At 38.2% G+C, this 144,179-nt stretch overlaps 7 protein-coding genes, 3 long non-coding RNA genes and 2 pseudogenes across 12 annotated transcripts; 9 read left to right on the forward strand and 3 right to left on the reverse strand.

The window, feature by feature from the left end:
- The first annotated feature begins 7,676 nt into the window (after window positions 1-7,676).
- On the forward strand, window positions 7,677-11,665 carry LOC112198199 (probable aldo-keto reductase 2). 2 transcript variants are annotated; one of them, XM_040519052.1, is made up of 6 exons: window positions 7,677-7,966; window positions 8,007-8,555; window positions 8,629-8,829; window positions 10,150-10,322; window positions 10,404-10,506; window positions 11,153-11,665. In XM_040519052.1, the coding sequence occupies exons 2-6, from the start codon at window positions 8,343-8,345 to the stop codon at window positions 11,489-11,491; spliced, it is 1,029 nt and encodes a 342-aa protein (XP_040374986.1). In that variant the 5' UTR covers window positions 7,677-7,966; window positions 8,007-8,342; the 3' UTR covers window positions 11,492-11,665. The 2 variants fall into 2 exon arrangements, with proteins under 2 accessions (XP_040374986.1, XP_024195052.1); XM_024339284.2 differs by lacking the exon at window positions 7,677-7,966 and having other exon boundaries at window positions 7,997-8,555.
- A 1,309-nt stretch (window positions 11,666-12,974) lies between these two features.
- On the forward strand, window positions 12,975-17,955 carry LOC112198202 (probable aldo-keto reductase 2). The gene is made up of 5 exons (XM_024339288.2): window positions 12,975-14,276; window positions 14,350-14,550; window positions 15,471-15,643; window positions 15,725-15,827; window positions 17,495-17,955. Exons 1-5 carry the CDS (start codon window positions 14,064-14,066, stop codon window positions 17,831-17,833), a joined length of 1,029 nt encoding a protein of 342 aa, XP_024195056.1. The 5' UTR covers window positions 12,975-14,063; the 3' UTR covers window positions 17,834-17,955.
- An 18,932-nt stretch (window positions 17,956-36,887) lies between these two features.
- On the forward strand, window positions 36,888-36,960 carry LOC112201193 (annotated as a pseudogene).
- A 3,922-nt stretch (window positions 36,961-40,882) lies between these two features.
- LOC112198204 lies at window positions 40,883-41,745 on the forward strand. Its single transcript, XR_002935894.2, has 3 exons — window positions 40,883-41,278; window positions 41,375-41,457; window positions 41,717-41,745. It is a non-coding gene; the product is annotated as an uncharacterized LOC112198204 (long non-coding RNA).
- Window positions 41,746-41,751: 6 nt separating this feature from the next.
- Window positions 41,752-42,362, forward strand: LOC112198207. Its single transcript, XR_002935898.2, has 2 exons — window positions 41,752-41,901; window positions 42,168-42,362. It is a non-coding gene; the product is annotated as an uncharacterized LOC112198207 (long non-coding RNA).
- Window positions 42,363-43,100: 738 nt separating this feature from the next.
- Window positions 43,101-46,862, forward strand: LOC112198198 (probable aldo-keto reductase 2). Its single transcript, XM_024339283.2, has 5 exons — window positions 43,101-43,531; window positions 43,614-43,814; window positions 45,244-45,416; window positions 45,497-45,599; window positions 46,316-46,862. Exons 1-5 carry the CDS (start codon window positions 43,319-43,321, stop codon window positions 46,652-46,654), a joined length of 1,029 nt encoding a protein of 342 aa, XP_024195051.1. The 5' UTR covers window positions 43,101-43,318; the 3' UTR covers window positions 46,655-46,862.
- Window positions 46,863-48,325: 1,463 nt separating this feature from the next.
- Window positions 48,326-75,302, forward strand: LOC112199176 (annotated as a pseudogene).
- Window positions 56,228-57,341, forward strand: LOC112197103. The gene is made up of 4 exons (XM_024337671.1): window positions 56,228-56,236; window positions 56,348-56,620; window positions 56,817-56,924; window positions 57,030-57,341. Exons 1-4 carry the CDS (start codon window positions 56,228-56,230, stop codon window positions 57,339-57,341), a joined length of 702 nt encoding a protein of 233 aa, XP_024193439.1.
- Window positions 75,303-82,654: 7,352 nt separating the features above from the next.
- Window positions 82,655-83,314, reverse strand: LOC121052437. The gene is made up of 2 exons (XR_005809071.1): window positions 83,051-83,314; window positions 82,655-82,953 (listed from the first exon to the last, which is right to left on the reverse strand). It is a non-coding gene; the product is annotated as an uncharacterized LOC121052437 (long non-coding RNA).
- A 28-nt stretch (window positions 83,315-83,342) lies between these two features.
- Window positions 83,343-86,080, reverse strand: LOC112196416 (probable metal-nicotianamine transporter YSL6). Its single transcript, XM_040518733.1, has 5 exons — window positions 85,673-86,080; window positions 84,874-85,588; window positions 84,546-84,683; window positions 84,121-84,310; window positions 83,343-83,363 (listed from the first exon to the last, which is right to left on the reverse strand). The coding sequence occupies exons 2-5, from the start codon at window positions 84,966-84,968 to the stop codon at window positions 83,343-83,345; spliced, it is 444 nt and encodes a 147-aa protein (XP_040374667.1). The 5' UTR covers window positions 84,969-85,588; window positions 85,673-86,080.
- Window positions 86,081-89,682: 3,602 nt separating this feature from the next.
- Window positions 89,683-90,168, reverse strand: LOC112199177 (fasciclin-like arabinogalactan protein 21). Its single transcript, XM_024340229.1, has one exon. It carries the CDS (start codon window positions 90,166-90,168, stop codon window positions 89,683-89,685), a length of 486 nt encoding a protein of 161 aa, XP_024195997.1.
- A 2,025-nt stretch (window positions 90,169-92,193) lies between these two features.
- LOC112199999 (rho GDP-dissociation inhibitor 1) lies at window positions 92,194-93,706 on the forward strand. Of its 2 annotated transcripts, none has more exons than XM_024340994.2 (5): window positions 92,194-92,673; window positions 92,754-92,826; window positions 92,932-93,150; window positions 93,229-93,353; window positions 93,470-93,706. In XM_024340994.2, the coding sequence occupies exons 1-5, from the start codon at window positions 92,425-92,427 to the stop codon at window positions 93,533-93,535; spliced, it is 732 nt and encodes a 243-aa protein (XP_024196762.1). In that variant the 5' UTR covers window positions 92,194-92,424; the 3' UTR covers window positions 93,536-93,706. The 2 variants fall into 2 exon arrangements, with proteins under 2 accessions (XP_024196762.1, XP_040373284.1); XM_040517350.1 differs by having other exon boundaries at window positions 93,229-93,330.
- The last annotated feature ends 50,473 nt before the right edge of the window (window positions 93,707-144,179 follow it).

Here is a 144,179-nt window from a genome sequence, read left to right on the forward strand (position 1 = left end):
AGTGGGAACTGGGAAGCCAAATTCACAAACTATGCAAATCAAGAACAATTGACTATTCCAAATCCGTATATGCAACTCCACGAAGTAGTAAACAAACTGAGAGCACCCAACTCAATTCTATCTCTGTTTTAAATGTAAGAAACAATGATCATCAACAAACACATTCACAAGTTTTGAGCAACCAAAAGCAGCCAGTAAAGCTACTAAATATAACCATAAAATACACATACACTCATGATTTCTTGTAATGTTGAAAAGAAAAAGGGATGAAGCCTTGACCATACCCAAATCACCGATATTTGATGTTTACCAGTGACAGCTCCCCAATTATGGGCATCTAGCCCTTGTAAGGAAATTATAGGAAACCTTAACCTATAATCATGAACCATAATTAAATTAAACACTAAACGATTCTTAAAAACTAAATGTAAAATCAGAAACCTAACTCAGAATCCTCTAAGCCAAAGAGAAAACGAGAACTATACCACATCGTTCGTCCTCCTCAGCAATGAACTCCCAATCCGCATCACTCATATCAATTGAATCGAAGACCCGAGCGATATCTCAAACCAGAAACGGTACACCGGATTGGAAATCCGAGAGGCAAATCTACGTCTACTGGAACCGAAACGCGACGTGGCATGGGACTACGATTAGAGAGATGAAGAACTCATCCATGAGAAAGAGATGATCGCTAACTACTTCCTCTCATCTATCTTCCTATGCTCACTAACTACTTCTTCGGTTCTTTGTGCTAAGGCCACAAAGCAGGAATTGTGGTGGAGCAGGAGTACGAGGGGGTCACGAATAAGTTGGAGAGAGCGAGTTAGGGTTTCAACGATTGAAGAAATTTTGGGGTCTGGAGTTAAGGGGTTGATGATTAGGGATCTGAGGGATGCAGGTTTCAATGGAGAGAGGGTGAACTCCACTGGACACTTTGATTGGAGTGGATTTGCTTTTGAGTCAGACACAGAGGTTGGCTGTGGATGAAGAAGAATGTGACTTTTGTGTTACGGGGAGAGAAGAAAACCGATGAAGAAATTGTTTTCCTATGGAGAGTTTCTATTGGAACCTCTTAATCTACTCACTAGACCTCCATCAATTTTTCATTATTCAATGACATATGTATCCTTATACAAAAAGACCGTTAAAGACAGCAAACTAATAAGGAAAATATTTTGTTTCTCTGCAAAGATTTATAGTAATGGAAACACATTTACAGTACTTTAATTATTCATTTCTATTTTAGTTCTCATTTCATATTTCTCATTTTATTTGTTTATAAAAGCTTTTTAAAAAGAAAAAATCAAGAGAAAATGCATTCAAAATTACTTGGCAAATTATATAAAAATAAAACTATGATACAAAGGTGTTTTTCTTAAGGATCATGAAAGGGGGGGATAGAGAGCTCTCATGTAAACTAACCAAATAAGTTTTTGAAGCGACATATAAGACAAAAATAAATAATAAAAGAAGAGCGTGAACAAATTTACTTTTGCAACCTATGTAAATTCCAGCATGCAACCATAAACCATAAAAACTAAACTCTGAAAATACATAATTAAGCATGAAATAGTAGGCTTGAAAAACCCTTGATAAATTTATGTTGATTAGTTACACTATTTTTTTCAATAATTATTTCAGATTTTTTTTTTTTGAGCAATGTCAAGTTTATTTTGTGGTAAATAAATAATTATGGGAGCACTAACTCATCTTTAATACTTTTTGGATTTTCTTTTATGAGTAAGGTTAAGTTAGGTATATGAAAGAGGTTTACTTAGCAAATTTTATTTTTTAAAAAGCAAATAGGAGGTGTAAAAACCTGAGAGGTCAAATAAGCAAATATAGAGGTTTCAATAGAAAAACTCTTTCCCATGGTATTTTGTTGAAGTGTTGGAAATAACCTAATTAAGCTGTCAAATGCGTGAGTAGTTGGCTCTTTTTATTTTCTATTCATGGCTCAGACAACACATAAATGAAATTACGTTGTCTGATTCTGCACACATTAATTTGAGCTGAGGTGTGTGCAATCAAAGTTTTAGTTTTGGCGCCGGAATAAACATTTCTCATTCATGCAACACAAATAAGTCATATATGTTGTAGGTGCTTACAATCAATCAAAATTTGTAGGTTTTTAGGAGGGGGGTGTGATGACCTAGATTTTCGTTATTTAATTTTGGTAATTAATATGGACCAGTTGTACGAATTATTGTTATTGTGCTTTATTCGTATGTCGTTGTGAAGTGAAATTGTTTCGGACAATTATTTATTCGAAAAAGTGTGGATACCGGGGGGGGGGCGGGTTTCAACGTTGACTTTTTATATATTGAGATTCTCCAAAAACTTCCTTCACGAAAGTTGTAGACTGTGTCGGTACGAGTTTGTGAACATGTGGTACATGTCAATCAGAGTTCGTATGAGAAAGTTATGGTCTGCGGAAGTTTTGAGAAAGTTATATAAATAGGAGTTTCCATTTTTGGAAACTTACTATTTTCATTTTCTCACTTTCCATTTCCGGAAATCAGACCGTTCTCTCTCCTCACCCACGACTGACCAGACCTGGACCCGGTGTTCCAACTTGACTTTTCCGACAGCGAAACTTTCCAGATCAGCTCGCCTCCTCCGTGTGCTTCTCCCTGTGGCATCCTTTAGCCTCAATTCTCAACGGCAACGGCACAGCAAGGTGGCGAAATTTAGTGTATTAGGACCCGGTCGGAAAAACGCAATTCTGGCAACATCGTGGCTTCATGCTTCCTTTTGTGAGTTCATAGGAGCCTCCTTGATAAATATGTGGTGGTTGTTTAGATCGATTTAAGTGGAAATTGGTTCAACTAGGATTGAATAGTGATTCACTGTTTGTGAGGTAGTTTTAGACCATTTTTACTTAGATTATGACTCGAGGCTAGTTATGAAAGTTCATAAGCATGCTGAGATGAAGATCTTTGATGTTGGGAGTTTTGAGAAATAGTGAGTTTTGGCCAGCGGCGGTGCTCCACCGCTTGTGGTGGAGTTCTGGAGGCGTTTCGGACTTTTAAGGGATTGTTTCAGGTATTATATATCTTATACTCGTCGATACGAGCGTTTCGATATATAATACGCAATTTTTGGAGTTCGTATGAATTTGTTATGATTTTTACGGTTTCGGACCGTTTGATTTATTCGATCTGTGAGGATCCGAGCGTTCGATCGACATGTGGTTTGGACATATCGATCGTGGAAGTATTCCGGAGACTTTGGGAGGTCTCGGAAGTGGTTTCGCCTCAATTGGCGTTACTTTGAGATTTTAGTTCAATTTGGAGATTCGAACTTTATTTAATTGTGATTCGTTGACTAAATTGCTGTACTTCCTTAGGTGCTTGACAGAGCACGTTCTATAAGCTGTCTAGTGGTGTGAAGACGTAGCGGGAATTTCAAGGTGAGTAATCTCACAAGGTTCATTTACAAACGAAATACCTTTATCGTTTTGGGAATTATTTATTAACTGCAAACTATAGTTGGTGTTACTAGGCATTCCTGAGCGGATGACTACGTGTGTGTGTATATATATATATATATATATATATATATATATGTACATGAAATATATATGTGTTGTTGGATTTCGTTGATTTATGAAAACAATATGCATGAATGATGTTTTTTATTGTTTTGGGTGTGGCTTTTCGAAAAACAAATGATTGTGGAAATGTTGATCATTTCTATTGTTTTGAAAAGCATTGAAATTTGTGTAACATTTTGGGTCCTGAGCAACTCCTTTAAATGTTTTATTCAGAGGGACTGTGAGGCCCGAGGAATTAAGGTTACAGGGTGACCTTAGGCAGTATATCGAGTAATCACGTCTTTGGCCGGACGAGTGGTTACGATTTCAGTTAGAGCTCTAGTCTGTCTACCAATGTAATTCATGGGGTAACGTTGCAAGGTTATATCTAACTCATGAATTTGTGTTTTAAGGAAATCAAGGTATGAGTTGCTTTCCTTATATACGATTTTTAGGAAATCAAGGTGTGAGTTGTTTTCCTTATTTCATGGATTGAAAGAAAATAAGGTGTGAGTTGCTTTCTTTAGTTGGTGTTTAATTAAGGAATCAAGGAGTGAGTTGTTTTCCTTAGTTTTGGTGTGAGTTGATTTGTGGTGGTTTTGAGTTACTCATACGAGCTTTCACAAGCTTACCGGGTTTGTTGTGTGGCAACCCGGTGCACTATTCAATAGTGTAGGGGTTAATCCTGCAGGTCAGGATAATCATGGCTGAAGTTGAGGTAGCTTACTTTCAGCTTAACGGTAGGAAGCCAATTTTGTGACTTTACCGTTATTAAGACTTCCGTTATTATAAATTCTGATGAGCATTTACGTTTTATTTTGTTGTTAATAATTTAATTCGTAAGCTTGTGTAATATAAAACTCTGTAGAGCGAGTGTATATTGACATAGTGGGTTCAGGGCATCAGTATATACTTGGTTTAAAGGGAAAAAGACTTCCAGGTATTTTGTATTGATGGCTGAACGATCACGCATGTATAATTATGAGATTATATATCGATTTTTATTTATGTTAAAAATCAGGGGCTTGACGGGGGGGGGGGACTGAGTAGCATTTGGAGGGCACATCTAAACCTCCCAATATATTTTCCTTGATCATACAACACAAAAACAAAAACGGTTGTATGACATTTTGCAAGCTACACTCATACAACATATATAACTATTATGTTGTACAATGTACTACAAGTTCGGAGCCAAATTTGAGTCATGGTAGGAGGGAAATTTGCCACTCATTTTTTTTTTCATTTACACAACAAACCATTCTTGTAAGTGTTGTGCAATGACCTTCTAGCTAAAAACTTCTGAATTTTAACAGCCATATACGACGTAAGTTTTTTAAATGTGTTGTATGATTCACTTTCCCTCATCACACAACAAATTTTTTTTTCGATGTGTAACAAGTGTTGTGTGTTGATGTTTTTGGCCTAGTGTTGGCTCGAACCGTAACTGTTTTTGTTTTAATCGTGTACTAAGTTAAGACCTTATTTTACTTAGGTGATTGATGGAAAGTGTCATGTACTTTATCTCGGCTGTAAAAGAAGACGCAGTGGGATTTAGAGGTGAGTAAATCTCACAAGGTTCATTTATGAATGAAATTACCTTATTATTTGAAATTATTTGCTGAACTGTGAAATTGTTTTCAAAAATAAATATTTGTTTTAAATTTTATGAACTTGATCGTCTACAGTTCATAGATAAGTCAAATGAAGTTTTAATTATAAAAAATAATTTTCTCGAGTTTTGTGATTGTGGACTATAGTTAGTATTAGTAGCATTGTTGAGGGGATGACTCTGTGTGTGTGTGTGTGTACATGAAATATATATTGGTGCAGTTGTGTATGAGGTAGAATTAGTATGTTTTGTGATTTCGATCATGCTATTGTTTGTGATTTGATGTTCTAAGAAAATAAATGAGTTTTGGATGCCAATAATTATTTTATTGACTTTCATATATGAGAGTTGTATGTGTAAGTTAGTGTTGGGTATTAAGGTGTGAAAATAATATTATGAAATTGATTTCTATATTATTTTTGAGACTGAAATTGAGTTATGAAAACAATATTTTGTTACAGTCAATTATATTATTTTGATTTGGTTTTAAATTGAAAGACCGATTATTGTAAAGAATACTTTAAATTGTGGGACAACATTTTGAGTCATGTGAGACTTTTTAAATGTTTTCAGTATGAGGACCTGGTGTCACAGTAGTGACTAAGGCAAGTATATCGGGATACCAAGCCTTTGGCTAGGTAATTGGTTACGATTCAGTTAAAGCTCTAGTCTGTCATCTGTCATTGTTTGTCATGGCATGGGGGTAATAAGGAGTTACTTGCGACTCATGAGTATACATTTTTAAAAGAGACTTTCGGGTGTGTATTCTTTCATTTATTGTCCAAAAAGAACATGGGTTTTGTATTTAAAATGTGTGTGTTCACTAGAGTTGAAAGGGTGATTTTTGGCTTTAGCATGAGCTGTTTGATTTCTTAATTGATTTCTTGTTTGGTTTTAATGTATGCATGTGAACTACACTATACGCAGGAGTTGCTATGATTTGAACTGTGTGATTTTAGCTGATCTCCTGAACTAATTTTCTATGCGGGGATTATTGATTTTTACCTTATGTGATTGTAAGTTCGATTGTGTATTATGGAGTTAAATGCTGTTGCTTTAACTTATTCATAAGCTTTAGTTTATTCATAAGTTGAGGAAATTATATGCATGTGTTGTTTTGAGTTATTTCAGTTGAGTTTTACTCATACAAGCTTGAAAAGCTTACTGAATTTTTTGTTGCAACCCGGTGCACTATTCCATGGTATAAGGGTTATTCCTGCAGGTCAGGGCAACCAGGGTTGAGATTGTGGCTTGTTGTTGCAGCAACGTTAGGTTTGGAAACTATTTTGTGTATCTATTGCTTTTTGTAGGTATGTTCCTTGTGAGCATTTACATTTACTTTGATACTTTCGAGTTTATGTAAACACTTGGTAATTTAATATGTGACTCTAGAGCATGATTCGGTATTGACATTTGTGGGCTTGGTTTATTTTCTTGCTTAGATTAAATGGGAAAAGTTAGTATGCAAATTTGGGTGAATTGTTGAGTTATCGGCTTATGGCGTTTCAGTTTTGAATTTCTTTATTCAAAATTTGGGGCTTGACAGTTTGGTATAAGAGCTTAAGGTACATATTTGGTGATAATCAATACTACTCGAGTGATGGCCCGTCTGCAGCGGATCCCCATCATATACTCTTCGATATTGATATAGTCATTATATATGTGGGAGTGCTAGAGTGTCGAGTCGTCAGAGCATAGGTCGTCTCTGTAAGTCAAGTGTAGGAGCATTTGTGTAGCGTCTTTTGAGTTTTATTCTTTTGAGGAATGAGAATCTCTAGACAGAACTCTTGTTTGAGATAGAAGATTTTGTTGCAGAAGTGTATCCTCCTTGTATTAGTGTTTTGGTTAATACAGTTCTTGTATATGTGACTTATACTTGTGTTTAAGTTTTATACAAGCGTTAACCAAGTGTTGTTATGCTTCTTAGGTAATGGATCCTCAAGGAGGTAGGGCCAGGAGTAGAGGTATGGTTACCTCTTAGGAGGAGTTCTATCATGAGAAGTAGATGGTGCAACCTGTTCCGCCTATTGTTGAGGCAGTTGTTGCTACTCGCCTATCTAGGCTGACTAGGGAGGTCACTAGACAGGGGGCAGTGATATTTCAGGATGTTACATGTTACTTGTTGGCCGATTAGTAGATTGAGAACATGGATACCTATTTTGATATGGTCGTTTGTACTAATATGGAGAAGAAGAAGACAACTACGTTCCTGCTCTATGATGAGGCAGGATGGTGGTGAAATTTTGTGCATAGGACTAGGGATATATCGGTTGTAATATTTCTATTTAATAAAGACTTGTCTGTTTTGTTTTTAAAAAAAAAAATTTATTTATCCCAATTCTGAAGTGCAATAAAGCCAATTCTGAGGAGAACAGTGATAAGCTAATTAAAAAAATTAATAATAAATAAATAAATTCAATTCTGAAGTCATTAAGCGCCAAGCAAACCAGTGAGCTCTTCCGCCTAGTTGATACTCGAGGGTGATTGAGAAGAAGATGAAGAACTTGTCGCCAGTGTTAGCTTTTTCGAGAGCGATCGATTACGAAGAAATGGTGGTAGAGCAGTACGTGCTTTGTACTCGATCTGCGGAGGTTGCCGCCTCCATTTCTCAGAGACTTGAAGCAGGTGGTAAATCCAATTCTAACGCTGTCGTTTCAAATCAATCATATAATTCGTCCTTCAATTTCTGCTTAAATCACCATCCCTGAGCGTTTTGCTCGCTAATCTCCACGTCGTGGTGCAAATCGGAGTCGCTCCGAGACCGGATACGCCTGTGCTTCGTCTTCAAAACTAATCCGATCACTTGTTCTGTTCGGGTACGCCAATTCGCAATGCACAGAACTTGTCGTTTTACAGCTGAAGACCGCTGTAAAAGCGGTCTAGTTAAGCGGCAACTGCCCATTTATGTAAATGCGGTCTAGTTTACCGGCAACTGGCGGCCGAGGCCGCTGTGTTTGGCTTCCTTTTGGTCAGGGGTCCATCTCTGTTGGTCACTCTGACGTATGTTCTTACGCCATCCCCTCGTTCCATTCTACTCTTCTTTGACCTCACTGCTGACGCCATCACCACCACCAACTGTTTCCGATTCACCGAACAAACTTATATATAACTCACCCAAGCACCTTCCTTCACTCACTCTGCTACTACCTGCTTCTGCTCACTCACTCACAGAGAGACATTTAACACATAGACATGGCGGGTGTGAGGAGGATGAAGCTCGGGTCACAAGGCCTGGAGGTCTCAGCCCAAGGACTGGGCTGCATGGGCATGTCAGCCTTCTATGGCCCCCCGAAGCCCGAAGCCGACATGGTCAAGCTCATCCACCATGCTGTCGACTCCGGCGTCACCTTCCTCGACACTTCTGACGTCTACGGTCCCCACACCAACGAAATTCTCCTCGGCAAGGTATGTCCTTCACTCTTGTAATCGATTACTATTTATATGAGATTGCTTGGAATTCATTGAATTGATGGACCAGGCTTTGAGTGGAGGGGTGAGAGACAAGGTTGAACTGGCCACCAAATGCGGTATCAGGTTTGCGGACAACAAAATGGAGGTTCAAGGCGACCCGGCATATGTGAGAGCTGCTTGTGAAGGAAGCTTGAAACGCCTTGGTGTTGCTTCTGTTGATCTCTATTATCAGCATAGGATTGACACCCGTGTCCCCATTGAAGTCACGGTTTGATCTCTTCTGTTTTCTGTTCAATATCGCTGCATGCAGTCATTTTAAGTCATAGATGTTATTAATTACTCAATTTCCTCTTGTTTGTGGTTTTCCTAATGGAACTGAGGGCTTGACCACTACTAGATACTGTTTTTTTAGCCTCAGCTGCTTCGTATTGAATTGATCAAGTTTGAAGAGGTTGTCAATGATGAGTGTAAATGGCCCTTTACAATCTTGCTTCAGTTGCATTGCATCAAGTGATGAGGAAATAGTCCCGTCTTTCAAATCTTTACACTCGGTTTGTGTAAGGATGTGTCATTCTCTGTTATCTTGATAATCAGTGATTTACAAATCATCTCTAGCCTGCCAAATTTTTTAAGTTGCTTTTAGTACCAAGGCTTTGATTCTATAAATTTAATTCTATTGTTTTATTAGTCTTCTTGTTGGCAATATAAGTCTTGATTATATGAAAGAGAGGCTTTTTCTACGAACATTGTGAAGGAAAAATTTTGTTACAATGGGAAACTAATTGATACAATTGACTGTGCAGTGAATAATTTATAGCAGTAATGACAAAATTATCATTCAGCAAATATTGTTTGATGATCCTCATTTTGAGCAATATTTGGTCCCATCACTTACGGTTACAAGTAGTTATCACTCGGTTTGTGTAGGGAGTGTGATAAGTAATATTGATTAAGATTATATTAGTTTGAAAACCAAGGACCCCCAAGAAAATGAAAGCATTATGGCATCAGGTAGGAGATTGGTGATTAATGTGATTGCCGATTATGACTAAACTGCAGATCATTTTCAATTCTGAATTTAAATCAAATGTGCACTGTTTTTGAGCTTCCATTTGCTATGTTTTTGGGCATATATCTAGTTGACTAGTTTGCTTCTGTTATCTTATCCATATGTCTAGTTGCTTGTGTTATCATCCCCATATGTATATGACTTATGTTATGCACTTATGCCCTATGTATAAGCGAAATTTACATTATGACACGACACCTATGAGGAGAAGTACATGTTGATTAGAGTTGCATCCTTTAGTACTACAGGTCTACAGTACAGCCAGAAATTTATAATCTTTAATCTGTATGGAAAGATTTTGTGAACTACCATCTGTTAAACACAAAAGCCACTACATTCTATCATCATTTTCAGTGAATATCATTTCCAAATTTGTTAAATCACATAATGTTCTGTATTATCTTGTAGCTTATGCATCTTCCCTACCAGACTATTAATCTTTTGTTACTGCGATGTGTCAGTCAGTTATTTTGAGAAAGATCTCGTTTTCATAAATTCCTTTATTTTGTCTTTTACAAGGTGGGGGAGCTCAAGAAGCTAATTGAAGAGGGTAAAATAAAGTACATCGGTCTGTCTGAGGCCTCAGCTTCCACAATAAAAAGAGCCCATGCTGTTCATCCAATAACTGCTGTGCAGCTGGAGTGGTCCTTGTGGTCAAGAGATGTAGAAGAAGAAATAATCCCTACTTGTCGGTAAGGCTTGACGGAGCTACGTAGATTATTATAGAGTACGTTGCTAGCAATTCATTGATATTACTGTCCCAAATTTCTCAGGGAACTTGGCATTGGCATTGTTGCATACAGTCCTCTAGGAAGAGGATTCTTATCATCGGGGGCAAATATCATCGAAAATCTTTCCAATAATGATTCTCGAAAGGTTGGTTACACAAATATTAATTGTGATGTGCATGTGCATTTGATAATAAACTTATGGAGCTGATCTCATGTCTCGTCCTTCTATCTCCTTGAAATTTCGTAAATCTTATGTTTGTAGTTGACCTTTAGTAATCTGTGTTTGTGTGTCCTGGTTGACTTCATTCAGTAGTCTGTTGTAATTCCAGTATCCAAGCCTTAATGTATCACTCTCGAGAGGATCACTACGTGATTAAATTTAATAAGTATTCATAATATGTTTTGAGCTGTAGTTTCTGAGAGGAGGTATTGCAAATTTGATTTAGGACAAATCATTTTTGCCCTCTCGCCGCACAGCGTAACTATAGTTTTGGAGCTCGTCACTCCCGCTAATTGATTATTTGACAAGTCAAAGTGCACTGTCATGCTTACCCAATAAAAGGAGTGCCATGCTATGATCGTAATCATAAGAATCTTATTATAATTCTTACTACAATTCTCAAATATCTTTCAGTGCTAAGAAAATACGGCGGTTGATGTGGAAGAAGCCCAGATTATTTTTCGTATTATGTTTGAGTTATGTTCAATCTGCATATTAGTGCCTTTGGATATCATTTGGTTTGAAACAGCTATATTTCTTGATGCTCAAATCTGTACTGCGTTGGTTGCAGGATATGCCCAGGTTCCAAGCTGAAAACCTAGAGCATAATAAAACAATATTTGAGCGAGCAAGTGATCTTGCAGCAAGGAAGGGTTGCACCCCATCTCAACTAGCACTGGCCTGGGTTCATCACCAAGGAAATGATGTGTGCCCTATACCCGGAACCACCAAGATTGAGAATTTTAACGAGAACATTAAGGCTCTGTCTGTGAAACTGACACAAGAAGAAATGGCCGAGCTTGAATCTTTTGCTTCCGCAGACGCTGTTAAGGGCGACAGATATCAGTCTGGCTTCAGCACTTGGATGAACTCTGAAACTCCACCACTGTTTTCATGGAAAGCCACATAAGTAGGTGCCTAGATTCTCCGAGTTATGTCACAATAATGTCTCTTTGTGCCTTGAGAATTTGGTGAATTTGTATTTTTGTTAAAAGACTTGGTGGTTTATGAAGTCACCAGAGTAATATGTTTAATGTTTGTCTTTGAAAAAATAAAATGTTCTGTATTAAAATTTAAATTTTATAACTTACCTGAGTATCCGAGTTCGTGTGTTTGGTGGGATGGTAAGATAATGATTTTCTATTTGAAACTCATGTGTTCGAGCCTCATCAAAAATGGGGTTAAAAAAAATTTAAAAAAAAAATTGTCTGAGTGTCCAGTAGTTACAAAATATCTAAGGCGAACAAAAATTCTGAAATTCTTTTGAGTTAAAAGTGCTTAAATTGTTAGGGATGTATATATAGTACATCCAAATCCTTACAAGATGATTGCATGTTCTACCATGGAGGTTGAGACTCTCATGAAGTCATTCTTCGTTACTTGACTTATTTATCAAGTCTTTTGTTTGCTTGTCTCTCTGAGACATAATTTCTATGGCGTTTCTAACCTTAATTAGATTATATTATCTCTTTTGTTAAAAAAAAATGATAAAAAAAATTAAACGAAAGTGTGAAATATTTTATATGCCGTTTTGGCCTTAATTAGATGATATTATCTCTTTTATTAAAAAAAAAACAAAAAAAATTAAACAAAAATGTGAAATAGTTTATAACACTAGGCCAATAACCTTAACATACAACACTTTTTACACAACGAAAAAAAAAAATTGTTGTGTGATGAGGGAAAGTGAATCATACACGTTTACAAGACTTACGTTGTATAAGGCTGTTAAAATTATGAAGTTTTTAGCTAGAAGATCATTGCATAACACTTACAAGAATAATTCATTGTGTGAATGAAAAAAAAAAATAGCGGCAGATTTTCCTCCTAGCTTGACTCAAATTTAGCTTTAAATTGATACTACATAGTACAACAGAATAGTTATATCTGTTGTATGAGAGTAGCGTGCAAAATATCATACAACAATTTTTGACTTTGTGTTGTACGATCAAGAGGGAAAGGTTTGGAAATGTCTATATTTGCCCCAAAATAGCACTCATTCCCTCTCAAGACCTATAAATTTTGATTAAAATATATTTGGTAATTGATGATCCCACAACCAAATGACTTATTTGTGTTGTATGAATGAGTAATGCCTAACCTAGCACCAAAATTGTCAAAGTATTTGCATATAGGCGGGAACTTTCCCTCACTACTAAAATTATGCTCATAGACATCACGACAATTAAATCGGTGAGGAATACACGCGATGTAAAACAATATCATTAACATCGATTCCTCAAAGTCTGATTTGTATGCATATATGATATAACATAACTGGCATCGCTTTTTAAAATAGCCGGTGACAAAACTTTCATTTGAATTTTCAGAAAAACACTACAGGGCTGAGTTCAAAAATTTTAAACAAACGCAGGGCATGAAAAGCTCATTCCCACACTTAGCCATATTTGAACTAACATTGACCAAGGCTTGCCCTAACACTATTCGACCAAACCTACCTGTCCTCCTCTTCGTGCTCCGCCTTCGACCAAAACCCTCCTCGTCTTCATTCTCCTGCTCCAACCAGAACCCGACCCTCCTTGTCCTCCTCCTTCCGTCTCAGATCAGCTCCTCTGCTCGAAGAAACCTGGGCTCCCTCTCCACTTTTCTCCTCCTCCGACCGAGATCAATTAGTTTCTCATCTCATCTAGGACAACTTCTCATCTCAACTTCTCTCTCCAGATCGGTGTATGAATTTCTCTGCCTCTGATCCCATCCTCTTCCGACGACTGTAACTTGCGATTTTGAAGGAGGCAGAATTGTATTAAACCAGTGAGCTTTGAAGAACTTGTCGCCAGTGTTAGGTTTTTCGAGAGCGATTAGGAAGAAATGGTAGAGCTGTACGTGCTTTGTACTCGATCTGCGGACCTTGCCGCCTCCATTTCTCAGAGACTTGAAGCAGGTGGTAAATCCAATTCTAACACTGTCGTTTCAAATCAATCATATAATTCGTCCTTCAATTTCTGCTTAAATCACCATCCCTGAGCGTTTTTCTCGCTAATTGGAGTCGCTCCTAGACCGGATAGGCCTGTGCTTCGTCTTCAAAAATAATCTGGTCCCTTGTTCCGATCGGGTACGCCAATTCGCAATGCACAGAACTTGTTTGATTTATTGTCTCTGAGAGTCTGAAACTGACATGTCGTTTTAGAGCTGAAGATTCAGGGGTCTGAGAGTCTCTGAGGCCTAGTTAAAGCAGCAACTACCCATTTATGTAAAAGCGGCACTGGCGGCCGAGACCGCTGAGTTTGGCTTCCTTTTGGTCAGTGGTCCATCTCTAACGTACGCTCTTACGCCATCCCCTCGTTCCATTCTACTCTTCTTCTTCACCCACGACCTAACTGCTGACGCCATCACCACCACCAACTGTTTCCGATTCACCAAACAAACTTATATATAAAACTCACCCAAACACCTTCCTTTACTCACTCTGCTACTATCTCCTTCTGCTCACTCATTCACAGAGAGACATTTAACACATAGACATGGCGGGTGTGAGGAGGATGAAGCTCGGGTCACAAGGCCTGGAGGTCTCAGCTCAAGGACTGGGCTGCATGGGCATGTCAGCCTTCTATGGCCCCCCGAAGCCCGAAGCCGACATGATCAAGCTCATCCACCATGCCGTCGACTCCGGCGTCACCTTCCTCGACACCTCCGACATGTACGGTCCCCACACCAACGAAATGCTCCTCGGCAAGGTATGTCCTTCACTCTTGTAATCGATCACTATTTATATGAGATCGTTTGCAATTCATTGAATTCATGGAGCAGGCTTTGAGTGGAGGGGTGAGAGACAAGGTTGAATTGGCCACCAAATTCGGTGCCAGGTTTGCGGACAACAAAATGGAGATTCGAGGCGAGCCGGCATATGTGAGAGCTTCTTGTGAAGGAAGCTTGAAACGACTTGGTGTAGATTCTATTGATCTCTATTATCAGCATAGGATTGACACCCGTGTCCCCATTGAAGTCACGGTTTGATTTCTTCTGTTTCCTCTTCAATTTGATTTCGCTGCATGCAGTCATTTTAATTCACAGATGTATTAGTTCTTCAATATCCTCTAGTTTGTGGTTTTCCTAGTGGAACTGAGGGCTTGACCACTACTAGATACTGTTTTTTGAGCCTCAGCTGTTTTCCTAGTGTACTACCTTTCTCATATGTTTATTTGGTTGTGATACTGATATTTGTGCTTGTACCACCTTTCTCATATGTTTATTTGGTTGTGATACTGATACCTTCTTCCTCATGTATGATTGACGCACTATTTATATGGGGAAAATTTGCATTATGACGTCAGTAGGAGAATAGTGATTAATGTGATTGACTCTTTTAGTTGGGATTACTACTAAACTGCAGATAATTTTCAATACTGAATTTTAAATCAAATGTGCACTGTTTTTGAGCTTCCATTTCCTATGTTGGTGCTATCTTGGGCATATATCTAGATTGCTTCTGTTATCTTATTCATATGTCTAGTTGCTTGTGTTATCATCCCCATATGTATATGACTTATGTTATGCCCATGTATAAGGGAAATTTACATTATGACACAACATCTATGAATAGAAGTACATGTTGATTAGAGTGATTGCATCCTTTAGTTGGGATGATACTACAGGTCTATAGTACAGTCCAGAAATTTATAATCTTGAATCTAAATTAATGGAAAAGATTTTGTGAACTACCTTTTGCTAAGCTCAAAAGCCACTACATTCTCTCATCCTCTTCAGTGAATATCATGTCCAAATTTGTTGATCACATAATGTTCTGTATTATCTTGTATCTTATGCATATTTCCCTACTAACTAATGATCTTTTGTTACTGTGATGCGTCAGTCAGTTATTTTGAGCAAGCTCTACTTTTCTTAAATTCCATTATTTTGTCTTTTACAAGGTGGGGGAGCTCAAGAAGCTAGTTGAAGAGGGTAAAATAAAGTATATTGGTTTGTCTGAGGCATCAGCTTCAGCAATAAGAAGAGCCCATTCTGTTCATCCAATAACTGCTGTGCAGCTGGAGTGGTCCTTGTGGTCAAGAGATGTAGAGGAAGAAATAATCCCTACTTGTCGGTAAGGCTTGACGGAGCTACCTTGATTATTATAGAGTACGTTGCTAGCAATTCATTGAGATTACTGTCCCAAATTTCTCAGGGAACTTGGCATTGGCATTGTTGCATACAGTCCTCTGGGAAGAGGATTCTTATCATCGGGGGCAAAATTCTTCGAAAATCTTCCCAATGATGATGTTCGAAAGGTTGGTTACACAAATATTAAGAGTAAAACCCACCAATAGGGTCAAAACTTTTCTTCACCGGACAAAATGATACCCAACTTTCAAACGTGATCAAAATGATACATAAATTTTTTAAAGTGATCAAAATGATATTTAGGTTTTAAAAAACAAATCAACTTGATACCCAACTTTCAAAAGTGATCAAAATGATACCTAAAGTTTTAAAAACAATTCAATTTGATACCTCGGTTTAATTTTTTGTAACTTTTTGTTAAAATTGATCACGTGTGGTGCAGTATTTTATGGCGTTATAATAATATTTTACACAAAAACTATTTTTCAATTATTTTTTATTTTACTTTGTTAATTCTCTTTTTCTTGTATCTCTGCTTCTCTCTCTCTTCCCATTTTTCTTTGTTTCTTTAGAAGTTGGGAAACATTCAAACTTTATTTGTTTCTACGATTGATGGTAGAATTGAAATTGAATGGAATATATATATATATATTTTTAATTCTATAGAAGAAGAAGATTGAGTTATAGATGATTGATGGCCCTCTGACCACAAATCACTTCAATTTTTGTGCTTGATTTTGCATTTGATTTAACAATGTAGTTAAAAAAAAGGGGGCTAAATACTGACTATTTGATTTAACTAAGAATTTGACTTATTAGATCAAAATTGAAAGTACAGGGGTGTTTTTGATGAAATTAGAAGTCCATGGACTGAATTGATTTTGGACCTAAACCACAGAGTAGTAACCAGTATTTAGCCCTAAAAAAAATAAACTGAGGTATCAAATTGATTTGTTTTTAAAACTTTAGGTATCATTTTGATCACTTTTAAAAGTTGGGTATCAAGTTGATTTGTTTTTTAAAATTTAGGTATCATTTTGATCACTTTAAAAAATTTAGGTATCATTTTGATCACTTTTGAAAGTTGGGTATCATTTTGTCCGGTGGAGAAAAGTTTTGACCCTAGTGGTGGGTTTTACTCAAATATTAATTGTGTTGTGCATGTGCACGTGCATTAGATAATAAACTTATGTAGCTGATCCCATGTCTCATCCTTCTATCTCCTTGAAAGTTCTTAAATCAGAAGTTTGTAGTTGGCCTTTGATAATCTGTGTTGGTGCGTACTGGTTGAATTTATTCAATAATCTTTTGTAAATTCCAGTATCCAAGCCTTAATGTATCACTCTCGAGAGGATCATTGCATGATTAAATTTCATACATATTCATAATATGTTTTGAGCTGCGGTTTCTGAGAAGAGGTATTGCAAATTTCATATAGGACAAATCATTTTTTGCCCTTTCGATTTCAACTCCGACATTTTGAGAAAGTAGAGATATTATTGATAAGTCAGGTAGCCCAGCAGCTCTCACTGCACAGCATAACTATAGTTTTGGAGTCACCCCCGCTAATTGATTATTTGACAAGTCAAAGTGTACTGTCATGCATACTCAACAAAAGGAGTGCCATGCCATGATCGTAATCATAAGAAGCTTATTACAATTCTGAAATATCTTTCAGTGCTAAGAAAATACGGCAGTTGATGTGGAAGATGCCCAAATTATTTTTCGTATTATGTATGAGTTATGTTCAATCTGCTTATTAGTGCTTTGGATATCATTTGGTTTGATAAAGCTATATTTCTTGATGCTCAAATATGTACTGCGTTGGTTGCAGTATATGCCCAGGTTCCAAGCTGAAAACCTAAAGCATAATAAAACAATATTTGAGCGAGTAAGTGATCTTGCAGCAAGGAAGGGTTGCATCCCATCTCAACTAGCACTGGCCTGGGTTCATCACCAAGGAAATGATGTGTGCCCTATACCCGGAACCACCAAGATTGAGAATTTTAACGAGAACATTAAGGCTCTGTCTGTGAAACTGACACTAGAAGAAATGGCTGAGCTTGAATCTTTTGCTTCCGCAGATGTTGTTAAGGGCGACAGGTATCAGACTAGCGTCAGTACTTGGAGGAACTCTGAGACTCCACCACTATCTTCATGGAAAGCCACATAACTAGGTGCCTAGATTCTCCGAGTTATTTCACAATAATGCCTCTTTGTGCCTTGAGAATTTGGTGAATTCGTATTTTTGTTCAAAGACTTGGTAGATGATGGAGTCACTAGAGTAATATGTTCACTGTCTGTCCTTGAAACAATAAAAAGTTAAGTATTAAACTTTGAATTTTATAACTTGTCCAAGTATCTAGGTTTGTGTGTTTGGTGAGATGGTAAGACAATGATTTTCTATTTGAAAGTGGATGGAGCTTATGTGTTCGAACCCCATCAAGGGTGGATTTTGACTTGATGCATAAACTCTTGCAAGCGTACGAATTGTGTAAGGTAAGGGAAATATTTGGACTTTAGTTTATTGTACCTCGGAAATTAGGTGTTGGACTTAACCAAGATAATCGGCGGTAGGATACTAAAAGCACACAAGAAAAATATAATATAAAATAAAAACTATAAACAATCCAGGCACCAAGGCTTGGCAATGCTCGACTTAGTTCACGACAAGCCTATTCAAAGCCACTAACTTGTAGCCTCAAGATGGGTATATACAAATGAGTTGATGGATTCAATGTTTAAGAGTTGATTTGAACTTAACAAAAAGTAACAAAATGCAAAGCGATTACTAAAAATGCAAAGAAATTAATAAAAGTGTAAACAATATGAATGAGACTGCCAGGTGCTAGAGAGGCTCATTAACCCAAATCTTATGTGTCGAAAGCTAATATAATGTTATTGTAGATGCAAATTTTCTACTTTGGTGGTAATCATATCCAAGGCGGTTCAAGGCTCAAGGACCGAAATTCTCTTTCATGGTATTCCTACTCCGGTTCAAGAGTCGTAGGAACTCACTTGACATGAATTAGAGCCGGTTCAAGGGTCTCTAATTCACATAAAGAGGCCTACAAATGGAGGAATTAGACTACTAAGCGACCCGCCCACGCATTCACTCAACAGGCATGTTTATAACCTCTCGAATACGAAATTGAAGGTTTCTAGCTTAGGAATTAGAGGGGGTCAACCCTCTAACTCCATCATAGACATGCTCAAAATACACACCCTAGAGTTGACTAGGCTCCTAGACATGCATTTTAACCCAACAAAAATAGATATAAGCATCCATCACATGAAAATTGCATCATTACATTAAAAAAAGCATCTTTTACACAAGATTTGGACTAGGGCACACAACCCTAGCCTCCAATAATAGAACTACTCACTACCCATCATTAAACTAACATCAATATACATAATTAAAGAGGAAAAAGTGAAGAGAAGTAAGGAGTAACAAGAACAAGCCACAAATTGCTATAGAGCAATTATAGATAGCCTTGATTTATGGCTCCCCACTTTTACCCAAATTTATTAAATTCTTGATGCTTGGGTTTTCCCTTTGAAATTTGTGGAATTGATGAAGCTTTATGGTGTAGTGAAGAAAAGGAAATATGAAAGTTGGCGTGGTGGTGGTTTGTTCTCGGTAAAGAAAGAAAAGAAAGGATGGAGATGGGGTGCTTATAGCTACTGTAGGTAGAGAAGGGAGAGGGGTCGAATCAATGATGGTTGCTGGTGTCTCCTCTTTTAAAGGGTCTTGCTATTTGAACCCAGCAAATATCTAAATGAACCCAGCTTTTAAAATATATTTTTCTTTTGTTGATTTTACCCATATTTAGGAAATCTGCAAAACGTACCCAGCAATGAATTCAGTTGCTGTCTGCACCCTCCTCCCCCACTTCACCCACTCTGATCTCCATCCATGATACTCTTTTGCTCTAAAACCTCTTAGCAGCTGATTCATTTTTCTAAATTTTTCCAAATCTTTTCCCAAAAAGTCAGTTTCTTTTTGGTCGAATCCTATTACTAAACCGCTAAATCTATCCCCAAATTTCCTACTGGGTCTTTCTCAATTAAATGCTTGCTCTCTCTCTTAATTTCCCACTGATTTTACATGCGTCATTCTAATGGTATGAATGATTGGAAGACAATTGCAACTGTAAGCATATTTCTTGCTTGCTAAATACAAGATACACAGCGCCCTCTGAATGATGTTCTTCGTCAGGCATCTGTATGGTTCACTAATCAGATGCTTCAACTAGCAGGACCTGAATATTCTCGATATAGGTTTTGCTGGGTTTATTAAAAAAAAAGGGTATTATTGGAATACTTGCTTGGTGTACTTAGAATTTGTATAATTTTACTGGGTGTAAAAAGTTTGCTGAGTGTAATTAGATATTTGTCGGGTACATTTAGAAAGACCCATTTTTAATTGTGGTCATGGACTGTTAGAAGAGGTAGAGGAGAGATAAGGTGATGGTTGAGGTGTCAGCATATAATTTGTCCCAAAGAAAAGAAAGAATGGTCCACCGTTCATGAAGAATGAGATAATAGTAAGTTCATGGACTGCCACATGTCATCATGTAATTGGCTACTTTAATTAAACAAAATGTTTAAGGGCTACACATTGGCATGTGATGATGGCTCTGATGGTAAACTTCAATCATTAATTAATCATTATTCATTGATTAATTAATGAAACCAATGATTAATTAATAGAAATTCTTCTTTTCTTCCTTTCTCAATTATTTGCTCCCATTTCACGTCATTTTATCTCGTTTCCTCAATTCCGTTTATTTCTTACAAAATAAATAACAGTGGATTAATTACATAATAATTGACTTGAGGATTAACTTATTTTTAGTGTTTTAGGTACAATCACATGCATAGAAATGCGTGTAATTAGGTTTTTTTTTTTTTTTTTTTTAAAATTGTCCAAGTATCCAGGAGTGACAAATTATCTAAGGCGAACAAAAATTATGAAATTCTTTCTAGTTAAAAGTGCTTAAATTGTTAGAGATGTATAGTAGATCCAAATCCTCAGAAGATATTACATGTTCTCATGAAGTCGTATATAGATCCAAATCCCTAGAAGATGATTACGTACATGTTCTACCATGGAGCTTGAGACTCTCATGAAGTCATCCCTCGTTACTTAATTTATTTATCAAGTCTTTTGTTTGCTTGTCTGTCTGAAACATAATTTATATGGCGTTTCTAGCCTTAATTAGATGGTATTATCTTTTTTTTTTTTGAAAATGAGCTTGTGCGGCTGCCCTTAAGACTTAATTAATGAAATTATAGAATATAAGAGGGGAACGTAGATCCTGAACCCCATATTGCAATAAGCATAAAGAGAACATCATGAAATAATATTAGGATTCTCCACAAAATCTATGTATTCTAACAAGCACCATATAGCAAAGAGTGCACGAATGGCTACTCTATTTACTTTGACATAGCGGTGACATACCGAAAAGATAACTCTATTACAAAGAAGCGTCATTACAAATAGCACAACTTTCCCACTATGTTGCCGACGGAAATAAATCCGGCGACAGTCAGTTTCATCCTGCCACTAGGAGGTTGCCTCCATTTGATCATGCAAATAGCTCGCCACCTTGCTAGGCTAGACAAGGCACACTAAGTGTGCATACCGGACAAAGTCCACGTCGCCGTTTCCAAAGGTGGTAGGGACTTATTACCGGCATAGAGCACATTTTACTAAAAGTAAATAATAATAATAATAATAAAAACAGAAAAATAAACTGGGTCAAGGGTCAAAGCCCAAACCAACAAAAAGGTCAAGGCCTAGACCCAAAGCCCATTGACCCAAATTTGAGTATCTGGGTGCAGAGATCACAACGACACAATCGATCTCGCGCTTCCCAAACCGTCTCCCCACCAGCAACGATGACACCATCACCAACCTCCCACCAGCTAGCCTCGTCGTCTTTCCCCAAATCAGACCCAAACCACCCAAATTGAATCGGGTCCAACCGATCCGATTTAAGTCCAGTGATTTGCAATGATGCCACCTTCAGGCGACCTTCGATCTTGAAAAACCTCCTCAAAACACCCACCATGACATCCATGCTCATCCCTAGGGCAAGGCGACACCGGCCCCGACTTCCAACCATAAACTCGCCACTGGCCATTGCCGTTAACTCCTCCAACCCCCTCCAACCCCTCTGGAAAGTAACACCACCATCCCGCAACCTTCTCTCAGACTAGGCTAACCACCACCGGATACATGGCCCTTTCTCGCCTGTTTGATAACCCCGCCGCGAAGGCGTGCCCTCGGACTGGGCAACCAGTCTTGCTGGACGATCAGATGCATCGTCTTAATGATATTATATCTTTTGTTCAAAAAAAAAATGATAGAAAAAATTAAACGAAAGTGTGATCTTCGCGAAAGAGAAATGTCACGCCCCTGATTTTTAACACAAATGAAAATCGATATATAATCCCATAATTACATATGCGTGATCGTTCAACCATCAATACTAAGCACCTGGAAACTTTTTCCCTTTAAACTACATACGTATTGATGCCTTGAACCCACTAAGTCAATATTGACCCGCCCACAGAGTCATATATTACATAAGCTTACGAATTAAATTGTCAACAACAAAATAAACCGTAAATGCTCATCAGAGTTTATAACATAGCGGAAGTCATAACAATGGCAAAGCCAATCAAAATTGCTTCCTACCCGTTCTGCTGCCAACAAGCTACCTCAGCTTCAGCCACGATTACCCTGACCTGCAGGATTAACCCCTACACCGTTTGAATAGTGCACCGGGTTGTCACACAACAAACCCGGTAAGCTTTTGCAAACCCGTATGAGTAACTCAAAACAACTCACACCAAAATCACGGGATGAACCCCTCACGTTTCAATCAAGAAGCCAAATCACGCTTTGATCCTTAAAAACACGAAATAAAGGAGAACAACTCACACTTTAATTTCCTTTCAAATCGAAATAAAAGAAAGCAACTTACACCTTGCTTTCTTTTAAAACGAAACATAGAAAACAACTCACTCCTTGGTTTCTATCAATTGTACCAAAATTGTACCATAGAAAACAACCCACACTTGAATTCTATCAATAAAACATAGAAAACAACTCACACCTTGAATTCTATCAATTGTACCATAATCGTACCATACAAAGCAACTCACCCCTTGATTTCTATCAAATGTTCCATAATCGTACCATAGAAAGCAACTCACACCTTGATTTCTATCAATCGTTAATAAGGAAAACAACTTGCACCTTGTCCCCTTAAAAACCGTTAATAAGGAATCAACTCACACCTTGTTCCCTAAGAACACATAATGTCATGAGTTATCAATAACCAATTCCAGTTACCCCATGAATTACCTATATGGCAGACAGACTAGAGCTCTAACTGAAACGTAACCACTCGTCCGGCCAAAGACGTGATTACCTGATATTCTGACCAAGGTCATAGACCTTCGATCCTCAGGCCGCACAGTCCCTTGGAGCAAATCATTATACCCAAGTTCATAGATCTTCGTTCCTCAGACTTCTCAGTCCTTGGAGCAAAGCATTTAAGAAGTCGCATAGGACTCAAAAACATTACACAAATCGCAACGCTTTTGAAAACAATCGAAATCAACATTTCCATAATCATTGTTTTCCGAAAAGCCATAACACAAAACAATAAAGAGCATCAATTCATGCATATTGTTTTCATACCGAAATCTCAACACTTTTCCCAAGGTCATAGACCTTCAGTCCTGGGGCCGCACAGCCCCTTGGAGCAAAACATTAAAGGAGTCGCACTGGATCCAAAATGTTACACAAATCTCAACGCTTTTGAAAACAATCGAAATCAACATTTCCATAATCATTGTTTTCCGAAAAGCCATAACACAAAACAATAAAATTCATCAATTCATGCATATTGTTTTCATAAATCCACAAACCACCAAACATATATATTTCACGTAAATATATATATATACGTAGTCATCCGCTCAGGAATGCCTACTAATACCAACTATAGTTTGCAGTTAAATCAATAACTCTCAAAACGATAAAGGTAATTCCGTTTGTAAATGAACCTTGTGAGATTACTCACCTCGAAACTCCCGCTGCGTCTTCAATACAGAACAAGGCAGCCAAACCACCCAAAATAGCTGTCTAAAGAATACCTCGTTACGTACCTAAGGAATTACAGCTCTGATTCAGTCAACGAATCACAAGGAATAATGTTCGAAACCCTAAATCGAACCAAAATTCTCAAGGTGACGCCAAATGAGGCGAAACCACATCTGAGACCACCCAATGTCTCCGGAATACTTATACGATTAATATGTCAAAATCACAAGTCGATCGGATGCTCAAATGGTCACGGATCGAAAAATCAAACGGTCCGAAACCGTAAAAATCACAACTTAATCATACGATCTCCAAAAATTGCATATTATATATTGAAACGCTCGTATCGACGAGTAGAAGATATATAATACCAGAAACTATCCCTTACATGGCCGGAACGCCGCTGCCGGGTCAAACTCGACCACTGGAAAATCAAGGCCAACAAACATGATCGTCATGAAGAGTAGAGCAACTTCCATACTTGGAGCTAAGCCTAAATCGGTTTAGATCGTCCTAGATCAAGCTCACAAGATCAACCAATTGCTACCGTCTGATCAAGCTCCAGATTCACTGTGCACCGCTGATCTTCAACCCTTGATCTTCCACTCCACACGCCAAATCGTCCCTCAAGGCTGGTATGAGGATAATCAGAAGGAGGAGGAGATTCCAAAACCAAGAAGGATCGGCCGAGACGTCGCCGGAAAAGTGGATTTCTGGTCGAGTCCCGATCGCGTCGACTATAGCTGCTCCGATCTCTACCTTCCGGTGAACCACCGTGCAAACCAGCACCACAGGGAGGAGCGCATGGAGGAGGCGAACTGATTTGGGCTCGTCTGATGGTCTGCCGTGGCTGGAGCTCGCAGGAAAATCTGGGTTGGATTCACCGGGTCTGGGTCGGGTTAGTCGAAAATCAGGAGAGAGAACGGAGAGAAAAGAGAGTTTCCAAAAATGGAAACTTACCAAAATGAAAATAGTAACTTTCCCAAAAGGGAAACCCTTACATATAGTAACTTTCTAAATTTTCAAACGCTCATAACTTTCTCATACGAACTCCGATTTCTGCGTTCCGCATGTCCACGAACTCGTATCAATGCGCTCTACGACTTTCGTGAAGGAAGTTTTCGGAGAATCCCAACGTATAAAAAGTCAACCTTTGGCAACCCCCCTAAAACCACATTTTCCAAATAAAAATTCGTCCGAAACACTTCCGCTCCATCCACGAGCCACGAAACCGTCCAATAACCAAAATTTAAATTCCAGAAAATCCTTGGAAAATAAATACGAATTTCCGGGGCATCACAAAAAAATTGATGCAAATGCTCTGATGGGAACGATGTCATCCATTTGGGATTTGAAGAATCGCCTCTGGGAAGGAGAGGGATCGCATTGTTAATGGGGGTCTCTAGTTTTACAGAAAGTCCCTGCTTGCTTTGGCCCCTTACAATGACCTCTTCAACATGAAGTCAACCTCAATAACTTCTATTTTAGTGTCGGTGGAAGTTTTTGGTCTTCCGCCAGCATTGGTTATAGCGGTGGCTTTAATGGTTGCCTTCACTTTAGGGCTTATGCTATAGCTTGACAAGCCCGAGATCTGGTCGGGTACCTGTAAGTATTTGGTAGTGTCATAAAATTAAGGAGTCAGTGAGACAGGCATATCCACCTTTTAAGTTTGAATTCTTTCCACGAGTTTCGGTGGTGCTTGGTTGTAAATACTAGAAGTTTGTTGATTTTTTCCGGGTTTATGGCCTTTTGGAGCGCCCATCTTTTGGCTGTGCTAGTCCTCTCTTCCAGTAGGAGAGGGGCGGATTGTGTTCTGCTTCTTCTGGTATGCGTCCCAACCCTAACCCTAATTCTAGGATGCAAGGAAGCAGTTGATAGCTGCAGCGGCAGATGATGCAGATCCCTAACCTCTTTTTTGGTGGTTTGCTTTCTCTCTTAGTGTTTCTGCCTTTGCGCTGGCAGCTCTGAGTGTGTTTCGACTCTTGTTGCTTTTGACAGTGATAATCGTCAATGCATAATTGTGTGTGATCCTACTCCATTACGAGTGTTAGCCCGACTCTGGCACCTTTGATCACCTATGCCAAGAATTCGAAATAGCTAGTTCCCTTCTCACATGTTCAACTGGATTTTGAACCTTCCTTAGCTTCAGCTTCAAAGACCGGGCCATAGCAGTTTCTCCTGCAAATAAATGGAAATTAGGTCGACCAATTGGTAGCAAGAACAAGGTACAGAATGATGAAACTTTAGAAGGAGTCCAAGTTTCCCAAAAAGGAAAGCAAGAAGCTATTGATAAAGGGTAGATTGTGGATCAAGTTAAGTTTGTAGCTGCAGCTGATATTCCTAGGGAAGCCCCCTTTACGTATGGTTGTCCAAGGTTTAAGAATAAATTGGAGTTGGAGTTTGAATTACTCAGTGCCAACCTTAGTAGTGTTAAGCTACTGATTTCGAAGCTTTCTATCTAGGGTAGCTTTAGGGTTACCTAAACAATGATATAATTTTTTCGTGCCCTTCAAGAGTGGTCATTATATATTGTTACCCCCTTTAACATTTAATAGACTGAAACTCAATTCCCTTAAAAAGAAAAAGAAAAAGAAAAAAATCATGTTACATGACTCATTTTAACTCTTACTTGTGTTAGAGACTTGATACATGTGGATAAAAAAGCTTAAAGACAAGGGAAGTGAAATCCACACTCTCCCCATTTTATAATCCGCGCTTCTTCCCATTTTTTGTTGTAATTCTTGGAAAGACGTCTAGTGGATACAAAATTTAAGTTACTAAAAATGGAAAGAGGCGATTGTAAAATAGGTAATGAAAATTTCACTTTCTACAAACAACGGTCGATCTAATAGTAAATATGTAAAATATACAGTAGCACAAGACCAAAGATATAAATACAAAAAACTCACCTTCAATTAGATTTATATAAACAAGGACACAAGCCCAGGCCCAAAAACCAAATGATGCAGGTTTGACTCCGAATTTTCATAGAAAATGACCAAAATGCTTAGTTTTCATCAAAATTTACGCGTATTGCCACTGACCCAATACCCAACACCCCAAAACGAATGCCCTAAAATAGAAACCCCGAAACCCCAAATCTAAATCTACAAACGAAGTAGTAGTAGCTAGGCCTTGCAGCCTAAACCCTCTCAGAGTCTTTCTCTCTTGTGCTTTCGTGCTCAGCTCGAATCTGGCTTCAATGGAGGTTGATAAGCTAAGCCCTTACTCTTCTTTCGCTGCCTTCGTTTACGTTCATTTCGGTTTCTAGAAATTGCAAGTGGAACATGTTAGCATGGGGTGGTTATCAACAATTTGATTAGCATGAGGTGGTCTATGCTCTCAACAGGCAGGGCCAAACCCTTTATGGTTTCAATTGTTAGATTTGGAGGTGTAGGATCAATCTCTTTAGTTGGTTTGCTTGTCAAATTGTTGTGCTTTCATGATGCATACAAATTGGATGTGTAGGATTAATCTATGTCTTTTCTTGCTCTTTAGCAATCTCTTGGCTATGGTAGTTTTCGTGGGTTAGGAACTAATGCACATTAGATGTTTGATGAAAGTCCTCAATGAGGTCGTTGTTATACAAAACCATTTTGTTTTGTCATGTTGATTACTATTACTAATTGCTACTGGTTTGGTAATCTTGCTGTGGGAACAATGCGATTTTCTATGTTCTCAACTTCATTAATGGATGAACAGATCTAATTGCTAATGCTACTGCTCCTACTCCTGCTACTGCCACTACTCCTGCTCCTGCTCGTGCTACTGCAAATGAAGCTGCTATTGAACCAAGAACATGTTCAGTGATAAAGAAGAAGAAAAAGTTTGACGAAGAGCTCTGAGATTCTCTCTCTTAGCAACATGTAACTATTGTCAAATTTTAAATAAACTTCGCAAGTGCACGAATCGGTTGTAGTATAGCTTGTGCAAGTACGAGGTCATTCCAACTGGGGATTGATAACCAACTCCTACGTCCAACTAAATCGACTAAATTACGATAACAATTAACAAGAAAAGACACGCAAATGTTTTTGTGATTTTTATGAACAAGAGAAAAATAAAACTAGTTACCAACACAAATTAAGCAATGCAATCGATGTTATTTTTGAAAGAGTTTTAAGAACAACGATGGCAAACACTAGGGCTTCCAACTTCACCTTCGCAGTCCTATTAATGTTTCTAGTTTTTCCGATCATTAATTAACAAATCAATGTTGAAGATTCCGTCATATAAGCCTTATGGCAGAGTACTTATATGCATAGGTTCTCCCAAGTATGAAACTATCTTATGGCAGAGTATAGAATTCAATGTATCCCTAAAACATGGCATCTACTTTGGAACCTGTTTAAGCACAAATAGAACAAAAGGAATCACGTAAACCGATATAGCATGGCATCTACTAGACCAATTTATGGTTTTTAATCACAAGAAGCATTCAAGATTTGGCATGGGCATCTACCTACTCTTGCATCATATAACTTGAAACAAAATCCTAAAGGTAGCTAATCAATAGAATTTTGAAATCAGTAACAATTCTTATGGTGATTAAAAACTCAACATTGAATTCATAACTAATAATCATCGAACCAAAAACATAGAATAGTCAAGCTAAGGATCCATCGTGACCCTAGCAAAGAGTTTAGCTACTTAGAGTCATAACAGAAACGACGATCTTAAGGAAAAGCATAAAGTAAACTTGTGAAAGAGAAAGGAAGGAAACTAGTCGAAGAAAGCAGCCTCTAACTCCACGCGAACTCAGAATCTTCACTCCCAATCCTCCTTTCTTGCTTTGTGTCTTTTTCTTTTTATATGGCTCGACTCCTCATTCAAGTAGGGATTCCTAAACCTCCTTTGACTTGGATCTTCAATAATGATGATGTGGCACACTGAAGATTTCCAAATATATGTGTTGGGCCGTCTAGACATGAACATGTAAAAGATGTTGCAGATTCCCGTCCAAGCTGAACTGCCTTCACTTAAATAGCCATAACTCCTTCCAGAAAAGTCAGAATCGCAAACCGTAAAATTCCTCAGAAACTAGGCACATGGGGATTTCCTTGCATATAGGGTACAGCTCTTAATTCTAGGGGTTGTCTAGAGTACTTGGATGTTTATCATACACTCATTTACATCTAACTGAACCAAAATTACAATTTAGTTTAACCAAATTTACAACATTGACAACAAAGTTATCACATTTATTTTACACATTTACATATAATTGAACTAAGTTACTACATCGACAACAATTTGTTCATCAACTTGTAAAAATATCGTAGGTGGAGTAATACCTGTAATAGAACTAAAATTACCCAAAACATAACTCTATTTACCACAATAACAACAAAATTGTTGTCAGATCTGTAAATGAATGTATCACATACATACAGGTATCGTAGAATTTCCCCTAATTCCATCCGAGAAGTTCCCAGTATTCAGCAAAGGTAGGTCTTCTGCACAACAGTTTCTGTGTTAGTTAGCTCAGCTTAGCCTCCTTTCTTCTTTCTTTGAAACACACCTACAAAAACACTAAACTAACGTAAATGAACCATAAATATGGAGAGCTAAACACATATACCAAGAGTAAGAGGCATAGAAATATAGGAAAATATGAGCACATCAAATGTCCCCACACTTAGATATTGCTAGTCCCTTAGCAAAATTAAAACCAAAAAGACTCAAAAACAAGATCAACGAAAACACTAAGTAAATAATCTAATGCCCTTAACATGTTGTCTCAGCAATCTCCTACTTTTATGACACCAAGATAAGCACTTAACTAAGACTCAATACTTAGAAATTTCGAGAGTTAATTTCGACATATATTCCACGTATAAATATGTAAGACACAGATGTAACAATGGTGGTGGGTGGAGCTCAACATGTTTCAAACAATTTCAAGATTCATCCTCACCAAGATACACTTTCTTTCTTCACTCAGAATCAAGGCTAATGCTTAAAAGCTTATTCATCCATATATATGTAAGAGATAATATTTTGAGGCAATCAAATACCTCACATATTTAAGAAACAAGAGCACTTTGTGAAATAATTTTTATAAAACCTCGTGAAAGATACCGATTTCCTTGCACAAATGGACCTAAACCATATGCTCAACTCATATGATTAATCTCCACAGATCAAAGGCTGCCCATCTTGAGGATCAAAGAGGTCTTATTTAAGGCTGCAATTAATGGGGCTAGGTATAAGGGTTTATAGAAACGAAAAGGATAGGAGATTTCAACAAAAAGTGTACTCAAACTTAGTAGAGCTTATGTTGATATTAGGAGACTATCTTCTTGAACCTTTGAAACCACCAAGGCATCTTCAACGTTAGAACCACTCCTTTTGGGAACAAACAAGGAACCAAACTCAACAATTTTTTCTTTGTTTTTTTTTCTTCCTTAGCCGTGACTTTTTTTGTTTGTTTTTTCTTTTTTTTTCACGGCTGAGGTACCTATTTTGGCTTGGTTTCCCCCACACTTATTCTTCTTCATCTACATAACGACGCTTCCTTGATCTTGTATAAGTCTCATGTACAAGCTCTACTAAATCTCACAACAAGGGTAGGGATACGACTATACTAAGGTTTAAGGTTTAAGGATTATGAGGGTGATGAACGAAAGGTTAAAACGTAGGCTCAAAGGGCTAAACTAAGGGGTGCACATCATGTGTACACAAAAATGGGGACACAAGCTATTTTAGGCTATGGTGAAAGTTCCTAGGTGCCTTTATCCTTTCCCCAATCAGGTGCATAAAATGACTACAAGCTTTGGAAAACACATGAGCAAGTTCTAGTAATTTCTCTAGTCCATTACATTCTATGGCAAGCAATCAATCAACGAGAAGGATAACGAGGTTATCAAACAAATAGCCAATGAAAGATTGATTTCCTTTGAAACTCTTAGACAGAAAAGCACAAATATAGGCACAAAATCTCACACAAAGGTTTTTGAATCTCAAACGCTTTAATATGCTCAAAAATCTGTACCAAGTTAACTTTTCCACATCTACTACACGCACATATATGCTTTTCATATGTCAAAATTAACCAAAGAAATTCCTTTGAAATCATCTCAATCTTGTGATCCTTTTCTAGCCATAATTTCAGAAGATATAGTTTCGTCACAGACTAGTTAAGGGCTTCTATGATTCAAGACAAACAAACGACAATTTGAAAACAATTTGACTCAACAAAGGCAATGAATATATATATATATATATATATATATTTGGGTTTTTGTAATGTGACTCACTAACAAATTGACAAATTTATATTTCCCTCCCCTACACTAAAATCAAACATTGTCCTCAATGTATGGCAATATAAATCACAATGCATATTAGAGCGTAGAGAAAGAAAATCCAAAAGAAGGCATAGGAAGATAAGAAAGGTGATAGAAAAGTTCCCCCTTGACGACCTCCCAATGCTCACGACCTTTGGAGAAGAACGAAATTAGACACCAACTTCAAGGCACAAGGCCTTGACTTCCAAAATGTAAGTTCCTTGCTATATAGACTCCAAAAGAAGTGAGGATGGGGTGAGAAGGAGAGAAAAAAGGAAAAGTAAACTTTTGAACTCCGCAATTATGTGTCATGAGGCCAACTGCCAGCCCTTATAACTTCTGCAGGGAATGCTCGATGGATAAGCTGCTACTGGGAGCTGAAAGCTGGTGTTACAAGATGTCCATGAATATATTTCACATGTCCTAACTCCAAGTAGATCGAAATTGGCAGCCCTGCAAAGTTAGAAAAAAACAGAATTCACAGAATAGTTGAGAAAAGGACCATTATCCATTCAAACCTCAATTTCAAAAGGTTCTGGCGCTCCATTGGAAAACTTGCTATGAAACAATTTTGAAGTAGATATCTTAAGATTTCTGTGCATATAAAATTTTCCCTCATTGGACCCCCAGAAATACTCCCTGTTTGGCCTTTTATGTGACCGAACTGCACAGATTCTGCTTTTCTGGACTGACCGTTCGGTACTCAAAATGGAACTGGGAACGCATATGACCTCCAAATGTAGTTCTATAAAAACCGCAGAAAACTAGGCTCACAGACCTTTCTGTGCATGCAAAGTACAAATAGCCAAAGTTGGCTAACTGCTTGGCCTGTACTCTGTTTCCGAGCAGAAAAGTGTATATTTCCTATCCTTCCTTAATGTTTGCACCTGCACAATCACAAAAACATTAAAGAGAAACAAAAATTAACACAAAAGAATAGAGAAAGCGATTGGGTTGTCTCCCAACAACCGCTAAATTTTATGTCTTCAACCAGACGTAGCCTTGGAGCATGAGAACTAAGTTGAAGAAGAAGGGTCAGTAAAGTTCAAACCCCCCTTTTGTGCATCGTAATTTGGCTCCAAATAATGCTTTAAACGCTGCCCATTAACCTTGAAGAGATTCCCAGTTTGGATGTTTTGAATTTCCACTGCTCCATGAGGAAAAACTTGAGTAATAAGGAAAGGTCCGTACCACCATGAACGAAGTTTGCCGGGAAAGAGTCTCAACCGTGAGTTGTACAACAGCACCTTTTGATTTGGGAAAAATTCCTTCCATAGAATTCGCCTATCATGATAAAGATTTGTTCTTTCCTTGTAAATCTTGGTATTCTCGTAAGCATCATTCCTCAATTCATTAAGTTGAAGCTTCCTCGCGTCGCCGATTGTTTTTATGTCAAAATTGAGCTTCTTGATTGCCCAATAAGTCTTGTGTTCAAGCTCAACCGGAAGGTGACAAGCTTTTCCAAAAACAATGAGATATGGAGACATCCCGATAGGAGTTTTATAGGCAGTTCTATAAGCCCACAATGCATCACTTAACTTCATCCCCCAATCTTTTCTTGATGTTTGCATAGTTTTCTCGAGGATGCTCTTGATTTCTCTAAATGAAATCTCAACTTGACCACTTGTTTGAGGGTGATAAGGAGTTGAAACCTTGTGAGTAACATTGTACTTCTTCATAAGGGCTTCAAGGCTTGTTGTAAAAGTGAGATTCTCCATCACTAATAATTGCCCGAGATGTGCCAAAGCAAGTAAAAATCATCTCCTTGAGAAAACTAAGCACCACTTTGTGATCGTTGGTCTTGTAAGGCATGGCTTCAACCCACTTCGAGACATAAGCCACAGCCACCAAGATGTAGATATAACCATAGGAAGATGGGAATGGTCCCATGAAGTCTATCCCCCAAACATCAAAGATTTCGACTTCAGAATATTTTGGAGTGGCATTTGATTCCTAGAAGATATATTTCCAGTCTGTTGGCAGCAATCACAAGCCACATAATAGGTATGAGCATCCAAAAACAAGGTAGGCCAATAAAATCCACTTTGTAGAACCTTCAATGCCGTTTTCTTGGGGCCAAAGTGCCCTCCACATGCATATGTATGACAAAACATGAGAACACTCCTTGCTTCACTATCCAGAACACACCTTCTTATGATTTGATCGGGGCAATGGTTGAAGAGGTAAGGATCATCCCAAAGATAATGTTTAACCTTTGAAAGAAATTTCTTGACTTCTTGCTTGCCAAAATCTTCCGGAATTATTACTCTTACCAAGAATTTCATAATATCTGCTAACCATGGAACCTCTTGATCTTGATCAAGGATAAAAAGTTGCTCATCAGGAAAGCACTTTCTCAAAGGCAACTCACCACCACATTCTTCGTCATTAACCAATTGAGACAAGTGATCCGCCACGACATTCTCGGTCCCCTTTTAATCTCGGATTTTTAAATCAAATTCTTGAAGCAAGAGAATCCAACGAATTAGCCTTGGCTTGGCATCCTTTATTGACAATAAGTACTGTAGAGCCACATGATCCATGAAGACAATAACCTTAGAACCAACAAGGTAAGGCCGGAACTTTTCCGATGCATAAACCACTGCAAGTAACTCCTTCTCTGTCGTTGAGTAATTGAGCTGAGCGTCAATGAGTGTCCGACTTGCATAATAAATGACATGAGGAAGCTTATTTACCCACTGCCCCAAAACGGCTCCTATAGCATAGTCGGATGCATCGCACATTAATTCAAAGGGAACACTCCAATCTAGAGCCATAATGATGGGGGCTGTTGTTAAGAGCTCTTTAAGTGTGTTGAAAGCCTTTAAACATGCATCGTCAAATGAAAAGATGGTGTCCTTAGAAAGAAGATCACATAAAGGCTTGGATATGCGTGAGAAATCCTTAATGAACTTGCGATAAAAGCCAACATGTCCAAGAAAGCTCCTAATTCCTTTGACTGTTGTAGGAGGAGGAAGCTTCGCAATTAAATCAATTTTTGCCTTGTCGACTTCAATACCTCTACTTGAAACCACATGGCTGAGTACAATACCTTGTTGCACCATGAAATGGCATTTCTCCCAATTAAGAACCAAGTTTCATTCCTTACATCTTTTGAGAACTAGCTCCAAGTGATGGAGACACTCATCAAAACTAGCGCCAAAAACACTGAAGTCGTCCATGAATACTTCGATGAATCTTTCCACCATATCAGAGAAAATACTTAGCATGCACCTTTGAAAAGTTGCCAGCGCATTACAAAGACCGAATGGCATCCTCTGGTATTTATAAGTGCCAAAGGGACATGTAAAAGTTGTTTTCTCTTGATCTTCCGGTGCTATGGCAATCTGATTATAATCGCTATATCCATCCAAGAAACAGTAGTGACTATGACCGGCAAATTTTTCAAGCATTTGATCTATAAATGGTAGAGGAAAGTGATCCTTGCATGTAGATGCATTAAGCTTCCGATAATCGATGCAAACTTTCCATCCCGTAGTCATTCTTTGAGGCGCCAATTCATGGGAATCATTCTTGACGACTGTAATACCGGATTTCTTTGGAACAACTTGGACCGGATTCACCCACTTGCTATCTGAAATAGGATAAATAATTCCTACATCAAGGAGCTTCAAAACTTCAGCTCTCACAATATCTTTCATATGCGAGTTCAATCTCCTTTGTGCCTTACGACTTGGCTTTGATTCCCCCTCCAAAAGAATATGATGCATGCACTTTGTGGGGCTTATACCTTTAATATCTGCAATAGACCACCCAATAGCTGTCATATGATCTTTAAGAACTCTCAACAATTTCTCTTCTTCAATCCCACTTAAGTTGGACGTAACGATCATGGGTAAAGTTTCTGAATCACCCAAATATGCATATTTAAGATGTTCTGGGAGTGGTTTCAATTCCAATTTAGGTGCTTCAACAATAGAAGGAACTATCTTGCTGTTTGATGGTGGAAGAGGCTCAAAACTTGTTTGAAACTGTGGAGAATACTTAGGAGTAGCTTCGAGGATTGCAACTGCATCTTCAATCCCTGGTTCGTTAAACTCCATTCCACTTTGGGTAATACATGTCTCCAAAAAGTCTGGGGAACGATTTTCAATGAAACTTTGTTGCACAATTTGATCCACAACTTCAAGGGAAAAGCAATGGTAACCCTCAGAAGGATGTTTAGCCGCATCAAAGATGTTGAATTCTACCATCATATCTTGCACTTCCATTGTAAGTCTTCCTCTTTTTACGTCTATCATTGTTCTTGCAATGGCCATGAATGGTCTGTCCAAAAGCATTGGGATTTCGTGATCTGGTATTGGTACCTCAAAAGTATAAAGAAATTTGCTGGAAGAATGAGTTGATCAACCTTCTTCAATACATCTTCAATGATTCCTCTAGGAATTTTGACTGATCGATCTGGCAGCTGTAACTTCACCGTAGTTGCTTGCAATTCACCCAAGTTCAATTGTTCATACATAGAGTACGGCATAAGGTTTACACTTGCACCCAAATCTAACAGAGCTTTCTTGAAAGAATGATCCCCAAAAGTGCAAGGGATTGGAAAGCTGCCAGGATCCTTCAATTTTGGAGGAAGCTTTCTTTATAGCACTGCACTCACTTCCTTAGACAACATAACCTTTTCATGCTCTTCAAACTTCCTTTTAGTCATGCACAAATCTTTGAGGAACTTTGCATATGTAGGGATTTGTTTTATTACATCAGGGAGAGGAATGTTAATATGTACCTTTTTGAACATCTCCAAAATGTCCATCATATGCTTGTCATTCTTCTTCTTCATTAAGCATTGAGGATAGGGGATAGGAGGCACATATAACTGCTCTTGAGTGGATGTTGAAGATATCTTTGGAGTAGACGAAACTACATGTTTATGAACATGGTGTTTCTGGTCTTTGGAACGGTCTTTGGACTCTTCTGGGATTGATACAGCCATACGATTCTGTGGTGGGTCAGCTGCAAATTTCTATTGTTGCATGTTCTCCTCAAAGTTGTAACTGAATTCACAGGCTTGTGGTTCACCGGATTGATCTCTACTTGACTTGGAAATTTGCCTTGTTCCTGTTCACTCAATTTGGCAACTATCTGCCCTACTTGTGTTTTAAGCTTAGAGATACAGGCTCCATGGTTGTTCATTTTTCTTGCAAGAGTATCGATAGTATTAGACAAGTGTTGAACATGATGTTGTTGGCTTAACATGAAGGCTTTCATGGTTTCCTCAAGCGAGGACTTTTGCGGTTCGATCAGTGCTCCTTGATATGGTTGATAGGATCCTTGTGATTGTCCAGCATCTTGATTGTTTCTCCAAGAAAAATTTGGATGATTTCTCCATCCCAAGTTATATGTATTAGAATATGGATCATTCCTCGGTCTTGAATTGAAATCATTGACTTGTTGAACTTCTTCAAGCATAGGATTTGAGGGGTACTCATCAATATCATGGGCACCACTTGAACATAATGCACATGCCCCCTTCACCTTGTTTAAAAGTGGGGTATGCCCTTGTAATTGCTTTCTGAGAGCTGCAACTTCTTCTTCTAGTCCCCCCCTCCCCCCCCCCCGGTGCTTTTACTTCATAAATACCTCCTCTTTTTGATGTTTGTGCTAGTGCTCGTACATCCCTAGGACTATAGTCCCAATGCTTTGAATTTTCACATATGTTATCAAATGCTTCTATGGCTTCTTCTGTTGTTTTCTCCATTAGACTCCCTCGCACTGTCGCATCGACTATTGCTCTAGTTTGAGATGTAAGCCCTCTATAGAAGTAATTGATTTTCTGCCACAGTTCAAAGCCATGATGAGGACATTTCAAAAAAAAATCCTTGTAGTGCTCCCATGCATCATGAAAAGGTTCATGGGCTTCTTGAGCAAAGGTCATGATTTGGGTGATCAATGCATTCGTCTTGCGAGCTGGAAAGAACTTACTAAGGAACTTCTTGGATAATTCTGCCCAAGAGTCAATGGAGCCTTGTGTAAGAGAGTCAAGCCAACTTTGTGCTTTATCTTTCAAAGAGAATGGGAACATGCGAAGTCAAATTTGCTCTTTGGTGACTCCTTGGTAGTTGAACGTTGAACATATTGCAAAGAATCCTTTGAGATGATTATAGGGGTTCTCATTCTCCTTCCCATAGAATGTAGGAAGAAGTTGGATTGTTGCAGGATGTATCTCAGATTGTTGTGCAATAGGTGCCAAGGCAATGCATGAAGGAGCATCATAGGTTGTTAGTGCAGTATACTCACGCAAGTTCTTGGGTGGGTCGTTGTTTACGAGTTGATCAGCCATTGTTGTCGGAAGAGTTTGAACAACAGGCTTCTCAAATCGGAATGTTACTTGGAATTTGCTACGAGCCCTAGCTGCTCAAATTCGTCTCCCCTGGTTAGTTGCTGGAGACTTTAATGAAATCCTTTATCTGGCAGATAAATTGGGTGGCCCGGCTCGGTGTTTTACTCAGATGAATAGATTTCATCAAGCCCTGATAGATTTGAGTTGATGGACATGGGTTTTATTGGTTCCCGGTATACCTAGTCGAATCGTTTTACAAAAGAAAGGCTTGACCGAGCCTGTCTTCCAGTGGAGAGAGATGTATCCCTTTTCTCGGGTTGTCACCCTACCTCTGAGCAGATCGGATCACTGTCCTCTGCTTATTGAGGTTGATCTAGAGATGCCTATACTGCACCGCATCCCTCGACTTTTTCGATTTGAAGAAATGTGGCTGCACCATTCCGATTGCACCAGTGTTGTTCAACAAGGTTGGATATTGCCAATGACCGGTGATTCTATGGCACAGGTAGGCCGAAAGATAAAACATACTGGTAACTTATTCCTTAGTTGGCATGTAGGGGTGTTCTAGCAGAGGCAGGTTGAGATGACACTCATTCAAGGTAAGTTGGATGATTTAATGAAGAAGAATTATGAGGCTTCCCATTTTGATGAGCAAAGGGCACTTTAGTTTAGGTTGAATGAAATGCTTTCCATCAATGAGACATATTGGCGGCAACGTTCAAAGATTCAATGGCTTAAAGAGGGTGACCGCAATACTGCTTTCTTTCACCGGAGAGCATCAAATAGAAGGTGTCGGAACCGAGTTAAGGTATTGGTAAAAGAAGATGGACAATGGACTTCTGAACCGGATGAAGTGGCTAATGTTTTAGTCAGGTATTATGAGTCCATATTTCGTTATGAGCATTCTGACCTAATGGCTACGGCAATGATTCTTGATTGTCTACAACCTCTAGTTCCTGAGGACATGAATTCCAAGCTCTTAGCCCCATATCAGACGAAGAGATCAAAATAGCTTTATTCCAGATGCATCCCTCAAAATCCCAGGGACCGGATGGTATATCTCCCTGTTTCTATCAGAAATGTTGGGGGGTGGTAGAGTTTGATATGTGTAGGGCAGTTAGAGAAGTACTTCGCACAGGGCAGATCTCACAGGAGTCAAACTTCACCCATCTTACTTTAATCTCGAAGATTAAAGAGCCACAACTAGCCTCCGATCTACGACTGATAGCTCTATGCAATGTGGTTTACAAAATTACTTCTAAGGTTTTGGCTAACAGATTGAATAGGATACTTCCCCACATTATTTCTCCATTGCAAAGTGCCTTTGTCCCTGGATGACTCATCTCTGATAATACTTTAGTGGCTACAGAAGTAGCTCATTTTATGAAGAAACTTAAACGACAGGCTGATGGTTTCTTTTCCTTGAAACTTGACATCTCCAAAGCCTATGACAGACTTGAGTGGTAGTATTTGGAGGCTATTTTAGTGAAACTTGGATTCTGCAGAACATGGGTGGATGTAGTCTTGGCTACTGTTAAATCTGTAAGCTACTCTATCTTAATCAATGGTATACCTACTGGATTCATTTGGCCTACAAGGGGCATCAGACAAGGGAATCCACTATCCCCCTACTTATTTATCCTCTGTGCAGAGGGTCTCTCTGCTCTGATTACATCCTCTATCTAGAATGGGAGTATCAAAGGCCTAGCTATGTCACCTTCTGCTCCTATTATTCACCATTTGTTGTTTGCAGATGATTGTTTTTTGTTTGGGGAAGCTTCTGCTAGAGAATGTCAAGTTTATAAAAATATTCTCTCTATCTATGCTCGGGCTTCAGGTCAAAATATTAATCTGCAAAAATCTAGTGTTGTGTTCAGTGGTAGTGTGGGGCTGCCTTTAAGGAATCAATTAGCTGAAATTCTTGGTGTCGAATGTGTTAAGGAGCATGGCTTGTATTTGGGATTACCTATACATGTTGGTCATAACAAAACAGCTATTTTTGCTTACTTGAAGGAGAGACTCACTAAAAAATTGGTAAGTTGGAGGTCAAAGGTTCTGAGTGCAGGAGGTAAAGAGCTGCTTATTGAAGTTGTTGCTCAAACTTTACCCAATTATGTTATGAATTGCTATTCGCTACCCAAGTCTCTTTGTGATGATCTTCAGCAGCTTTGTTCCCAATTTTTTTGGGGAAGTACAGACGATAAAAGAAAGATTCATTGGTGGTCTTGGGAGAGAATGTGTCTCCCAAAGGAGCAAGGTGGTATGGGATTTAAACATTTGCATGCTCATAATTTAGCCATGTTATCGAAACAAGGGTAGAGAATTCTGTCGAAACAAGGGTAAAAAAAAAAATACTAAATACTATTTAGTCCTTGAGCTTTTGACCATAAAATACTTCAGTCTCTGACCTTCTAATTTCACACGTTTAGTCCATATACTTCAAAATTTCAGACCAATAGGTCCTTGCCGTCTAAAAGTCGCGGTGAAATGTCTATTATGCCCTCAGTTCTTTTTTTTTTAATAAATTTATTCCTTTCTCTTTTTTTATTTATTTATTTTTTTATTATTCTTTTTTTTTTCAAATAGAAAGAAAGAAAGGGAAAAAAAAAAATTCCTTTTCCAAAAAAATAACACCTCTGGAGTATATGTGCGTATATGTGGTCTGGGCATGTGCATTCCTTTTCCACATAAATTGCAATTACGCGCATAGAAATGTGTGTAATCACACCTCTGGAGTAGTACCAAAAGAGGATTTCCGCTATGTCTATGTACATAAATGTCTAATGAATGAGTCTATTTCTATGTACCACTGTGGACACTCCCACTATCTTCTTGTCTGTCTGTAAATGACAGCGAAAGGGTATGTAGTGGTTTATTCTAGCTTTAGATGAATATGTATATTGGCACCCGGCTTTAGGTATGATTAAAAAAATAATACTAATTAATAAGCTAATAAAAAAAAAATCCAATTCTGAACTCTGAAGTCATTTAGCGCCAAAGTGCCAAACCAGTGAGCTCTTCCGCCTATTTGATACTCGCCAGACTGATTGAGAAGAAGATGAAGAACTTGACACCAGGGCTAGCTTTTTCGAGAGCGATTAAGAAGAAATGGTAGAGCTGTACGTGCTTTGTACTCGATCAGCGGAGCTTGCCGCCTCCATTTCTCAGAGACTTGAAGCAGGTAAATAAGCGACTAGATCCAATTCTATCACTGTCGTTTCAAATCAATCATATAACTCGTCCTTCAATTTCTGCTTAAATCACCATCCGTGAGCGTTTGGCCGCTCAATTTTTCGTCCAACTCACTCTTGCAGCTCGCTAATCTCTACGTCGTACGTGGTGCAAATCGGAAAATGCATTCCAGCCTCAGATGCAGGGGCGGATCTAGTATGTACGTGGGGCGGGCTATAGCCCGTCCGAAGATTTTGGACAAAAAAAAAAACCTAGATGTATATATATATATTTTAGTTGGGTATAAGTGTATTGTCTATAATTCCAGCCCGTTCGAGTATTTTTCTTAACTCGCCCTTCATCACTTGGTCAGTCCCTCTCCTCCTCAGTCCTCATCAGTCATCACTTCGATAATTCGATTTCGCTCCCAGGCTCCCAGCCTCCTCCTCCTCGGCTCCTCATCACTTCGATTACGCTCCCAGGCTCCCAGCCTCCTCCTCCTCAGTCCTCATCAGTCATCAGTTCGATTTCGCTCCCAGGCTCCCAGCCTCCTCCTCCTCAGTCCTCATCAGTCATCAGTTCGATTTCGCTCCCAGGCTCCCAGCCTCCTCCTCCTCGGCTCCTCCTCCTCTTCTAAACTTCTGCAAATCTGCAGCTCTGGCCTCTAGGCTCTGGAATTCTCGGCTTCTCCAAGACATCAACATCAATTTGAGGCAATGATTCAATGTAAGATTTTGTTTAATTAATTGAATCAATCCAATTTGGGGCAATTTATAGGGTTTAAGGATTGATGTGAAATTCATGTTCCTGGGTTGTATTCAGGTGAAGATTTCATGGATTGAACTCATTGAAGAATGAAGATTTCATGGATTGAACTCATCTTCGTCTCATCGTCTCATCGTCTGGTATGCAAATCTGCAATTTAACATTTTATTGTTTAATTGTTGTGGACTGTGGGTTAAATGTGATGTGATTAAGTTGATTAATTGATTAACTGTCAAGCGGTTCTACAAATCTGAGTTGCTTTTTTCTTTTCCTTTCATAGTTTCATTGTGCATCAGTGCATCAGTGCATATAATTGTGACTTGTATTGTGGTTTTTTATTTTTCTTAAATTAGTTATTATGAAAAGTAGTTGATTCAAAGTTAATTTCTTAATTTATAGGTGTTAGAGTAACATGTCAAATCATGAGCAGCGATCAAAATTCATTGACTCATGGTTTAAAAGAACAAATGTTGAGTCTTCAAGTTCAAATGTAGTTTCTGAACCTTCCATATCCTCTCCAAATATTGATGTTGAACCTCAACCTTCCATTCCTGAACCACAAAATAATATCAACGGTCTTGAACGTGATCCTGGATTGCGTTGTGCCATATGGAAATATCCAGTGAATGAGCGTGATAGTATTCGAAAAGCCTATGTTTTGTTGGGTCCATTTCAACCTGAGTTAGAATTTCCATTCATTGAACAAGGGAGTCAACCACGAAGATTTCAGTTTTCTTGGTTCAAGGATAATCCATGGCTGATGAGTTTCTTGGTGATTGTATGGTCCTTCATATTGAGAAGGAATATGCTGAATCTATTGACAATGAATCGGTGATCAAAGAGTTTGAAGCTTGTGGAACTCGTAGAGTTAGATTTAGTTAGTTTAGGTTCTTGTATTGCATTGCACGTTTATTTTGTTATTGATTTTGTTTTTTAGTTTTGTATAGATATGCATTTGAAGGGTAAGGCTCACTACATCCCCCCTTGACTAGGTGTATATTTTTCTTAAATTAATAAAATTCTCTCGCACCGTCGAGATTCTCTATAATATATATATATATATATATATATATATATATACACGGAGGCGTTCCAAAGAGGACGTCCGCACTTTCGTTAAAGTGCGGACGGCGCTGCTGCAGCTCGGCTCGGGGCGCGACGGAGCGGCGAGGGTTGCCGGAAGGACGCCAGGGGTCGGGCGGAGCCGTCTGCAGTAGGTTGAGTCGCCGGCGACGTCGTTGGAGGGCTGCCCAGAAAACCTGCAGTTGCAGGTCGGGTTGCTGCCCAGAACCTGCAACCCCGACCTCCTCCGACCGTGAACACTGCCCAGAACAGTCCAAGATGCCTCCGGCCTCCCTCCTGCAAGCCGCGCGCCGCCGCCGCCTGGAACGCCTCCGCTGCATCGCCGTCCGCACTACGCTAAAGTGCGGACGTCCGCTTCAGAACGGGCCTCTATATATATATATATATATATATATATATATTTTGTTGAAGAAATCCCAGCCCGTCCAAAGTTTCAATCCTGGATCCGCCCCTGCTCAGATGGACGATTCCGGTCCCTGGGCTCAAGTATTTTCTCTGATATATATACTCATTTTGTTGATTGCGTTTGTTGATTTTTATATTTCATTGCAGATGTGAAGCTTTCCAGTGTCAAGTGCTACTGCCCATTTATGTTTAAGTGGAAGTGGCGTCCTCTGATTGGTTTCTTTTCCATGCCGAGACCGCTGTACGTGTTTGGCTTCCGTTTGGTCAATGGTCCATCTCAGTAGGTCACTCTAACGTACGCTCTTACGCCATCCCCTCGTTCCATTCTACTCTTCTTCGCCACCCACCACCTCACTGCTGACGCCGACACCACCAACTGTTTCCGATTCACCAAACAAACTTACATATAACTCACCCAAACACCCTCCATCACTCTCTCTCTCTCTCTCTCTGCTACTATCTGCTTCTGCTTCTGCTCACTCACTCACTCACTCACAGACATTTAACACAGACATGGCGGGCATGAGGAGGATGAAGCTCGGGTCACAAGGCCTGGAGGTCTCAGCTCAAGGACTGGGCTGCATGGGCATGTCAGCCTTCTATGGGCCCCCGAAGCCCGAAGCCGACATGATCAAGCTCATCCACCATGCTGTCGAGTCCGGCGTCACCTTCCTCGACACATCCGACATCTACGGTCCCTACACCAACGAAATTCTCCTCGGCAAGGTAGGTCGTCGATAATCGATTACAGTTGTTGCTCGTTGTATACGGGATTGTTTGGAATTCATTGAATTAATTGATGGGGCAGGCTTTGAGTGGAGGGCTGAGAGACAAGGTTGAATTGGCCACCAAATTCGGTGGCAGGTTTGCTGACAACAAAATGGAGATTCGAGGCGAGCCGGCATATGTGAGAGCTGCTTGTGAAGGAAGCTTGAAGCGGCTCGGTGTCGATTCTATTGATCTCTATTATCAGCATCGGATTGACACCCGTGTCCCCACTGAAGTCACGGTTTGATTTCTTCTTTTTCCTCTTCAATTTGATTTCACTGCATGCAGTCATTTTAATTCACAGATGTATTAGTTCCCTCAATATCCTCTAGTTTGTGGTTTTCCTAGTGGAACTGAGGGCTTGACCACTACTAGATATTGTTTTTTTAGCCTCAGCTGCTTCGTATTGAATTGATCAAGTTTGAAGAGGTTGTCAGTGAAGTGATGAGTGTAAATGGGCTTTTACAAATCTTGTTTTAGTTGCATTGCGTCAAGTGATGAGGAAATAGTCCCATCCTTTTCAAATCTTTACACTCGGTTTGTGTAAGGATGTGTGGTTCTCTCTTATCTTGACAATCAGTGATTTACAAATCATCTCTAGGCTGCCAAATTTTTTTGTTGTTGATGTAAAGTTGCTTTTAGTATCCAAGGGATTGATTCTATAAATTTGATTCTATTTTCTATTAGTCTTCTTGTTGGCAATATAAGTTCTGATCATATCATATGAAGGAGAGGCTTTTACTTTGAACATTGTGAAGAAAAAAATTGTACAATGGAAAACTAATTGATGAACTTGACTGTGCAGTGAATATTTTAAAGCAGTAATGACAAAATTATCATTCAACAAATTTTGTTTGATGAGCAATATTTGGTCCCAGCACTTTCTGTTTCAAGTAATTATCACTCGGTTTGTGTAAGGAGTGTTACAAGTAATGTTAAAATTATATTAGTTTGAAAACCAAGGATCCGAAAGAAAAAGAAAGGATCCATGTCTGCAAGTAAATCTTCTTAGTGACACCTTCTTCCTCATGTATGATTTATGCACTATCTATAAGGGGAAAATTTGCATTATGGCTTCAGGTAGGAGATTGATGATTAATGTGATTGCCTCTTTTAGTTGAGATTATGACTAAACTGCAGATCATTTTCAATTCTGAATTTTAAATCAAATGTGCACTGTTTTTGAGCTTCCATTTGCTATGTTTGTGCTATCTTGGGCATATATCTAGTTTGCTTCTGTTATCTTATTCATATGTCTAGTTGCTTGTGTTATGATCTCCATATGTATATGACTTATGTTATGCCCTATGTATAAGGGAAATTTACATTATGACATGACATCTATGAATAGAAGTACATGTTGATTAGAGTTGCATCCTTTAGTTGGGATTATACTACAGGTCTACAGTACAGTCCAGAAATTTATAATCTTTAATCATGGAAAAGATTTTGTGAACTACCATTTGTCAAGCACAAGAGCCACTACATTCTATCATCATTTTCAGTGATTATCGTGTCCAAATTTGTTAAGTCACATGATGTTCTGTATTATCTTGTAGCTTATGCATCTTTCCCTGCTAGACTATTAATCTTTTGTTACTGTGATGCGTAGGTCGTTATTTTAAGAAAGCTCTGATTTTCTTAAACTCCTTTATTTTGTCTTTTACAAGGTGGGGGAGCTGAAGAAGCTAATTGAAGAGGGTAAAATAAAGTACATTGGTCTGTCTGAGGCGTCAGCTTCAACAATAAGAAGAGCCCATGCTGTTCATCCAATAACTGCTGTGCAGCTGGAGTGGTCCTTGTGGTCAAGAGACGTAGAGGAAGAAATAATCCCTACTTGTCGGTAAGGCTAGACGGAGCTACCTAGATTATTATAAAGTACGTTGCTAGCAATTCATTGATATTACTTCCCAAATTTCTCAGGGAACTTGGCATTGGCATTGTTGCATATAGTCCTCTAGGAAGAGGATTCTTATCATCAGGGGCAAATTTCATCGAAAATCTTCCCAATGATGATGCTCGAAAGGTTGGTTACACAAATATTACTTGTGACATGCATGTGCATTAGATAATAAAATTATGTAGCTGATCCCATGCATGTCTCATCCTTCTATCTCCTTGAAAGTTCTTGAATCTTATGTTTGTAGTTGACCTTTAGTAATCTGTGTTTGTGCGTCCTGGTTGACTTTATTCAGTAGTCTTTTGTAATTCCAGTATTCAAGCCTTAATGTATCACTCTCAAGAGGATCACTACGTGATTAAATTTCATAAGTACTCATAATATGTTTTGAGCTGCGGTTTCTGAGAGGAGGTATTGCAAATTTCATATAGGACAAATCATTTTTTGCCCTTTTGATTTCAACTCCGACACTTTTGAGATAGTAGAAATATTATTGATAAGTCAGGTAGCCCAGCAGGCTCTCACGGCACAGCGTAACTGTAGTTTTGGGTTCACCCCCACTAATTGATTATTTGACAAGTCAAAGTGCACCGTCATGCTTACCCAACAAAAGGAGTACCATGCTATGATCGTAATCATAAAAAGCTCATTATAATTCTTACTACAATTCTCAAATATCTTTCAGTGCTAAGAAAATATGGCAGTTGATGTGGAAGAAGCCCAAATTATTTTTCGTATTATGTACGAGTTATGTTCAATTTGCATATTAGTGCCTTTGGATATCGTTTTGTTTGATAAAGCTATATTTCTTGATGCTCAAATATGTATTGCGTTGGTTGCAGAATATGCCCAGGTTCCAAGCTGAAAACCTAGAGCATAATAAAACAATATTTGAGCGAGTAAGTGATCTTGCAGCAAGGAAGGGTTGCACCCCATCTCAACTAGCTCTGGCCTGGGTTCATCACCAAGGAAATGATGTGTGCCCTATACCCGGAACCACCAAGATTGAGAATTTTAACGAGAACATTAAGGCTCTGTCTGTGAAACTGACACCAGAAGAAATGGCTGAGCTTGAATCTTTTGCTTCTGCAGATGCTGTTAAGGGCGACAGATATCAGACTGGCATCAGTACTTGGAGGGACTCTGACACTCCACCACTGTCTTCATGGAAAGCCACATAAGTGTGTGCCTTGATTCTCCGAGTTATGTCACAATAATGCCTCTTTGTGCCTTGAGAATTTGGTGAATCTGTATTTTTGTTCAAAGACTTGGTAGTTTATGACTTTATGGAGTCACCAGAGTAATATGTTTAATGTATGTCCTTGAAACAATAAAAAATTCTGTATTAAAAATTGAATTTTATAACTTGTCTGAGTATCCGGGTGCGTATGTTTGGCGGGATGGTAAGACAAATATTTTCTATTTGAAAGTGGAAGGAGGTCATTTGTTCGAGCCCCATCAATGGTGGATTATAAGGCAAGAGTATTATTTACCCTAATATTTAAATGGGGTTTTGACCATTAACCCTAATACTAGGGACTTTTTTTTTTTTTCCCTTTATACCACTCACTTATTTTTTTTTTCTCACTTACCCATAATGACTCTAATAAATTGTTTCCTAATACCCAAGTAAGTTTTGTTTTTTTTTTTTTAAATTTATTTTTGAGACTATTTTGCCCTCACCCCTTTGTCACATAGAGAGAGAAAATTGAAGAGAGAATCCATAGGAGACTTTCCGGATTCCGATCGCCGGTCATAGATCGCCGGCCGCTGAACTTCTCTAAAAACCTTGCTAGAAGTCCCCAAAGAAATCGTCGGAGATATCATACGTCACCGGAGAGGTTTATTGCCTCCCTAGTAAACATTTATTACCCCCAATAAACTTTTATTGCCAATAAATATTTATTGGGGGGGGGGGGGGGGGCAATAAAAGTTTGTGAAACCTCACCAGAGGTCCCCAAAGAGGTCGCTGGAGATTTCATAGGTCGCCAGAGAGGTTTTTTGCCCCCAATAAATGTTTATTGGGAGATAAACCTTTATTTTCCCTCAATAAATGTTTTTTGTGAGGCAATAAAAGTTTATTAGGGTAGGGAAAAGGGGAACTAATCTCCCTAAAATTAGACAAATAAAATTTTGATTGAGGAAGAAGATGAGGAGATTACATCAATTCAAAACCTTTTAGTAGGGGGCAATAAGCGTTTATTAGGGGCCAATAACCAACTTTTAATTTAGAATTCAGTATTTTGGCAACACGTTACACACACACACACACACACACACACACACTTACATAGGCATTTGCCTAAGCATAATTAGCTAACATGGGTCATGCCCATGAAGCCGCCAGCGGCACTAACACCGCCATGGGTGATGCCTCCGAGAACACCACCAGGCAGGCTATCACCAGAGATTAGGCTCAAACCAAGATCACCATTGACGGGCCCCCACGCACCGCTCCAAAACCTTCTCACTGAAGCATCAGAAGTTGAGACCTGATGCACATCAGTCCCACATTGAAAGCAAGGAAAAGATCAGTCTCCTCTCCATCTATAAAAGGTCCATCTCTCTCCTCATTAAACACACGATAATTATCTTACCTAACGTTACTCTGTCAATACAAATGCATAAACTGACTTAGGTATTGGAGCTGAGAAGGCCGCTAACTGCAGTCTCCCCCTCTGATGGTGTGTGTATCTTACTTGACAGGTGACGCTAGCACCACATTCATCTCAGTTAGCTGTCTGAGGTAGGACCAGCGTTAAATAGGATTCGGCTGCAGCTGAATCACGAGCATTAACATTGGCGCCATCTGTGGAAATTTTAGAGAAAAAAAGTCACCCTTATAATCAACAATGACTAACGGTAGCGGGGAAGGCGCTGATGATCAAGTGGATCAATCCGCCAACCCCCATCCCACCAATTCTGCATTCACCATTAACCGTGTATTGTTCACCACCCTAGTTGACATCGCTGGTGAACCCCAAACAACCCCTCTGAGTCCTCACACCCAGTCAGTGGTGGAAAACCAAACTGGCACAAGCTGCCAGATGCCAACATATATAGGACCTAGCAGCCAAGTTAGAGATGGCACTCACATACCTACACAAAGCAAACAGGGAGCGAAAACAGGAGCAAAAGTGTAATACCCTAGGAATTCGTAATTATTTTCCGAGGATTTTTCAAAATTAATTCAGTGGTTGTTGGTGCGAGTACGTTGTTTGGGAATAGAGTGGAATTATTTTTGGACGAATAATTATTCAGGAAGCGTCATTTTAGGGGGCGCAAAGGTTGAATTTTTATACATTGGGTCTCTTTGAAAACTTCATTCATGAGAGTCATAGAGCGCGTCGATACGAGTTTGTGGACATGTAGAACGCGGAAATCGGAATTTTGATGAAAAAGTTATGGTCAGTGGAAAAACCTACTATTTTCAGAAATTTACTATAAATAGAGGATTTCCAGAAATGGAAAGTGGAAAGTGATTTCCATTTCCGTCACTTTTCCAGAAATTTCCATAACCTATTCTTTCTTTGCAATCCTGCCGACCCGACCCGACCCAACCCGACCCTGCGGTCCCACCCAACTGCATCTATCTACTCTGGCCACAAGGCTGTGGCCCTATTCGACTTAGACAGAAGTCGTCGTCGTCCTGGTGCCCTTCTTTTCCTTCGACAACCACCCCAGAGGGCGGACCAAAGCTGAGAAAGCTTGGAGCTCAGAGATCCGACCGAAATTTTCAACTCCGACGATGGCAGGGCTTCAAACTGGGCTTATTCTTCTTGTAGGAGCTTCCTCCTTCGACCCTTAGTGGTGGTTTTGGATGATTAACACCTAATGAGAGTCAACTCAAAGTGAACATTATTTTCCTGGCTTGTGACTGCGATCAGCGGCAATCTAGACTTACTAGGCTTGAACCCCATGTATTAAAGTTGCTCTACTTGGTATTCTTGACATTTTGGACGGTTGGATTGTTGTGGTTTTGAGTTTGGCCGGCGGCGGTGTGCCACCGCGTGTGTCGATTTCCTGCCATGTCAGGGACAGATTCTGGTTTCATTTTTTTATATCTACTTGTCGATACGAGCATTTTGATATATAATACGTAATTTTTGGAGATCGTATGATTTTGTTAGAGTTTTTACCATTTTCGATTAGCTCGGTTTTGGATCCGTGAGGATCCAACTGTGAAATCGACTTTTGGCTTTGACATAATGATCGTAGAAGTATTCCGGAGACTTTGGGTGGTCTCGGACGAAGTTCCACCTTGATTGGTGTTACTTTCAGGGTTTTAGTTCAAACAGGGGTTTTGAACTTTAATCACTTTGTGATTCGTGCACTGAATCAAGACCGTATGTGTTTAGGTACTTGTCAGACTTGTGTTGAGCGGATTGCGGTATTTGTGCTTGTCTTGGTTAGCATGTGAAGATGCAGCAGGATTCAGAGATGAGTAAATCTCACAATATTCATTATGAATAAGTTACCATATTGTCTTGGAGTTATTGTTTAACTGTGACTATAGTTGGTATTAGTGGCATTCCTGAGTGGATGACTATGTGTGTGCGTGTGTGTGTGTGTGTATATATTTATGTGAAATATATATGTATTGGTGCAATTATTGTGATATGGGCACCATATGACGTATTGAGTTCATTATCGTTTGGAAATAGTGAAATTGAGTATTGAGTTGTGATCATAGAATTTCATTTGTTGAGATACCATGGGTCTAGTATGACTATCTTAACTTGTGATTTAAGATATGGTAGCTTGTGTAGGACTATCTGTGTAATGATCGGTGAGATCAATGTGATGAATCCTTGTGATGATTGTTGTGTAAAGCTTGTGTAAGAATATCTGTGTAATGATCGGCAAAATCAGTGTGATAAATCCTTCTGATGATTGTTATGTAAAGCTTGTGTAGGAATATTTGTGTAATGATCGGTGAAATCAGTGTAATGAATTTCTTCTGATGATTTTTGTGTAAAGCTTGTATAGGAATATATGTGTAATGATTTGGTGAAATCAGTGTGATGATTTCTGTGTGAAGAATGTGGAAATATCTGAGTGATGACTCGTGAAATCTATGTGATGATCAGTGTAATGATTTCTATGATTTGAATTGTTTGTTTTAATGTAACCTCCTGAACTAAAACTATATGTAGGGGTTACTATGAATTGATTTACCTTTGTTTGAATTAGGATTGCCTTGCTTTCTTCTTGTTTTACCATTGAGGGTTTGAATGATTTGAGGGACCATAGTGGCGACGAGTGTTCCGTGTGGGGAGGATAAGAAAGTGATTTCATTGTTTTGACCTTTGATGTCACGTTGATGACAAAGACTTCCGGTAGGGAGGAAAGGAGTGTGATTTTGTAATTCGCCATAGTGCGATAAAATGGTTCTAAACATTACTTGAGGAGGTTTTGTTTGACTAAAAAATTGTGTAATTGGAATCTAGGTTGAGAATCTGAGCATGTAGTTTTAGTCACGAGTTGACTTACATAAGCATGATATGGAAGGTTATGAAATTGAGGGTTGTAGTTGTGAGCTGTGCTTATTGTTGTTTAGGTTGAGGTGACTTAAGAATGTGTTTCTGCTTTGTGGTCTTTGAGTTTACTCATACAAGCTTTCGTAAGCTTACCAGGTCAGTTGTGTAGCAACCCGGTACATTATTCGATGATGTAGGGGTTAATCTTGCAGGCCAGAGAAATCGTGGCTGAAGCTGGGACGTTGGATTGACAGCTTTACGATAGGAAGCCAATTTTGTGACTATACTGTTGTTAAGACTTCCGCTTTGTAGTAAGCTCTGAGGAGCGTTTACTTATTATTTTACTGTGACAATTTAATTCATAAACTTATGTAATATATGACTCTACGGAGCGAGTATATTATGACATAGTGGGTTCAAGGCATCAGTATGTACTTGGTTTAAAAGGGAAAAGTTTTTCAGGTATTTTGTATTGATAAGTGAACCATCACACTTGTATAATTATGGGATTATATATTGATTTTTAATGTTGTATAAAAATTGGGCCGTGACAGGTTCATTAATCATTGTAATTGGGGCTTTGAAAAGTTTTCTGTTGTTTTGTGTTTATTAAAGTGCAATATTCTGTGAATGAGAGAAAGTGGTGATTTTTTTTGTGGTCAATTAGGGGGCAATAGACAAATTATTGCCCTCCAATAATGTCTTTATTGAGGGTTAGTAATGTTAGGATGTTTGATTATAAAATGATCATTTTGGTTTTGTTTTGCTCGTAGAACAAAAGATCAACAGCAATTGCAGACCTTTTATGCTTCATTTCATGGACAGCATAATAAAGGGAGAGGAACCTGGGGACAGCATGAGGAAAAGAATGCTAGAGAGAATCATGACCCTTGATGGAGCTTGGAGAAAGTGAAGACTGAAGTCCTGAACATGATATATAATGTATTGTAAAGTAGGATCTTCATTTTGAAAGTAGGAATTTAACCTAGGGATTCCAAAAATAGGGATTGTAAATTGTCGTATTAAACTTATTTTCAAATTAGGGTGAAATGACATGATTTAGATGATATGAAATACTTCTATGCCTTCAAATCATTACAAGTCCCTTCAAATCATTGCTAATAGATTCAATCCACAAAATCATTACAAGTCCTAAACTGGGGGTTCATAAAAAGTTTATTGCCCCCCAATAATATTTATAAAGATGGTTAGAAGTAACTCAGTTGGGTTTTAAGTTAGTTTGCAAAAGTATAGTTGGGGTTCAAGTCACAAGATGAACTAATGTCACCAAATAATTAGGTTTATTGGGGGGCAATAGACAGATTATTGCCCCCCCCCCCCCAAACCACTTGTAAGTAGTCATTGCAAACTCAAACCTGTTCAAAATTGAATCCATTTCTCTAAAAGCAACAGAAATCAAATTAAAAGTTAATATCAATCATCCTCAACAGAGAAATGGTTCAATTAGCCTGAATATAAACAATTATTGCCTCCCAAAAAACCTATTACTGCCCCCCCCCCCCCCCCCCCCCCCCAAAAAAAAGAAACTGTAAAACGTAACAATCCTTTACATAAACATGTACAATTGCTTAACAAGAGGTTCTGTGCAGCTCAACTTGTTATGACTGCCAATTTTGCCTCAACGGCCACAACGAATTTTGTTTATTTTCAACCTCTCCATTAGACTTGAATCGCTTCACCCTAGGCTTCCCGGGTTGCCTCTTTGCAAGGGGAGGTAATATAAAGTCAGTAGCAGATTCAAAAGAAGACATATCAACATTGGTTATCGGCCAAATAGGAAAACTGTAGCTCTTCTTGTACATATCACACAGGAAAGTACTTCACAACCAGGAATTGAATACTGAAGCTTAATAACATCACTTGGTAAAAACTAGACCGTACAAAAAATGTCTTCACACAAGTCAGAATAGCTCATACATTGATTCAGAGGAATCATATAACCTTTTCCAGAATAAATGTACCTAGCAACCAAAGGATCAGCCATATTCCTGCAAAATAACAAAACAAAGCTATTATTGCCCCCAATAATATAATCAGAACTACCAAAACACATCAGAAGCTGTACCAAATTACTATGAACACAAAGGAAAAGATCACTAGACAACAATTATATAGACTTCATAACATTAAGACAGATTACTGCCCCTAATAAACATATTATTGCCCCACAATAATGTAGTCAGAACTACCAAAACACTTCAGAAACTGTAACAAATTGCTCTGAACACAGAGGAAAAGATCACTAACCAACAATTATAGAGACTAGATAACAATTAAAACACATTATTGCCCCCCAATAGACATATTATTGCCCCTCAATAATATAGTCAAAACTACAAAAACACTTCATAACCAGCTCAAAGTTAACACGAAGCTAAGATTCACCAAAATTAGTTCAAAGTTAACACAGTAATTCAAAAGTAACACAATGTACACAAAAAGACTTAGAAATTCAAATCAGAACTACAAAAACACTTCACAACCAGTTCAAAGTTAACGCGAAGCTCAGATTCTCCAAAATAAGTTCGAAATTAACATAGCAATTTGTACACAAAAAGACCTAGAAATTCAAATCAAATAGATTAAACAGACCTAAAATAAAACAATTAGAGATCGATGAAGAAAAGAATCAAACCGCGATGGAGGAACACAAACAAGAGCTCGATCTCGCTCCATGTGATAATCGCAAAAGAGCTTCTCTCTCTAGAAATCGCAGAGCTTCTGTCACTAGAAATCGCAGAGCTCGGATCCTCTCTCTAGAAATCGCACAGCTCCTCTCTTTCTCTAAAATGACAGAGCTTCTCTCTAAAAAAACCAGGGAGCTTCTCTCTCTAGAAATAGCGCCGATCCTCTCTCTCTAAAATTGGGGAGCTTCTCTCTCTAAATCTCATTCTATTAAGATTTTGAAAGCTTGACAGTTATAAAAGGGCAAAACGGTCAGAAATTTTGAAGAAAACAGGCCTGGTTTGGCAGAGTTGGGCAATTGGGTTTAAAAAATGTAACTTGTTATTTAATGGTCAAACTCTTAGAGTATTTGGGTAAGTGGGGTTAACTAACCCTAAATTTGGGTAAATGATTATTTATCCCCTTATTGCATTACTTATATCTTCTTCTTAATGCAGTGGATTAACACAGGCCATATTCCTTGCTTTGAAGATGGAGGTCATCATCGACCAAACCGGCATGTTGAGATTTCCAGGGTCATATTTCAAGAACTGGAAAGAATTTCCTGCAGGAAAGATACTTCACCCCAGGTCGGTTTTATTTTTGTTTTCTGTTTTTCTGTTTTGTTTTGTTTGATATGAGTTGGGAACTGTCATTGGTTTTTGTGGTTTTCTCCTCAATGAAAATTACTTAGAGGATCCAGCTTTGATAGTTTTGATTACTAAATCTGTTTCTTTTCAAATATAAAATAGTAATAAGAACTAACACCCCAAACGACTTGAAGCACAGCTGCCCCTGTATATAGTCCAACTCAAGATCAAATGATGGAGTATTTCTTTATTTAAAGTGCTCACCAATGCCAAAATCCCCAACTCTATTCCACTTGAATTCACTTCCACCCCCTTGCTGTTAAAAATCCTACTTTGCTTTCCAACTAAAATTTCCTGGCTATTTCAGCACACTACAAAACTTGGTTCGTATATCTTTGTTTGTGAATGTGTTTTTGAAACTATATGAACTGTTCTGTTTTTTCTTCAACTTTAAAGTTCTTCATTTAATTTTTATCTTTGTTTTTTTATTTCCTCAGTTCAAAAATTTATGTTTGTTGTTCAGGAAATACTCGTTATTCGCAAAATTCATCCCTGTCTGCTGTCTTTCAAGGCAGAGTTTACTGCATCTGTCCCCTTAACACGAATCAGGGACATTGCTCATCGGAATGATATCCCTCATGACCTTAAGGTGTACTTTGCATTGCATTTATTGCCTTATTTAATGCAATAACATACTATGATAAATCCCACAGTAAGTATCATTTTGTGCCATGTAATTTGATAGAAAGAAAAAAGGATGGGAGATATAGTATCATTTTTCTTATTTCTAATCTAACTAATGATGTTTTAACTATTGAACAAATGTATAAATATGAGCAAGAAATTAAGCTACAATACAAAACAAACTTCACCGCAATGCTGGTCCTGAAGATCTAGTTGCTGCAGAAGCCATGCTTGCAAGAATAACCAAGAACGCTGGGCAATATAATGAAGCATTTGTGGAGCAGTTCAAGATATTCCATCATGAACTCAAAAGACTTCTTCAATGCTGGAAGGTAATTTGGACAACAAAGACATTCTAAAGTTATACTTGCTATGTTTTTTTTCCCCTTGTAGAAGTTAACTTTTAAATGACTTCTTAGTGTGTTACATTGACATAAATTTTTCTACAAGATGATGAGAAAATGATATTTCACTGCTGTTTGTATTTAGTTTCTTGCCTTTTCTTTTGGGTAAATTCATTGTTAATTCTTTCTAAACTGACATCAAATACATAATGTTTTGGACTTGGAATTCCTACTTGGTTAATTGAAAAAGTTAATGTCACGCCCCAAATTTTGAATAACCAATTCAAATCCGAAACATGAATAATCACAAATACAAATACCAATCTAAAATTTTCTTTCAGAGTAACACACCTCACACCACTCAATATTACATAATCCAACTCCTCAATTTTCTTATTACAGCACACTCTCACAAATTCCAAATTGTAAAGATTGAAATGAACATAACGAAACTCACAATAATGTTGTGACTCAAATGCCACTGCCCTAAGCAGGCCGATCACCACCCTGGTTCTCCTGACCTGCAGGATTATCCGCTACACCGTTTGAATAGTGTATCGGGATTGCAACAACACAAAACCCGGTAAGCTTTTGACAGCCAGTATGAGTAAACTTAAGGATTGCACAAATTTTAATTAACAATTTCAACTCAAGCATAGAAATTGTAGTAATATCACATCCCACAATGACACTACAACAAATATAGACATTAGTGACCAAATCATAGTGACCAACTTATAATTGGTCACTAAAAGAATAGAATTAATGACCAACATTACCCATTGGTCACTAAAGTAGTCAGCACTAAATTTTTTCCAACTCCCGCCTAATTATTTTATTTTAGTGACCAAATCTATAATTAATAGTGACCAGGTTATTTTACATTTTTCCTTGGTGAATTTTCAAGCGGCAACTTCGTGGTCTCCAAAAAATTATAGGCGCGCTCCCAATTCCCAAATTGTGAATGAAAGATGGATATTGTGATACCCATCTTGTTCTTCTCTCACTCCGACTCTGACTCAAATATTCTCTGACTCATACCCATCGACTCTGACTCAGATCTTCTCCTCTGCTCCTATTAATTCATCAAGTTATTTGAATTTCGAGCTATTGAGATTTTCTTTCGGAAAGATGATGTTGATTTAAATCTACTCCCGTGCTCCGACACCAAGGTCGCCAGGTCCGACGGCTTCAGCTTCGGGATTGCTTTCGCCTCCCGTTACGGCGCTAACTCCACCTCCCAGTTGTCTCCGTGCGACACTAGACTCTCGCCCTCTCCGTCAACTCCTCTTTCGCTCCGGTCCGTTCTCTCTCTCTCTCTCTCTCTCTCTCTCTCTCTCTCTAAACAGTTGCATTTCGTTTTGGTGATCCTTTAATTTTGTGAATCGCTACGGGGATTTGATGGGTTTAGGGTTAATGTTGATTTTGATATTGATAATTGCAAAATGTTCGTCTCAGTTTTGTAAGCTTGGCACTGAAAGTATCAGATTGTAGTTAAGTTAATGTTGGCTTGTTTTGAATTCCATCGTTCTATTGTGGTTTGTGATTTTGAATTTGCAGGATAATTATGGGGCATATATGGTTGCTTTTGCTGGGCATAAATATGCTGCAAGGTCTACTGCGGCTTTTGTTGCCAATAGTACCTACACTGTCACCAGCTTTACTCTTGTAAGTGAGCAAGGAAATTGCAATTGGATTTGGAGTTTGAATTCGTTAATGTCATTCGTGGTTTGTGGTTTAGGTTATATAGTGAATGTGTTTTGATTTATGCAGGTGCTTGAGTTCACCGAGGGCAGGCTGCAGCACCTGCATTGGAAAAGGGATGGGTGCGTCAAATGTTCTGGGAGCTCCAGGTTCATTTGCCTGCACAATCGGGACTGTGCAATCAAGACAAACATCTACAAAACCCATGGAGGCACTGTGGATTGCAGTCTCAGGATCCAATTGGCATTTTCTGGGACGGATAAGCACCTATCCGTTCTGAACTCATGGTATGAAGCACAGAACCTTGGTCAGTACTCCCTTTATGGTCTGTATTCAAATCTGAAGGATTCTCTCACTAGCCAGTATAACAAGTTTTTCTGATGTAAAATTGTTTCGGTCAGATTCTTGTAATTTTTTCACTACCCACTCGCTCGGTTTGATCGTTCACTTCTTTGTGTTTCATTTGTATGTTGTTGTAAAGAAAATCAAATTTGAGTATCATTGTGATTAGAGGAGAGATATACGATTTTCAGTAACATTTGTGTGCTTTGTTTTGATATGAATGTTTCGGTTTTGATTTGGTTTGATTTTCCTTATTTCTAAATTTTATTGATCAGGTTGCTTTTCATATATCCAGTGCAAGGATTAGCTGGAGACAACGAAGAAGGATCGATAGATAAACGATTGGGTTTTTGTATTTCTGGGTCTGGTAAGAAGTTGCCAGTAGTTTGATTTTTTTTTTCTCATATAACTTGACTCTCTATGTTTGTGTTCTTTTGTATTGTCACTTCTATATATTGTGGATTTTAGGAAGTTTGGCAGTTGATTTTGCGATTAAATTGTATTCTGAATTATTAATTTATTAACTTGTCAGGATGCTCTGGATCTGCTCAATAGCATCGCTCAATCTCCATATGACCAAGACAAGTTCCGCCTCATGAATTCATTGCGAGAATGCTTCCTCAATAAGGTCACCCAATCCCTCTTTCTCTCTTAATTCACACTCATTTCTGTGAATCTGTGCTTGGTTTGTTTCTCATTGAATTTGATATCTGTGAGAAGCCCAGTAATTTGATTAAACTAGTGACACAGAATTGGGTATGTTCTTGGGTTATGAGTTGGAATTTTATATATTTTGAGTGTATTTGATTGCAGAAGGGCTGAAACCCATATTGAGATTTGTTCAAGGCTAGATATTTATGTTTATTTTGCCTTGGAAAGTTTAAAGCTTGATTTAGATTCATGAAGTTGATATGATATATGTGCCTATTTCTTTACTGGTAATAACCAATTTAATCATGGATCGAATTGCTTCGTGGTTCCGGTTTGTTACTGTGTAATGTCCTACTTAACCTGGATTATGGCTTGCATAGTCCAGGTACAAGCTTTGCTGCTGTGAAATTATCAAAGGATCAAGCACCAAAGAAGTGAGATTTTATGCCCCTTAAAACCAATTGATTTTACCCATTTTCAGCTAGTGTTAAGTGTTTGTCCTAGAACCCTATTTATACTTATATATTAACTATTCTATTTAGTTAATGACATGTTTAGGAAGAAGAGATTGGATGACGTGTGCCACGGTGAGTTTTATTTTGCCTTCAAATGTGATACTCCCATGCATTGTTTGTACAAAAGCTATTACATAAAGTAGACCAGTGATAGGAGTTAACTTAGTTATTCATGTTTGGTGGTGTAGGTAAAGTAGTAGTGGATGCGAAGGTGGTCAACAAAGGCGATACTCCAAATTTGATGTAGGTGATTACTTCATTTTAACAAACCAATCTACAGTTCATTAAACGAGAGTCATTTATACTCGAACTTTGGTAAGACCTGTTATGCTAATTTGTTCTTCTATTTTGTATATCCAGAGCAGGACACAAGTTACAAGCCGCCATTGAACAACTAGGTATCAATGTTTCTGCAAAGTAGCTCTTGACTCAGGGTTATCAATCAACGGATTTATCAACTGCTTACTTCAGTATGGTGTAACTTTTGTTTATGGAGTTGATGTTGTATATGGACAGGTAACACCCCTATTTGGTCGTAAATGATGTGTTATTTCCTATAGGTCTGAGTACGTGTATCAGTACAGGAGTTATTATTTACTTTTCAATTTCTTAAGTACAAAACACACAATTAACAGGGCATTCATTAGCTTTCTATTTTCTTGTCATTATTATTTCTCTATTGCTTATAAATGCTAGCTTTTATTGGGTTAATGCAAGGAATTTCCTGTTTTTATACAAGGAAAAAATTCCTTGCCAAAAGCCATTTTTCTTGTAGCTACTCATTGCATACTTTTATTTCAGGCTACCATATCTTGACTATGTGGCTGCCTAGTTATGTGACTCCTTATTTGGATGTCTGATTGTCTAAAACCATGTTAGGATGTGAACAATATTTGACGGTGATTCTAGTTCTTGAAAGGCAATCTATCAATTTACCCAGGTTTAGACATCAGAGTGTTATAAAACTGGGTAGTTTCTCAGTTAGAAGGTGTGGACATCCTTTAGTGTTTCATTTTCCTAAAAAATCATGACATATTTCTCATTTTTCACTCAGATGTAGTCCAGTCTGGCATTTCTTTTCAAGAAAGCCTTAGTCATGGCATCTTGTTTGTTTTTAATGTCTTACTTTTTCTTATAGGGCATTTCGGTGTAAATAAACTCTTTCCAAAAAGAATGCAGGATTGGCTTCATAGATTTAAATATATGTAACAATTGTAGATATGATTGGGTTAAACTGATTGAGGATCTCTCTTTGTGCAGTTTTACAGGCAAGTGATCAAGTTGATTTGTTCCTCTTACCAGGTAAAAGTTCCTTTCCTATTTTCTTATTAATTTCAGTATATCTTGTGTGTTAAATACAAACAATAGTTGTCTAAATTTGCTTATCCTCCTTGCTTATAGGAGTAGCATTTGACAGACCTGGGAGACGTTTGGCTTGCGTCGACAGAGGGTATGATTATGCATATTACTGGCTTAGATGAAAATTTTATTTTGTCTTTCAAGTTTGTGAGCTGAGTTGTTTGGAGGTGTCATTGTGTACTTCCCCCTTATACATAAGGCTACTAGAGATGTGAATACTGTCCTTCCCTATATAAGAGTTTTAACTTAAGTATCATATTTTCTTAACCAAAAAAATTATTATCTTATTCAGATTTATGACTTAGTGATCTTAGCCCATGGTCTTCTATAGTTATTATGATACTTTTCTTTCCCACTCTTTTTTTGTGTGCAAGCTCAGATACTGTCTAATTACTTTTAATCTGATTCATTTTACATATACAGCAAATCTTGCTCAAGTGAGGGAGGCAAATCAAGGCAGATCAAGCAGAAAGACAAGAAATGCAACTTGCAGAGCGAGTTGATGGCTGCAAAGTCTACTGCAGCTCAGCAACGAGGAGTTAGAAATCGTCAAAGCTGGTGCAGCTCAGCAAAATGAAGAGTTAGAGGCAGTGAAGGCTAAAGCCACTGCACAAAATGAAGAGTTTGGAGGCACTAAAGGCAAGACAAAATCATACTGACATACTTTTACTTAAATTGATGTGTTATCCTCCCAAAACTGATGGTATGCATACATGATTCATTTGTGCTGTTGTAATTATATTATATCAAGGAAATATAATTAGTGTATAACTGTATATAGTGAATACTAGGCCTTTCTTAGATACAGCTCTTACCTACATTAGGATGAAAATTATAACTTGTTGTATATGTTTTGTTATATTGCAGATTGGTCTAAGCTTCAAAAAAGTACATCTTGCAAACTGTCATTGAAGGCTTATGGAACTTCTAGAAAGACTTGTATGTATTCCAATTTATTTTGAAATTGCTATTAAGGATGGATATTGACATTTGTTTATTTTGGATATGTAAATGTAATAGAGATACGTGTCTTATTTTGTATTGGAATTGAGTAGTTTAATATTGATAACTGGTTTTTGAGTACATTTCATTTTGTGGTGTTGGAGTATTGAAGGCTACTTTGATTTGTATTGACGCACTAAGTGATCAAATTTGTATTAGCAATCAGGAAAAATTGCCGATTCAGTTACCAAACCAATGATCTAACAATATGGTCACTAAAAGCATGTTAGAGAATGGTTTTTAATGACCAAATTTTGCTATTCAGTGACCATTGGTAACACCTTTAGTAATGATTCATAGGTCACTAATGCCATTACTATTTGTGACCATAAGATTGTGGTCACTAAAGACATTTTGAATTAGTGACTGTAAAATCGTGGTCACTAAAGACAACTTGTATTAGTGACCAACTTACATTTGTTGGTTACTAAATAGAATTAGTGACGGACCTATAGTGACCACCTTGTGACCACCTAACTTTGGTCACTAATTATATTTAGTGACCAAATTTGTTACTTTCAGTGACTAATGTAGTGGTCATTAATACCCAGATTTGTTGTAGTGTGACCACCACAAAAACAACTCCCTTTCTCACTCTCATATATATATATATATATATATACATATATATATACTTATGAGTCTCAAGTAACTCCATGTTACCCTCATAAGATCACTCAACATTTGGCAGACAGACTAGAGCTCTAACTGATCGTTTCCACCTACCTGGCGCGAGAGCGTGGTTCACGATTTAATGCTATTAGTAACCACCAACCTGGTACAAGAGCGTGGTTCACTGATAGTATGCCATGGTCACCCCGTGACTTATTGATCTCCACAGATCAATACATCTCCACAGATCAAACAATTTATTGTTTCTCAAACAATAAAACTCAACACCTTACTATATGGTTTCCTCAACAAAATCCATCAATACATATATATTTTTCATGTAAATAATATGTGTACATAGACATTCACACAAGAATGCCTATTAATACCAACTATAGTTCTCATGCAATAAAACAATAAATTCATTTTAAAACTTAAATTCATTTTGTTACCTGTGAGCCGTAGCCCTATGAACAGTAGTCGATCGAGTTCATATTTTTCGAAACAATTATTTATTTCTTAAACAATTTCCACAATTAAACATAAATCTTTGGAACTTCGGTTCGTAAATGAACCATGTGCGATTTACTCACCTCTAATCCCGCTGCGTCTTCTTAACAGCTCAAAATACGATTCACAATCGTCCACCAACTCAAACCGTCAATCACCTAGTCAGATACAATCTTAACTTAGCAAATCATTCATAAACCACACATATACGACAATCCAACGGTCGGATTCTAATTTAATGATGATCCAACGGTCGGATCGTAATTAAATGAACATCCAACGGTCGGATCCTCACGGATCGCCCTTAGGATCATCCTCCAAAATTATCACGAAGATCCAACGGTCGGATCTTCCTGAATCGTCCTTCCAAATCACTATTTCACAATTATACGAAGATCCAACTGTCGGATCTTCGCCCATGACCACACAAGGTCATCGGGACAGTCATATGATCAACATATTAAAACTACAAGTCCATCAGACGGTCTGATCTTCACAGATCACAAATCGAACGATCGAAACGTAAAAATTCATAACTTAATCATACGATATCGAAAAATTGAGTATAATATATTGAAATGATCGTATTGAAGTAAAGAATCTAAAAATGCACAGAAACTATCCTTGTGACCCCCGGAGGTGGCCGGAAATTCCCGCCGGAGTTAATGGCAGAGCCGCCGCCGACCACCACCAATGGTGTCGGGGCCGGGCTGATCTGCTTCGTCTCATCAAGCCTAATAACTTTCCTAACTAGTATGTAAGCTGAAAATGACGGGAAGGGATCAAAATTACCTAGAACCAGTCGAGGTGGCCGGAAAATACCCAGAAACCGGCGAGCTCCTAGTTCGACGTAAAAACTTTAACCACACGCCTCGATATCTTCTGGAAACTTGTTCAGAAACTCAAGGCGAACTCACCAAGCCAAGAATCACAGGAAGAGGTGGTTTGCAACTCGAGATACACGGATCGAAAGGTGATTTTCGATCTAAACCGAGGCGAGCTCCGACGAACGTGAAATCGTTCTACCCAGGTCTGGTCCTTCTTGGTGCTTGTTCAGAAAGTTGAGGCGAGTCCAATGAGCCAAAAATCAAGAGAATTTGTGGCCTGTAGCTCAAGATATCGAGATCGAACCAAAACGAGCTAAAAAAGGAACCGTGTCTTCCGCTGCCACTGTCGGCCGTGTTGCGGTGCAAGGCTGCCACTGGAAGCTGTGTAAGATCGAGTTGAAGCTGTGGGAGGTGGTCTAGTGCTGATTGGTCGCCGGTGGAGCGAGAGAGAGAACGGAGAGCTTTGCTCTGTTTTTTTTTTTGGCTTTGTTTCGGTCGAGAGAGAGAGAGAGAGAGAGAGAGAGAGAGAGAGAGAGAGAGAGAGAGAGAGAGAGAGAGAGAGAGAGAGAGAGTTTCTAATAATTAAGCTGCTATCAATCAACTAACGGTGTGGTCAATAACGAAAAGCCGCAACCCTACTAATTATGCTTAATCATGGAAGGTAAAGCATTACAATTATGTAAAGTAAGGCACTGCAGTTATGTTTAGATAAAAAAAATGGAGGTCATTACAGTTAATGTATAGGAAAGTTGTTTAGAGCCTTACCCTGAGTTTACAGGAAATGACCTTCTTAACAGATCAGTAATATCCATTTGGATAAATGGTAGAATCAGTGAAAGAAAGCATAAAAATGTCAGGCACTTAAATATGCAGTCCCTAAAACTTTGACTAGACTAGATCCACTACTACAAAAAGGTCATCAGACGACGGTGGATTTGTGTTGTGTGATGACCAAGCTCACTATGGTCTAAGTGAGTGTTGTGTGATTGAAACATCAGACAATGGTGATTTCATCGTTGTGTGATAGTACTTTGCTCAACAGAATACTAGTTTCCGTTGTGTGAATTCTGCGTAGGCATGTGACTAGCATGGCATTCGCGGGGATGCCGTGGCACAGTCAGACAACAGAAAAGGAAATTTGCCGTTGTCTGAGATTCATAACACACAACGGATATAGCTCATTCTTTGTTGTATGAGATTCATAACACACAACGGATATAACTCATTCTTTGTTGTCCGATATTCATAACAGACAACGGATATAACTCATTCTTTGTTGTCTGAGACTAATAACAGACAACGGATATAACTTAATATTTGTTGTCTGATCGATGTAAGTAACACACAACTGAAGTAAAATTATCTCCCTTGTCTGTTGATTACTTAGACAACAGTGATCATTTTATTTCTGTTGTGTGTTATGAATCTCACACAACAGAATTTTGTTTTCTTTTGTTGTTGGTTGTTAGTTCACACAACAACTATATTTCGTTATCCGTTGTGTGAATATTGTAATCAAATTGGGTACCAACCAGTGACTGTTGTAGGAGAAGCCTCAATTTTGAACTCTTTTATCATCATACAACACATGGTTTTGTCTTGTGTTGTATGACTTAACCTTGGACAACTTGGATTGCCTTAACAAATTGTGTGAGAAGAACTCAGACAACATATTATTTTTATTAACTATTGTGTGAGCATGATAAACCATTCAGAAAACATAGAAAATTGAGTATGTACTTGTAAAATGTTCTAGCTAGGAAGACCTAAAATACATAGATTACTGGTGCTTTCCTTTAATGCACCTTCATTTGTTCTTGCCGAAGCTCTCTTGTAGGCAAAGATGATAAGTACCCTCTCGATCTCTTACTTCATCGATCCTACACATGATGGACAAGGACCTTGCAGAAGCTCTAGTATTGACTCTAGTTCTGCTCACCCAAAGACCTTACCCTTTGAGCACATTGAAGACTCTCTAGCTGATTGAAACATTCTTCAACAAGTCCTAAATGTTCTGCCCACAGTGCCACTCTACCCATATATTTGCACGTCTACAACCATGCAGGTTATAATAATTTTTTACATTAGTTTCTTGTGGCCATGCATTTAAACTGCCATTAATTGCTTGCTGCTATTGAACACAAGTTCTGAATGAGTACCTAGCAGGTTACCAAAGAAATTAACAACTGAAATATGTTGGAAAACATAGCTACTAGAAAAGAGACCAACTAAATATGCTCAAAAGAAATGTAAGGGAACTTACTTCAGGAGTGTTCGCTGTATTTGATAATACACAAGCACATATTCCGAGTAGATTGATGAGTTTACTGAAGAAAAAGAAATTTAAAGCCTAATATAATTAACAAACATGAGAAAGAAGGTAAAGCATTGAGTGGGAGTTCAGAAAACACCCTTGAGCAATTTTCAATTAGCTCACCTGCACAGTGGTTCTCCCAAATGTGTGTCTTCAGAAAAATCATCAACTCACAATCACATAATTATTCACCCGCACCAGTTCACTGCATGAAAGGAAACACATAAGAAAATGCCTCAGCCTTAGGAGTCTGTCATATGTGCGTTGTGTTTGCATTTCATAGATTTTAAGCACAAAACAATAAAATAAAGGCTCACAATCATCAAATCACTTCACTGTATTGTTTCTTTACTGTCACTTTAGACCACATACAATCCGACAGTAATGAAATGAAGGCAACTAAATGATTCAATTGGAGAGGTAATGCTGTCATTTCACTGCATAAATTCAGTAACTATTTCATTGCCTTAACTACACTACTTCAATCAAATTTTTAGTTTCATTATGTGCAAGAAGAAAGAGAACTATATAAAGCACTTGCAGAGTAAACAATCAAAAGAAGAGGAGTGGCAACTGCATCCATTGGAAAAAAAAATTAAAAATAAAGGGTTGATATTCAAATTAAGTTAGAATTACCTCACATGCCACACAATAATAGGCCATAAACATCTTTAAAAAGCCAATTAATATGTATTGTCTTTCACATCTTTGTGACTAGACTTGCTAGCCTAATAGGAAAGTACTGCAAAGAAACATATTGAAGCAACATAATATAATTTGTTGAGAATTCAATAACCAAAATCATCCACTCAATTAAAGGAAGAGAATAATGGAAATTAACTTGTACATCTGCATCCAGTGGCTGCCAATATCTAACGCAAGCAATGAGAGGAAAATCAAACCAAGCCTGCAGTGAAAGTTCACCAGAAACTAAAATAAAGATGCATATACAGTCACAGCAGCTTATAAATAAATTGTCTTACCGAGAGAGAGAGAGAGAGAGAGAGAGAGAGAGAGAGAGAGAGAGAGAGAGATCACCTCTGTTACCATGTCCTAGATCGCTCTAAAGGTTGAAACTGCACAAGGAAGGGGGAAAGATGTCAACAAAATGTAACTTTTAAGTAGGAAAAGAGAAATCCTACCAATCAAAGAGGAAACTAGCTTTAGAAATCTTAAACTTTCCATCATCAACAAGCAGACACAGTAAGTGGGAACATGGAACTCACCATCCTTTTGATGACGTAAGGCTATATCTTGATTGACATCTCAGATTGACTTTCAACCTTAACTAAATTATGTTTCTCCAACTCAAATTCTTTTCTAGTCTCTTTCCCACTAATTTTGGGTTTAATTTATTGGACTTCCCTGACTTGTTTGACAGATGAAGGGTACTAGAAACTGGTTGTAGTGGAATACTAAGCTGACTTTCTTCATCTGCTGCAAACCGAGGAGGAAGTGCTCTAGTATGCACATTTTCACTAGTCTCTTTCACACCCTTGGATGGAATTTGAGTGAGATTCTTAACACTTGGAAAGGGAAAAAAAAAAAAAAACTTAAATGAGCATGCTTTACCTATATCAGATCAAATACAACTCTACCTATATCAGACAATTGGAGTTGGTTCATTGTTCAAAGATGTACACAACTGGGCATTAACTTACTTGGAGTTCTATGGATATAAGTTATTCAATATTACTAGCGGCGTTGATATTCAAGATGGGGCCATCTGATATCCTGTTTTTACTATAAAACTACCATAAATAAAGTTCATGGATTGAAACTATATATAGTAAAGGGAGAAGAAGAAGGAAAAGAAAGTTACCTTACATAAGCATAAAACGCCCAAGAGTTTAGCAATTTTTACAATCTAGCAGTCCTAGCAGCTTTGTATCGCAACTTCCTATTGTGATCTTCCTATAGAGCATTCAAAACAAAAAATAGAATTGACACATTCAAACCCAGCACTGCATAAATTTAGTAACTATTTCACTGCCTTACCTAAACCCCATCCAATTTTACACACTATCTTCCAAAAAATAACTACACTCTCATGATCAATATCATCTTCTTTTAGTAATGCTTATATGCGCAAATCCAATAACTTAACGAATCATGACATACAAACCCGACATTGAACAAATTTAGTAACTATTTGACTAGCTCAACTAAACCCCATATTCATTTTACACACTATCCTATCCTCCAAAAAAAGTTGCTAAATTCACAATCATGATCATTCAAGTTTAAGCTTTACCTCCTCTCGAATCTTCGCAGAGCTATTCTCAACTTGGTTGGCCATTGGCCAAGCCCTCAATCTTCACAAGCATCTTCTCATACAACTCCTCCACTCCACACAAGTGTAATTCACAGCCTCCGAACCCATCAGCCTACTCAGGCTATTCATCTCTAACCCCTCAGCGCACATATCCAACTCACTCTGGGCCTTCAACCCCTACTTTTTTCATTGATTTGTTAATTAGGAAACACGTTGCAGATTATATGTATCCATAGAATGAAGTGCATAACCAAACTTACCCTTTCATTATTGAAATTTCTGTCAGCTGAGCCTTTTCTACCATTAGAAATAACAGAACCCTGGCTACTAACTGAGGTCACAAAAGTAAGCATACAGCAGATAACAAAACATAAGCATAGTTCATTGTACGAGAGGAACCTCTAAGACAATTGCTTCAATTCAGATCACACAGAAACATAACAAAATGGAAGAAAGTAAGGGAAAACATCAAAACAGCACCCAAACTCATTTCATCAAAATCATGGTATTAAACCCAAACCCAAATTTCTCATCATCATTTCAAAATAGAATCAGAAACAACCAACCCAAAACCCCAATTCATACCAATTACCCTAATTTCCCAAAAACCCAAGTCACCAACGAAACCAAAATCATCAGAAAGAAAAGCAACTCAGTGGAGGACAAAATGGGAAATTGATGAGATGTTCATTTGGCGGAAGAGGAGGCCGAGGATGACGAGAGAGCGGAGGAGGACAATGAAGACATCGGAGACGAGAGAAGAGGTCGTTGAGAGCTTGGCCATCGCTGGTCTCGACTCAAACGGAAAAGATGGCCATGTAGATGGATTCAACTGTAGGAGATTTTGTGGATTTATTGCTTGACGGCTGAAACGATGAAGCCCATGGTTTTATGCGATGGATTGAGATGAAGGCCATAGTTGCAGATCGAGATTGAGAGAGCTTTCACGAGAGATTGGGGTTTCACGCAGAGATAGAGAGAGAGGATGGTGAGAGAGATCCAAATGGGCCGCTTTAGGGTTTGTGAGAGAGGATTGAAAGAGGACTGAGATTTAGGGTGTGTGTGAGAGGACTGACTGGGAGTTTCATTTTGTTTTGTCGAGAGAGTGTCAAGAGTGTGGGAGGCATAATTAAACTTCAAATAAATTCTAAAGTGACTCACACAACACAAACCTAACAAAATGTTGTAAGAGTGCACTACAAAAATCAAAATGCCAAAACATGAAGGGAAATATACCGCGCCCATAGCATTTTAGCTCAAAATGTTGCCGCCTATATTCCAACTTCACACAACAGAAAAGTATAACTTCTGTTGTCTAATTTCTACAACTTGCACTAGGTTTACCTTGTGGAAGACATTCAAGCAAGATTCCTCAAAATTTGGCATCCAGTTTTCAATCACACAACGGAAACCTCAAGCATCGTTGTATCAAGTAGCCCAAATTTCAGATTTAAAGAGGCAACCAAGACTCGAGAGTGGAGGGAAATCTGCCGCTCAATTTTTAAGGCTCAGACGACGGGCCATGCTTAATTCCGTTGTGCAATGTAGTTCCGATAAAAAAGTTATCACTTTGTTGGCATTCACATAACAGAATATAACCAGCACCGTTGTATAATAAAACTGACTTCAACACACAACAGATGATTTGTGTTCCGTTGTGTGATTAGTGTTGTGTGATTAACTTTTTGTACTAGTGAGATCATCTTGAAGATATTGGATGTAAGACCCAGGGGGAAGGGGAGGGTTGGTGGGAATTAATGTGGTACTATTACATAAACATAAATAATTTATAGGCTTCTCCATGCTGTGTAGAATTCACACTAGGGTGCTTTTCTTTCTCGAGGATTCTGTTAATTTGTTAACCAGTTTACACAATCATAATCTTTCTGGAGTATGGGGTAGTGGGTTAGGACTAGGATAGGTAAGAGGGTTCAATTACCTCGAGTTTTTTTTTTTTGGGTGAAATAAAAGAGTTTATTCAACTTGAAATGCAACCATCATTAGTATTTGCTTCTGCATTAATCAAAATCTTTCCCTGTTGTTTATGATAAACTTCATCCACTTGTATATGAGCAGTGCAGTTAATCTTTCAGCAAATACACTTTGATCGTAAATGGAATTAGTGTGGTTGATGTGACCTTTGGTTTTGATTAACCTTTATTGTAGCCTTGCCGAAAAACTTGAATCCATCAAAGAATCCATTGATGATAAAGGCCGTTCAGCTCTTACATTGTTCTTTGAGTGCAAAAAGGTGAACCTTCATTATTTCTTTTTTTCAATTCATGTTTTATATTTAAAGCAGGCTAGGCATATGAAACCCTTCGGATCCGAATATGTGATGTTCATTTGGGGCCAATGTTCTAGTGATGCAGAATTTAATGCTTGCAGTTATTAGGCATAATTAATCTTGCATCCTCATAGTTGCTTATTGTGGTAGTGCGAGTTTCATGATCAAATTGGATGGTGATTCAATTTTCATTACATATGCTACAACATTTGAGTCTAAGAGAGCGGTGATTCAAGAAATGAAATTAACATTTAACACTATTATTAGGGGAGAACTCGCTGTCAAGGTGTCATCTGAGGAGATGTGTTTTTTTTTTTTTGGTCATAATGTCAAGAGAAGTTAACTGTACCTCAGTATTGACCCTTGAATTAATAATAATACCCAACCTACCCACTTTCTCCTCACATAACAATTCTGTTGATATTGCCACTTTGAGCCTTTTTTTTCTCTCTTGTGTGTTTTTCAGTTTTGATGGCTGTTAAGAGGAATTTTGTTTTTAATTTTTTTCTTTCTTACAGGGTTTGGATGCTTCAGCAGAATCAAGTAAAGTTCTGGGATCTGATTTGTTGTTCAAGACCATGCAATCCTTGAGTGCTCCGAGAGAAATAATTGCGAAGGGTCTTGAAAGTGGCCTTAGAAATGATGCCTCTGATGCTGCAATAGCTATGCTCCAAAAGGTGAGAACAAAATGCTTTGTAATTATTTTGTAAAAGTTTAAGGTGAAACAACATATTGAATTGATTCAGAATTTGAGAATGTTTCTTTTAATTGTTGATATTCTTTCTTCATCACTGTGAATACAGTGGCGTCTTTGCGAGATTGGACTTGAGGACCATTCATTCATTCTTCTAAGCAGGTAGGAATATATGTTGGAATTAATGTACTTTCTCCTTAACTCTAGAGTTTTCTGTTTAGCTCTTGATTTAAATTTTTGAAGTATTTGGTTGTTGTAACAGCAGATAGAAATGTCTAGAGTCCTAAGATGCTATAAATTAAGCATTGCTGGTGTAATGCTTCTCATAAAAAAATCAATAGCAGTTCAAGAGCTCTGCAGTAGCAACTCATAAACCAAAATTCCTTTGTCTCAATAAACACTCTGCATTTCCAGATTTCCTATTCCCATCCTTTTTCAATCCAACAATATAATCCTTGGCAGTAAAAGCACATTCAGAATATTTGGATTGCAACAATTATTTATTTTTCGCTGGAGTTCTATTTGGTGTTCCTTTCTCCTCCTTTTTGGTTGTAGAAGGTTTCTGTAGAAAGTTGCTGAAAGTTAAAGTTTTCAAGGGTCATAAAGTTTATTGTTATTATTAAAGAAAAGATTGCTTTTATATATCTGAGGCTTTTTCTGTCCAGTCTTCATGCATAAAATATTAAAATACAATAAATGATGTTGATGCTTCAAACCGAACACTCTATTAAAATGTACTACGATGTTTTATGATATAAGAACAGTTGATCATAACATTAATTGAGAAATATCCTGGTTCTATGATTTGTGCATGACATTGGGCAACTAGAGGAATTATTGTGAATGACATTGTATACTGCAACCTGTTCAGGCTACCATGTAGCAGTCATGACCCCACTGTTAAACTTTTTAACTTCCATTATCTAGAGATATAATCTTACCATTGTTAGTAATATTTTGGCTGTCCATTGTTGACAATCATTGACTTGGTTAGATTCGCTAATGAGCTTGAAGCTATGGGAGGGGCTCATTGGTTGGCACAAGATGCGAAATCAAAGGATCTAAGCTCTTGGAATGATCCACTTGGTGCCCTTATAGTTGGTGTTCATCAGCTAAGGTTATCTCGTTGGAAGCCTGAAGAATGTGCTGCTATTGAAAACGAGCTCCTTGCCTGGAAATCAAGAGGTCTTTCTGAAACAGAAGGTAATTCGTCCTTTTGTCTTTGCAACAGTTTTGCATCACTTAGCTGGAAAATTGTTGATAGCTTGCTTCCAGGGCCCAATCATCTTACAACCTTCCTCCTGTTTTATTCATGAAGCGAGTGAAGATGGCAAAATAATCTGGGGATTAGGGCATAAAGCTACTCTCGATAGAGCCAGGAGGTTAACTGAAGAATATTCTGAAGCACTTCTTCAAATATTTCCCCAAAATGTCCAGGTATCTTTTGTTCCTTATTCTTTTTCAAAAAAGAAGCACTTGTTGATGAGGATGATGATCTACTATACAAAAGACTTGTAGATCTCTATGGGATTTCATTGGGTAATGATTCTGTGTGTACGCTTCAATTTCCTTTTTGGTTATAAGTTGTTAGTATTCTCTAAAACTCCGCCTCATATGTGGGTCTTTTTCATCATTAGAGTCCAACATGGGGAATTTATACTATATTTCTTTCATGGTCATTGTGATACTGTAGGATATATTCCTTTCTGAATCTTATCTACTGATATTAGTTAATTCATAAGCATAATTGCTAAAAGTTCGGAATGTAAACTTGAACTTGAACAATTCTTGCAGGTATTAGGAAAAGCTTTTGGAATACCTGAAAACAGTGTGAGGACATACGCTGAAGCTGAAATTCGTGCTGGGTATTTCTTAAAATTTTTAACATGCATTTGACAATGATTTTTGAGAGTAATACTGTTTATAGTTATATGGATTATTTAATTGCAGTGTTGATGATATAGAGACACTATCGTTGTCTGACTTTCGACCTACAAATGCTATGCAGTGTAATATTTCAGGTTTCAAAATTGTGTACCCTACTTTTGAAAGCAGTTAGAACTACCATTGCTTCTCTACGTTGGGATGTTATTGTGCCGGGAGCTGCTATGGGAACATTAGTTCAGGTATCTTTATAATCCTTCCGGTTACATGTTTTTTTTTGGAAGTTCAAAGTTATGTATAAGCTGAGTACAGTTTAGAGGGCAATGGTTGATATGCTTAATTGAAGTCCATGCGAAGTTCAAAATATTCAAGAACATTGACAAAAAAGAAAGAAAGAAATGGAAGTAGATTAATTGCTTTATTTTCAAAACATTAAGAAAGTTGGTAGATATACATTAGGTCAAATAGAGACTTCTAAAGTAATGTTGGATTGAAGATATTGTATATGTTTACGGGTACAAAAAAATAGGTTAAGTACCCAGCATAATGTGTTTATGTATACATTTGATCAAATAGATACTTCTAAAGTTATAGGTTTACGTGTACAGACAAACTGGGGGGTTTTTTTTTTTTTACTGAGGGAGGGTGGGTGTACTGCAGGTGTGGTGTAGCTTTTTCTGAGGAGGAGATTAAGGATTGTTTCTTATGGTCATTATGTTTCATGATTAAGTTTTTCTTTTTCTCTTTATATTTTTATTTTTCTATATGTATACATTCTTTCATAGATTAATTAACTTTTTTCTGTTCTTTGAAATATATAATCTCTACTTCGTATATCCCTCATAGGATGTCATAGGCTAGCAGTCTAGTACTGTTTGGCTTGTTGCAATGTTTAATTCACAGTTTCTCATAACAGTATAAACCTATAATTAACTTCAGGTTGAGAGGATTGTCCCTGGATCAATACCATCAACTGTAGAGGGACCTGTTGTTCTCGTTGTCAACAAAGCTGATGGAGATGAAGAGGTTTGTGCTTTCACTCAGGCCATAGTAATGGTATAAACAATCCAGTTACAATAGTTCTCTTATAGTTACTTACATCTGGCAGCTAACAGCGGCTGGGAATAACATTGTGGGAGTTGTTCTTCTGGCTTCCTCACTTGTCTCATCTTGGTGTCAGGGCTCAACAAATATGTCTTCTCTATCCAAATGTGACAGTCATTGAAATGTCAGGGCTCGACAAGTACGTCTTGTCCATCCAAATGTGACAGTCATTGAAAGGTTTTGATATAACTGCATAACTTTAACCAATAAACTATGATGGTGATCTACAGGAGAAGGTTGTGTTCGTGACATGTGAAGACGATGACAAAGTTGCTGATATACAAAAACATAAGGAAAAATATGTGAAGGTTAATTTTCTGGACATCTCTAAAGAGTTTCGAAATTCATCATTTTCTGAAAATTCTCTTATCATTATAAAAGTGCATCACTCAATTGATGCCTGGTGGGCCTTATAGCTCTAATGGTATTAGTTACACCCCACATTCAAGGCTAGACTCACTCTTGCTTTCCTCCCTTTCCCAATTTTTGTCCAATTTTGAAAATTAAAAAAAAAATTGTAAAGATAGAAAAAGTCGAGTGAGAGGAGCCAAAGGAACAGTAGCAATGAAAAAAATAAAATGGTGCTAGGACATTTTTATTTGTAAATTTGATATAATATTTTTTTTTGGCATCCATGAATTTTGCAGGTTAGAAGCATCCTCATCCAGTGTTGAAATATATCCTTAATCAGAAAACAGCAATGGCAATTTTGCAGTGAAAAATCTTTCTGGCAATTTTGCACCAAAAGTTGATTCCTGTGGAACTCCTGACCCTTCCTGGTCTGCTGCTAAACCCCAGATTCCAATCAGGTACAATTTTGTTCCTGAACAAATCAAGCAAAATAGAGGGATAGAAAGTACCAGCATTACACCAGTAGGGTTCTAATCAAGTAGCAGTCATCACTCCTAGAGAGAACATAAAATATTCCATGATCACACCGGCCTTTTTCATCACATGAAACACACTTGGAATTGCTCCAAGTCAAACTATACTTCACACATGAGTAAAATCTCAAGAAATTTTGGTTCACTGATGTTGGTTTTCATCATCACAAATTGTATTTTCATCTAGGGGGTATCTGCCGGTGGAGTTTTACTACTTGCTGATGCAGAAGCACTGAATTCAGGTGCAAAAGCCGCTGCTTGTGGTCATTTAGCTTCTTTGGCAAAAGCATCTGATAAAGGTAATATCCAATTTTGGTTAGGACTGCAACTTTTCTTTCCAAGGATTAACTCACTAATCCCTTTTAGAACTCTTATTTTCTTTAACAACCGTATTTCCTGTGTTTATGTCTTAAATATCCTCTTTTGTTCCTATTGGATGCATGAACATCATTGTCATTGGGGTGCACTAGAAGGGTTAGTTTTTCATTGGAGTGCATTAGTGTACTGTAGAAATTTGGTGCATACTTATATCTATGGACTAAGGGTGATGTGGATTCCCTAAAAGCACTATCTGCTATTTTCCTGCATATATTGGTGTTCCTCTACATTTACTTACTTGTGGTTTTTCCATTTGCAGTTTTTAGTGACCAAGGGGTACCAGCTTCCTTTAATGTCCCTGCTGGAGCAGTGATACCATTTGGCTCTATGGAACTGGCATTAGAGAAAAGCAAATCCATTGAATCATTCACGTCCTTTCTAAATAAGATAGAAACATTGAAGCCGGAAAGTGGAGAACTTGACCAAGTATGTGGTCAGCTTCAGGAACTGATCTCTTCTCTACAGCCCTCCAAAGATATCATTGATAGAATAGCTAAAATATTTCCAGGAAATGCACGGCTAATTGTTCGTTCAAGTGCTAATGTTGAAGACTTGGCTGGAATGTCGGCTGCTGGACTACAATGATATAGAAATTGCAGTTTTGGATGCCTTAACGATCATCAAATTGGCTGAAATTTTGTAGAGATGATCTATACATTAGGATCTAAAAATTGAACGGTTAAGATGTGAAAATATGATCGGAAAGTGTGGGTAAAAATGAGAAATCCGTACCTTTTTGCTTAGGTGCGGATATCTGCACCTGAGCAAGGTTGTGTGTGTATATATATATATATATATATCATAATTTGGATATGACAGTCTACTCTGTTTTATTATTTATTTAACCTTTTGATGTGGGAGCTTTTATAAACTCCAGGAACTCCATGAGCTTTTATAATCTCATAATAACATTGCTGGACTGCAACTTTGGAAGTTTGGAACCATAGAGATTAGAGGTGTTTTCATTTTCATAAACTCCAGGAATTATGATATAGCAAAAACACCGAGTGACGAGCATATATGAAGACAAATGATACAAAACCCTCCTCACTCTTTAAGGTCTGCAGAGTCTTATAACTTTGCACAACGATGCACAAGTAAGTGAGCTTTTGTATCCAAATGGTGGCTGGAAGCCCCCCTTGTTCTAATGCTCATTCAACCAAGCTGAAGCTAACATTATTGCAAGTATCCCCTCTTGGAGATGGAAGGAGTGAAGACTGCCTTAGATAGTTCTACGAGAAAGATGGAAAATACTCGGTGTGCTCTGGATATAAGGTAGCTTTGCGTAGTGGTGGGTCAGGGGCGGATAGGAAGAAGAAGTTTTGGAACAGAGTTTGGGGACTGGGCATTCCAAGCAGAATGAAGCTGTTCATATGGCACGCTATAGCCTATTTAGAAGAAAAGTAGGTAACAATGCTCAGATGTACAAGACGTGGTGCGCATGAGGAGTGGCTTTCCATGCATTATGGGATTGTCTTCTAAGCAAACAGGTCTTTTCTCTCCTTTGGCAACAGAACTTATGGCACTGAAAGTGGGCATTAGGTTTTCTATTGAAGCTTGTATTCTTCCTCTCACGGATGCAGCAAGATTAATCATTTGTGATGATCCATGCTGGGCTGAATGAGGAGCTTTGGTAGGAAACTTGGAATTGTTGAAGAACTTACTTTGGGCAGCTTCAAGGGACACTACAATAGTCTGGTTCAACAAGCATATGGATGACATGCTATTAGAAGCTTCAGATTGAGGCTGCTGTACAATGGTTAGCAGACCATGATGGACCAGAACACTGGAGTAAATCACACTTTAGTGAGCATTGTGAGTGTGACATGCTATTGAACAATGTACGTGAATGGTGGAACAAAGTCATTCTAGAGTGTAGAGACTAGTCTACTTTAGTAATGTTTGAATGGTTGAGGCAAAATATGATGCTGATAAGGTTGAACAATAGGAGCGTGGGCTGTGTAGCAGGTTTGAATTGGAAAACTGATATTGGGCCAAGGATTCGGAAAATCATGAACAAGAATTCTGTTAGCGTAAGAGAATATATATGAAGCATTAATGTCCAGTGACTGTGATTGAAATACATAGGAGGGGTGCAAGCATTCTGTCAGTGCAGCATTCAGTTGATTTGGCCAAAGCTAACATGCACATGTAGGAGACGGCCATTGTCTGCTTTGCCATGCCCTCATGCAATACCAGCAATATGGGTCAATGCTGATGACCCAGAGCCGGCCCTGGGCATAGGCCCAATAGGCACAGGCCTAGGGCCCCCAGTTTCATGGGCCCCAAAAAAAAAAAGCTCCTTTATATATATGTAAAAAAAAAAAAAAAAATTGTCTGATACTTATTTGATTGTTTGATCGCATCTAAACGACTTCTGTTTTTCAGTTCTTGTCACCTTAACAACGAAGCTTGTCTTGCGCCGAACTGCCGTCTCTAGATCTCTCTCCTTCTCACTTTTCAGACGAAACTTGTCCAGGTAATTCTCTCTTGCTCAAATTTCATGCCTCTTCGACTCTTCCTCTTGTCGAGGAGGAAGAAGGAAACGAGTTCTTCTTGAATTGGGTAGAAACAAAAGGTCGAAGGCCTGTTGTTCTTCATCCATTATTGCAGTCTTATTTTATCTTCTGTATCTGGGATTCTGGGTGATGATAATTTTATGTTAAGACTTAATCTTGTTCTTCAGTTCTTCTTTAATTTTCGTGTCTGGGTCTGTGGGTCACTGGGAGAGGGAGATGAGTTCTTTAATTTGTGTTTGGGTAGGATGGTAGGTCGGTACTCGACTACTTGGTAGGACTATAGGAGAGGAAGAACACAAGTCTCTGGTTCTCCTTTATTCTTTAATCTCAAATTGATTGTTTGTGTTACCGTGCTACTGAAACTACAAAACAATGAACTAATCAACAATCAACTTGACTAGTTCACTATCAATTGAAAATTGTTTTGCTTTGCTGACTATCAATTGAAAGTGGGTTTAATATTAGGATAATGGTCTTGTATAGTTGTATCAATTGAAAATTGTTCTACTTTGTTGACCATCATTTGGGTTTAATTTTAGGATAATAGTTTGTATCATTTGTATGGCAGTAAGTTTGAATTGAAAATGGTTTTGTCGGTTTGATACATTGGTAATTGTATTATATGGCAATATGTTTCAATTAAAAATTCTATGTGTTTTATCTTTTGCAGGTTGTTATCATGGCTCCAATGAGTAAGTATCCTTCTGGGGCTAAAAAAAGAAAAGAGAAACAAAAAAGAGTGCATTAGTCAAGCTTCAAGCTGGGTCTCTACGCAAGTACTTTAATGCACATAGTGAACAAGTACATGAGAATGAGACTGAGAATGTGAATGAGAATGAGACTGAGGGAGCCCCAATTTTTTTTTTTCACCTAGAGCCCCTGAAATCCCAGGGCCGGCTCTGTGATGACCTTATTGCATACGTGCATCATTGTTATAAAGGCTTCCGTTGATGCATATTCGCATGCCATCAATCTAGTTCCGTTCACTGACATGTGGAAGATCACTGGAGATACAGTGCAGCCTCTACCATATAGAAGCCAATCCTAGCTATGAGACCAAAGATGGTGATTCACAGAGAAGAGGGTGAGGAACCACCTGAAAATAATCAAGGAAAGACCAACAACAATGTCCAGCATAGATATGTGACATTGTGACCATGAGTTGTAGAGTTTGTGGATCTGAGGAACACAACAAAAGAACTTGCCCCATTAAACTTGAAAGGAAGGATAGAGAGCACATGGGGTGAGAATTTGAACATTAATTGTTATTTTTGTTTAAGGAATCGAAAACTGAATTGGGAGAGAATTGAGCCGTACTTTCATTGATAATAGGGGTCTCTTTAACCTAGAGTTTGTGTCAGATACATATTCTGGATTTACTTGAACACTCCGTCTTGTGTCGCCCAAACGTGGTCGGTGCTCCTCTCGTTGCCTCATTAAAACCTTGCTGAGTAACAAAAACCCAATGAGACAAAAATAACCTCGGTCGAAGGGGAAAAAGAGCACAACACACCCTTCATGTTTCGAGACCATACATGCAGACATCTCCCCTTGATGTCTGCATCTCCCCTGATGACAACGGTCATGGGAGTTCGGATAACTTCCGCAAACGATGCTACCAACATGTTTCTCGAAAGTTGATATTTAGGCAATGACTTAGTGAGCAAGTCTGTCACACTGTCCTCAGATCAAACCTAGTTCACTTTAATCTTGAGAAGAGTCTGTTGTTGATGATTATACTTGGTGTTGTCGATTTTGATGTAGCCTTGCTTCATTTGTTCAAAACAAGCAGCATTATCCTAAATGCTTATATGCTCATCTGTGGTAAACTTCAAACCACAATTGTTCAAACATGCATAATTATGGATCCAATCCATATACATTCATGAACCACATCGTGAAGAGCAATAATCTCTGCATTGTTTAAAGATATAGCGACTAAGGTCTACTCTGTAGACCTCTAAGATATCACGGTCTTTACTCATGGTGAACACTTAACCAGTTTAGGAAGACTTTTGTGTGGGTCAGAGACATACCCAACATCAGCAAAACCTTCCAAAACACATGTTGTTTTGGGATAGGGATAGAGGACACAAGCCAGTATTGGCGACGTTTCTGGTGTGTGATGGGTCCGAATCCATTGTCTCTCTGTAGGGATAGAATAAGCCCATATCAATCGTACATCTCTAGTACCAACAGATATTTTTTACACCAATCCAATGGCCGTTGGCACAAAGCTATATCTAGCTAATAAGTTCACTACAAATGAGATGTTCGGTCTTGCACATTGAGCTAAGTACAATAATGCGCCTATTGTACTTAAGCATGGCACTTTTGCCTTTAGCACATCTTCATCATCATCCTTTGGATGAAGAGGATCATTTTCAGGATCAAGACTACGGACGATCATGGGGGTGCTTGAAGGCTTGACTTTGTCAAAATGCCTAAGCATCTATCAACACGACGCTCAAGTTCCAGATCAAGATATAATCATGTTCTCCCAAAATCCTTCATCTCAAACTCGGATTTCAAGTTTTCAGTGGTTTCCCTTAACTCTTTAAAGGCTTTCAATGAAGATCATGTCCAACATGAACCGCGATAGAATTTGAAACTTGTTATGGAAATGCGCGGGCATATCCATTCTCAATCAAGTAGTCACTTTAGCGAGCATTTCAACCTTATTGTAAACGCGCTCCGTGGTCTAGAGCCACTTGACTTGGGTAAATGAAGTTCACCATGAACCTTCATGTACATTCCGTATCTAGATCCCCATAGAGATACGTAGTAACCACATTTGTAAGCTACATGTTTAGTTATTCAGAAACTACCAAACTGACAGGGTAGTGGAGTGCAATGATATCCATTACGAGAGAATATGTCTCATCGTAGTAGATTCCAAGGCTTTTTGTGAGAAGCCCTGTGCCATAAGGCGAGATTACCATCTCTTTTTTCTCAACACGCTTTCTAACGAAGACCCATTAGTCAATAGGTTTTATGTTAAGAGGTGTTGGCATTACTAGCTCAAAAAACCTTCCTCTTCGTTAGAGAATCCAACTTAACCTAGATCACATCTTTCCATTTAGGCCAAATTTCTCTACATTGGCATTCATTCATCGACGGAGCATGGTTCGATATCATCGGACTCAACAAACTCATGCGCAACAAAATGCACAACTACATCATCAATTATAATGGAGTTTCTATCCCACGTCTAGTGTAATTTTCATAGAGCTCTATATTCTCAGGAATATGTTCTAACGTTGAAGGTCCCCAACAATAACTATAATCCGAAAGATTCTCATGAGACAGATTTTGAGTGTCGATGATACAAGGATTGGTTTGTACCAAAGTATCATTCGAACCCACGGGCCTCCCACGCATCCTAGCTGGGGCAATGGCCTATAACACCAGAGTGCCACTCTCTATGGCGTTGGCACCATGCTTACCTCCTTGTAGGGTGGCGCTACGTCCTCTCGTAAGGACGTCCATCCTTGCAGGCATGTTTGCAGCATATATGTGTGATCTCATCACTTTAGTAGGGATCGAGATGGAAAGATTGTCTCATCACAGTGACAATCCGCAAATAGCGGTAAGGAGATCGCCTTGCAAGGGCATTAATTGGCAGACGATTGTTGGAGTCTTAAATCCAACTTAGTTGCCAATTCGTTTGTAAGGACCCATCATAGTGCGTTGTGGCGGCGTAATTGGCACATAAAATGGCATACTCAAATATACGTAAGTACGATACTGGTACCCAGTCACTAGCTGTAACACATAGATAGATTGAGTAACGCTGGGTCGTAGACGAATTAGCATAGCTGCATGCGATATTTCATCACCCTAAGTGGATATAAGGAGATTGGTGTGCATTAACAATATTCGGGCTACCATCGTAGTCGTTTCCAAGAGACCATTTAGATGTGTTCATGGGAATATTATGTCCAACATTAGTCCCAATGCAATAATCATCGAAAGTCTTCGATGTAAACTCTTTAGCGTTGTCAAGTCCAATTGACTGAATAGGATGATCTAGGGAGTGAGCCCGTTGTCATATGATATGTGCTAGGAGTGTAGTATAAGAAGCATTTACAAGTAGACAATGGCACACCACGTGACCAGCGTGTTTGTGTGTCAACCAACATCATGAAATATTTAAACGTCCACAAGTTGGTTGAATCAGTCCACAAAATCCCCATGGATTCTATGTATGAACAGAATGAGTATTTTCATATCCTTTGCATAGGACGGTCGCAATCCTAACTTCCCTAAGGAACAGGCTTTGCAAAACGAGCGAGCGGCTTTAGAAGCAACTAATGAGGATTTTGGTTGGGCCTGAGCGTCTGAAACGCTATTTGAAGCAAAGTTGGTTATTACAGCATCACCTAGGGCCCCATCACCATGATAGACGCCATCCATGGCATCATGGATAGGGATTGTGTCAGCCCTAGACTGGTGGTGGACAGCGGCTGTGCCAGAGGCGGCGGCGGTCACACTTAGTCCGGGAATCAACATTTGATTCATCCTTCATTTTGCTCGAGAGAATGGATGTCTGTGTGAGGTCTTTAGTAGACGGATCATCATATCATGACCAGGATGACCTATTCTATCATGACAAAGCTAATATGTGTCTAAATCCAAGAGATCTTCTCTCATGACTTTATTGGATTTAATAGATCGAATAGTGACATAGAGTCACTACTAGAATTTTGTTCATTTACATCAGTCCAGAACCGATGTAAAACTAAATTCTAACCGATGTTTTTGTGGCTGATGTAAAAGATATAGACATCAGTATAAGCGCGTTTCTAACCGATGTCCCAGACAACAACCAACATCGATTCTAAAAAACAAATCGTAATCATTATAATCATCATAATCTTATATGTTAACTATATTTAATTCTTCATATTTTCACATTTTATGCTTAATAAAGTATATCTTGAACAATACCTAAGTGAACATTTAAATCGATTACAATTTCAGAAATGATGTCTAATACACTCGTAGACATCAGTCTCCAAAAAATACTAGATGTTCGTGTCCATTTTTACGTGCATCTTGACGCCTTATTCTCCTCAAAACGATGTATGTACCTTTAGGCAACATCAGTTAATCTATTAAGAATGATGTTTTATGTTACTAGGAACATCGCTTTTCGTTAGTTGAAACGATGTCTAGTAGTTTTGTAGACATCATTTCTATTTTACAAAACCGATGTTCTGTATTTCATGGTAAATCGGTTTACTTTATAACAGCTGATTTGTGCGTTGACAATAGATATCGGTTTGGTGTTTAGATATTGATGTGCATTGATTTTGTGTACATCGATTTTTGGGTGACATTTCGATATGTTCATAATCATGAGACATCAGTCCAGTTTTAGGTACTGATTTGTAATCTCTGAATTGATATCGTTTTCTTTGACATTAGTGTTTTGTTTCCCATTTATATACATCAGTTCATATATATAAGAATGATGTGCAAATAATCATCTAGCTGCTGGTGGTTGGAAAAGATCTAGAAATACATTTCTCATATATCATCCAAAAATTGAGGCATTCCATTCATTTTCCCATCTTCATTCATGATTCTACATAATTCACAAACCAAAACCCCAAAACCTACAAAGGCTAGCCCATAAACATAATAGCAACCAACTATATCAGTTCTACATATATACACCAAACTTTCCTTCAAAGCAAAAACTAGCTAGCCTTACTCAAAAATTTCTTCATAGCCACAAGTCCTACACCCAACTCTGTATATAATCAGCCACTTCAATGCGCACCTCGTCAATTTGAGCTTGGCTATATGATTTGCGTGTCTTTACCGCCCACTAGAAATGTATTAAAAAACATATAAGTCACAATGGGGCTAAACAAGCTAATACTTAATTAAACCAAAATGTTCTTCATAATAATGCATATATGTACCTTGGTTGGAAATGAAAGTGTCTCATCCTATATAATTTCCTTTATGTATCGCATAACATAATAGCCACACTCAACCTCACCCGGTTGTTTACGTACGCCCTATTTATTCAAAGTATTGAATTAAGGCATATATCGACATACTAGATGTCCAATTAAACACATGTATAAGCCTTACCGGAAGCGGTTTTACTTTAGGTAGTTTGTCGAACCAAGGCCACATATCCAGAACCAGCAACCCAGTTTGGTAATCTATCCTTGAGAAATACCTCATCCCTCTTTTTTTGTTCCAGGGTTACTTCAGAACTCTCACCATCTGCTAAGCACATAACAACTATTAATCATCAGCAGAAAACATATTCATTCCCACAAAGAATAACTAGACAATAAATGTAGAGTTCAGAAGATACTAATCAGATAATTTAACAAATGAAAGCTGCCTTGAACAATTAACTTGACTCAGGACCTAAAATTAAAATTAGTTTTGGCTCAACTATCAGAACTCAATTTAAGTTCTCTTTATCTATATCTAGCAAAATAAACCACACAGTATGCCTATGCAGTAAATACCTATAGAGTGCTACTCTTAAGTCAAATAATTTACTTTAGCATTCCTAATTACAACAACAATATTAAATGACAATGATGTTTAAGCCAGTTATGCTCTTACGTCACAACTCAATCCAGATTACTAGATAACTACTACAAGCTAAGGGGGGGGGGGGGGGGGGGGGGGAGTTCAACACTGAACTAATGCCTTCCGTATATGATTCAATGTGAAGAACTAAAGGGTGTCAAATAAATTATCCATGAATATTAGACATCATATGAATACTCACCCAACTTTTGTTTAACCAAAGGAAGATTGCTCTGTTTACTACTTTTATTGCATATTTCCTTGATAGTAATGGCTATAATCTTGATCAAATTGTATGGACCATCCCCCAAAATAAGGGCAATAGCTATGAAGACATGTAAACAAACATTACGGATTGAGCCAAACCTCAAATATAATCAAGATTATTGCTATAATGACCACCTTGTTGCCTCCAACAAAAATGATTCCACAATACCTTATATCCATAAAGACCTTTGAAATCATTGCTACCAAGGTCAACTGGATACCAGTGCCCAGCATGTTGGGATATGAGAGGCCAAAGGAAACCCCATGATATGATAGCCCCAAGAAGTACTGAGCAGTTGACTATGTGAGGGCAAATAAGACCACATCCGACATAAGTAGGACTAGAGTCGAAATAAAACCTGCACATAGCGAAACATGTAAATACGGACAGCTTTACTTCTAATTCATAAACAAAGTCCTTTGTTTCTGATCACCAACTACCGCCAGTGACTCCACCAAAGTAGTGTTAGCTACCTCAACTTATAATTAAGTGGGGTGAAAATGGTGTTGCAGGGGGGTGAAGGGAGGGGATGAAAAGGGAAGGGAATTAGACTCAATAAAAGAATCAGACAAAGAAACAAAGAAGTTACTTACGTGTTCTTAAAAAGTATCAATCCAAGGCTAGGAAAGTTGTCAAACCCACATGAATCTCCAATACCACTGAAGAACCACTTAAAGCAGCTCCAAATTAAACTCATGCTTAGATACTTTCCATGACATTGCACTTGCTTCCTGGAATAAAAAGAGTACATATATATTCAGTGCAAAAAAATTTAAAAAAAAATGATTCATTTTGAACTCAGGCCTCTATTTGAATGAAAACAGATAGAAAGGGCTTAGGATATTAAATCTTTTTTTTTGAAGGGGAAAGAATGACCAGTTTTAGTGGTGGCATTTCATGAAGTTGAGACATAGAGTTTACCCGGAAAGCTCTGCACCACTTTTAGTGTGAAAGCTATTGATCAACATTGTTGTGGCAGTCCCATTGGGGTATGTAAGTTTGTAATCCATAACCATAACCTGATTTCAGAAGCATATACAAGTGAGGATGCTTTCAACTACAACGAATGCCAATCATGGTGGCCAACAGGCATGTCAAACTTTAAGAGTCTTAAAAATGGCGTGGCCAATGCCTTACAAAATAAGAGACAACAGTTCCTCTGAAAGGTTAACATAATTACTTAGGTATATAAATTGAACAGCCACATCTATCGCAAACTAAAAAGACATTGCGAAAAGTAGAACCATGGAAGCTAACAAGCAACTAATAGGAACACAGCAACTACAACATAGAAGAACAAAACACCCAACATTGTTGGAAGATTGAACAAACCACAGTGGAAGTAGTTACCTTGCGAAGCGGAACAAGACTAAAAAGTCCAACCTGGAATGCTGAGCCAAAAACTCCCTGCAATAGTATCACTGAGAGTTTGAGTAAGTTTCAAAGTGAGCATCATATTGTCGTCAATTTAGCTTATCTACTTACTGAGTATAAAACCGCAAACAACCTTAACTTAGGGTTTAAGGCCCAAGCACTTGAGTCTCTTTCCACAAACCACAACACCACTACAGATTAATAGCCACAAAGAAGCAATAGTAAAAGACTATAATGAGCTCTACTGGGTATTTTTTTAATACTAAATACAGAAAACGTATAGTAAATAATCATAATTCTTCAACTTCGACAGTTTCGTGAGGGTATCAACTTTTACAGATTTCACCTGTACGATAAGAAATGCTGCAGCCACCACACAATAAAACCCAAGGAGCATTCCTCCAATGACCCAATTCGACTGTGGCAAGAAAAGTTTATTGTGAGACAATAAATCAACTGAGGCTGTCATCAGTTGTGGGGGTCCCTTGTAAAGAGTCACAATGAAAGCCCCTGATATTGAAACTATTGTTCCCAAGGTTTTAGCTAGGGTACTGCAGCTTCTCCGATCAATTTTTTCCATTCTGAAATCACCCAATTGAATTATTTAGAATTGGATGGCACTATGAAAGTGACTCAAAAATGCATTGCAGAACTCTTATCTGGAATGAGAGAAAGCTCATCAGCATACTACAATATAACAAGATAACTGAACTATTTCGTATTTACACTAGTTCTTCTAAACAAAAATTTAAGAGCATACTACAATGTCCGAAATGTCATGCATACAACACACTAAAACCAAATCTTCCATAAAACTAATCTAAAACACATTAACAAGATAAAACAACTGTGATGATCACATTCCAAAACAAGAAAATAACCCTGATTCTCAATCTCCATGAAGGTTTCTTCCAATGTATGCTCAATTTTCCTAACAGAATAGAAAAGCAAGCTACAACATTTTACACCAAAGCCATAAGAGGAGGGCAAAACCTGAATATAACTGCAAGTACAAAAGTGAAAGCTGGAATAAGGTTGACATAGCCGTGCCAAGAGTAGGAGAACTGTAATTAATCCCAGCATACCCAATCAACTGAGCTATGTTAAACAGTGACAAGCATGGCCCGTGGCCCACCATTGTACCGATACTGTCCCAACTTAACCACCCGATAGGTGTTGGGTTTTAATCACAAAAGGCCTCGGTACAATTGGCTGAGATCCACCCACTTATAAGTTACATTTTATTTATCACTTTTCCAATGTGGGATCTTTCCTCTCCAACACGCCCCCTCACGTGCAACCTAACTCTAGGTCTGCACGTGAAATTAATTAACAATCCAATTCCCACATTAGAAATTGGGACACAAATATGAGACTTGGCCAATATAACAATCCAAGGCCCACATCGGACACTTGGTAACAATCCAATCGGAATTTTCCGATGGCAATATAAGGAACCCAAATTCGGGCTCATGATAATTGGAGACGCAATTGGAGAGAGACCCGCTCTGATACCATGTTAAACAGCGACAAGCGTGGCCCGTGGCCCACCATTGTACCGATAATGTCCCAACTTAACCACCCGATAGGTGTTGGGTTTTAATCACAAAAGGCCTCGGTACAATTGGGTGAGATCCACCCACTTATAAGTTATATTTTATTTGTCACTTTTCCAATGTGAGATCTTTCCTCTCCAACAAGCTATACACCTGTAAAAACACATTTCAAATCAAACCCACCAAACACAATCCACCACCAACCCCAAAGCTACAATCTTTGATTGAATGTCCAACATGGGATTTCATCACAAACGAAAATATCAACTGACCCAAGTAGACCAAGCAAGAAGAACCAACAGAGAATAGATAAAGTGATCGGAGGCCGGTCTGTTGATCTGCCAAGAGCACAAAAACAAAGAAAGGAATCAACTTTGTGACACTTGCTGCCATCAATTCTCTATTTAAAATGCTTCAATGTTTTTGGGTTTCTAACAGATATAGCCCCGAATACCATCAACTTTTCTCCAAAAAAGATACATCTGTTGAACCAGAAACCATACCTGACAACATAATCGAGTGCAGAGAAGAGTAGTTGAATATTTTGACCCGAAAATTTCAGTCACAGAAGGCAAATCCACAGCAATGTCTAGAATATGCATGTCACCATGTACTGTCAGAAATGTAAGCAACTGAGTTGGGATTCACATTTAGACATAGTTCCATCTTCATTACACAAAATAGAAGTGAAGTGAAGTAACAGACTTTATTACTTAGTAGGACAGAAAAATAAAATATAAACAACGTGGATAGATCTAAAGCAGCTAAAGTTTTCCCTAAATAATCTGAAACACAGACCCCGATTCCTCACAACTAATCCCTAGATTCATTCTCGTCATTCCCAAATCACCACCTTCCACAAACTCCACTCTCCCTGTTCCCCAACCAAAAACTCTGTTTTGGATTTTCTAAGCAAGCAAAAGGTTCATTTTCATTTTCAGTTCTACTTAAGAAATTTACAAGTAAACAATCAAAATAGCAACACACATGAAAAAAAATAAAAACGAAAAAACAATCCAACCTTTTTCCAGTACCAAACCAAAGCTTTAGCAAATTTTATTCTTTTCTTAGAAATTAGAACTGACAACTCAAAGCCCAAGCTTCATTCACCAGATGTAGATCCATCGGAAAAAAGAATCTGAATGCATACCATTTCAGCTACTAAAATCTCCAAGTACGATCCACAAATAAGAAACTTAGCTACCTATCCCTCTAATACAGTTTCCCTACGACCGAATGATTCCAAACAAATCTGAAATCAGAAATCAAAAGATCCAGTTCACGATAGAGCTTAAAAGAAAAGTGAAGGATCACGAAGCTTACCCTTTCTACCAGAGAGCTTACGCTTTTCCCTGCAGAAGATCCTATAAACCTTGTCCTTCAACGAGCTCAGCGAAACGCTTTCGAGGGCGAACTGTGAAGAGTTGAAAAGGGTTTTGGTAGAAGCAAAATCAACTCGAATCCCTCAAGCAGAAGAAATTGAATTTCAGTTTGGCCGGGGGAGGGCAGCAGCGGGAGTTGATGAGGACGTCGTCACCGTCGTAGTGGGAGGCGCGTAAGATGACGGACTGGACGGAGTCTATGCCGAAGAAGCCAAGGACGTAGATGAAGGAAGCAATGAGAAGCTCTAGAATGGCGGTGAGTTCGAGTGAGCTTAGGGTCCAGAATGGAGATCGAGTTTAGGAGGAGATCCAGTTTGGGGTGAGTTCAGAATGAAGAGTCTCGCTAGGGTTTTGGGGTCGGGCGCAAATTTTTTTCTAAGTGTGAAAGTTTTGAGTTTTAGTACCCGCTTCTTCATTTCACTTAAAAGACTTAGCGCGTTTAGGTTCCCGCAAATTTTCAAACAAAACTTTTAACACCGGTCATTTTAAGAACCGATGTTAATGATATACATTTAAATCGGTATTTTCGTAAAACGATGTTAAATTACTTTTTTACATCGTGGGCAAGTCTGACCGATTTAAAACATGCGATGTAAATGAACAGATTTCTAGTAGTGAGTCCACTAGAGAGACACATAAACTTCTCTAAAATGCAATCATTAGAGGTATTGCAAAGGAACTCATTTTCGTTCTCTACATACGTTTATGCATGGAATCCGTTGGCTATTCATAGGTGCGATTTGCCCTAGGAGCCTAGAGAGTTTTTGTGACAATAATCAAGGTGCCATTTGGCAAGGGGAACTTGGGCTATTCCATGTCCTTGAATTGATACTGATGGCCCAGCCATCAAAGTCACAAAGTAATATGCTCAAAATCAAAATGGAGTCATAATGAAAAGAACTCGAAATTTTATTCATAAGCCAACGGAGTACATCTTTGTCTCGTAACCATTAAGTGTTATTAATCCAAATGCTAGCTAATACAAAACAAAGGTAGTCGTTTGACTTCTTTCGGTTAAGAGAATCTAATCTAGTTTCTGGTTGCATATTATTAGGGAATGGTTGTGCATTTGAATAAATAAATAAAAGGGCAAATTACTGGTCACACCCTGTACTTTGGGTACGTCGACAGTTCAGTCCCTAACATTCCAATTTTAACAATTAACTCCCCAGACATTAAATTTCACACAATTTGGTCCAAAATGACCATTTTACCCCTCACTTCCTCTTTTTTTTTTTGTTATTTTTTTTGCTTCCCTCTCACTCTCTCTCTCGGCTCAGAACGGCACCATCTTTCCTATCTCCCCCTCTCCCCCCCCCCCCCCCCCAACATTTTCAAAACAACAAATCTAACATGATCAACACCCTAATACTACTCCAGAAGTACATCTACTCTTTATTGGGTATTAGGCAGGTCATTCACCTCGAAAGCTCGGGGTTTGAAGAATAGATGTCAGGCGCCACGATACTCACTCCATTGAAGACCAATTCCGGCATGAAACTCATAAACCCAGTGACTTCCAGAGGCTGATCACCAAGAACCATAGTCCTGAGCAGAGTCCTTGCAGGCAAGGCCGAAAGCTCCCTGTGTCTAAGCCTCTGAGGCACAATGTGATACCTCACAATCTTCTCAAGCAAAGCCCGAGGATGATGATGAGCTCCAAGCTCCAAGCTTGGTGCCACAAAAATAGTCACAGAGCTCACATTTCTCTCATCTTTAAGAATCCCATCAAGAACAGAATGCGGTCCAATTGCAAACGGCACAAACCCCTTTGAGCTCAGCAACCAAACAATCCGACCCCATTCCATATTGCTCTTCTTCTTCTTCAATCCACCAGAACCAAAAACGACACTCGAATTGGACTCGCACACAGGCGCGTGAATGACATCATAATTGGGATCCATAGCCGCGAAGGGGCCAAGAACGCCGTGAATCTAAATGGATCCTTCCACAAACATATTCGGGTGCGAGACCCAAACCTAGTTAATCTGGACAGTCTGATTCTTCTGATCAATTCTCGTGATCACGAGGCTCTTTTCCGGTACAGAGTTGGCAAGCAAGAACCTTGAGGCTTCTACATCAGGTCTTTGATTGAAACCCTAACTAGAAAGGTGTAGTATTTGAGGAGGTCTCTGAGGAGGAGAGGAGGAGAGAGGCGTTGGAGATGTGGGAGTCAGCGATTGTGAAGATGGTGGAGTTCAGCGAGGAGAGGAAGAGTTCTGGCTAGATTTGGTTGAGTGTCGCCGTGACGGTGAAGCCGGAGGCCTGGAGAGTTCCTGAGGCGCTGAGAGAGATGACGTGGCTGATGGGTGCGGTGGATTTAGGGGTTTGGGCGGTGGGGTCGGTGCGGAGGGTCATTGAGATTGCGATGGCGGCGAGGATGACAGCCATGGTGGAGTAGAGTATGGCATGCCAGCGGGTGCAGTAGGAAGAAGAAGACGCCATTGTTGGTTCAGTGAAGGTTCTGGTGTGGTTGTTGAGAGAGAGAGAGAGAGAGAGAGAGAGAGAGAGAGAGAGAGAGAGAGAGAGAGAGAGAGAGAGAGAGAGAGGAGAGAGGAAAGACAATGCCGTCTTTCTGAGCCGAGAGAGAGAGTGAGAGGGAAGCAGAAAAAAAAAACAAAAACAAAAAACAGAGAGAAGAATTATATATAAAAAAAAAAAAAAAAAAAGAAGGCAGTGAGGGGTCAAATGGTCATTTTGGACCAAATTTTGTGAAATTTGAATGTCTGAGGAGTTATTTATTAAAATTGGAATGTTAGGGACTGAACTGTCGATGCACCCAAAGTCCAGGGTGTGAACAGTAATTTGCCCTTGGTGTTTTGTCATTAGATTGAACTTTGGAATTGACAATTCATTATCAGTTGACATAGGTAGGTTTGCGAATGGGATTTCATCTTTACTCTAAGAATGGGCGTACTCAAATGAGTGTTCATTTCCTTCTGTTAAGATGTTGTGTATGGGGCACCCAATTACAACTGAAATAGAAACTATAAAAACGAGTGGAGCATAAGATGATAAGCAAATTGTAGAAGGATTTTTACTATAGCAGAATGATACAATAAGGAAAGCATAATTGGCAATACCCTCTCTCTTATAACATGAAGAAATACACTCTAACAAAGGAATGACAATTGAGTTTTAAGAGAAATCTCTATTTTCTCTCTAAACTCCTCTCTCTCTTTTTCTATGTTTTTACTCACAACATGTAATCCCCACTCTATAACATAGGTCCTCAATTTATACAGGATAGAGGTGGTTACAACTAGCCTCTTAAAGCCTAAGAATCTTAGCTATAGGTGAGCTGTATTTGTAGCATTACAACTATCATATGCTGAAAAACAGCCACCATTTTTAACTTCTCAAGAACTTAAGCAAGAAGTAAGCCACCATTTTTGACTTCTCGTCACCATTTTTGACTTCTCAAGAACTTAAGCAAGAAGTAAGAAGCAAAGTGGCTTTACCACCACACCATCTTAATAAGTGTGAAGTTTGGGGCTCATCGGTAATCCCCTAAAGGTCCTAAACTATACAACTATGTGATTTTGATGTATTTTTTTATTCTCCTTGTTTCTTTATTTAATTTGTACTAAACTACAAATTTGGGGCTCATCGGTAATCCCCTAAAGGTCCTAAACTATACAACTATGTGATTTTGATGTATTTTTTTATTCTCCTTGTTTCTTTATTTAATTTGTACTAAACTACAAATTGACCAATGTAACTAATCCTGGGGAGGGCTTATGACTTGTGAGGGAACACGGTAGTAGAAAGGGGAAATACAGTTGATATGTCAGCTAGCATTTTAGCAATTATTACCTCAATTAACAAGCTAGTCACCTCTCAAAATTTAGTGGTTAGTACTATTACAAATCCCAAATCTGTTTCATATATATACCCTTGACTGGCGTCCATTTGTTGCACAACCTCTTCATATCTTCCACACTCCAACATAAACCATAGTTCTCTTTCTCAATTTGTGAACCTCCATCTCTTACCAACACAGATAGAAAACTAGTGAAGCATCCAAATCTTGCAAATAGCCTCTAAATTTAGTACAAGTTGGAAAAAGGCTACATAACCAACCTAGTTTTGCCTTCTTCATCTTTAGTTTCCTTCAACCCTCATACATTTTCTTTCTCTTGGTGAATATATCGGCTGCCATGGAAGCTATGTCTGTAACCAAAGATGTTGGTTTCAGTTCTCAAGTTCAGGAAGTGGAGTTTAAGAATGATAAGAACAACAACAAGGATGCAGGTGGTGAACCAAGCCTGCATCAACGTGACGAAAATGATGAGCTTAAACATGAGGTTGATCCAGATGAAGAGGATGAGCTTGCCACATTCAAATGTGACAAAGAATTGGTTCTTGGCCCTAAGTTTTCTTTCAAGGAGCAGCTTGAGAAGGATAAAGTAAGTGGCCTTTATACTTGATAAATTTTCAGTTTTCAATTTCATTTATTGATGTTGTTGACATGATCTATTCTTCCAAGGATGATAAGAGCTTGAGGAAATGGAAGCAGCAACTTCCTGGGAATGTTAATCTCTCTGCACTAGCTGTTGGAGGTAGATATACTTAATGTTTGACTTGTAATTAACTTCAAAATGTATTGAAATTTAACAATGCTAGTTAGTGACCACCATTGATGTTTGAAACTAATGATCATGCAGAGAGTAAAGAAGCAGAAGTGAGGATTTTAAGTATGACATTGATGTTCCAGGAGCAGCCTGAACTTGTGCTGTCGATTCCATTCACCAATAAACCAAAGAGCAATCTTTTCACACTCAAAGGAGGAAGCAAGTTCCGGACCAAATTCACATTCACTGTCTCAAAAAACATTGTCTCAGGCCTCATGTCCACCGCCTCAGTCTGGAAGACTGGTGTCAAAGGTGAAATATTTAAACTGACATTCACTCATATAAGTATATTCTACTCAAACTAATATTCCTTCCCTGATATTTGGACAGTGCACAGTTCAAAAAGAACGCTTGGAACCTTTAGTCCTCGACCAGATCCTTATACGTATGAAACTGAAGAAGAAACTACCCCTTCAGGCATGTTTGCCAGGGGTAGGTATTTTGTGAAAACAAAAGTAAGGATATTTATTAGACCTACCTAATCAAAGAGCTTTTGTTAGTTACTTATACCCAAAAAACAAAAGGCTAGCTTGGCTTTTTTTCATTAACATTGGTTTTCTTCTTGTTTCAGTATCTGGATGATGATGGAAAATGCTATTTGGATGCTAGTTACTACTTTGAAATCCAGAAGAACTAGGCAACACCCTCTTGAAATCTTTTTCATTTCCGCATTATCTTGTCAGAATAAATTGCCTTGGTGAAGGTTTCAAATGACCATTTTAATTTAGTGAGTGATGGGAATAATATTTCTCTGGCATGTTGTATCTTAATTGTAAGTTTGTAACCATTTTTCTTTGGGAAAATTGCAATTCAAATTTCAATTCAATATGTGCAAGCACTGTGCTGATCATATGCAGTGTGAGCCCCAGAAAAATGTACCGAGCTTAATGGAGATCGTATGCGAAATTATTCAATGATCTCGATAAATGTCAAGATGCTCGAGGAATTTTTCAGAAATTTTCATAAAGTGAAATCCTCAATCTAAGAGTTGGATAATAAAATACACGACATGACGAGTTCGTGAGAATTTTCAGAGAATTTTTCGAATACCGAGCTAATTTTTATGGATTTTGGAAGTTTTGGAATAAAGAAATTATTAAAGGAAAACAAGAAATCACGTGGAGCTATCTCAGCCCTCCAATTCTCCATCGCTTAATCTCAGCCCTCAGATTTAAGTTGGGTTTGGCTATAAATAGCCTTTGATCAGAACAAACGATTCAGAAGAATCGAGAAGAAACCAGGCCTCTCGACCCGCGAAGGAGACCAGTGACCCGAAATCGACGACCCGACTGGAACTTCCGTTTCCGGTCATTTCACGGCGGCGGACCACCGTCGTTTGCTTCGTCTGGACGACGCCGACGTGCCTCTTTCCACGGATCGTCCATGCACCGACCGTGGAGAGAGATTCGAAGCTTGGAAGCTTAAAGCTTTTTCGGTGTTCCTCGGCTTTGCCGGCGACTCCGGCATTGTTTAGGTCGTCTGAGGTATGAAATGTAATCCTCTCTGTGAGCTCTACGTATGGGTATATTTATTTTTCGATTTTGGTTGGGTTTTGACGGATTGATGTTTTGGATGCCATCGACCTCCTCTGAGACCCCAGACCATGGCAACGATTTCAAGCTTCTGGGTTTGTTTCCTATGTCTTGGAGCACCATTTGAGGTTCGGGGAAGCTAATTTTGGCGTCCAATAATGCTCGGGTCCTTGCTGCACTTCGGACTGAGGGAGAGGAATGGGATGCGCTCTGCCCTCTGTTCGAAATTCATCAAGCACAGTGCCTGCAAGTTTGCTTGCTCACGATGTCTGTTAGCTCAGATTAAGCTACTCTAAATTGTTAAAGGTAAAATTCGAGTTCTTGGGGGTGAAACTGTGCTTTTGGTGAATTATTGCCGAATGGTTGGATGGGAGTTGAATTGGATGTTTGATTTAGAATTGGTTTATACTTATGTGTTGGCGGGGAATTGAATGATATTGTGATTGTGATTTTGGACCAAGTACATGCTGTGATGGTTGCTGGGATTGAACTATAGATTTAATCCTTGCCTGTGTTAGTTTTGAATGGTGAAGTTGTTCTTGTAACTACTTAAGAAATTTGTCCGGGAAGACACCACATGTAACAAATAAAAAAGAGATGGGTATTATTAAGGAAATGCCCAACCCGGGATTTGAAGAAAATGGTATAAGTACTGTTTCCGGTAAGAATCCGGAGTTAATGGGTGCCCTTAGCAGTTTTGGGCACACTTAAATAAAAAATGAAAGGAAGTCAAAATGGTTAATTTTGTGATTGGTCAACTTGGTCAAACTTTGGTCAATCCTGGTCAAACCAGGAAAGGTTGGTAGGACGACTAGATGATCGTTGAGATTGTAGATAAGTGTTTAACAAATTATTAACGATTATTATATCGGAATCTAGGACTCCAGTTACCCGAGGAACAGAAGGTTCGCGACTCTTGGAGTACGTGAGAGAAAGCATCGGAATCCAGGTAGGGATTCAGGACTCTCCTCGGTTAGTGATTTTCTTATATAGTTATTAAATGATGCATGTTAGTGGGTATGGTTTGGTCATGTTCAAATGCAATGCATACTAACCAAACCATGTGAGAAATGTGATGGCTTGAGAGCGAAGGGCGGCTCTGACTTCCTTGGGTTCGATCCCCAAAACCTCCGGAGGGTTAGTTACACCGGTCGGAAGGTGAGCGATCGTAATGACGACCCGATCCGTGTGTGTAACTAGGTAGTAGACGCTCTCGCTACGCTTACCTGGTGATAAATTAATTTAAGGTAAGGTCGTGTAGTGGGTCTATGAGACCGGCCATCAGGTAATATTTGGATTTGGCGCCGTATTTATTTAAGCATCATGCATCAGTTTTCATGTTGAAAGCCCTTAAAGTTTGTCGTTTCTTTTAAAATATTTGGTTTAAGCATTTTTAATACTGGGATCCCAAATATATATTTAGTGGTTTCAAACCTAGTCGTGGTAGAGTTCCTGTAAGAGCAGCGAGGACGAAAGCTCACCCCTACAACAGTGTGGATGCAGGTTTCGTGCACTAGTGACGGGACAATAGCGGACGGAGCTGGGTGTGCGGAACAAGTTCGATAAATTTTGTCGTTTAGACCTTGTTCTAAATTCTATTTCTCGAACTTCGTATTTCGAGACTTGTTGATAGTTAGCCTTGTGTCAATTTTGGTTGAGTTCTCATTTCCTTGAAGTTCGTACCTCGTGTGTGAGAATTCCTTTCAAGTTCTAGACGAATGAAATAAATTTTAGCAACTCAAGGATTTTTCACCTAAAAAAATATTTGTAGCTTCAGCTGTGTTTATACAAAAAGTTTTCAAACAAAATGCCTAGCGGTTCTCTAGAATGTAAATCGAGCGTTCGGTTTATGTTTTAGAGGCTCGCGGCACTGTGATGAGCTTAAGCTAGTGAGGTGCAGTTTGGGGCGTTACATGCAGTTTCATATTTAATTGTAATTTTCTGGTTTCTTTTCTCTTTAATCCTTGTTATAATTGCATAGAAACAACCTCCTCTCATTATTTTCCTCTCATGATTAAGCCGCAGTCTTCGTGCTGTGTAACTCAGTGATTGATGTGAAAGTAAAGTGATAATTGTTTTTTATAATTTTTCTAATATTTGGATTAAATAAATAACGTAAAGTAAACAACAACAAAAAATTGGCATAAAAGAAAGTGCAGGCAAGATAAAGAACATGAACGTAAAAGTGCTGGAATAACAAGCAGAAAGATAAAAGCAATAAGATAAATAACAGAATTGTAAACAACGATAATTTAAAGTGCTGGAAAGATAAATGAAGACCAGTAAAGAAAAGCGATAAGATAAAACACCTAAAGACTGATAGTTGTGTTGAAATGTATTGAGATAAAAATTGTAGTAATCGTGCTTAGCGTTTGGTTCGAGACCACTAACAAAGATACCTAAAGGAAAAGATACAATCTTGGTTGTAAGTATCGATCAAGACCGTATTAATTGCATGAATTCAAAGTTGAGAGTCAATGCGCAGTTACATGCATTTGAATGCAATAACTGCTAACTTGGGACTAAAAACTCATAACCGCGCATTTAATTTTCGCGGCTTTTAAATATCCTGAATCATTTAAACGCCTGCATATGCCTTTGTGAACTTGACTAACACATTCAATTGCGGCCATTCATTACGTTGCAGGCATTCAATAGCTATCATTTGAGAATCAATGTGCTGTTACGTGCATTTGAATGCCTAACTGCTAACTTGGGACTTAAAACTCATAGCTATGCATTTAATTTCTGTGGCTTTTAAATATCCTGAATCATTTTAACGCCTGCATTTAATGGTCTTTATGAACTTTGACTAACACCATTCAATAGTAGTTATTCATTATGCCGCAGGCATTCAATAACAGGGGAGTGTATTCCATGCACTGTCAGTGCATGGGTACTTGTAAAATGAATGGATGTAATTTTTTTGATATTAAAATATATAAAGGAGTGGATTAGATGAGTGGCTGTTATTTTTTTAGAGATTAAAATAACCGTCAGTGCCTTGCACTGTCGGTGCATACAATCATCTCCATAACAGTCATCCATTATGTGTCGCGGCTATTCAACCGCGATCATTCATTATGCCGCAGCCATTCAACTGCCGTCCCAACGCGCTTCATTTATTGAATTCATATAAATAGCTATGATATGCGCCACATAAGTAAAAATACTTTGTAGGCCAGACTCACTTGTCTGTCACTTTGGCATTGCCAAACTTAAGTTCAAACAGAGCCCCTCCTATCCCTTGAGCTTCAGTATAGATGCCGAGTGGTTAAGAGACTAAAGGTCAATGTTACGGGCTTATTAGAAAGGTACACTCTATTTTCTTTTTGCCTAATGTTGCTGACATCTCTCAATGTCTGGCACATTTTCAAGCTTATTACTCCATTGTCATTTAACCACGGTTCAATATACTTCTTCATTCAATGACAGGAGCATATAAATGTGACAAATATAATGCGCAACCTTTACACTTTCCCTAGCTATTTTCTTTAAAAAGTTAGTTTTAACTTTGTTTTCTCTTTAGTTAGTTCGTGAAGTAGTTCAAGAGAAATAGGAGCTTAAAGGGAGCAACGAAACCATGGATCATGAAGTACTGATGCAGAAGACTAAGTTTGATCAACCTTTTGGCCAGAAATTAAAGGAAAGTCCACGGAAAAAGTTGTGCAAAACAGTTGATGCAAAGCAGAAAACTGCAGTTTCAGAATCAGCTTTCTAGGAACGGTGTTGAGGAGCAATTCTCGCATTCTTCCAGCTGTAACTTTGCAGAAAGGGCCCGTGATCCTTCAAGACATGATGTTATACTTTAACAAGAGCCAAAGAACTGGTAAAAACCGTTGACGAGGGAGTAGGAAATCAAAGTCAAAGCAGGCTTCCCGATAAGGCAGAAACTGTTAGCTTTTCACGAAGCTTTTTGGGAGATCTTTTCGGGCGACTTTCTTGGAGTTTTTCAAAATTGATCATTATACAAGATGTTATGTCATAGAACATATAGGAATCAAGAACCATCCAGAAAAGTGGCAAGAGAAAGGCGTTCCTTGTCCAAGAAAGAAGCTTCAAAGACATAAATTGAATCCTAGTCAAAACAGGACAGTTTGGCAGAAATCTTCTATGGTTGGATTTTGGGTACATTTTTGGAAGGTTTTGATGCTGAAAATATCAGGGAGAGCCCTAGAATAATTCCTCAAGATTGTGGGAAGATTACTAAGGCTTGAAAATCATTAAATTCTGCACCAATTAGAGGAATCCTTAAGCAACTAGGGGAGGCTTTCAAAGCATAATTGGAAAAGGAAACTTGGGTTGTGCTCCTCATACACATAGGGATTCTGCAACGTGAAAAAAACCACCCTACAGCGCCTTCTTCCACCCCCAAACCCTATTTCACAAAGTCCTAAATTCCTCAACTTCAAGAAGCAAAAGCCGGGCACACCATCATCCACCTTCATCAAGCTTTGCCGTGTTCTTCATCTTGAAGGAGTTCTTGCATCAAAGGCTGCCTAAAAGTGAATTCATGGCTCTCATCTTCTTCCCTTTACGGTTTTTACTTTCTTGTAAATCAAACTCATATGTTTTTAGTTGTGAATTTTAAGACGATGTGTGGCTAATCTACTTTTGTTAGGGGCGAGGTTTGAAGCCCCTAAGACATTTTTTTGACAATATTTTGATTCCTAGTTTCGTGATTACTTTGTTGTGAAATTTTTTATTTGGTTTTGGTTTACAGATAACTCTTGCATGTTTATGTTCTATGAATGCGCACATAAAATATTATGATCATGTGAGTGGGGCTAGAAATAGGTATTTTAATCTCCTAAATGATTAATAATGCTTGTTTCAATGGTAGTAAAACCTATAGGACAATAGGTGAAACCAAATAATAAGGATTGCATGCTAGGTAGGCATTCCACACTAGTTTTGCATACTTGTTTTGATCAAACTTCCACATGTGATTAATGCTTAGAATAAATTGTTGATAGGATAGCAGCGTTCTATACCTTGATTGTGTATTCTAAAGGCTTAGTAATGGTGTGTTCATCTTACTTAAGTAATCTAGGGAAGTAATAAGAACTTATGCATGCGTTCATGGTTTGTTCTTGATTGAAACCTTTTTCACGACTTAGTAATTGAAACTTGGATGATAAATTTGTCTCAAGAATGTTTTGGTGGTGGATTTCCAAGTTCCTAACATCTTCATCATTATCTTTCAAACCCCTAAATTCAAAATAGGTTTCTTTTCCTCGTTTTCTATTTATTTTAGTTAAAAACCAAAAACCCCCAGTTCAGTTCGTTTCAGGATTGCAGTGCCCTCTTCAATCCTCCTCTCTGTCCCTCCATCTTTCTCTCTTTTCTTTTTGTTGTGTGACGTTTTCTTTAATGTTAGTTTAGTTTAGTTTTGTGTGATTAATATAGTTACCCTCAATCTCTGGCATCGAATGATCCTTGCTTATCCTTTACTACTGACCACTACATCAGTGCATGGTTAAATTGAGCGTCTATTTTTGGGCGTATCATTCAACCAGGGTCCTTTTGTATGCCACGGCCATTTATCCGCGGTTATTCGCTAGCCGAGGTTATTCAACCGCCGTCCTAGGAAATGTCTTTTGAGCCCGAACCACCTGTTTGCCACGTTAGTGCAAACAGAACCAAGAAACTACAACAGGAATTAATTAGCATATAGTATATAATATAAGAAACCAAGAAACTACAACAGGAATTAAATGCCAAAACCGTAATTAATGGGTCTCCAGATTTGATAAGTCATAATATCATACCAATATTTCATTGAACTCCCAGAGCACCATATATCTTTGATCGGTGTATTGCTATATTAATTAGCATATAGTGTATACTAGAAAAGATCCCACGCGATGCTGCGGGGCAAAAAGTTGTAGTGTTCAGTGGTTTGACTAACAAAGAATAATTAACCCATGACTAAATGAAATGAGAGATATGCGAAATGAAGTAGTTCAGAATTGTTTATTAGTTGAGTTGCATTATTGTGTCAACCTTGTTCTAGGAGCTGCATTGTGTATTCAACATATATACAAACCATTATCCCATCAAAGAATGGTTGATGTGATTGCATTACAAAAGATTGCCATGCTGGGAACAAAAAATTTCTTCATGCCTTCATTAGTCTTCCACTTACATTGTTCAAAAGTGTACAAACCATTGTTTAAATGGTTGATGTGATTCAACACACTGCCACGTAGGATGCAAAAAGATATCTTCATGGCTTGATCAGTCTTCTATTTTCATTGTTGCAAAGATGATCCTTGGATTGTTAATCTTGCTTGGCATGGGATTGTTGTATTTTGAGGTGCCTTTGCTATCTTCATGTGAACTGGTATTTTAAAGCACTAAAGAGTAGGAATAACATTGTTTAGTATACATAAAAAATATATATGTATATGTACTTATTTTTAGTATGTTGCTTACCTCTTTTGTTTCTTGCTAGCTCGGCACTGATTTGAAAAGCTCCTCTTCATCATTAGAACAATAAATAAGAGTAAAGATGTTATATCAAAGGCATCGATTAGGTTTTATTCTTATGCAATGTAAATTATGTGGGGTAGTATAGTGCCGTACCAAAGTTTGTAAACTCAGGCTCAATCCTATCACAATTTAAGAGGATATTGACAACTTCATCTCTGTTCATATACAACTGCAGACACCTTTCAATCAAATTCTGGACCTACAATGTTCATTATTGTTCCAAAACCCCTACAACGTTCATTATTGTACCAAAATGTTAAACAGCGACAAGCGTGGCCCGTGGCCCACCATTGTACCGATACTATCCCAACTTAACCACCTGATAGGTGTTGGGTTTTAATCACAAAAAGCCTCGGTACAATTGGGTGTGACCCACCCACTTATAAGTTATATTTTATTTGTCACTTTTCCAATGTGGGATCTTTCCTCTCCAACACGCCCCCTCACGTGCAACCTATTTTAGGTCTGCACGTGAAATTAATTAATCCAATTTCACATTGGAAATTGGGACACAAGCCTCATATCAGAGACTTGGTCAATACAATCCAAGGCCTACATTGGACACTTGGTAATTTCGATGGCAATACAGGGAACCCCAATTTGGGCTCATGATACGTGCCTACGTGGAGACGCAATTGGAGAAGGACCCGCTCTGATACCATGTTAAACAGCGACAAGCGTGGCCCGTGGCCCACCATTGTACCGATACTATCCCAACTTAACCACCTGATAGGTGTTGGGTTTAATCACAAAAGGCCTCGGTACAATTGGGTGTGACCCACCCACTTATAAGTTATATTTTATTTGTCACTTTTCCAATGTGGGATCTTTCCTTGTAGAAAAGAATACTTTGATTTTAGGGTTTTCAATAATATTCTATTCATCCCACAAAGGGGTATATATACAAGGACAAGAGGAGTAGTCTAACCCTAATAGGAAACAATCATTCCTATAATTACATGATAACCTAAATAAATAAGAATCATAATTACATAAGATTTACAGCTATTCTACGCTCCCCCTCAAGTTGGTGCATAGATATCTATCATGCCCAACTTGTCAACTGAGTTGTCAAATATCTTCCTGGACACTCCTTTAGTAAGAACATCAGCTAACTGCTCTTCTGAGTTTACAAATGGAAAACGAATAACCTTTCTGTCAAGATTTTCTTTAATAAAATGACGGTCAACCTCCACATGCTTTGTCCTATCATGTTGAACTGGATTATGTGCAATCTCAATTGCAACTTTATTATCACAATGCAAATCTATAGGTTGTCTAAGCTTGTAACCTAGATCTTTCAGGCCATTACGAATCCATAACATTTCACAGACTCCATGTGCCATACCTCGAAATTCAGCTTCTGCACTTGATCTGGCCACAACTTTCTGTTTCTTGCTACACCAAGTGACAAGGTTCCCTCCTACAAAAGTGAAGTACCTAGATGTAGAACGCCTGTCAGTTTTATCACCAGCCCAATCTGCATCTGTGTATCCCCCAACTTCCAATTCATCCTTTTTCTCAAACAGTAATCCTTTACCTGGCGCCATCTTCAAATACCTCAAAATCTGAAAAACTGCATCCATATGTTCTTCACTAGGACAATGCATAAACTGACTGACAACACTCACAGCATAAGCAATATCAGGTCTAGTATGTGAAAGATAAATCAGCCTTCCTACAAGACGTTGATACCTTCCTTTATCAGTTGGAATTTGATCAGGATAAATGGCAAGTTTGTGATTCATCTCAATGGGTGTCTCAATTGGACTGCAGTCCAGCATCTCCGTTTTAGTAAGTAAGTCAAGAACATACTTCCTTTGTGACAGTGAAATTCCCTTCTTAGACCTCGCAACTTCAATACCCAGAAAATACTTCAGTTGCCCCATATCCTTCATTTCAAACTCCTTTGACAGATACTTTTGTAACTCATTCATCTCTTTCGGATCATCCCCTGTAACAATCATGTGATCAACATACACAATAAGAGCTGTAATCTTACCATTCTTGCGCTTGATAAACAAGGTATGGTCAGAATTGCTCTGTCTGTACCCAAAGGCTCTCATGGACTTTGAAAATCTCCCAAACCAGGCTCTTGGAGATTGCTTCAGGCCATACAAAGACTTCTTCAATTTACACACCTTGCCAACTTCACTTGGGTAATTCTTAACACCTGGGGGCACATCCATGTACACTTCTTCTTCCAAATTCCCATTAAGAAACGCATTCTTCACATCAAACTGGTGCAAGGGCCAATCTTTGTTTGCTGCAAGTGAGATTAGAATCCGAACAGTATTGATCTTTGCCACAGGTGCAAAAGTCTCCTCATAATCAATCCCATACCGTTGTGTGTATCCTTTGGCAACCAACCTCACCTCGTATCTATTAATAGTTCCATCTGCATTAAGCTTCACAGTAAATACCCAACGACACCCTACAGTCTTCTTTCCAACCGGCATAGGTACTAGTTCCCATGTTGCATTCTTTTGAAGAGCTTCCAATTCTTCATTCATCGCCTTTGTCCATTTTGGATCCGTCAATGCATCCTGCACGTTACTAGGAATAGATACAGTAGATAATTGATCAATAACAAGTGCATGTGACCCAGAAATCCTATGGTTAGACATAAAATTAGCTATAGGGTATTTAGCTTTGGCTTTGATATCTGGTTCATATTGTTTCTTAGGAATTCCCTTGGTAACCCTTTGTGATTTCCTAGGTTCGACACTTTCTAACCCAGAAGATTCATTAAAGTTTAGGGGTACCTGAGGAGGATCATTCTGACCGGGATCTTCAGTTGGTGATGCAGAAGGGGGAATATCTTGTGTGTGAACTTCAGATACGTCTTGATTTTGATTCAAACTATCCAGAAAAGTCGTCTCTTCTGTCTCGGAATTCACAACACTATGTTCGGCAGTCGCATTTTCTGTTTCGGAATTCACAATGCTCTGTTCGGCAACTGCATTTTCTATTTCCAAATTTCTACCCTCAAATGTATCATCCAAATTTTCCAAGTCTTCAAAGACATCAAAATCAATAATAGAACGAGGATTCCATTCACAACCTCTCTCCCCCTGAAGGGAAGACTGAGAAGCTCCCCCTGAGTAATAAGGCTCGGATTCACGAAAAGCAACATCAAGAGAGACATGTAAAGTGTCAGTAAGGGGATCATAACATCGATAACCCTTCTGGAAGTCAGCATAACCAACAAAGATACACTTACAGGCACGGGGATCAAGCTTGCTGCGTTGAGGCTTGGGAATATGAACATAGGCTGTGCACCCAAACACCCGGGGCTCCAAATTAGGCATAGAAGGGATGGTCAAAAATGTATGAAGCTTCTGATGAGGGTTCTGAAACTCAATCACCCGTGAAGGAGTATGGTTGATAAGATATGCTGCAGATTTTACTGCTTCTCCCCAATAGGACCGAGCTACATTCATGCCAAATAAGGAAGCACGAACAACTTCCATCAACTGCCTGTTCTTCCATTCTGCTAACCCATTCTGTTGAGGAGTATAAGAATTGGAGGTTTGATGATGAATTCCATGTGACCGGCAAAACTCAATCATAGGGCCATTCACAAACTCTCTACCATTGTCAGACTGAACACTCTGATGGATTGTTGATACTGAGTTGCCACCATTTTGTGAAATTCGATAAACATTCCAAATACATCACTCTTATTCTTCAGTAATGACACCCATGTCATGCGAGTGCAATCATCAATAAACGTTACAAAATACCGAGCTCCAGAAAGAGAAGGAATCTTTGCAGGACCCCAGACATCAGAGTGAATTTTCATAAAAGGAACAGGACTTTTATTAAGACTTGGTGAATATGAAATACGGTGGCTCTTGGCCAGTTCACAAATGTTACAATGGAAATCCAAATCACTGACAACCGAAAACAAATGAGGTTGCAGCTTCTTAAGATAACTAAAAGATAGATGACCTAAACGGCGATGCCATAACCATACTGCTTCCTTTGCATTCTCTACCCCATTAATCTGATTAGCTTGCCCCAAAAGATGCTTCTGGTTTTCTCCAGTCTTTGTCAATCCAGGTAGTATAATTTTCCCCTTCTAACACCATAACCAAGAATCCGTCGAGTCAGAATGTCCTGAAACACACAGAAAGATGGATAGAAGGTCACAATACATGCAAGTGCTAAAATAATCTGACCAACAGATAGGAGATTATAAGCTAGTGAGGGAACAACTAGGACAGATTCAAGGGTTAAGGTATCAGATACAACAATAGAACCTTCTCCGGTGACCAGAGTTGGAGTACCATCAGCAGTAGAGACAATATTTTAAGAGGAACGTCTAAGGTTTTTCACAAGACTTGGGTCATTGGTCATATGATCAGATGCACCTGTATCAATTATCCATGTATTATTCAAAGTAGCCTTACCCTTCATACCTGACTGCGCTACATTAGCGGAGGCATTGTTGAGATGCTCTTCCTCTGTAGTAGCAATAGCCGCCTTGCTCGGATTCTTTCGAGGTTTCCTGGTGAAGTCCCACCAATCAGGGTAGCCAATCACTTCATAGCACCGCTCCTTGGTATGACCTACTTCCGCACAGACAACACATTTTTTGTTGGCGTATGGGTTTGGTTTGTCATGAGGACGGCGTGGAGAAGGACCTGAGAAGCCTGGAGGAGGACCTGGTCGGCGTTGAACGGCCATAACAGAAGATTCGGTAGGTACCGAACGCCCCATAGCTTGTTTCTCTGATTGCACCTTGCGAATGTAAGCATAGCTCTGCTCCAAGGAGAATTTAGGCTCCTTGCATAGGATTTCTCCACGCACCTGATCATACTCTGGGTCAAGTCTACTCAAAAACAAGTGAACACGCATCCGGGACATTGCTGAAGTTTCTTGAACGACAGCTGCAACATTATCATGTTGAGAGGCCACCCTTTGATCAATCTCCTGGAACATTGCCACTAACTCATTGTAGTAGGTCGGAATGGGCCTTCCATTCTGCTTTGCTTCAAAACACTTTTTATTCAACTCAAAGATTCGGGTTTCATCAGAATCATCATAAAAGGTTTTCTCTACAACTTCCTAAATATCTTTCGCAGTTGGAAGACGAATATACCGGTTCATGAGAGAGGATTCCATGGAGTCAATTAGCCAACTTTTCACCTTTTCATTGTCCGTGGCCCAAGCTTCATACTCTGCAGAATTCATGGCGGATTCAGCCTTTACTCCGGTCAGATAACCAACCTTCCCTTGTGCTCCAATGCGCATTCTCATAAGAGGAGCCCATATGGTGTAGTTGGATTCATTCAAGACAACACTTGTGGGGAAAAGCAGAGTTGTCTTGTTGGGTGGTGTAGTGGTGATGGATGATCGGTGAGGATGACACCATTGTCTTCTCGGGATTTGACTGTTAGCCTTCAATTGCAGGTCCGGCCATTGAGGAATTTGGGGTTTGTTTGTTTTTTTTTTTTTTCAGGTTTGGTTTTTCTAGGGTTTCAAAAAATTCAGGGTGGCTTGATTTTAATGGTGGTGGTACGCAGCGGTTTGTGGTGTGCTTTGGGATTCAGGATTCAGGATTCAAACGATGCAGGCAAGTTCAAAGGATTGAACCTGCTCTGATACCAAGTAGAAAAGAATACTTTGATTTTGGGGTTTTCAATAATATTCTATTCATCCCACAAAGGGGTATATATACAAGGACAAGAGGAGTAGTCTAACCCTAATAGGAAACAATCATTCCTATAATTACATGATAACCTAAATAAATAAGAATCATAATTACATAAGATTTACAGCTATTCTACACAAAACAGAAAGAATAATAATGAAAATCATATCTTTATTCTTGGCTTTCTTAAGAAGAAGAATGATAATGATCTTTCTTCCATTTTGAAGGCCAACCTTTGTTTTGTTCTATTTCCTATACAGTTAAGATTCCAAATTAAAACATTCGTGAAATTAAGTGTTAATAAATGATAAAGTGGTCTGGGGTTCACATCCAAAACCAATTGGCAATGGATGGAGTGGCCTAAACCCTTATAAACCCATAGGCAAGGTCCCATTTTTCCCATGTGGGATGTATATATTCTCAACACGCCCTCGCAAGTGTGGCGAATTTTCAAGCCATACACGTGGACAACTTTTGGGTGACGTGGAGCCCGTGCGGCCGTTAAGCATGCACACGTGGGTAACCCGCTCTGATACCATGATAAAGTAGTCTGGGGTTCACATCCAAAACCAATTAACAATGGATGGAGTGACCCAAACCCTTATAAACTCATAGGCAAGGTCCCATTTTTCCCATGTGGGATATATATATTCTCAAGAAGATGGTTGCTATTCTCCAAACAAAAATCTAAGCTTAATTGGAAGGAAGCTATGGAGGAGAAGGGATGTTGGGATACAGTGGGGAATTGAAACATGGTGCTAGAAAAGATAACAAGAGTGTGAAGAAGAAAGGAAACTGACTTGAATTGAAAACTGAACTAAGAAGAAGGATTCAGAGTGCTACAATCGGTTATGGAGAAATTTTTCTCCATACACCCAGGGAGAGTTTTGGAGTTCACAGGATCAAGAGCTATTAGGCAGATTGCTCTGATACCATGATAAAGTAATCTGGGGTTCACATCCAAAACCAATTGGCAATGGATGGAGTGGCCCAAACCCTTATAAACCCATAGACAAGGTCCCATTTTTCCCATGTGGGATGTATATATTCTCAACAATTAAGATTCTTAGGAAACAGGATCGATACCTTTCTCTAGTTGTTGGTTATTGTGGTTGCTTTTTTGAGTTTTGAGCTCCTCGATGGACTTGAACAGAGGAGTTAGGTTTATGTTCTTATCCGAGATCTAGACTTCCAATTCCTTCATGTATTTTTGTCAATCAAGGATTCGATAGTATAGAACTATATTCAGGTTGACTGAATGTAACCAACACATTTAATTATTTCAGTATTGCATGCAGTGGTTACCTGAAAGATAGTTATATGTAGCTCCACCACATAGGATGTATAATCAAAAGGCAAAAACTCTGCATCTGCTAGCCAAAGAGCTATCAAACCCCATAAACTTGCCGCTGTTATCAACATAAACACAATCAGTTGAGAAACTTGAATTTTGTCATTGAGAGTGTAACTTTATAGTGTTTGGAAATTTTATTTAGTGAATTATAAGAATTTCATTGGAGACTGAAGCAGAAAAGAATAAAGCAGACCTGCAACATGTCTATGAAAGAAAGGATCATCAAATTTTTCCATCTATACAACGTATACATGGAATGGTATACCGGGTATCCTATAGTTTGAAAATGATTTGTAAGTAACTTAAATCATAATGCTAAGTAGCTAGGTTATGTATGCCATTCTTCCAGTTTTTCAGTGGCAATCATAGTTGAGAATTGAGAGCTTTAGCCACATTAAATATAAAAATTGTTGTATATTTTTCAATGAAATGCAAGCAAGTGATCAATTATAATTAGTTCGGTGTCTTCTCACCAAATTTTGATCTTTTAAACTACATGTACCTAACAACCACTGAATTGCTACATGATTTTGATATCAGGTAACTGTAATTTTTGTATCATTCCTCGTATGAACACTTTGATAGTCTCCAAAACAGACAGCCCATACCTATCTCCAAAATGACTTGTATTCCTAATCAGTTTCACATCACCACTATCAAAACACCTAACACAATATTTTTTTTATCATGAATCAAGATTTTAATCGTCTCCAAAACAGACAAAGCCCCATATGAATGTTAATGTCAGATTGATTGACATGCAAACTCTATCATAAAATTGACATATTCAATCTAAAACCGTACCTTGGAATTTCGATCAGAGCGTATCTAATTGCTGAAGGCTCTTCCTCTTCCTCTTCATCTTCTTTTCCTTTCTCTCCTCTGCGTCTTCTTTCCTCCCGTCAGCAGAACCCAGATCAAAACCTATTCGATATCTCCATCTCCTCTCGTTTCCTCTTTCCCTTCTTCCCCCTTCTACAATATTGATGAGAGTTCAGATTCGAGTGTGCAGGGAAATGATCATTTACCCAATTTCAGCTTAAAAATTGGCCACTTGCTTCACTAACAGTTTTTTAACCCCATTTACCCAAAACACTCTAAGGGATTATTTCCCTAATACCCAATTAATTCTTTTTTTATTCTTTTTATTTATTTTTGAGACTTTTTTGCCCTCTCCTTGATGCAGCTAAAAAGCAAGCGCATAATTTAACCCTGAAAATATCGTTAGTAGTATAAGCAAATAGGAATCATTCTATTCCGGGGATTGAGGGTACACCTGTCATTGTCAAACAATTAAACAATTAAAATTAAAACAAAGTATAATATTCACAAGTTTAAACATTTTACACGAAAAGGGGGGATTTTGTTTTTGGTTTTTCGAAAATAAATTAAGTAAAGAAAACAATTAAAATGCAAAAACATAAAAATACAAATGGAATGAGAGAACAAAGATCAAAAACCGAAACATATGATTAAAATCGATTCAAACCCTAATATTGTTCATCTAAGTCATGAGAAAGGAGTTGATCATGTGAAACATTCGAAAGCAAATGAATTCCCATTTTTTACTTTTCAATGCTAATTAACCTAAGCGAAAGCACCTAGATTAATCTTATCAAACATGCAATCAAACCCTAGAAAGCTAGTCAATCATGTCATGTTTAACGCATTACACATAGAGAAAGGCTATCAACTCAAGTGTACAACTTAGTATGGAAAAGTCCACCTAATTGCAATCCTCGTTAACTAAATTCGATCTTTGTACAAAACATTTACTACTTTGATTCAAGTTTACACAAAACGAAAAGTCGATTTCATGTTCTTAAACCTAGCACCAATTATATCAAAACCCTAAGTGTTTGCAACCACATAAGATTAAAATACAAAAGTTATCTATAACGCAAATTTAATTAAACAAACCCACATAAGCAACTCTCGAATCACAATAATATGAATCTGAAAATTCTCAATTAATCATAAAAATTCCAGAAATTAATATTTGTTCAAACACATATGTCAACTAGTTCATAACCAACGAAATTCAAAGCAAAGGTTACAAAGGAGAATCGGATTACACCGTGAGATGGGGATGGTGATGAACGATTGATGTGGTGGTCTCTTGAATCTCGAAAGCAAGCTTCAAGGTTGGAGATGGATGATGGATGCTCACGGCTATGCTTCTTCTCCCTTGGCCTTGCTTGAACTCGTGGAGATGACTAGAGGATGGAGAAACTCACGGCTATGCTAAGAAGATTTTCTGATTTTTTTCTAAAGTGTAAATTGTATGGGGGAGAGGAACCTTCTCAACGTCAAAGAGATGGGTATATATAGGAGCACGGCTAGGGTTCACAAAGCAATCAGAAATTTCCACATAGCTTCCACGAATAGGAATTCGCCAAGTAAGCTTTGTGATGTGGTCCAACCAATCATAGAATGCCAAGTAAGCCTTGTGATGTGTTCCAACCAATCATAATTCTCTAAAATACCTCCCTAATATTTAATTGCCAAATTTCCTTGAAATTATTCTGATTTTCTTCATGAATTTCGGCCAACATTCCTTTAGGGAATTTAAGGATGAATCTGGACGCCTTTTGAGCTTTTTCTTGGTGCACACATATTTTCCTTCCATAAATATCTCCCTTGAATCTCTCTTTGCGTCATCTCCTTGATTATTTCTGATTTTCATGTTGGCAGTCACACCAATTTACTCCTCCAACAATATTTCTTTCCATAAAAATCTCCCAAGAAAATCTCCTTTGATTTATTCTACGTGAAATTCTCAATCAATCACCTTAATTCCCACGTTGTCACCTTGTTTTTCCTTAAGTATTACACGGCAAATTTAATCCCCAAGGAAAATATATTTTCCTTTTTTAAAAAAACTCTTCCTTGATTCTCTCCTTGCCATGTCATCTTCATGAAGCTTCTCGTTCCATTTATGAACTCAATTCAGCTTATTTATTCCAAAAACCTGAAAATAGAAGCTTTCTAAAATAAGAAATGGAAACTTTCTTAAACTAAAATGGAAACTTTCTAAAAATGGAAAATAGAAACTACAAAACGGAAACTTTCTCAAATTAGGAACTTTCCCATTCGAAGAATGGAAACTTTCCTAAACAGAGTTTTATTAAGGAAATAACGCAGAAAATATAGGGAAATAACAGTTAAAACGTCGCATTAAAATGCTCCTATCAAATTCCCCCACACTTAGCTTTTGCTAGTCCCTTAGCAAAATCACACAAAGACTCAACTAAGACTCAACGAAAATTTAAAGACTACACAAACAATGACTCTAATGCCCTTCAACTTTTTGTCTCAGCAATCTCTTACTTTCACAACACCAAGATTAGCACTCAACCAAGAATCAATGTTTAAGCATTCGAGAGTTAATTGAAACACATAATCTTCACATACACAAGTAGGACTTGGCTGTAACAATGGTGATGGGTTCTGTTAAGCATGTTTCAGACAAGTATGATTCAAATCCTCACAAGGCATATCCACTCTTTCTTCTCTCAGGTCATGGCAATGCTTAAAAGCTTATACACTCAAGTATATGTGAAAGATAGCAAGTATATCACATATCATATGAAACGAAAGCACATGTATATATTTTTCTTTTAAAGATCTCATGAAAGATACCAACTACTTCCACAGATAGACCCAAGCCATAGGTTCAACTCTTGTAACTCATCTCCACATCAAGGCTGTCCCATCTTAAGGATCAAGAAGGTCTTCTCAAAGGTTGTAATGGGCTATGGCTCAAGGTTTTAAGAAATGAAAGGGTAAGGATTTTAATAAAGTGTCCTAAAAACCTAGCAGAGCTCATGCTGATGTAGAGACTTCTAGAAATCCACCAAGGCATTGCAAAAACATCATAATCCCATAGAGGCAAAACAAAAGGGCTAAATATCTTCATGTTGGGCCCAAACTTCATTCTAAACTTCCTTTGAACTCTAGTGAACTGGACAAAAACCAAATTTTCCAATAGTGGGCCTTCAATTCAAAGCAAACTCCGAACTCACCAAGTATGGAGGACTAAAATCCATAAACATTTTTCTTTCTTTTCTTTCTTTTTATTTTCTAGTTGTACACATTTTTTTCTTTTTCATTTTTTTCGGCTTTCACAAATTTTTTTTTATGGACAAGTCTACCCCCACACTTGAACTTTCACCTCTTCTCAATCTTCATCCTTAGCGCCAAATCCTTAAGTAAAGTCTCAAAATATAGCTCCACTATGTTTTTAGAACAAATGGTAGGGTTATAACTATACTAAGGTTTAGGTTAAAGATTTTAAGGGTGATGAAAGAAAAGGCTTAATGTAGGCTCAAAGGGGGATTATCTAGGGGAATCCCACGACGGACACAAATGGGGTAACAGGCTTATTTGGCAATGGTGGTAATTTCTAAGGTGCCTCTATCCTTTCCAGAATCAGGGCCATGTATTGATAAAACGTCTCAACAAGCACAAGAGCAAATTCTAGCATTCTCTAGTCCATCAAACTTAATCTATGGCAAGCAGTCAATCAAATAAAAGAATAATGAGATCATCAAAATATTGCCAAGAAATTAAGAATATATTTTTCATTTCACTCCAAGAAAAAGGGATATGGGCTCAAATATCTCACATGGGCTTTTATGAATCAAAACTCATCTTAACATGCTCATATTCTGTACCAAGATCACGAAATCCATATCCACTACTCATGCACACATTTTTCATATATCTCAATTAACCGAAGAAAACCATTTAAAATCATCTCAATATTGTGATCCTCTTTTAGCCATAATTTCAGAGATATAAAATCATCCTAGACAGTTGAAAGGGCATCATCCTACGACTCAAAAACCAAAAACAAAAACTTTTTTTTTTTTTTTGATATTTTCCAATTTTTTTTTGTATTTTTCAATATATATGACTCAAGACACAAGTATAAATCCCTTCCCCCACACTTAAATATTGCATTGTCCTCAATGTAATCAATTATAAGCATGCAATGAAACAGATAAGCATAGATAGAAGGCATTTATGAAAATAAATTCAAATTTAAAAACAGAAGAGAAAAGAGAAAAATAAAAAGAAATAGGGAAAGAGAAAGCAAATCTGTATTTGTAGACTCCTTCACAGCTGCTTCTGAATTGGGTTGCCTCCCAAGCAGCGCTTGAGTTTAACGTCTTTCAGCCAGACGGTACCTCCATTAAATAAAGTTAGTGACTATAATTAAAAAGAAAAATATAAAATATATAAACAAGTAACTATGAATTACAAACTACAAGTATAATTTACACAAAACACAAGTTAAGTACACAAGAGAGTAAAAAAAAAAACACGAAAAATATTTACACGTGTTTTTTTTTTTTGTACCTTAGTGTATCACAACATTTTCTTTTGTTATAAATATTATTGACATCGAATCTAATTCCAAGTGGTAAATCAAGTGGACGTGCGGCCCAAGTATAATCGTCTAGACACAAAGTCCCTCTTACATCCTTTGGGCAACCTTACTGAAATGGCCAGGTGGGGGAGGACGAACACGAGAGGAAAAATCTATTTTGGCATGAGCTACTCCCACATAGTGGTTTAGGCCCATTTGTAAGCACTTCTGGATTCAAAAACCCGTCATGAACGTTGTCCCCTTCCTAGACACCATTCCACATAGGCTATACTTACTAAGATGAAAAAGGTCCTAAGTGTGAAGACAGTTCAACAAGTGTTAATAAAGGCCGCCCTCAACCTTAAGGGACCTGAACTAGGTACCAATAAGGGGTTTAGGCCAATATTAACAAACGCAACTTCACCTATTTCATTCAATTTATAACTTACAATTAAAACTCGTATTCAACAATATAAAAAACAACCTAAGTAAATTAATTAATCTATGTTTCGAACAAAATATATACAACAAATATTCACAATTTAACAAGTGATTTTTCAATCCCCGGCAACGGCGCCAAAAATTGATGCAGCTAAAAAGCAAGCGCATAATTTAACCCTGAAAATATCGTTAGTAGTATAAGCAAATAGGGATCGTTCTATTCCGGGGATTGAGGGTACACCTGTCATTGTCAAACAATTAAACAATTAAAATTAAAACAAAGTATAATATTCACAAAGATATTCACAAGTTTAAACATTTTACACGAAAAGGGGGGATTTTGTTTTTGGTTTTTCGAAAATAAATTAAGTAAAGAAAACAATTAAAATGCAAAAACATAAAAATACAAATGGAATGAGAGAACAAAGATCAAAAATCGAAACATATGATTAAAATCGATTCAAACCCTAATATTGTTCATCTAAGTCATGAGAAAGGAGTTGATCATGTGAAACATGCGAAAGCAAATGAATTCCCATTTTTTACTTTTCAATGCTAATTAACCTAAGCGAAAGCACCTAGATTAATCATATCAAACATGCAATCAAACCCTAGAAAGCTAGTCAATCATGTCATGTTTAACGCATTACACATAGAGAAAGGCTATCAACTCAAGTATACAACTTAGTATGGAAAAGTCCACCTAATTGCAATCCTCGTTAATTAAATTCGATCTTTGTACAAAACCTTTACTACTTTGATTCAAGTTTACACAAAACGAAAAGTCGATTGCATGTTCTTAAACCTAGCACCAATTATATCAAAACCCTAAGTGTTTGCAACCACATAAGATTAAAATACAAAAGTTATCTATAACGCAAATTTAATTAAACAAACCCACATAAGCAACTCTCGAATCACAATAATATGAATCTGAAAATTCTCAATTAATCATAAAAATTCCAGAAATTAATATTTGTTCAAACACATATGTCAACTAGTTCATAACCAACGAAATTCAAAGCAAAGGTTACAAAGGAGAATCGGATTACACCGTGAGATGGGGATGGTGATGAACGATTGATGTGGTGGTCTCTTGAATCTCGAAAGCAAGCTTCAAGGTTGGAGATGGATGATGGATGCTCACGGCTATGCTTCTTCTCCCTTGGCCTTGCTTGAACTCGTGGAGATGACTAGAGGATGGAGAAACTCACGGCTATGCTAAGAAGATTTTCTGATTTTTTTCTAAAGTGTAAATTGTATGGGGGAGAGGAACCTTCTCAACGTCAAAGAGGTGGGTATATATAGGAGCACGGCTAGGGTTCACAAAGCAATCAGAAATTTCCACATAGCTTCCACGAATAGGAATTCGCCAAGTAAGCTTTGTGATGTGGTCCAACCAATCATAGAATGCCAAGTAAACCTTGTGATGTGTTCCAACCAATCATAATTCTCTAAAATACCTCCCTAATATTTAATTGCCGAATTTCCTTGAAATTATTTTGATTTTCTTCATGAATTTCGGCCAACATTCCTTTAGGGAATTTAGGGATGAATCTGGACGCCTTTTGAGCTTTTCCTCGGTGCACACATATTTTCCTTCCATAAATATCTCCCTTGAATCTCTCTTTGCGTCATCTCCTTGATTATTTCTGATTTTCATGTTGGCAATCACACCAATCTACTCCTCCAACAATATTTCTTTCCATAAAAATCACCCAAGAAAATCTCCTTTGATTTATTCCACGTGAAATTCTCAATCAATCACCTTAATTCCCACGTTGTCACCTTGTTTTTCCTTAAGTATTACACGGCAAATTTAATCCCCAAGGAAAATATATTTTCCTTTTTTAAAAAAACTCTTCCTTGATTCTCTCCTTGCCATGTCATCTTCATGAAGCTTCTCGTTCCATTTATGAACTCAATTCAGCTTATTTATTCCAAAAACCTGAAAATAGAAGCTTTCTAAAATAAGAAATGGAAACTTTCTTAAACTAAAATGGAAACTTTCTAAAAATGGAAAATAGAAACTACAAAACAGAAACTTTCTACAATTAGGAACTTTCCCATTCGAAGAATGGAAACTTTCCTAAACAGAGTTTTATTAAGGAAATAACGCAGAAAATATAGGGAAATAACAGTTAAAACGTCGCATTAAAATGCTCCTATCACTCCTTCTTTCTCACTTAGAAAGAGAAGTCATCATCCACCTTGCTCTGCTCCGGTGATCAGTGGCAGGCCGCGGTCTCCAGCGACCGGTGACCTGAATCCGGCAACCGGACTGGTGACCTGATTTCGGCGTTTGAATTTAATTCCCCCTAATAATACCCAGTAACCATATTATTGCCCCCAGTAATTATATTATTGCTCCCCAGTAACCATATTATTGCCTCTAGTAATCATATTATTGCCTCTAGTAATCATATTATTGCCTCCCAATACTCATATTATTGCCTCCAATAATCATATTATTGCCCTCCAATGAATTGTATAAACTCCCAAAACTAAAATGAATACACTACAGGCACAAATGATCAATTTATATGCATATTATTGCCCCTCAATACTCATATTTTTGCCTCTCAATAATCATATTATTGCCCCGCAATAGACATGTATAACTACTCAATAAAACTTTTTTTTTTTCATTCTTCTTTCCTTATAAGCCTTCTGCCAAATTTACAAAAAAAAAAAAATCATAACCACGAGACTGGGTGAGGTCGTGCTCCACAATCGCATCCAAACGGAGGAGCGTGAAGTTGACGCAGGACTGGGCGAGGTCGAGCTCGCGGACCTTGGCGCCGACACGGTCGGCGAGGTCGCAGGTGAAGGAGGCGTTAGAGAGGACGTGGTCGGCGTCGGACTTGACGATGTCGAGGAACTGGGAGGATTTCTGGAGATTGGAGAGGTCGCGGATCTTGGCGCTGACGTGGTCGGCGAGGTCGCAGGTGGAGGAGACATTGGAGAGGATGTGGTCAGCGTCGGACTTGACGATGTCGAGGACCTGGGAGGATTTCTGGAGATTGGATAGGTGCTTGTCGAGGTCGGAGCGCTGGGAGAGAGGAGGTGGTAGAGGTTGAGATCTAGGGCGAGCCGTGGACTGCGGCGGAGGAGGAGAGTCGTCGTTGACTGGGACAGTGAGGAGGACCAGCACCGATGGCGAGTATGCAGGGCTTTGGCGACGGGCTCAGGAAGCACATGAGAGAGAGAGAGAGAGAGAGAGAGAGAGAGAGAGAGAGAGAGAGAGAGAGAGAGAGAGTATGAGGGAAATACTGTCAAAGACTATTGGATTGGGTAAATGGGGTTAAAAAACTCTTAGTGGAGTAAGTAGGCAATTTTGAGGCTAAAATTAGGTAAGTGGTCACGGCCCCCGAATGTGCTTCAGTAGCTACCTGCCTACCACACGAAACGGACAAGTGAATAATTATACGCATTTTTATACGTGTAATTATATCTAAAATACTATAATTAAGCTAATCCTCGAGTCAATTATTATGTAATTAATTTATTTTTATTTATTGTGTAAGAAATAAGCGGAGTTGCGGAAACGAGAGAAAATTATACAAAAGTGGAGCAAATCGGAGTTTTTTGACAAGGAGAAGAATTAGTCGGCGTGTAAACCATGATCAATGTCGACAAGAAATAGGATGTTGGGAGCCCGATCAAAAATGAAAATGTTTAGAGAGAGAGCTTTGAAGAAAATGGAAGAAAAAAGAAAGAAAGAAAAAATATATATTGAAACATGTGGCTAATGCGGCACGTGAGTTAGTCATGCCATCAATTAATCAAACCATTGATTAATCATCATGGTTCCTATCATCCTATCCCATTGCCCTCCAGACCACGTGCTCACTCACTTTCCATTATCCCTTCACAGTTTACACATGTGCAGGCATATATATATATATATATATATATATATATATTTGAAAGCCACGACCTACTTCCTCTTCAGCCAGCAGCGCCGCACAGCAACTCTTTGGTGAGGGCTGCTGCCCTCTCCCTCGTTCACTTCTATTTTTCTTATTTTGTTTAGTTTTTTTTTTTGGATATTTAGAGGGCTACTCACTCAAAGATTTAAGGATCCATCAAGGGCTCAATCTCTATAAGATTCAAAATTTGGGTATTTTGTGGGGTTGTAATTCAAGACTAGTCATGCTATCTTCATAGCTATTTGTGACTATCTTTGTTTTCTACTACACTTTTCTACTTTTTGCTATTTGAATTTTGTAATTTTGATATTCATGAATATGGGTTGTGAGTAGTTACTTTTGGGAGTTAGAGTTTCTAACTCTAGCTCAATTTTGATGTAATGGACATATTTTTCAAGTGATAAATAATGCATTTTCATGTGGGCGCACTTTAATTACTATGTCAATTGATTCTTGATGCATAAATTTTAGGGAATTAACCACTCTCTTGTTATGTGTTGAGATTTGTGATGTGAGATACAATTGGTGGTTCTTTTGTTCACTAGCTTCATGTAATTAGTGTGGTCTGTCAAGTAGTTGCTAAATCGAGAATTAAGGATTGCCTACGTTCCTATTTTCTCGTGCCCTTCGCCTTTAATCCTAGAAGTTGTGGCCCTAGCAAGGCATAATGATTAGGGTTAGAGAGTTCATTCTTGCCTTAACCGGAAGAATGGATACCATATAAGAGAAATTGACTTAGTGGCCTTAACCGGCATTAGGTAGAGAACTACGTAATCATTACATTTTAGGTTGTAACTATTGCATGCTTAAATCCCTAATTTCTAGAGCTCTACGCCTTTAGCTCATGTTTTGGTAGCCCTAGTAAGGTACTAATTCATGAGTTAGGGAGTTCATATTTGTCCTAACCGAAAATGTGAATACCCTCAAGGAAATTCGGCTTAATAGCCTTGACCAGCATTAAGTACGGGATTTGGTTCTCATGAATATATGTTTGTTGCTTGAAATGTGTTCGTTGCATTGAAATTTCTAGAGAGTGAACTCTAGTACCCAAATCTATCTCTTTTTTTTTTTTCTTTGTTTTTAATTGTTGTTGTTAATTTAGTTTTTGACTTAGGATTTTTTAGAAAATTACAATCACAATGTTTAATGATAATTTCTACCTCATTGTAAATACTCATCACTAAGCTCTTAGTTTTGATTAGGCTTTGGTGAAAACTAAAGCCGAACATTGCTAAGGCTTGGTGCCTTAAATTAGCCTTTTTATATATTTTACTTTCCTTTATTTGCTTGTGACTTTAGTTCCGACTACCCAAGGATTGTGGGTTAGCCACTAATCCCCGTGTTACGATAATTTTGGGCATAATACTTCCCTATCTTGACAATGATACGTACGCTTGCGTAAATGTGTATCAAGTCAAATGGCGCCGTTGCCGGGGATTAGGGTTTAATAGCCTTAATCCCTTAGTAAATCAGTTCTTTAGGTCACTTTAGCATATTTTTATTTCTTAATTTGTTTCCAAAAAAAAAAATTTGTTAGTTTAATTAATTTAGTTATGTTTTGTGTAGTTATTTTTCTATTTTCTTAGTATAGTTAGAATATGTATATGTTCTCTTAAGCTTGATCCCCTCATGCATTCACCTTGGCTTAATAGCCATAGAGAGAAGGGAGAGAGAGAAACATGAAAGGATAACAATTGGAGTATGTTACAGGGACAGATTACACGACGGTGAAACCGTAGCCTTTGCAGTTTTTTTCTTTCTATTTATTCTTTTTTATTTAAGGGGTGAAATCGGTAGTTTAGGCTAAATATATTGAATGTAGGGTGAGAAAATAAATCAGTAGGGTGGCAATAGACGCACCCTTGAAAATCTAGTAGTTGAAATGTATTTGAAACCAATCCAATCCAAAATGATTTTCATAACATTTTCATTCCATGTGCGTATTTCGTTGTATTTGGGTTGAGTTCATTTACTTTGACAAATTAGTACCTTAACACCACCGACCAATTAACAGTCTTAATTTGGACGAATTCCTCTTAGAGCTTGAATTAAATAGAATGTTCTGAAAATCCAATTAAAAAGATTGAAAATCTACATAGTTGAAACTTGTTTGAACCTAGTCCAACACACACACACACACACACACACACACACAGAGTCCGTCTCAGGAACAGACGTCTATTCCTAAACTTAGTTATGGATTTTCAGTTTTTGGCCACTTTTCGATCACATATTCACATCTTAACCATTCAGTTTTAGGTCCTAATGTAGAGACAATCTCTGCAAAATTTCAACCAAATTGATGATCGATAAGGCATTCAAAGCTGTAATTTACAACAATGTACACGAACGGTTCCGGTTCGACAGATTTGGTTCATCCTTGTAAATTGCAGTTTTGGATTCCTTAATGACCATGAATTTGGCTGAAAATTTGTAGAAGTGATCTATACATTAAGACCTAAAAACTGAATGGTTAAGATGTGAATATGTCATTGAAAAATGACCAAAAACTGGAAATTTGTTCCTTAGCTAAGGAACAGACCTCCGTTCCTGAGAAAAATCCTATATATATTGATTGGGAGTCGGGTAGCAATAGGCCTCGACAACGAGTCGGGCTAGGTCTTACTATATTTTTAAATAATAACGGGTCAGGTTTCATTGTAAATCGCAAAATCCAAGCCCGTCCATATAAAGAGGGTCTTGCGGGCTTTTTCAGGCCGGGTCGGGTAGCCCTTATTTTTTCCGGGCCAGGCTTTATTTACAAAGAAGTCTTTAAAAATGCTATTTTTTTTTGTTTTTAAAGGGTTTAGAACCCAACCTAATTTAGGGGCTCATCTCCACGTCCGGTTCAATTTATTGAAATAAAAAGACGGAAAATTCAAAGTATAGGGAATGGGGGACTATATCAAAAGTCCAAAATCATTCCTAATTACAACTTAGAAGTTAGAACAAAAGCATATTATTAATACAACTTCTATGAGTTTTGATACCAAGAAATATAGGCATATGGATACAACAAGCACTTGGGTGATAAATACAACTTCTATCAGTTATATCTACTCGAATAATGACAATATTCACAAATTAAAAGCATTGGGGGTTGCATGCTTCAGAAGTTCAGACTTGCCACCTGCAATGAGAAACCCAAAATTAAAAGCCAAGAACTAATTAAATACATAACTAATTCAAGAATAAGACTGGAAACTGGAAAGGATCCAACATTGCTGAAGAAAAGACTAGTCAGAGCAGCAAGGATCAAGTATATGAATTCTTTAATTCCAAAAACTCATGTTCATAATTTCACTATTTAACATACAAGTGATATGGGAAGTGAGGAACTGAGAATTGTCAACCATCTTTATTGAACTAAAATGGTAGAGGAACAGTTCACTCACATTGAACTTACGTCAAACACTTTGTGGGCATAAAACAATCTCTTTCAAAATTCACCATCGCATCACTTTCTTTGCAACCAAATTTCCACACAGTTTTTTATACAAACAAAATCAAGATCATTCCTTTTCAACGAATATTTGAGAAGAACATAGTCGCTCACCAAAGTTGGTTTACAAGCAAATGGGCATCATCGAGTCCATTTCTCCAAATTCTAAAACAAAGAGAGAAATATCAGTAAACCCAGTCAATTCAAATCAAACAAACACCAATATCAGTGGTAATTAACACCTAGAAGATGGACAATGAACAAAGAGCACTTACCCAAAGAGCTAAATCTTTGCTAAGTTTCAAGTCTATGCTCTCAGATACGGGTTTGCGAGGGAAAAGAAAAATAGTGATGGAGGATTGGAGCACAAAGAGGAGTGATGTGAGAGGTAGAGTCAGAGGAGGCTGAGGAGTGATGGAGGTTTAGGTCGAGAGACGAGAGGAGCAGCTGAGAAAGTGAGAGTGAGAGACATTTTAGGTTTAGGTCTTTTAGTCTTTAGGTGGTAGATAGCTGGTATGCAGATTCAATGGTAGGAAACGGGTAGTTTTCTAGAAATATATATATATATATATAGGACCATTCTGAAGAGAACGACCGCAACCCAGAAAAAGTGTGGATGTCCCTCCTCCAGCATCGAGAAGGCGGCGATGGCTGCGCTGCAGTTGTCGGACGAACCCTCTGAACATCCCGGACCACTTTCTAGTCGGGTGGACTCGCCCACTTTGCCCAGACCTCCGACCTCGATCTCTTTGGCCTTCATTTTCACTGCAAACTGGTCTGGGATGCATGTAGCCACCGTCCGGCAAGAGGCGCGCCGCCATCGGAACTTGATCGCGGATAAAGGAGGGACGTCCGCACTTTTTCTGGGTTGCGGAAGTCCTCTTCAGAACATTTTTGTATATATATATAATATTTTATACACACACACACACACACATTCTGTCTACCGAGCCGAGTTTTGAACCCCTAAACCAAGCCCGGCCCTCTACCTACCGAGCACTGGCTGGGCCTGGCTTTTACCCATTAGCCCACTTGATCCACGGACTAAATGATGAGGCCTAGGTAGCAAGCCACCTCAGTTACGTTAGCGAGTTAGTAACACACTCACCCAGTTAGTATTTGGACCAAGTCCACGAGAGTATCCAAGCAAAGCTAGAATAATCTCACCCTGCAGGTGCACGAACCTGAAGGCCCCTCAAACCTGCTGGCCACAAACTAGTCGGAGTTGGGACTCAAACTCTAGACATGAGTGTTCCATACTAGATAGCTTGACCAACCTTGCCACACTAGGTGGTTCCATGTGCGTATTTTCATTCTATTTGGGTTGAGTTCATTTACTTTGACAAATTAGTACCTAAACATGATCGACCAATTAACATTCTTAATTTGGACGAATATCTCAATATAATTTAAATCAGAACTGATGCAAACGTACTTTTACTTCTGTAGGCCTAAAGTGACATACCATTGAGAACCTTTGATGTTCTATATACTAATTAGTTATTTCAAGCAATCGAGTATATTTGTCATGGTCTTAAGGTCAGTTTGAAACATACCAAACTTGTTGACGTCCTTCGATTGTTTGTGGTTTCATCCTCTAGTGGATATAAACATTCCAGAATTGATTTTAATTTTTGTAATAGCATAACAACTTTAACTTAGATTTTCAACCAATATATTTCTAGTTAATATGCTACGATATTTAAATTCTAAATTTCAAATTTAAACAATTTAGAAGGACTAAGAGTCAATAACTCACCACCACCACTTTGGTTAACATCGATTTGAGATCTTCATGACTTGAAGTAGACATTGAGATCTTCATGACCTAAAGTAGACATTCTAAGAGAGATCCGGAAAGAGAATGATGAAGAGAGAGGTTTTAAAGAGATCGATATATTGAGATAGAGGCAAAGTGCAAAAGGAAGAGAGAGAGAGAGAGAGAGAGAGGGGGGGGGAATGGAAAGGGATAGAGAGACAGAGAGAAATAATTAGAGATAGAGACGGAGAGTGAAATTGTATGTGGTTATCTATATAAAAGATAAAAAGTCTGATTCAGAGTATCAAGACAACCTCTATATGCCATGTTTTAACATCTACTTCTCATGGAGACCCTTACTTGGAGCTTTGGAGGCATCTCTGGAAAGCTGAGGTTCCAGGCAAGGTACAAATTTGTGTCTGGAGGGCATGTAATGACATTCTGCCTACTAGAGAGAAACTTCTCAAGAAGGGGTATGAAGGAGCAGTGAGTTGCTTACTCTGTAATTACATAATTGAAAGTAGTACACACCTCTTCTGTAAATGTCCTACAGCACAAACCAATCTCTCAGGTACTCCCTTCTCTTTGCATAACAGCTTACCACATCCAAACTTTAGTCTTTAAAGAGTGGATGTTGGAACAATCTTTGAGTTTTAAAGCTAATTTGTTTGAAAAACTACTCATGATTGTCTGGGATTATGGAAGAACTGCAATTTGAAGCTATAGGAGGATAAGGTACAGACCTCAGTTGACATTATGCTAGGCTGTTTTACATGGCTCACAGAGTTTCAACGTGCTAGAGACAGTCCTAATGGTCAGGTCCAGAAGGTTGTGCAGAGGTGGAAACCGACAAGCATCCCCAAGCTCAATGTTGATGGAGCTTTTGTGGGCACATGCTTCTCATGGGGGAGTTGGAGGAGTGCTTAGAGACTCACATGGTAGTTTTCTTGCTGCTTTTGCATAACCTATGCTTCATGCAAATTTTGCACATCAACTTGAGCTATGTGCCATTATGGAATGATTGAAATATGTTGAACATTTGCAATTGCAGCAGGTGGAAGTGGAAACGGACTGTCTCTTAGCAGTCCAATGTATTAACAATGATGCTGAAGATCTCTCTGAACTCAGTAATATGGTTCTAAATAGTAGAACCAAAATTTGTTCCATGCAAGGTGTGAAACTCTTATTTGCACCCATGTCGTGCAATAGTATGTTGCACACAAAATAGCTAGTTATGCTTATGAAGCACCTCACCGTGAAACATGGGAGGTCTTACCTCCTGCTTGTATTCATGATCTAGTCATGAAAGAATGTAACTCTATTTCATCTTAATGAAATTTCAGTACCTTTTACCTAAAAAAATAAAACCCTCTATATATGTTAAGAATTAATGGCCCATTGTCATGATTTGATAAATAAAATATTTAATTTATTTAGCGATTTTTACTAATAAGGTCAATCATGCGTTATTAAGATCAATGTGATTCAAAATTACACGGACCCACGAGAAAATGTGGATTGACGAGGACATTCAATCTGGTGGAGGAAGTATATTGTGACTTTAGGCCTCATCAAAAAGCCTGTGGATCAAGTGGACCGATGGAGGCTCGCCGCCCTGAGGGCTAAAAGCCCGGCCCGGCCAGTTAAAAAGCCCGCAAAAGCCCACCTCGGTGGGTAGTGGGCCGGCCCGCAAAAACCCGGCTCGGCCCGTAAAAGCCCGTAAAATATTATATGTGTGTGTGTGTGTGTTTATATATATATATATATATATATATATATATGTAGATATGTGTGTGTGTGTTATATAAATATATATATATATATATGTGTGTATATATATATATAGACACACATATATATATATATATGTGTGTGTGTGTGTGTGTGTGTTTATATATATGTGTGTTATATATATATATATATATACACACACACACACATATAGATATATATTTGTGTGTGTGTGTTATATATATATACATATATATATATATGACTATATGTGTGTGTGTGTGGAAGTTCTTATACTTCTATATAAAATATGTGCTAATGTGCATATATATATATTCTACGAATCGGTTGACTAATCCGATTGGATTCGAAAATATGGTGAAATTGGCTAAATTTTTTATCACACTCATAATTTATTTTAATAAACTCATCCAACGGTCGGTTTTTTCATTTTCTTTGAATTGATAGGGGTTGCTCTTTGGAGTGTATGATATATAAATATAGGTTTATAATAGTAACTACGTTTGACCTAGTTGATTGAATTCGAAACAATAACCAAATTGGCAAGATTTTCTACAATTACCATAAAACATTACAATCTCTCCATCGAGTGGTTGGTTTCTCCAAATTCATTTTCCACTTCATGGTTGCTTTTGAATGAACCTAAACAATTTAAATGCAATGTATAAGTCATACAACTTTAGGAATAAAATTGGTATAGACCAATGTGTTTGTAACAAAAATTAATTTTTTTTATCTTATGTCTACGCACATCCATCGATGGAATATATACAAACGTGATATGAAAAAATAAGCACGTTTTGTGGTTGTCACGCCATCGGTCAACCAATAAAACATATAAGTGACTACGGTTGACCAATCCGATCGGATTTGAAAATATGGTGAAATTGGCTAAATTTTTTACCACACTCATAATTTATTGTAATAAACTCATCCAACGGTCGGTTTTTCCATTTTCTATCAATCGATGGGGGCTGCTCTTTGGAGCGTATGATATATAAATATAGGTTTATAAGAGTAACTACGTTTGACCTAGTTGATCGAATTCGAAACGAGAACCAAATTGGCTGGATTTTCTACAACCACCATAAAACATTACAATCTCTCCATCGAGCGGTTGGTTTCTCCGAATTCATTTTCCACTTCATGGTTGCTTTAGAATGAACTTAAACAATTTAAATGCAATGTAGAAGTCATACAACTTTAGGAATAAAATTGGTATAGTCCAATGTGTTTGTAATTAAAATAATTTTTTTTATCTTATGTCCACACACATCCATCGATTGAATATATACAAACGTGATGTGAAAAAATAAGCCCGTTTCGCGGTTGTCACGGCATCGGTCAACCAATAAAACATTTAAGTGACTACGGTTGACCAATCCGATCATATTCGAAAATATGGTGAAATTGGCTAAATTTTTTACCACACTCATAATTTATTGTAATAAACTCATCCAATGGTCAGTTTTTCTATTTTCTTTGAATTGATAGGGGTTGCTCTTTGGAGTGTATGATATATAAATATAGGTTTATAGAGTAACTACGTTTGACCTAGTTGATCGAATTCAAAACGAGAACCAAATTGGCTGGATTTTCTACAACCACCATAAAACATTACAATCTCTCCATCGAGCGGTTGGTTTCTCCGAATTCATTTTCCACTTCATGGTTGCTTTAGAATGAACTTAAACAATCTAAATGTAATGTACAAGTCATACAACTTTAGGAATAAAATTGGTATAGTCCAATGTGCTTGTAATTAAAATTAATTTTTTTTTTATCTTATGTCCACGCACATCCATCGATTGAATGTATACAAACATGATGTGAAAAAATAAGCACGTTTCGCGGTTGCCACGCCATCGGTCAACCAATAAAACATATAAGTGACTACGGTTGACCAATCCGATCGGATTCAAAAATATGGTGAAATTGGCTAAATTTTTTACCACACTCATAATTTATTGTAATAAACTCATCCAACGGTCAGTTTTCACATTTTATTTGAATTGATAGGGGTTGCTCTTTGAAGTGTATGATATATAAATATAGATTTATAAAAAATTAGTGTCTTTAGAAATTTATTTATCAATAAATTAGTATCTATATATAAATATAGATTTTTTTTGGGTACAATATAGTTATATAGATTTGTTATCTTTGGTTGTATTTGATCATTATCCATTGAATTTCCAAAGCTTGATTAAAAAAAAAAAATACTTGTGTCTTTAAATATTTACTTATAAATAAAGCCCGTAAGGCCCGGCCCAAAAAAGCCCTCAAGGCCAAGCCCGCCCGGCCCGAAAAAGCCCGCAAGGCCCGCTTTATATGGACGGGCTTGGATCCTTTGATTTTTAATAAAGCCAAGCCCGGCCCGGCCCGGCCCGGCCCAAGCCCGCTATGAATGGGCCGGGCCGGGCCGGTTGAAGACCCCTATGTGACTTTTACAACTAGAAGAATCAATACCTCATACACAAATTATCCGCTTTTTTTTTTTTTTAATAAGAACATAGCTTATAACTAAACATAAACAATTGTTAGAATCAGGGTGTCCTGAAAATCCACAGGAGCAGAACTTGTTCACTTAATCTAAGAAGGTTGAACTAAAAAACTAAGGCAGAACAAACCATATTTTTTTCGAAATGGTTGTTCGATTATAAAATTGAAGCTCACTTCTTGGAAATAGAAAAACGTACAATACGACTACAAAATAAACTGACGTAGGCTATCCTAGTCCACGAAAAATTGGTTATGCTGCTTGCCAATGCTCTCAATTGAGTGCTCAAAGTACAGTAGCCCAAATGAGACTCATTGAAGTCCTTGAGAATTCTCTTCACCAATTTGCAGGAAAGATAACTAAACTAAAAACTAATGGAAAACTCGTATGATTTGCGACACCAATTCCCAAGATAGCCAGCTGCTGGACAACATCATTCTCCTTATTTAAAATACTAGCAAATAGGTAAGGCCTCCGAAAATCTAGGAAGCCCAAACCCTAACCATTTCCACCTGGGTCCCAAACCTAATAACTTGAATAAAAAGAATGGGCCCATGACTACACCCAAAAGCCTACTTTGGGCCTCTCAATCACTATAGGCACCCAAAGCCCACACCTTGTCATCTCTGCGGGACCACCACACGAGCACAGTGGTCACTAACCAAGACTACGAGCCAATCCATAGTGTTGATGCGCCGCATCACCACTATCCTTTTCAGCTATTGACAGTTTTCTATGGGTACCCCAACATGAGACACGTACCTATACCTTGAACCAAGAGGTCTGACCAGCACCATCAGATCGCACATTCTCCATCATTACCAGCATCAATTTGGTGAAAACCGCATCACCCATCACCCATCACCACCACCACCATAAACAGAAGCAAAACAGTCCAAATTGGATCCATGAATGGCCCAATTGAACCCTCACCGCCACACTCTTTTGCCGCTAGCATTAAAAAACTAAAAAACAAAACAAAATATCACAGACAACTGCAAGTAGGCCACTTCTGAAAGCCTAGCCAAAAAAAAAAAAAAAAATTTGACATTTCCATAACCTTTATATCCATAAATCACATGTGCTCTTATACTTCTAATTTCATCACAATTACCTTTATACTTCCAATTTCAATCAATTTGTTCGATTCTATTTTTTTTTTGGATAAAATACTGTTTACTCTCTATACTTATGGAGAGTCGATGTCTCAATCCCTCACCTTTTAATTTCACATAAAAACTCCCTAAACTCTCTAATTTCACCCAACTGGTCATTGTCATTAATTCTCCGTCAGAATCCCGTTAAATTGCTGACGTGACATTCCGTACACACCGAAATGTCTATTATACCCTCACTTACTTTTTAAAAAAAAAATTTTCTCACTCTTTTTTTTTTTTTCTGCTGTTTTCTCTTCTTCTTCCACCTCTGTCTCCTTATGTTGATCTCCATCTCAGTTCACCCACCAACATAACAAAAGCCAAAGGGAATGGAGACTTTGATCCTGTTCATGGTTGAAGGCGTGTGAAAAAGTCATTTTTACCCTTATTTTGTGAATCACGTGCCGAAAACGTGGTCATAGTTAACGGTTTGGTGATGGAAATTGACCGTAGGTATGACCTTAATACAAAAAAATTAGTGCAAGTATCATATTGATAACTCTGAAAGTTCAGGTATCATTTTAAAAGTCCTCAAAAAGTTCAGACATTGTTGAACTAAAAACCCTTTTGAATATTACGTTACCCAGCAGGCCACTAACTTTATTTTTTCTTCAAAAAGCCACTAGATCAAAAATTGTTTTAAATTTTGGATATCAAAAATCAACTTATTTATGAAAATGTCACTAGAGTAGACATCAATCGTTCTCTCTTTTCTCCTCTCCAGCAAGGTCTTGACTTGATGCATATGCTCTCGCAAGCGTACGAATCGTGTCAAGTAAAGGAAGTATTTGGACTTTAGTTTATCGTACCTCAGGGACTAGGTGTTGGACCTAACCAAGATAATTGGCGGTAGGATACTAAAAGCGCACAAGAAAAAATAAAAGTAAAATAAAAATTATAAACAATTAAGGCACCAAGCCTTGGCAATGCTCGGCTTAGCTCACACCAAGCCTATTCAAAGCCACTAACTTGTAGCCTCAAGGTGAATATGCACAATGAGTCGATGGATTCAATGATTGAGAGTTGATTTGAACTTAACAAAAAGTAATAAAATGCAAAGTGATTAATAAAAATGCAAGGAAATTAAACTAGAAAAGTGTGAACAATATAATGAGAATGTCGGGTGCTAGGGAGGTTCCTTCACCCAAATCTCATGGGTTGGAAGCTAATCTAATGTAGATGCGAATTTCCTACTTTGGCGGTAGTCGTATCCAAGGCGGTTCAAAGCTCAAGGACCGAAATTCCCTTTCATGGTATTCCTACTCCAGTTCAAGGGTTGTAGGAACTCACTTGACATGAATTAGAGCCGGTTCAAGGGTCCCTAATTCACATCAAGAGGCCTAAAGATCGAGGAATTAGACTACTAAGCGACCCGCCCGCGCATTCACGCAACGGGTGTAAATTACCATGCTTATAACCCCTCGAATACGAAATTGAAGGTTTCTAGCTTAGGAATTAGAGAGGGTCAAGCCTCTAACTCCATCCTAGACATGCTCAAAATACACACCCTAGAGTTGACTAGGCTCCTAGACATGCATTTTAACCCAACAAAAATAAATATAAGCATCCATCATATGAAAATTGCATCATTACATTAAAATAAGCATCTTTTACACAAGATTTGGACTAGGGCACACAACCCTAGCCCCCAACAACAAATCTACTCACTACCCATCATTAAACAAACATCAATATACATAATTTAAAGAGGAGGAAAGTGAAGAGAAGTAGGAGTAACAAGAACAAGCCACAAATTGCTATAAAGCAATTATGGCTAGCCTTGCACTACTACAAAAATTGAATCAGACGACGCCTCTCACACGACGCATTATACTTTTCCGTCGTCTGATTGATTTTTATTTTTTCAAATGTCGTTTTTACAAAATATGTCTTCTAATATAGACTGATGAATTAGTTCAGAAGGCGTTTTAGGACAAAACCGTTGTGTGACGCAACAAAAAAATTGAGCGGCAAGTTTCCCACCATGTAAGTGGTGCCGAACCCTATCTCAAACTCAAAATTTCCCCCCCAAAATTTCCCCCCAACATGTATTGATCACCCTATACCCTAAACCCAAATTTAAAATGGCTGCATTCAGACCACATTTTTATAAAATTTCGTTGTGTGAGTCCTTGTCTAAATTGATAGAGCTTGTCCAAATTAATATAGGTCGGGCTTGAAACCCTACACTTGCGCAAAAAAGTAATAAAAAACCCAAAGCTCCTTCCCCAGTCTCTCGACAGCGCCTCACTCTCTCTCGACAGAGACTCAAAACCAAAACGCAAAGCTCCTCCCTCTCTCGACAGCTTTTCCCCAAAACCAAGCCCTCGCTCTCCCAAATCCTCACTCTTTCCCTCAGCTTTCTAGGGTTTCAATTTTCAAATCCCCACCATCCTCTGTCTGGATCCCCAAATTTCAAATCCTTAATTTTCAATTTTCAAATCCCCCAGATCTGGTTGAAGGTTTTGGTTTGGGCTTGGAGAAAAGAAGTGCAGTAATGCTCTGAGAGCTAACATAAACACAAAGGACATCCAAGACTTCTTCGAGCAGTCAACCAATGATGCTCTCTCCGGCGTCAGTCTCTTTCTGATCCATTACCACCTTTAGTGACTTGATTAGGGTTTCAGGTTTCTCTTATTTCTCACCAATCGATCCAATTTCTAATGCGTTTGCTGCCTTACGATTGCAAGAAGAGAGTTTGCAAACTCAAATCCGGAAACAAAGTCTTTTAGGTCACTATTTCGATATTTCTGATTTCGTTTCTAGTTTCAATTGGCTAGGGTCACCACCCAAATTCGCCTTCCTCTCTCTGTCAGAAAACCAAAACAAAAGATGGGACTGGGATAGCAGTGGCAAATTCCGTGGCTGGAAGAAGTGGAATATTTCGTGGTTCAAAACACCCATACTAGATCGTTCCAAGATTTTTCAAAATCCAGAAACACCTACCCAAGGGTCACAATGATGACTCGAATTGCTCCGGGAGTCGGAGCGAACTTGCTCGGTCAACATTCCGCCTAGAGAAACTAGGGCACCATTGCTAACGTCGGCAATCTTGACCCTCAGGTTCTCTTTCTCTTTCTATTTCTTGATTTGCTTGGCAATTAGAAATTTGAGCAACTAGGGTTTTGGCATCGAGTTTGTTCCACTTGGTTTTGTATACTGGTTGTTGATTTTCTTGTTTGTTTGGTTTTCAGGTTAGTGAAGAATTGTTGTGGGAGCTATTTGTTCAAACCGGTCCTGTTGGTATGTATCTGATTTTGAAGCTTTCTTTGTGTATTTAGTTGCTCTATATCCCATCTATTAATGAAAATAAAAGAAATTGAATTGATTAAGATCTGTTAAAACTACTAATGGTACTCTATGCTTATTTTCGTGCAGTTAATATCTATGTTCCCAAAGATAGAATTACGAACCTTCATCAAGGACACAGATTCGTGAAGTTCCGAAGTGAAGATGATGTTGATTACATAGGTTTTCATTTTCTCAAGTTATTGAATAGCTCCCTGATTCCTATTAAAGATGTTGTTTCTGATTGTAAATTTGTTGTTTTGACTGCTATGCAGGCAATCAAGGTGCTTAATATGATCAAGCTTTATGGAAAGGCAATTTGTGTAAATGAGGTATGTAATTCTGTTTTCCCTAGCTTCAGAATCTTCTAGTTGTCTAGATGACATGTTTCAGATTTTGATGGTTATGAAATTCTTTGCAAGCATAAGCACAATTTTTTTGGGCAATTGTAAACTTATAATATGAGTAGTGATTCTAATATATAACTTCTGATCAAGGAAGAAAAAGACTTGCTCAGTTGACTGCTTCATCATTGAACTATAATGGTTTTATTCTTTAACAAAGAAGGCTAGCCTCTAGCCCTTATCTTATACACTAGTCTATTCTTCACTGGCTAAGCAAGGTAAGTGTAGCTAGTCCCAATTAAAAAAAAAAAAGTATTCAATTCCTAGCAGGCCCCAAATTAGGGACTGGAATTGGGTATTGGCTTTAGATTTGATTCATTTTCTCTGGTTAGGTATTTCGATTCACTTTGCCTGAGGTTGGCACCTACTTATTTAAGGTCTGCAATCTCTATATATAATGAGGTTTTTTATTAAATGAATCTTGTCTCAACTATCATTTTCGTCTTCCTCCCCTCACATTCTTTCTTTACAAAAATGTTACAAATGAGCACTTAATGATTGATGTTTAAGTTAGTTTTTCATTTTTCAAGTGCAAGTAACTCTTTTAACTAGTAGAAAAAGGATTAAGGCATAACAATATGTCATCTTCAATGTCATTGTCTATTCATCATGCATTTTCTACTACCCATTTCGCATGCAACAAGAGAACATGGGTGGAACTGATATCACTAATCTACATTTTGATGGCATCACTATCAGTTACTTAATCTTCTGGTTATATAGTCTTTTGTTCGGTAAGACTTAAAAGAGTTCTATCCATACTTAAGTTCTAGAAGTATTCATAGTTGAACTCAGCTGTGAAAGGTAGAGAATGACTGATGAGAACAAAAAGCGCAACAATGAATTTATACTTACTCTTGTATTAGTGCAGAATATGTATTTATTGGCTGCATTTCAGCTTTCTTTTGATTGATTCTTTAACCAAGAGACTGCTTCACACTCTTTTGACTCAATCATTTTATGTACGTGCTCACTTTGTTAGATTCATTGATTATGGAGTTTGGAAGTCAAACTCTGGTTTGGGGACCAACAGTTATGCTGAGGAAGCCCTTCAACTTTGGCTTTCTTATTCTTGTTTTTAATCATCAACAGAGATAGGATATTTGATTTAGTAACCCAGCAAACTCAAAGACCAGAAGCTCACTTTTGAAGACCTGGTGGTACCTAAAGTAAGTACTTTCTGTTGAACCTAGTTGTGAATGGTGGTGTTTGTTTGGTTTTTGACTGCTCACTTACTCTGTTTACTTCATCGTGTGTGTTGCAGGGGACTTATGAGAAGGGAACGAGAAATGATATTGAAGAGTTCATATATAAATTGCTGGACCTAAACGGCGAATTAATTTTGGGGAGATAAATCCTACATAAGGACAATAATAGAATGTTGTTTACATTTACAGAAATGCATGCTTCTGTGCGAGTATTGTATTTATCACCGTCTCAAATTAGTAAGGGGTTACTTACAGAAATTTGGAGCTAAAATGATTCTTGTGTTTAAGTTTTCATTCTTTTCTTTTGTGCTTTACTTTTGGAGATTAGATTTGCGATCGGTGATCTAGATTCCAGTACTTTTTGTACCTTTTATCCCTTGTTGTAGTTTGTTGTCAAGTTCTTTTGCCTCTTCAAATGAATGATATTCTTTCTTCTCTATATAAGGCATCTGATACCTAATATTTGTTCTGGCAGAAGACGTTCCGTTCTAAGCTACCGCTGATAAGAAGATTATTGAAATGCAGGGAGAAACCTTAAAGGTGCTCAAAGATCTAGAAGCAGTATTGTCTCACCTAAGGAAGCAACATTCTTAATCAGGTTCGTCGACGTAACTTATATAAGTTCGTTGAGCTATCAACATCTGTAAAGGTTGCGGGTTCAGGTGGATTTTTGTGGTCATCTTAAATTCTCATGATATAACCTTACTAGGATGTGAATCTGTTTCTTCCTTGATTATAGAACCTCCTAGCTACCCATATACACACATTTATGGTGTGTTGCTTATGAAAAACTCTAGTCCATATGCTTTAATAAGGAATGGAGCATCATGTTGAAATTCTCATGTTGCCTAGTGCCTTAAGGAACCTTGCCCCACCATATAGCTTGGTAATATTTAGTCTTAAACCAAGATGGACAGCTTAGAAATGTCTGCAGTGGAATGTATGTCTAGTTTCTGATGGAGTCTGAGAAATATGCTCAAACAAGGTAAGATTAGTTTTCATTCTTCGAATTGTTTAGTCTTTGGTTCTTGTTAGCTGTGAAAGCTTTGCCACTGATGGCCTTGCTGCTATTGCTGGAAATTGTAGGTTAGATCAGTTTCCATTCCTTGTTTGTTGCCATTTCGATAGTTTATGGAATGTGATTTGCACTTGTTATGTTTTTCTTAATCTAAATTCATGCCCAATAGTTTGAAAGACCATTGTTCCTTCAAAAAGATGAACGGTAGGTTCTCGTGCCAGCAAAGGTTAATTATCATGTTGCATCTACTTGTTCGATGTGTTGTGTATGTTGAAATGTATGGCTTGTGTGTGTCTGATGTTGTGATTGAAAATAAGTTATTTTGCAATTACGCTGTTCACAATCATGATCTAGTAATTTATGGACTAACAAGCCTTTACTACAGATCAAAGATTTGGCATAACATGCCTGGGAAAGGTGAATATAAACTAGGAGAATGATATGGATACGATGAGCAACATGCAAGCACCAAGCTTGTGCGCCAAGGATCTCACAGTAGCTCGACTTATAGATATGAAGCTGCAAGGTACTCGGCTATTGTATGATGTAGAAAATAGCAGAAGTTGATAGAACCAGAGAAACAAGACAAATGTATAAATGACCCTCCTACATTTGTGTATGAACATTTGGGAAATACTCCTTTTTTTATATCAATTTACTGAATTTATTTATATATGGTGGGATATTGAATTAATTTGATTGTTATATATTTGGTAACAATTAGACAACAAGAATAAAAGAAAAGCATTGTCCAACATGTTATAGCACAATGGTAAAAGCTCAATGTGTCGTCTCAATGCACAACACAATATTCATAATGATCACAAAATAAAAACTGTCATCTGAATTCAAAACAGACAATGGATGCTTACAAACAAAAAGAGTGGTGTGAATAAAAGTCCCACAACGCGCACAAAAATAAACAAACTTCGTCTGAATTCCAAACAGATAACAGCTGCCTTGTAAAGAGAGTTGTGTGACTTAAACTCACACAACAGGTACAAAATAAAGCGACATGTGAATCGCATTCACACAACAGTTTCTAAATCTGCCCATTGTCTGAATAACAGTCACGCAACAGCTAATGCTGTCGACAGACTGCCAGCATGCTGCCGACATGCTGCCGAGCCTTCACACGACGGTTCCCTACAATTAACCTTCATCAGGCGGCGCCTCGATATACGACGGTTTGCATCCCTATCAGACGACAGTTTTTAGCCGTCGTCTGATTCAATTTTTGTAGTAGTGTTGATTTATGGCTCCCCACTTTTACCCAAATTTAATGGTGATGAAATTATTGATGCTTGAGCTTTCTCTTTGAAATTTGTGGAATTGATGAGAAGATGAAATCTTAGTGAGGTAGATTTTGGTGAGGTGAAGTGGATCTTAGTGAGGAAGTGTGAATCTTGGTGAGGGGGGAAGAAAAGATGAGAAGGAATGAATTGTGGTGAGGTGGAGAGGAAGAGAAGAGGAAGAAAAAAATGGAAATTGGGATCTGGGCGTGATGTTGTGCAAGAGAGAAAGAATGGGATAATTGATATTAATTGTGTGGTCTGGCCGTGAGGGGAAGAAGAGAGAGAGAGAGATAGGGGCCACACGTGGCCACATCCGCAATTTCGCTTATTTTCTACAAAATAAATAAAAATAGATTAATTACATATTAATTGTCATGGAGATTTGCTTACTTCTAGTGTTTTAGATATAATTACACGCATATAAATGCGTATCATCAGGTCTCTGACGACATCCTGCAAGATTACAAAAGCTACTCACACCACCACCAAAAACTACTCTTACCAACACCAAAAGCTAATCTCACTAACACCAAAAGCTACTACTCTCACCAACACCAGAAAGCTACTCTCACCAACAACAACAAAATTTTCACCAACCAGAAATCTACTCTCACCAACGTCATCATTTTCCGTAATGGTGGACAAGGTCTCTGCTTGATTTGCGACGTCGCTCACCATTTCTGAGAATGAGAAAATCATCTTTGGGGGCGGTTGCAATGCTACAATTTCCCAGCATCACTGCGCAATTGGATGTCTGATTTCGACGAAGAAGAAAATTGATGCAAAGGCTCTGATGGGAACGATGTCATCCATTTGGGATTTGAAGAATCGCCTCTTGGAAAGAGAGGGATCACATTGTTAATGAGGTTCGCTGGTTTTATAGAAAGTCCTTGCTTGCTTTGGCCTCTTCAACATGAAGTCAGCCTCGATCACTTGTATTTCGGTGTAGGTGGAAGTTTTTGGTCTTCCTCCAACATTGGTTATAGAGGCGGCTTTAATGGTTCGCTCCACTTTACGGTTTGTGGTATAGCTTGACAAGCCTGAGATTTGGCATAGTAATTGTAAGTATCTGGTTGTGTCATGAAATCAAGGCGCCAGTGGGATAGGCATATCCCCCTTTTAAGTTTGAATTCTTTCCAGGAGTCTCGATGGTGCTCCATTGTAAATATGAGAAGTTTGTAGGTTTTTGCAGAGTTTGTGGCCTTTTGGACCACACCCCCCCAAAAAAAAAAAAAAAAAAAACTTCTGGCTGCACTAGTCCTCCCTTCTAGGGCTAATTATGTTCTGCTTCTTCTAGTATGCAGGGAAGCAGTTGATATCTGCAATGGCAGATGATGTCGATCCCTAATTATTAGCCAAATAGCCACCCTCAAGTATAAGGGCCCAGTTATAGTGTAGGAATTGCGAGTAGGGGATATCGTACCCAAGGGATTGGAAAACTCACTCTAGCTAGGAAAAACCTAAAAAGCGCTAGATGAATATGCAAATGTACAAATCACAAACAGGGGTTCACGAGTGAACCAAAGTTCATGGTGAATATATGCAAGATGGGGTAGTGGTTTGATTTTGGCTTTAGAGATGGTTTCAACTCAAATTAACACAAAATTAAAACTTGACATGTAAACTAAGCTATGTTAAACTAGATGTGATAGAATGGATGGAAGTTAAAGCTTTAGGTTATTCACCATAGCTTTCCTTACATGCATTGATGTTCAAACTATAAATAAAGCAGTCCCAAGTATCCAATTACCCTCTTAGCATCCAGATAAGATTACTAAGGCCTAAACTCCTTTGATTTTATCAATTTCCACCGATAAGTGCGAAACTAACTACCCAAAAACAAGTTATTATTGGATAAGTATCAATTCCTTGCTTCTAGATGCATAAAAGTTTGAGTTTAGATAATCAAGCAAGCAAACCATTCCTAAATCTAGGTGATTTTAACTCACTCCCCTCACATAGACACCTAATGTGATATCTTTCTTTTAATGTTCAAAGCTAGCTACTCTCTAAACATTGTTCATGTAATGATAAATACAAAGTATACAAATTAGCTAGATTCAAATGCAAGCATTCACTTCTTGATTTAGCATGTGAAGATGATTATGGAAATTGCATCAAATAAAATTCAAACATCAATTCATTACAAGTTTGGCTAGGGCTTTCAACCTTAGCTCCAACAATAGACTACTCACACATATCTACTTAAACTGGCATCAACATAATAGAAAACATTAACCTATCAAAGAATAGAGTTTAGAAATGAATAGGGATGCTCACTAGTGAAGGATGATGAAGTGGTTGCTGATGAAAACTTTGTCATGGAGATGATGTGGTGGCTCCTTTTGTGTTCTAGCTTCTTCCTTGAACTCCTTCTTCAAGATTTGAGATGATGATGATGCTTGGTATATGTAAGATGTTATGGGTAAGGATGTTGTTGAAAAATTGAGTGGTGAAGATGGAGGTTTTGTGGAGGAGATGATAGTGGGTTGTGTAGAGAAAAGAGAGAGAAAAAGATGTAATGGTTAAGTGTGGGTGATGGTTCAAGAGTGTAATGAATGGATGCTTATGTATGAAAGAGAGAGAGGTGTAAAATGATGAAGAAAGGCAAAGGAGCAGCTATGTGTCTTGGAGGAAATGAAAGGGGCAAGGAGATGGAGTGTTAGAGTGGGTTTAGGTCCCTAAAGTCAAGGGGAAAAGCATGGAAGATAAGGTGTGTGATTGGAGTAGGGAAATGATGAAGAAACATGGTGATTGACCCCTACAAAAACATGGAAGATTTTTGTGTGTGATGGAGTGGACTTTTGGTGTAACATGGGGAGTAGAGATGTGTGGGAAAAAAAGGGAAAGGTGATGTTTGATTTGTAACCAAAAAGTTGGGATTTGGTTATGAGAGATGATGGTGAATGGATATAATGAAATGTTACTCCTCCATGAAGATGGCCGGAAAATACATGGCACCATCATGAGTGATGGTTGGCTGCTACTTTTGCCGCCATTTGTGGTGGTTCGCAGAACTCGGAATTTTACTTTTTGCTCCACATTTTACCGTCATTTTTCCTAACTCCAATTCTCCACTTCAAAAACCCAAAATAGTTGTTTCCTTCACTCTTGCAATATTCTTAGATAAATCAGAAAATGACTTAGTGAAAGTTAAAATAGACTTGAGAGCAAGTTACATTCAATATTTAAGGGAATGCATATATGTGTAAATTATGGTCTAACACTAATCCCTTTTCTGGTGGTATGCTTGCTCTCTCAGTGTTTCTGCCTTTGCGCTGGCAGCTCAGGTAGCATACTTTCGTGTCTCGACTCTTGCTGCTGCTGACAGTGATGATCATCAAAGCATAACTGTGTGCTATCCTACTCCGATCACAGGTGTTAGCCTGACTTCGGCACCTTTGATCACCTATGCCAAGAAATCAAAATAGTTGGTTACTTTCTCACCTGTTCAATTGGATTTTGAACCTTCCTTGGACTTAGCTTCAAAGACCGGGGCCATAACAGTTTCTCTTGCATAGAAATGGAAATTAGGTCGACCAATTGGCAGAAAGAACAAGGTACAGAATGACAAGCTGCAACCCAAAAAGTTGAAACTTCTGAAAAAGTCCAAGTTTCCCAAAAACTAAGCAAAGGAAGAAGCTGTTGATAAAGAGTAGGTTGTGGATCAAGTTGAGTTTGTAGCTGCATTTGATATTTCTAGGGAAGCCCTCTCTGCATATGGTGGTCCAAGGCTTAAGAATAAATTAGGTGGAGTTTGAATTGCTTGGCGCCAACCTTAGTACTGTGAAATTATTGATTTCAATGCTTTCTATCTAGGGTAGCTATAGGGTTACCTAAACAATGATATAATTTTGTCGTGCCCTCCAAGAGTGGTCATTGTGTATTGTTACCTACTTTTATGTTTAACATATTGACACCCAACTCCCTTAAAAAGAAAAAAATAAAAATTCAGTTACATGACTCATTTGACTATGACTTGTGTTAGAGATTTGACACATATGGATAAAAACGCTTAAAAATAAGGAGAGTGAAATCCATACTCCCCATTTTATAATTCACATTCCCTCTTTCCATTTTTGGTTGTAATTACTAAAGACAAATCTTTTTTTTTCTTTTCTTTTTTTGAAAAAATGGCTGGCGCGGCTACCTTCAAATCTTGATTAATGAAACTGTCGAATACAAGGGGAAGACATGGAGCCTAAACCCCTGATTACAATAAGCATCTAGAGTATGTCTCGAAATAATATCAGGAATCTCTACAAAGTACATGTATTCTAACAAGAATCAACTAGCACAAAGTGCCCTACTAGCTACTCCATTTGTCTTGACATAGCGGTGACATAATGAAAAAATAACTCACTATGTAACCCGATTACAACGTAGCATAATTACCAATTGCACAGCTTGCTTACTATGTTGCCGCAGGAGGATAAATCCGAAGACACTTAATTTCATCCTACCACTAGCGCTGCAACTATTTGACCAAACAAAGAACTCGCCACCTACCTAGAGCAGACAAGTTACTGCCACAAGAGGGGTGCGGCCATTTGACAAAGCAAGAAAATCGCTTCCTATCTAGAGGAGACAAGGCACACAAGGTGCATAGACTGGCACGAAGCTCTCCTCGTCGTACCGAACACTAATAGTGACTTATTAATTGCATCAAGCCATATGCTACTAAAAAATAACAGCAAAATAAAACATAAATTGACAAAACAAAAAACATAGCCCACTATATCCAGGCCCAATACCCTAGATATGAAGCAAAGAACATACACCAGCCCAAGAGGAAGGCCCAGCCTAGCCTCTACCTGACTACCATCATCGACGTGAACCAGGTACTTCGCTGCCAACGCTTCTCGGCTGTTGTCACACCACCACCCATATCCACAATTTTTGAACCTTATAACGACACTGTCGTCTCATCATTACCACGCAAGCAGATTGAATGCTCACAATCTTGTCCACCCAGGCTTGACCGAGGCCGCCCATCACCGGCAATCACACTAGCATCAGCGATCCGTGCAGCCATCTTCCTTTTATCGTCCGCAATCAAATGTCACACCAGATCGTTTCGACAAAATGACCACACAAAGCCCAACCAACCCACCTCATACCCACACCAGATCGAGCCATCACCCCCAGATATTGGTTTACCAGATCAGCTGTCATCCTCAGAGAAGAGAGTATCCCGTCCGATGGAGCCACCGAAAGGAGTAAAAGGTTTTTTAAAGTTTTACCTAGCAGAGAGAAAGAGCATTTAACAATATGATTGGTTCTTTGCGCCTCCAGATTTTGTGTCGTAACAAGGCGTGGAGGTTTCAGCTCAAGGATTTGGTTGCATGGGCATGTCTGTCTTCTATGGCCCCCCCAAAGCCCGAACCAGACATGATCAAACTCATTCACCACGCCATCAACGCCGGCGTTACCTTCCTTAATACCGCTGATGTCAGGTCTACTTATGAAGGAAGCTTGAAACAACTTGGTGTAGATTCTGTTGATCTCTATTATTAGCATCGAATTAACCCCCATGTCCCCATTGAAGTCACGATTTGTTTTCTTCTTCAATTTGATCTATCAATTCTTCAATTTCTTGTCGTTTGTGTTTTTCCCAGTGGAAGTGAGTGCTTGACCACAAGTCAAGCTTTGTTTGAACTCAGTTTTGGACTTTTGCCCTCACCACTGTTCTCTCATCTTGTTTGAGTTGTAAAACTAGAATTTGAAATTGTACTATCATTTAATTTTAATAATGGACCACATTTAGAAACCAAGGATCACCAGGAATGTAAAGGATCTATATCTCTGTGAATCTTCTTACTGAATAACAAACAAGCCATTTCATCTTTGATTGACCCACATTTACTACAAAAGCTCCTCCACCCCTTACCCCATGAAAAGAGGTGTTGATTGCCTAGTACAAGGATGGAAGAAAAGAGAAAAGGGTAGGTGTTTGTGCTATGTTGGGGTACTAGGTCTGTGCTTGTGCTACCTTCCTAATTTTTATAAGTTTTGTGTAGGCCTGGGATGGTTCGGGTTTGAAAAAAAAAAAACAGGAACCGAAACCGAACCAAAGGGGATGTTTTCGGTTTGGGTTTGTCAAAATTTAAGGCTGGAACCGACATCAAACCGAACCGTTTTTAGTCGGGTCGGTTTTGTTGGTTATCGGTTCTAAACAAGGTACCAGAAACTGCAAAAACAGTCAATTGCCAAAGTGCAAAACTAGAACATATTTATTCCAAATTGGGCAACTGAAACTCACTGTTTTTGACCATCAAAAGTACAGAAATCAGAAATGTATGAAACTAAAATCCACCCTTCTCTAGCTCATGAATGCCATCAATTGATCAAACTATCAAAGAATGAGAATAAACTAAACTACTAAAGCACTGTGCTTATCTGCTACCCTTCTCTAGTAGCATATCTGCCATATCAAGCAAATGAGCAATTACACCAGTATTACACAATCAAGCAGCATATCAACTCATTAAGTAATAATCAAACTGGAACAATAACAAAGTGATAAACTGTCAAACTATGAAAGTGAACTGAAATAAAATGAGTAGTAGACTATAGAGTACACTAGTACAGCAGCATTATTAGAGGTTGAAACATAAATGAAATAAAGATAGCAAGCATTCAAGTGATTCAACAAGTTCAACAAACAATCAAACAATCAAGTTCTGAAATAACAATGATAAAAATTCAAAAAATGCAGCAAACAATCAAACATCTTCTAGACTTCCACAATTCCACTTTGCTTTACATTCTTGATTCTTCCATAGTTCCAACTTCCAAACACAACTTGCTGCAACTCAAACAAACAAACAAAAAAACCAGTAAGTTCACCAACTCACCAAGTCTAGGACTGATTATTTTAGTTCATCAACTCAAACAAAAACAAAAAAAACCAGTGAGCAAACCTGAGCTTATTTTATTTTTTTCACACTCCTAGTCTTTGACACTGATTTGGAAGATTTTGATGCTTCACTACTCTTTGAAAGTTTGGAAGACTATGTAGCCTTTCGGCTTTGTTGAGTGGCATGAGTTTCTTCAACTTCTACTGCTGCACCTGCATTGGCCTTCTCCAATCTCTTTCTCACTTCTTCTTCTTGATCTACATAAGCGCAAACAAACATAGAACAGTTCACATTAGAAGTCGTAAAGTTGCAAAAAGAAGCTAATCAATCTATGTAATAACAGTTCACATTATTAAGTAAAAAATGCAAGTAAGTTACTAACCTTTTTCAACCTCCTCGAACCACCCCATTTCCTCAATGGTTGGAATATATTCTAACCCCATTATTGCATCAGATTTGAGCCAATTTTGGAGGCAGATTAGGGCTTCAACAGTTCAAGGAGTTAATGAACTCCAATAAGGATCAATTACCCTCTTCCCTGTGCTGAAACTATTCTCACTGGATACTGTTGAAACTTGGATTGCTAAAACATCCCTTACCACAGCTTGCAAGTTAGGATACTTTAAACCATTAACTCTCCACCAATCTAAAATGTTCCAATTTTCGTTATCTTGAGGCTTCTCTATGGGATCAAGCAAGTATCTATCAACCTCTCCTCCAACCACCACTGCCCCACCTTCAAGTTGCTTGTTCCACAAGCCTAGCATAGCAGCCCTCTTCCTGGTTAACCCTCATGTGGGCACACTTGGTGTTGATCTACTGCTAGGGCCTTCTCCCACATTTCTTTTCCTCTTTGAAGCAATCCGATCACTATTAGAAGTGGCATACATATCACACAAATCCAGCACAAGCTGTTTCACTTCATCTGATCCCTCTTAATCTCGTCACTTCCCATGTAAAGCATTGTTTCACACACATATTCAAAATTCTTCAGTTTATACCTCGGGTCCAAAACAAGTGCAAATAAAAACAACTTTTTGATGTCATCAAGGGATCCGAAGTATTTCTTGTACTTGGTCCCTATTTTGTTAGCCATACCAAACAAAACCTTGTCACTCTCACTTGAATCATTATCAATGGGCTTGTAAAACAGCTCTGCCTTTACTATGACTATGTCATGGAAGGCTTCGTTTGCTGTAGGGTGAAGCTGTGCACTCACACTAACTGTGACATCGTAGAAAACCTTCAGAAACTTCACAAAAACACTTGCTTTATCCCAATCAGCTTGCACAGGGCCCCCTACCCTCTTCCTAGCCTGCCTTGGCCTAACTTGAGTTTCAGCCTCTATATTTTCATCATCAAGCTCCTCATCTTCATCAAAATAACTTCTGTATCTAGCATCTTCCTCATATGCCATTCTATCGAAAGCCTTCTTTAATTCTAAAGTAGTGTCTAGCATAATGAAGGTGGAGTTCCACCTTGTAGGCACATCTAACACACACACTTTCTTACACGGTATCTTCTCTTTCTCAACACATAGCTTAAATGCATCATATCTTTGTCCACTGCTCCTCACATACCTAACAATATTTCTAATGCTAGCCACTGACCTATCCATTATATGCAGACCAGCCCTCACATTATGTTGACAATGTGAGCCATGCATCTCACATGCATAAACCTCCCATCAAACAAAGGTTTCCTAGGCCATCCACTCATTTTATTTTTAAGGTACTCTATGGCTACCTTGTTTGCCGATGCATTGTCTATTGATATAGTCAATACACTATCCAAATTCCATTCAACCAAAC

The sequence above is a fragment of the Rosa chinensis genome, chromosome 4, assembly GCF_002994745.2.
Source record: "Rosa chinensis cultivar Old Blush chromosome 4, RchiOBHm-V2, whole genome shotgun sequence".
Lineage (NCBI taxonomy): Eukaryota > Viridiplantae > Streptophyta > Magnoliopsida > Rosales > Rosaceae > Rosa > Rosa chinensis.

Bases quoted from the DNA above. Each gene is read 5' to 3' on its own strand.
- LOC112198202 (XM_024339288.2), top strand. From the start codon at position 14,064: ATGGCGGGTGTGAGGAGGATGAAGCTCGGGTCACAAGGCCTGGAGGTC. The intron at 14,551-15,470 runs GTTTGATTTCTT...GTCTTTTACAAG, and splicing joins GTGTCCCCATTGAAGTCACG to GTGGGGGAGCTCAAGAAGCT. The intron at 15,644-15,724 runs GTAAGGCTTGAC...CAAATTTCTCAG, and splicing joins GAAATAATCCCTACTTGTCG to GGAACTTGGCATTGGCATTG.
- LOC112199177 (XM_024340229.1), bottom strand. From the start codon at position 90,168: ATGGATCCCAATTATGATGTCATTCACGCGCCTGTGTGCGAGTCCAAT.
- LOC112197103 (XM_024337671.1), top strand. The intron at 56,621-56,816 runs GTGATCCTTTAA...TTGAATTTGCAG, and splicing joins AACAGTTGCATTTCGTTTTG to GATAATTATGGGGCATATAT. The intron at 56,925-57,029 runs GTAAGTGAGCAA...TGATTTATGCAG, and splicing joins CTGTCACCAGCTTTACTCTT to GTGCTTGAGTTCACCGAGGG.
- LOC112199999 (XM_024340994.2), top strand. From the start codon at position 92,425: ATGGAAGCTATGTCTGTAACCAAAGATGTTGGTTTCAGTTCTCAAGTT. The intron at 92,674-92,753 runs GTAAGTGGCCTT...TATTCTTCCAAG, and splicing joins AGCAGCTTGAGAAGGATAAA to GATGATAAGAGCTTGAGGAA. The intron at 93,151-93,228 runs GTGAAATATTTA...ATATTTGGACAG, and splicing joins CTGGAAGACTGGTGTCAAAG to TGCACAGTTCAAAAAGAACG.
- LOC112198199 (XM_040519052.1), top strand. From the start codon at position 8,343: ATGGCGGGTGTGAGGAGGATGAAGCTCGGGTCACAAGGCCTGGAGGTC. The intron at 8,556-8,628 runs GTATGTCCTTCA...TTGATGGACCAG, and splicing joins ACGAAATTCTCCTCGGCAAG to GCTTTGAGTGGAGGGGTGAG. The intron at 10,507-11,152 runs GTTGGTTACACA...CGTTGGTTGCAG, and splicing joins CCAATAATGATTCTCGAAAG to GATATGCCCAGGTTCCAAGC.
- LOC112198198 (XM_024339283.2), top strand. From the start codon at position 43,319: ATGGCGGGCATGAGGAGGATGAAGCTCGGGTCACAAGGCCTGGAGGTC. The intron at 43,815-45,243 runs GTTTGATTTCTT...GTCTTTTACAAG, and splicing joins GTGTCCCCACTGAAGTCACG to GTGGGGGAGCTGAAGAAGCT. The intron at 45,600-46,315 runs GTTGGTTACACA...CGTTGGTTGCAG, and splicing joins CCAATGATGATGCTCGAAAG to AATATGCCCAGGTTCCAAGC.
- LOC112196416 (XM_040518733.1), bottom strand. From the start codon at position 84,968: ATGGTTATGGATTACAAACTTACATACCCCAATGGGACTGCCACAACA. The intron at 84,684-84,873 runs GTAAACTCTATG...TTTTTATTCCAG, and splicing joins AGTGGTGCAGAGCTTTCCGG to GAAGCAAGTGCAATGTCATG. The intron at 84,311-84,545 runs GTAAGTAACTTC...CGCTATGTGCAG, and splicing joins TTGATACTTTTTAAGAACAC to GTTTTATTTCGACTCTAGTC.